At 35.3% G+C, this 144,179-nt stretch overlaps 2 protein-coding genes across 3 annotated transcripts in view; both read right to left on the reverse strand.

Moving 5' to 3' along the window:
• Window positions 1–290: 290 nt before the first annotated feature.
• Window positions 291–93,970, reverse strand: kdn (citrate synthase). Its single transcript, XM_089096040.1, has 9 exons — window positions 93,855–93,970; window positions 89,340–89,489; window positions 85,070–85,267; window positions 80,693–80,881; window positions 75,097–75,296; window positions 65,665–65,797; window positions 31,368–31,571; window positions 15,809–15,913; window positions 291–643 (listed from the first exon to the last, which is right to left on the reverse strand). The coding sequence occupies exons 1-9, from the start codon at window positions 93,906–93,908 to the stop codon at window positions 476–478; spliced, it is 1,401 nt and encodes a 466-aa protein (XP_088952166.1). The 5' UTR covers window positions 93,909–93,970; the 3' UTR covers window positions 291–475.
• A 49,029-nt stretch (window positions 93,971–142,999) lies between these two features.
• Chd64 (transgelin calponin-3) overlaps window positions 143,000–144,179 on the reverse strand; it is a 55,657-nt gene continuing 54,477 nt past the window's right edge. For both annotated transcript variants that reach the window (XM_089096278.1, XM_089096202.1), the window contains exon 4: window positions 143,000–143,468. In XM_089096278.1, the coding sequence (XP_088952404.1) occupies window positions 143,298–143,468 (171 nt within the window). In that variant the 3' untranslated portion in view covers window positions 143,000–143,297. The remainder of the gene's footprint in view (window positions 143,469–144,179) is intronic.

The raw sequence follows: 144,179 nt of genomic DNA on the forward strand, positions 1-144,179 counted from the left end.
TGAGTTTTGTTTCCAGGAAATACTATTCTAAGCAGCTCCAGCCTAAACCCAAAATAATCAGAAAATAAATTTCTGATTGGCTCCAAGCAGTACCTCCTTCAAAATTTGATTGGTTCTCTAGTTCACCTTGAAATAAATCAAGATATCGAGCATTGCTCGAATTATGTCTACTCTCCCCATCTAATCTATCTGACAGTCTTTGACCTAGATCTTTAGTTTAATAATATCAACAATCTCATAAACTATCAACCAGCTCCCTATAAAACCAATCATAAAATATACCGCATAACTATAATTTAAACACTATCTTTTATTAGAGACGACTCAGTTATTATGTTCATATGAACAAGGTCATTACACCAAATTAACAAGCAACTGAACTGGATTCATAGAACGCATATTAAACAATGATAAATACAACTTATTTGTTCTGACTAAACATCCATTTTCAGTCGCGTAAGTACTTCGAATAGCTTTAATGTTTGGCTCCAACCACTTTCATTAGTCCGTCGGTAGACATTGACTTAGGACGCTCAAGGGGGAGACCAAGAGCTCTGTCCCAAATGAGGGAGGCAAGTGTACCCAAAGCTCTTGAAACACCAAACAGAACGGTGTAGTAGTTCATCTCCATCATTCCATAATGCTGAAATAAATTTAGAAAAATTGTTAGTGCTTTTACCTATCTGGAAGCTATCTACTGGTGTCTTCAAGCGAAGGTTCAACAGATGCAAAAACCTAGGGCTTAAACAGAGTTACAGACTAGCGGTATCTAGGGCATGTTGTACATAACGTCTCGAATGTATTAAGAAAATTCGTATGCTCAACAAAATGACTTAAATCCACGGATTTACATTTGGCTTCACCGTTTATTTATTTTCTAACGACACTTTCTGATTACAAAGGTCCTTGCAGCAGCCCTCCGGAGGCTGAAATAAAAAATTACTGCGATTTTAGAAGTTATTTTGTGAAGCACTTTTTAGACCCTCTAAATAGACATGTGATTTGAGGTTTTTACAGTCACGGAAAAATAAGTCATCTTCGGGGCCGTAGCCAAGATTTTTTCAACGGGGGGGGGGGATTTACAAAAAAACTTAAAAAAATGCATCAAAAATTTAATTATAGCCTACGCATTTTTATTACGTTTTTACGAGTCAGACAAGAATTTTTTTTTTTTGGGGGGGGGGTCAAACCCTCTAAAGTCCCGGATACTTCCCTAGTCATCTTCACAAAATAAAAAAGGTCATCTTCATCAAATAAAAAAATGAATACAAAGAGTAAATATCCAAGAAAAAAGTAGTTCTGCCACCTGCCACTCAATGTAAATTGTGGCATTAATTCACAAAAATGTATGGGAGGGCAAGGATTTTCATCGATTTGTTAAACTGAATATATAAAAAGATAGTTGTGCCAAGCTTGTTTTATTAAGAGTTAAATGGGAATACTTATCATTTTCTTATTTTTGTGTATTTTAGCCTCTTTGTTTCTCAGTGCCCAAGCCGGAAGCTAGAAATTTTGACATCGTTTGGTCATTTCTTAGTTAAACCGGTATGGTATATGTCGGTTGAATAATATTATCGAAGAAGTACGTGCTAAAGACAGTATAAAAAATTATCTGAGTGAGTGGGCTTTTCAGAGTATAAAAGCAAAAACCCATTTTTAGGGTGGTTAAGTAGCAAATTTCTCCATTGAAAAGAAGAGATATAGTTTAACATTTCTTATATTGCTAACCCATCCGCCTCAGAGCCGATAAATTTTTTTTTTTTTTTTTTTAGCGTCACCCCTTTCTGAAAGTCACTCTTCGTCATATCAACCTGAACTAAGCGAACTATTTTTACATTTGATGTGCTAATTATTTTAGCTTACCATTTACAGGGCAATTAAGTTGGAGTACTAGGGAAATCCCCTAAAATGAAGGAGGTCCAAGAGCCCAAAACTTTCAAACGCCAAATAGAACATATTACCATTGGTACCATTCAATGGGCTCAAACTGTAGAAACGTTAGGAAACAAAATCATCTTTAGTGGAAAACTTTCTAGTTACGAAAACGGCAGCTCCGGTTTTCTTCTTTCAAAACCTAATCTTTACGTGCTTATTTTAGCAGAGAAATGCTAAGCAATGTGAATCAACATTTTTTCTCCAAGTTTTCAAAATCTATAAATATAATTAGATCATAAATCATATGCTGTAGGGATGTTTACACTTTACACTACAACTAAGAAGTCATTAAAAATACTGCGCAAATTTCAGATTGCTGCGACTGAGCACACCTTTCAAAACTAGCAATACTGACCCTAGGCAAGAAAAATTCAGAAAAGCAAATAATCAATTTTACTCTTGATTTAAACCAAATTTGCTTTATTTGAATAATTGTCAGGCAATTATTAGCCTTGAAAGCCTTTTTAATATTCAAAAATTAAACGTCAAACTGAAATTAGAATCTCTAAAAATATCATTTGAACAGGAACAATATCAAAAAAGCTTTAATAAAAAGTGGAGGATAACTCTCAATCTTATCTAGTAGGGAAGCTCTGCCTTATCGAAGAGATCAATTGGACACAAATCCAACAAGACTTAGAAACCATAATAAAGTGGTCAAAAAAGATGCAAGTTTGGAAAAACTACTAAAAACAATTTTCTAGATAAGGCACGGTAAACGACCCTATCAAGTGCCACTAAAGCATCAAGGTCAAAGAGGGGAGAGGAAACTTTCCAAAGAGCGATAATTGTCCAGATGTTTCTGAAAGCAAGGAACCAGTCTCTAAATTGTCAAATAAAAAGTGTCAATGCAAGATTGTCCCTCCTTTTCAAGTAAGAAGTTGAAAGAAAAACGTTTGGGACTGAAAGTTATCATTAAGAAAGAGAAACAATCGATTTAGTTTAATTATTTCTTAAAACATCAATAGACTACAAGCGTCATGTCTTTTGACCATTTTATTGTGTAGCAAAGGTTGAAGATAATTCGCCAGATATCGACAAGTTGGAGATACCGATGTGCTGAAAGGTTGAAGACACCGATGCGCTAGTGACTGTCACTGACAAAACCGCAGCTCTGCACTAACAGACCTACCGGTAAGCATTTTATTCAGTATTTACCCACCGTTCCGTATCAGCGGTTATTTTATTCCTTTAAATAGTATAATCTAACAAAAGCTGAAAAATTTTTGTCCAACTACTAATAATAATTCTTTGAAATCAAAGACTATAGCCTTTTCAAGAATATTTCAAAACCATGACGACGATACATCTTTAAAACTCTGTCCTTCAGAATATGTGAGGGGAATGGGAAGAAGTCAGGAAGTATATGCGAGCAAGTCAAATGGCTTGACTTCCTATCCTTACATTTTTCGATTGAGATCTGTTTTCCGTCATTACTTTTTTTTTTTTAATTGAATCCCACTGAACACGTTCTTCTGAAAGCAATTTAAACCGAACTTCTAACATGTAGATATGCCTTTTGGCCTCTATTATAACGACCTATGCGCCGTCTTTGCCTGCTCGTAAGCTTTAATCTAATCGAGTGATAACACAAAAGGCTCCAAGAATGCTATGGCTCATTTACCAAAAGTAATTTGGAGGGACTCATTCGATAGAGCTTTGTACCCTCGGATATGTCTATTGGCCTTTGTTTTGACGACATATTAACCATCTTTGCAAAGCTTTTACTAAATGATTACAATACAAGTGACCCCTAGTCCAAGTAATTAAGAGACAAGTGTTTAAATGGCTGCGGCACGGGTAAATGGCGGGAGTAAACGTCAATACGTTTACTCAACGTGATGAAAGATCAAACTTTTTCTGATGTCTACAAAAAAAAGAAGAATAACAATATATCATCAATTTGCTAGAGGCTAAGATGAAAGTATGCACTTAAGCTTTCTACAATCACCGACAAAATGAATAGTAACAGAAGAAAAAGACAACAAAAGGTATAACAATCCATTTATATCTCTATACATCCAATATTTAAATATTCAGTTTTCAAAATAAATGTTAGTTTATTTTTATCCCGCGCTTGTCATTACATTCAATTTTTTTTTATCAATGTTTTATGGTCGAAAACTTGTAATATTTTCAACTTCCAATACGTTTACTCAACGTGATGAAAAATAAAACTTTTTCTGATGTCTAAAAAAAAAGAAGAAAAACACCAATATATCGTCAATTTGCTAGAGGCCAAGATGAAAGTATGCACTCAAGCTTTCTATAATCACCGACAAAATGAATAGTAACAGAAGAAAAGACAACACTTGACACTCCACCAAAAAGACGATAGGGCTTTCTTCAAGAAGTTTCCAAATAAATTCCAGCACATGAAGATCAAAGGAAAGTAATTAGAAAGCCAAGATTTGCTTTCCTCAAAGGAATATTTTTCTACTTGTCTTATGGCACCTTCAAAAACTTTTAGCTTGTGAAAATAGTCCCAGGGAAACAGCGTAGTGTTTAAACTAGGATGAATAATCGATTATTGGACTAAATTTCTTTAATATTTTAAAGGTAAGCACGCGCTTGGTGAATGAAGCTTCCAGGAATTGATATCTGAGTTGCATCTTGATATTTTATTCTCATGACCCTACTACCTTTTTTTAAATATAAAGAAAAGTTTGTCCAGGAAGCGATGATTAACTCTATAGCAAAGGAATAATTGGCGCAAGAATCTCTCTCTAACAATATTAATTAATTACTATGTAAATATTGCTATAAATGAAAGTAAAAAGACAAAGGGAAAATTTCCTGCTGAGCATTTTTCTGTTTGAAAGAAAGAAATGTTTAACACACATTTTTTTTTTGCTGTAAATAACTGTTTTTACAAAATGGTAAAATTCTTTTTTCTGTAAATATGAATTTACCACTGAAAATAATTTAACAGCTTAATCTCCCAAAAATTTGACGCAAACACATAAGAGGGTTTAAAACTAGATTGTTAATTTATGATTATTTGAAAAAATGAGGTAGAAAATAATTTATAAGGATATACTCTCATTTTCTTTTCATTTTTTAGCTTTACCTCCCTGCCAATACAGCATTCAAAAGGCAATATACAGTTTACCAATATAAAAATACATTACTTTTAGAAAAACCAACCACGAATTTTTATTTTAAGAACTTTTTATGGAGACGTTACATCTATTTAAACATTTATATTTAGGAATTATTATAGAGGCTTTAGGCTTAAAGAAACGTTTACAGTTTACGTAAAAAAAAAAAGTTCGTTTACTTTTTAAAGCCATAGCAATGACTTAGTATTCACTTTAGTAAATATAATTTAATCGATAAAGATATTTATGTTGTCTTTGCAAATATTGCAAGGATTATACTGTTCACTTTGGAAACAATGGACCAAACAGAAGAACTTTCAGCAGTTGTATTCAATTTAAACAATTATTTTTTTTAATAAGTAACAGTTTTGTTAAAATAAACATGAAAGCAATAAACACGTTTATGTTTACTTTTTACCCCCCCCCCCGAGACGACGAAAACAGAAAAATGATAGGGAAAATGAGGGAAACGATAAAATTCTGATTTTTTTTTTATTTGTCTACAAATGTTCTGAGTTTTACTTTTATGTTGGGTCTATTGTAGGTACACAATGAAAACCTTTATTGTATGAAAGCACAAAAAGGAATAAAATTCGACAGACGCTTCCAAATTCAAATTTGTATTTTTTCCTTTATTTATCACAGCAAGCATTTGCAAATGGCAAACGAACCCCAAAAAGGACACTTCAACTACTAATACACTTCCTCGGAAAAAAAACTCTCTGACTCCTCCCCCTCCACCAACCCTACCAAACAATTAAGAATTCCAACATTAGTTTATTTCTTTAAAGTATCTGCATACGTGTATGTGTGATTGTAAATCTATTTAATCAACCCTTACCAATCAAATCGATTCTAAATTTCACTGCCTGATATTAACCAGCGTTTTTGTTTCTTTCACTTGACCGATATGGCTTCGGCACGACGGTCATGCAGGAATGATGCTGACGTTTTCTGCTACATTTGCAGAGATTACACGCTGTCAGTGGACAGGAGAAAACATCCTGGGACTTGTAAAAGGCGCCCACAAGGCTTACTTTGAAGTCAATTTGGGTGACTAAGATAAATCCTTGGCACCACACACGGTGTGCAAGACGTGCGTGAAATATCTCCAGCGGTGGACAAAGGGCGCGAAACCTTCATTGAAGGTTGGGATCCGGATGGTTTGGAAGGAGCCCTTAGACTATGCTTCAGATTGTTGCTTATCTACCATCAATACTAATGGCATCAATCAAAAGAATCGACAAAGCCTCCATTACTCCGGCGTTCCACCTGCTCACCGTCCAGTCGCTTATGGCCAAAAATTTACCATCGTTCACAGAGCTTCACGACAGCAACGGCAAGGTCACTAGTGCAGATGAGTGAGGATATGCGGGAGAGGAGTATAAAGCAGAAAATAGTCTGCAGCCCTTTTCACAATGTGAGCTTAATGATTTGGTTCGGGATCTCAGCTTGCCGAAGACTTCCTCTAAGCTGCTGGCCTCCAACTCAAAGAGAAAATCTATTTGGTGAGGACGCACATATCAATTTCTTTCGTAGAAGACAGAGGGACTATAAAGGGTATTTCTACCACGAGTAAAACATTGTGTACTGCCGAGATGTCACCAGTTTTCTTGGTAAACTCGTCGCTCCTCAATACGATCCGAGGGATTGACAATTCTTCATTGACAGCAACAAGCGCTTTTTGAAGTGTGCGCTCCTCCACAACGGGAACCAATTTGACTCAACCCCTCTTGTGCACTTCAAAACTCTCAAAGAAAAATATTAAGCAGTGAAGTACGTGCTGAAAAAAACCCAATATGAGCATCACCAATGGGTTATCTGTGTCTGCTTTAAGACGATGAACTTTCTACTTGGTCAGCAGTCCGGGCTCACGAAGTAACCATGCTTTATATGTATGTGGAACATTCGAGACAGATCCCAGTACTATTTAAAGAAAGGGTGGCTGGTGCCAGAGCAGTTAGTAACTGGGGCAAGAAACATCATAAATAAACCTCTTGTTGACTGGGAGAAGATACTGATCCCACCGCTACACATAAAGCATGGATTAAGGAAGCAGTTCACGCACGCTCTGGACAAGGATGGGAGGTGCTTCACCTACCTGTGCTGAGCCTTTCCTTGACTGACCATTGAGAAGCTAAAGGCCGGCATTTTCGATGGCCCACAGATACGGGAACTCTTGTAGGAAACAAAGTTCAAAACCTCAATGAAAACGCTAGAGTGCGCTTCATGGAAATCGGTTATGCACATGGTGGACAAGTTCTTGGGGAACACAAAGGCAGAAATCCACGCCATACTCGTGAGCAGCATGATAGAGCCATTCCAAAACTCGGGAATTTGATGAGAATAAAGATGCACTTACTGTTCTTCCACATTGAGAAGTTTCCTGAAAACCATGGGGTGATAAGGGACGAACAGGAAGAAAGGCTACACCAGGGCATGTGCCAAATGAAGGAGAGGTACCAGGGAAGATGGGATGCAGTCATGATGGCGGACTACTGCTGGTCGCTGAAGATAGACAACCCAGCAGCTGCTAACACACGGGAATCAAAGAAACACCGATTTATGCTGGGAACTTTAAAGTTTTGTTCACGTTCATTGTTTTATTACAATTATGAATTATGCTTACAGTTTTTATGGAATAAAAAGAAATTAAATTTTAATGTTCTTACGGTTATTTCTTGAGGAAAACGGAAAGGGTTTCTCAGCTGATGATCCAAAGAAATTTGTTGTTGTTTTTTACACAAAATATATTTTTTTTAATTCCTATAACAAAAAATTATGACCTGATTGAGAAAAACCCAGGTCATTTTCAGACTCAGAGCATAAAAATTAGTCTAATTCAGCTGGAAAACCCTGGACGATTTTCAAAAATATTTTTTTGTTACACTGTGTTATTTATTTGAAATTTTGCCCCCTCTAAAACCGCCTCTGTTGTGATGACCGCTACAAGTTCTTTGATGACTTATCATTATTTTATAACACAGCTCAGTTCTGACTTTTTCAATGTTTCCACGAAAGATTGCAAGGCGATAAGTCTTGAGATCGGCCAAGAATAACTTGGATTGAGATTAGCCAAGAATAAGCCAAGATAAATATCGAGAACATGTTAGAACTGCAAACGCTGGTCTACAGGTTTCAAATAAAATGCGGAAGTTTGGTGCAGATACGAAAAACATCAGATGTACAAATTTAACGTATGTCCGATAAATCATGGAGTATGCAAGCACTTTCACCCTCTTGAGGGCAAAAGAAGCTTAAGTAATGCTTATTTACATCTAAATCCTGATAATCCTGTACTTGTCTTATATACACCAGAAACCTGTATTCACAGTGGGTAGGGATTGAGGACATCCGGATTATTAAACCCATAAAAATCACAAGATCGTTTGTTTTGTTTTCTTACATCATCAATTTAACTCAATCATTTTTGCTTTATTTTAAAATCTGCATCCCTTCCCCAAAATTAGTGCTGGATGCGTGCCAGATCTCTGAACATGTGTTCCAATTTCAAGGATGAAGCTATGACAACTTGGTTGTAGCAAAACCAAGTTGTATTCAGAATATGATATGCAGCCGCGCGCAGAAAAAAAATACATGTCGAAAAAAAAGAGGCTTTTTCGATTTAGATTCGACCATCCTAGATGTACAGAGTAAATGCAAAATAGCAATTAATAATTTGTAAAATGAGTGTAGATTACATATGCTACACAGGGTTGCCAATTACTTTCACAGTGGTCCGATAAAGTACAATTTACATATAAAAAGTTCATTAGCTATTTAATTTCCATACCAGAATAAAAGAGACACCACAATGTTCCCTAATATTCATTTTAGAATAAAAGTCCTGCAACTTAATTATCTACGTCAAGGCTAAGACAATTTAGTTAATATTTGTCATATTCTGAAGAAAATGAACACCCAGAAGGAATACAGAGGAAATTAATTTCATCTTCGCTTCTTGAATTACCTCTAAGACTGCTATTTTTAAGAGACACGTTGAATAATTAAAAACCAAGGACTCTTGGCACTGAAAAATAAGCTAAACTAATTAAGATAGAAACGAGAAAATATATGCAAAAGAGATTGGAACCATGATAATGGACCGAGCTACCGTCAAAACAAAAACCAAAGTGAAGATAAAAGAAATATGCGGTTACAATACATGCGACAACAAGCAGTAGAACAAATTAGAAATGAAAATGAAGAACGAAAAAATATGCCACAGCGAGAACAAAGAAATATGCGGTTAGAAGATAAGCGGCGGCGAGAATTATAAGCGACAGGGAGAAAGCAAGTATGATGGCCACAAAAACGATAAAAATATGTCAGGACTTTAAGGAAGATCTCGTATTTTTCCCAGGGTGGTTGTAACGAGCCTGTGATGACGTCACAACATCAAGAAGAGGCTCACATCTGTGGTTAAAAGGCAAGCGACAATGAGAATCCATATATAGAAGCCATCCGCGTGGTGACTGCCAGAGCCCAGCGACGAAGCAGGTATTAATAGCAGTCCCCCTTCTTCTTGGGGAAAAAATAGACGGGCATAGCGTCGTTAAAAAGGATGTCAAACAATTAGGGAATTCCAGAAGCATGATCACAAGTGGAACAGAGTTTGGCTGGAGTATATTCAACCATACACAGAAGCGAATGGATGCAGTTCGCGACCAAGAACGAAATTGTACAACTGCTCAAAAACTCACTCAGAGAAAAGCGGGAATTAAGATTTTAAACCGTCCGTTACGAACGCTCCATAGTACAGTAAGTAAAATTCTTTTAACTTCATTTTTCCTAAACAGTTAATGATGGTAAAAAAAGAAACAAACTTCACTCATAGGATGATTTCACTCTGGACAAGCTGATTTGGCTTTATCTGAATTTACTGTTGGGGTTGTACATAGTCCCCACACGCAATCGAAATTTTTTTTTTTTTTTTTTATTTATTTTATATTTGTACCAAACTCCACTTAGATCCATACTAATTTCTCATACTCTATGGGGAGGTAATAAGAGGACACCCCCCCCCTTCAGCTTACACTTACAGAGTTGCACTTACTGCATTTGTAAACTACTGGTGACGTTTCGTATATTTTGGAGTAGAACCGCGTCTGCAACAGTGCAACGTCAAGTTTTTTTTTTTTTTTTTTTTTTTTTTTTTTTTTTTTTTTTTTTTTTTTTTAGAGAGAAAACTCAGTACAGGTAATATATTTAATGGTGGATTTCGTGATTAGTTTGATCCAATGTTAGTCACTTAACTTAAAGAACGCACATCTCGAAACCCACGTTTTTGGACTCATAAAAATAACTGAACCCTTCATTTAATAAATGTACAATACTTAAAACAGTTTTTTCTTTGAAAGGTCTATAAGAAAGGGATATTTACGAGTTTAATATCCTTTACAGTTTAGAATCCACTTTTCGGCTCGCTTCGACAAATATAAAAAACAACAACTATCCCCTATTAGACAGTTTCCATGAGTAACCCTTCAGAAACTCATAATCCTGATGATGGCAAAAGAATTGTCAGATAGTGTTTTTTATTAATGGAAAACTCTTGCTTTAATAGAACTTACTTTTTATATACAAATGAAATTAATCTTCCGTGTCCATTATTTAATGTCTTGTTAAGTGTCTTTCTGTGTTGAAGGAAATTTATCGAGATAATTCTCTTTTTCGTTTCTTTCATGAAACTAAAAAACATAAAGAATCACTCTATCTCACCAAAAAACACGTTTTTAAAGGATTTGCAGAAAGGGTAAGGGGCGAGAAAATCAATGAAATTATATGCACAAGCACTAACTTTAACCTTCATTTTCTAAGACAAAAAAAAATAAAAAAAATATCATGAAATGAAATGCAATCTGTTTTCTTAAATACCAAAGCTCTAGTCACGGACTGTTCGTGAAAAGAGGGGTTTAAGCTTGGAGGTCAGACTAAAAGATTTTACAAGCGCTCAAACAGAACATTACTGAAATAAAACAAAATGGACTGAATGTGACTAAAGAAATATACTGAAACAAAATGTGAGCCTAAAGAAATATACTAACAAATATTGCGTTAAACATAATTTTTCACACTTAAACCAGCCCTTCCTTATTAGAATCACATAACAATCCATAGAACCATCATAATCATCGTCTGAAATCGTCACAATCACCACAAGCAAACTTTTCAAAACTTAAATGCGGAATGGAGATGGAGATTCAAGCTCTCATCAAACGTGAAAGGTTTGTTAGGAATTGTTTCCTAACTTAATTCCGTCCCCCATTGGTTTCAGTCTATCGGTAAAAAAAAATTGAGTAGGTAAAATAGTGGCGTGAAGCATCACTATTTTACTGACTCAAGTTTTTGTATAGGGGAATTGGAATGATGGAACTATATGACATAAAATCAATTGAAAAGATCTGTCTCAGCTGGTAAAAAACAAAAATTAAGTAATTTTAATAGTAATACCAAACAAATCAGCCAGTAAAAATGACCAGCCAGTCGGTAAAACCCATTACCCCTCCCCACGAATACTTCAGATAGTGAGGCCTCCTCGGATAGTATTCTCACTTCGATAATATAACAATGAAGGATTTATGCTTATAGTTCCTTTCAAAATCAATGGTTATTTCATACTTCGCCGTAGAACCTTCCACACTACAAATAGAATACGTAAATTCTATATAGAGCCACAATCTTCTTGGCATTGTTTACGTGACGAACAAAATCTGCTCCGTATGATTACATAACGCAACGTAGTCTTAATTTATGCTAGTGTGGAAGGTTCTACGGCCAAGTATAAAATAACCAAAGAATTTGAAAGAAACTGTAAGCATAAATTCTTCACTGTTATCTATCGAAGCGGGACCACAAAGCACGTTGAACTCGGCAAGCACCGCAAGAAGAATAGGTACAGATGAAATAACATAAGTAAAGTGGATGTCAGTAATATCAACTGAATAAATGTATACCTCAACATAAGTACATTTTGAAGTATCTGAAATTGATCTAAATTTTGAACATCCCAGGCCTTTCTCGGCAGTTATAGTTTTACATAATAAATTTTTTAATAGAGGCATAAGAGGCTACATTTTAAATGATGTGTCTGATAATCAACCACAAGTAATCAAATAATAGTATTACATTAAAGTATTCACGATCACGATCGCTGACAGTAGATCGACGACTTACGACGTCGATCTACTGTAGACCCCCAAGCACTTTTACTAATGTCAGTTTTAGTTTGTGTTTTCTTTTCCCAGTGGCTTAGTTTTAGAAGGCATAACTGAGGAACCTATGTTGCCTATTCTTTTTTTAATTCCTCGTATTTTTTTTTTAATTCATAACGAAAATGTGGTCCAATACCTATTAGTTCGGAAATTAAAGCCGTATCTTGTATAGAAATAGTGAAAGCGAATTAGTGTGTTCTGACTATCAGAATAATGCATATTTACCTGACTATAGCTGTGTATACCTCGAAAAGGACATTTGTTGTACCAATAGATGTACTAATATACATAGAATGAAAAGAAGAGAGCTCTTTTTAAGGGGAGTCGAAAGGCTCTTCTGGGGTTTCTTCCTTTTTCTCAGTTGAATATTCGTTCTCCTCTGCCAATTTCTGCTTTTATTTGGCAAAGAACCTGTCCAGTATAGGACGTTTCAACCTTTACGGATATATTTCATTAAAATTTATCATAGCCATTAGCATTGAAAATGGTTGCTGTTCTATTTGCTGTCATGGTGTCTGGATGTATGCTCCCCAGAATAGCTCCACTTCCCTATTTCGCAAAACATGGCCTTAATTAAGAAACATTGAGTCCCTCGAGGCAGCACGAGATGAGCGTACACATGAAAATCAAGTGTGAATATCAAAGAGGTAGAGGGGGCATAAACCAGATCTTCGGTTCACCAACAATGCAAAAGCTATGGCCTCGTCATAATCAACAGGTTTTTAGATTTTGCTGCTGCTTTCAACTATGTAACCCGCGAAAAACTTTGAAGAATTAGGTTAGAAAATGATAGGCCAGTTGAATTCGTAGAGTTGCTCAAGGCCATATGCGGTCAAAAACCATCCATTGAAGCCACCTCATCACCAAAACATGGAAGTTTTTAACCACCGCTGTCTACGAAAATCTCGAGGGTGCGAAACTCCAACAGAAACATGCGCCGCTGCTGCTGTAACATTGAGCCCATCGCCACAATTATCAAACAAAGAATATAGCAATTTCGGCAGAAGAAGAGGTATCCGGTGGCTCACTTAGCCGAAGAACTTGCACATGACCGTGCCAGATTGAGGTTAATCATATGGAATCTTCTGAATACCGATATACGTTTGGTCACCTCCTCTGTTTCACCAGGATATTTAATCTAATTAAGATTTAATTAGAATAAATACTAAACTGACAAACACTTCAATCTGATTAATATATACTGGAACAGAGATCCCTAGCCGGGATTGCACAGACAGAAGAAAGAATTCCTGGAGACGATTTTGCTTACCCAGACTTACGTCTTCCCTTGCCTAGAGGCACCTACGGCCGTAACGGTATACCTCCCATTCAGCCGGTCGTAGGCCAGGGACAAAAGCTCAGAATAGTTTAGTGACTTGTTGCCTCTTTCTCCAAGGACCGACCTAGTATTGTGCTAGGTGAATTTGAAAATAATCCTATAAAATTACCTAGAAGTAGGTATGCACACAGTATCTTTTCCTTGTGGAGAGAGAAAAAGAGTTAGAAAAAAAAAAAAAAAAAAAAAAAAAACAGGCAGTCTTCATGAAAAACACAGGAAATTTGTGCGTGGGGAGAGAAGAGCGCAAGTGCCCGAAGGATCCCCTAGTAAAGTCTTTGTAGTACGCTTCCTGTATGAAGTAAAATTTGAGAATAAATCTTCCAGTCTATTCTAGAAGTGACAGGTAATCATGTGATACGATTCAAAGGATTGGACATGTGAATAAGGTATAAAGTGATGAGTTAATCGCTTCAAGACAACGTTTGTTTATGTTGTCTGTGGTTTTTATGTAGTTTAAAGACTTGTTGCTCCTTTCTGCAGGGACTGCCCAAGCGCGTTGGTCTAGGTGATTTTGAAAATAATTCTATAAAAACACCTAATAGCAGGCATGCACGCAGTTTCTATTTTCTCTTGTGAAGAGGGAAGAGTTAGAAAAACACAAAAATAGGCAATCTCCATGAATAACACAGGAAATTACAGAAAATTCGTGTGGGAGGAGACAAACACATGTGCCCGAATGATCTTTTTAGCGCGGTTCCTAGCACTAAGAAATAGAATTTCAACAGTCTAGAATCTTGCAGTTTATTTTAAAAGTGAAATGTGATCCTGTAATACGATTCAAAGGGTTGAACACCTGAATCACGTAGTGTCTTAGACTATTATATGTACGTATTGACCACTTGACCGTTTCAAGACAAAATCTTTTATATCTCATGTCACTAAACCAAATCGATGCAATTAAGCTTCCCCAACTTTAATCAGGACTATGTCTATGACTTTTGTACTTTAAAAACTTTTTGAAGGGTGGAGAGTCCCTTCAAATAATAACTATTCCCAGAAAGCGACGCAATAAAATACTGCAGAAGTCGAGAGGCCATTTATCGACAACCAAACGGGTCATTTGTCTGATTTATTTCCTAGACGAGGTCACGAACTCCACAAAATATTTATTCCACATGAAGAACAATTCCCCTAACGAACCTCAATCAGATGTGCTTTCACAGCAGACGAGAGAGATAATTAAAAATGAGGAAATTTGGCCACATTGGACCTCGAATATATTTAGGTTGAGATCTAAGAAACGGGATGGAAAAGCAACGCAGTTAATCAAAAAGTCATTCACGCTTGTTTTAAATTTGACTCTCTCAAAGCGACTCGATTAATACATAACCAGATAGTTTTAATTATTAGAAATATTTTTCTAATTTTCTCTTCTGTCTAGGTACGTAAAACGTTTTGAAAAATGATACAGTAGTAATGATTTTTATTTATTACCACAGTTTATATAATTAGGCAGTAAGTTTACCGCAGATGATTTCTGGCTCTTCATTCTCGGTGGGAACAAAAAGCTCCTCCCACTTATTTGTGCACTTATTGGTGAGCCGGCCAAGTGGTTTTGTCAGTACTTGTTCCGTAGGTGATTATTCTTTGTCTACCAGTTAAAAGATCTAATGCCGCTTATGTTTATACCGGTTCTGGAGCACTCGCACCTCGGTCCGGGTTTTTATAATGGGTGAGATAGGGAAAGATCATACTGGATAATTATATAAACTGTGTTTATTACAAAATAAACTCGATTAAGGCGTGCATTTTTAGGGGTACGCATAAAAAGAAATTTTAGGGGGCGAAAAATTTAAAATACATAATATAATTGATTTGTAATTTTTAAATTTTATTCTTATTAAAATAAAGGAGAGGACGTAGTTAATAAATGAAAATAATTAATAAATTATTAATTAAGTAATAAAATAAAACTGAAAAAAATGAATTAACAACAATTACATAAATAAATTATAATAATCAAATGAAATAATTAAATAATTTTGTTAATAAATCAAAATACAATTAAAAACTAAATTATCACTTAATTAAGTGAAAATAATTTTGTTAATAAATGACATTTCTTTTTTAATTTGGCCTGAAAATTTTAAAGGACATCGGAGAAGGGATAATCAAGATTTTGCCCCGGGCGCAAGAGGTCAGAACCACCTCTGCCTCCCCCCTCATTAATTTCTGTATACAAGCCTGACAGACCATGTAAAATAAATTAACCAGAATACCTGGAGAAGAACACCAGAGTGAGCGTCAACATTAGGCCATGGGTTCTTCACTTTTCCTGTTTCCAAAAGAATAGGCGGTACGATTTCATAAAGCTCAGCAACAAGCTAAAAAGGATGAAATAAATTATACTAACAAAGTCAAATTACAAAAGAAAAAAACTTTCGTTTGGGCATAGCCAGGCAACGTAATTGACATTTAGACTCTGTCCTGATTCTCTTTACAAATACACTTCGTTATCTACAAAACTTCCTCATAATGTTTAAAGGGGGAAAATCGAGGTGGAGGAATAGAGGGTCCGATGCGAAAAACAGGTAGAGTGAAAATAAAGTAACTCTTTTCTCACTCGAGATCATGGTAACATTTGAAAAATACCTGAAATGGTACAAAATAAATGAACGTACATGATAGGTCACACAAAAGCTAAATGGTTTTTCTCAGAACTGTATTTAAACTGAAAGGATCAATTTATTTTTCTTAAATTACAAATATGTGTCCTGCTTAAAATACTTAGTTTAAGTTTTAGAAAGAGAAAGGATAACCAAGAGAAAAGGAGAAATTACTGCCATATACTTCTGTGTTATTCTAACCAAATCTATTGGTTATTTATTTAACCTGATAGGATCTTGAAGTGGTCGAACCCATCGTAGAGTGGTGCTACCTATCAAAAGTTACGAGCCAGAGAAAATTTGCCTCATTTTTTAAATAGGAGGACCCCCCCCCCCCCAAAAAAAAATCAAGGAATCTTAATTAAAATCACGCCATCGTATTCAGCGTACCAGGGAACCTTACTGTCAAAGTTTCGAGCTTCTATATACAAATATGTTGGAGGGGGGTGTGTGTGCATGGGGTGCATTTATACAGGGGGAATCTTCCTTGGGGAGGGAAATTTCTGGGGGAGAGGGTGAATTTTCCAGGAGAAAGGTTACACTGGGGGGATCTGACAGAATTTTTATACGAAATTCTTTTTGTGTTACATTCTGTTTGCCATATTTTAAATGTGGAGATGTACCGTCGGATATTTTCACTGTGTTTTGATTTCCAGGAAATAATTTCGACGGAAGGGGGCGTTTCTGGAGTAATCAAGAAACTGATTCGATTGATGTTTTATTCAAATGAAAGAGTGCTAAGGAGAATTTTTCAGACTGAATCGTCCGCAAGCGATTGTACGGGGAGGGTGGATCTTCAGCGAGGATATAACTGTTTTTGACGGAGGGGAGGGGAAACTTTACTCTGGATGAAATTTCCACAGAGGGAGATTTCTGCAGGGGCGGGGGGAGGTATATTTCATGGAGGGCGATCTAGATTTACCGGCATTATTTGACAAACGATCAGAAATTAAATAAAGAAAAACGTTTTTTTTTAAACCGAAAGCAAGGAGCAACATTAAAACTTAAAACGAATAGAAATCATTCTATATATGAAGGATTGCTCCCTCCTCAATACCTTGTTCTTTACGTGAAAGTTTGACTGTTTGTTCCAATTTTTTAAGAGCGGCAACTGAAACACGGGGCCGTTTAATTGAAATAAGAAGCTTTTTTAAAAGTTTAACAGCTTTAGCGTAAAGAGCAAGGTATTGAGGAGGGAACAAACTTCACATACGGAGTAAATTTGCCAAAATTAGTAAGCAAATTTCGTTTAATTTTTTATGTATGCTGAGGCCCAATTCGAACCTGCATTAGTTGAAAAACGTTTAGAAATAAATTTTTAAAAAACAAGTTTTTTTTTAACTGAAAGTGAAGAGAAACATTAAAACTTAAAACGAACAGAAATTGTTCCGTATATGAAAAGGGCTACCACCTCCTCATCGCCTCGCTCTTAACGCTAAAGTTTGACTCTTTGTAACAACTCTAATTTTTAAGACAATAAAAATCTTTAGCGTAAAGAGCGAGGCGTTGAGGAGGAGACAGTCCCTTTCACATACGGAATAATTTCTGTTTGTTTTAAGTTTTAATGTCGCTCCTTACTTTCAGTTAAAAAAAACTGTTTTTTATTTAATTGTAAATAGTCTACAGTATAAATATACGGTTAACAGGAATGAAACAACAGGGATGAAATAAATGATACTGACAAAGGCGACTCAGAGAAGACAATATAACATAAGAACTTCTGTCTGGGGCATAGATAGGCATTGGACTTAATTGGGTCTGAGGCTTTTTCTTAACTTTGGCACAAAAAGAAAGGAAACTACAGGAAATCTAACAATGTTTTGATCAGGTCATATGTTTTGAATAGGGAAGTTGTAGAAAAATTGTAACATGAATAAGAATAGCTAGAATAAACGAAATATGTTCTTACACAAAAGAACAATGAAAACGAAAAGCAGCTTGTTTTTAAACAAAAAAGTAGATAAAATATTAGCCGCTGCACCCGAACTCTTTAGCTGCATCATAGACAATGTTCACAATAAAACACTATTGGTGCATCCAAAAGGCATCGATTTTGCTTGAAGAGTTCTTTCTGATGTCGAATTTGCGCTTAACTTGCCACTCAGTGCTCCTTCAAAATATAATAATAGCCACTAGCTTCATTATATAGCTTTCCTCATTTAGCGCTTGACTTGCCACTCAGTGCTCCTTCAAAATATAATAATAGCCACTAGCTTCATTATATAGCTTTCCTCATTTAGCGCTTGACTTGCCACTCAGTGCTCCTTCAAAATATAATAATAGCCACTAGATTCAGTATATAGCTTTCCTCATTTAGCGCTTGACTTGCCACTCAGTGCTCATTCAAAATATAATAATAGCCACTAGCTTCATTATATAGCTTTCCTCATTTAGCGCTTGACTTGCCACTCAGTGCTCCTTCAAAATATAATAATAGCCACTAGCTTCATTATATAGCTTTCCTCATTTAGCGCTTGACTTGCCACTCAGTGCTCCTTCAAAATATAATAATAGCCACTAGCTTCATTATATAGCTTTCCTCATTTAGCGCTTGACTTGCCACTCAGTGCTCCTTCAAAATATAATAATAGCCACTAGTGGCACTGTGGCACTAATTCACGAAAGTCTCTGTGGGCTCAAAAACTGCACTGAAGACGCTTCAGTGCAGACTCTACTTACTGCAGACTCTACTGCAAAAAAAAATTTGGTGCAAAAGTAAACTGGTCTTGAGACCCAAATAATAGCCCACTAAATCTATGTTGCCAAAGGATTCAGATAGTCAAGTAGTCAACTACCTTGGTTCACTTGTCTGTTTAAGTGGAAGTTAAATGAAAAAAACAAAACAAGTTTTTTAGCTGAAAGTAAGGACGACGTTAAAACTTAAAACGAACAGAAATTATTCCGTATATGAAGGGGCCTGTCCCCTCCTCCACGCCTCGCTCTTTACGCTAAAGTTTTTTATTGTAAAAAAAATAGAGTTGTGAGAAAGTCAAACTTTAGAGTAAAGAGCGAGGCGTTGAGGAGGGGACAGCCCCTTTCATATACGAAGTAATTTCTGTTCGTTTTAAGTTTTAATGTTTCTCTTCACTTTCAGTTAAAAAAAACGTTAAGTTTTTTTTTTGTTTAATTTTTGAACGTTTTTGAATTAATGCAGGTTTTGATTTTGGCTCACCGTACATGAATAATTAAAACAAAATTTGCATATTAATTTTGCTTTTTGCTTAATAAAACGTCATACGTTCTTACCATTTCTACGTTTGTTGATAATGTTATTCAAAAAATGTGTTGTAAGTGCCAGTTAAGTATGATGTATTATTAGTTGAAAATAAAAGTCAAGTCAAGTCACAAAGGCCGTTATTCAGAATAAACAGCTCTTATGAAAGTACTAAAAAATCTTTGGCTTAAAGAGCGAGGTATTGACTAGGGGGTTGAACCCAATCATATACGTAATATTTTCTGTTCGTTTTAAGTTTTGATGTTGCTCCTTACTTTCAGTTGAAAAACTTAAATAATGCTGGGAAATCCGGCGCCCCCTTCATAGCAATGTCCCTTCCCCCATGAAAACTTCCGTCATGGAAAGATCCTCCCACATAAACCCCGAACCACCCCTCCCCCCCACTACCATAAAAAATCCCCCCCTGAAAACGTCTGTATATTTCCAAATTACCAATACTATATGTTAACATTGGGTAAAGTTCATAACTTTCAGCCCTCCCCCCGGGGACTTCGGGAGATTAAGTCATCCTAAGAGACATAGCTATCATATTTTCGACCATGCTGAACAAAACGGCTATCTCAAAATTTTGATCGGGAGACTTTGGAAAAAAAAATGAGCGTGGGAGGGGCCTAGATGCCCTCCATTTTTTTCGTCACTTCAAAAATCAGCCAAATTTTTTCAGCCGCGTAACTTTTGATGGGTAGGAATAAACTTGATGAAACTTATATATTTGAAAATCTGATTCTTTTGATGTATCAAAATCCCGTTTTTCTAGAGTTTCGGTTACCATTAAGCCGGGTCGCTCCATACTTACAGTTCGTTACCGCGAACCGCGAACTGTTTGATCTAGATGCAGACTTTAGCAAGAGCGGCAAAGGCGTGCCGACTTTGGCCGTCTCCTGAGAGCCATATTTTCACAAATCCCTGATCAACCACACACGAAAGCACGCATATACTCTGCTTCGGTAGCTAACGTTATGCTGTAATCGTCAGAGACTTGGCCGATGACTCGTCCGCAGATGATGAAGGTAGGCGTCCGCAGATGATGAAGGTAGGTATTGTCCAGACGGAGCACTTCCGCAAAACTGAACGCGTTATATGGTTTGAAAGGGTGCAGAACTTTGAGATGCTCAAGTCGTTGAAATTGCCACCCCTGTGTGAGCAGCTCGTGTCTCGCACGCTACGTTGGTATAGTCATCTAATTGGCCAGCCCCCTCAATCACCCGCCCGACTCATCTTCGACATGGACCCAACTGCAAACGGCTGGGAAAGTGGGAACACCCCGAAGGTAAACCACGCACAAGCTGAGTGGACATAATCCACGGTCGACTTACTACCAGGGCCATCGACCCCAACGAAGCTCAAACCCTCGCTCAGGACAGACCACTCTGGATACGACTATCGACACTGACGTCTGTTTCCCTATATGCTGGCTATGCTCCAGAGCAAGAGCTTCAAGTCAAGTAAATGAAGTAAAATATTTGCAAAGGAAAAATAAATTTATATTTAATAGAATTTCCCATTTTAATGGCTTAGAATAATAAATTGTACTTACTAGCATTAAGTATATCAGATTGACAACTACTATACATAAATTTGTCTCTTTTTTAATTTCACTAGATTTATGCGGAGGAACTATTTCATCTCCAGAAGACAAGGGATTCTATCTTAGATAATTCTCTTGTGTCTCGTACAGTTCTGATTGAGGTAAAAGTCGTTATTTGTTTTTCTATCAGACTCTCTTTCTAGCTCAATCCTTTTACTAAAAGTTAGTTAGGTTTCGATAAAGGAAGATTGACATGAGCTGGGAAGACGCTTACTTGATAACAAAACAACATAATTAAAAACAGATTACTTGATACTTCCAAAAAATTACAATTTTGGAATGGAGAAGTTCTTTCATCAGCAGATAGGGGGTTCTATACCAGATTATTTCTAACTCCCACGAGGCACATTAAAAATAAAATTAAAAATATTACTCTAACAGACTTTTTGCGGCCTTATTTCCAGGAAAAAACCTAATTAACCTGGAAAAGGGTTAATAATACTAACGATTTGAATCCGACTCTTAATTTTGAACCGGGACAAACAAAAAGTTGGAATCTGATTCAAAGCAAATGAGCCTAATATCCAGACACTATTCAGACGGCCCTACAGACAAAAAAAAACAAACAAGATTTATGACTGATCTGTATTCTTGATTTTTTTTTGAAAATTGAAATGATAGAAACTTGGTTTGAAAACCCTATATCGTCACTAGTTTGTTCCCCACTAAGGTCTACTAATACTATATCTTAGCGTTACTTGTCAGATTCATCGCACATATAGGAAAGTTGCTGTCTAATACCAAAACTACTTTATAGTCACGAACCTATTGACAAAAACCAAGATTTATGACTGATCCATATTTTTGAAAATTGAAATGGCAAGAACTTGATTTGTAAAGCCTATATATCACTCCATATTTTTGAAAATTGAAATGGCAAGAACTTGATTTGTAAAGCCTATATATCACTGATTTGTAAAGCCTATATATCACAATTTCAATCACTGATTTGGTCCCCAGTAAGGTCTACTACTACTGTATCTTTTTATCTTTCGACAGAGTCATCATACATATAGGAGACCACTTTTTTAAGCTCGCACCTTCACTATTTTTGAAAAAGTTTGCCTAAATTTACACTTGAAAATTCAGCACAGTCAAACTTTGAAATTACGGGAACCACAAGATACATTATTGGCACCGTAGCCGCGCGAAATCTTAATTTAATTGAAACGTGTGACTATATCATAATTGTTTATATTTGACCCACTATAAACAACAAGACAAAAGTGGAGTAATAAATAACAAGAAGAAAGAGACAAAAATAAAGCAAAAAACAACCAACTGAAACAAAAACATGAAATACAACCATGAAACGGCTGAAACTTTGAAATAGCAGACCCGGACAACTCCCCATGTAACAGGGCTAATTTGCTATTATATCCGGAACATTAAAATTATGCACAATTTTCCTATTATTATATCATGGTGGCTAATTTCTATTCAATATGATGGTATAATTTTCTATTCAATACTGAAAATTATCCCATCTGGAGCTTAAACATAACGTTGGAAACACAGCAGGAACGAAATGTTCATCATGTTCATCATATGCCGGGACAGGAGTTCACCACAAAGAAACTCGCTGATTTCGAAAATAACTTTTACGTTACAATAATCAATGTTAAAAAACAGAAGTGTTTTCAATGTTTCAATAACAATTGAAACATTGTATAAATAGCATAACAATGATTATTTGGCAAATATTGCTCTTAGGGGAGTGCTCTGATTCAACCGATCAAACACGATGGCAAGAGTAATCATTACTCCTGGAAAAAACAATATCTTTGCTCCTGAAAAAAAAAGAAAAAAATATACTAGCTACTCGTCAAATGATATGTTCTTCGTCACTTTAATTTCGATTCCCTTGAAATCAATGTAGATCTAAAACAAAGACAAATTTAAATGTTGAAAATATGCTAACTCATAATAAATAATTACTCTTGCCAACTAAAATGGGAAATTCCCAAAAATTCGCATCCTTTTTCTTTTCAATGACTTTTGCCCCCCCATTTTTTTTTCATTTTCATTATTATGCCGGAAGGGGTAAATATAATTTTCTGATTCAAAATAAATGGTCCAATTGAAAACAAATGGTTGGTTTTCGGTTTCATTGATTATTTTTTTTTATAACTTAATCATCAAAGACTTTTCCCAAGAAATAAGAAACATAGAAGCAACCATAAAAACGCTTTAGAAAGAGCATAACGGTTACTATTTTCCGGCTATCACTCTTTTGGGAGCGCTTTGACTCAACTGGTCATTTCTATTAGCAAAACTAATATACTTTTACTACTAGAAAAAAAGACAAAAAAAAAAATGCTAGCAATTCGTCAGATGATAGGGGTCTCTTAACTTCTAATTTCCTTTGGTTTTATGAAAATCTAAAAAGAAAACTAAAAACAGTCAAATTTACATGAAAAAAAAATGCTATACTTAAATAAGTATTAAAAAGAATTATTCTTGCTCACTAAAATGAGAAATTCTGAACAATTAACATTTTTGCTTTTCAAGGATTTTACTTCTACGAACATATTTATGTTTTTACTATTATGTTGGAAGGGACCAGTGTAATCTTCCAATCCTAAATAATAGAAAAAAAGGAATTCTGTAGGCTTTTCTGTCAAAACTTTTTTTTTCACGCTCTTAACCCCGATTCAAATGTTTTCTAAGCCTATGATCGATACAGGCAAGGTATAGTGATTTCTATATACCTTATGGGTAAAAAAATTGATACACAGCGTCAAGGCCGTATCCAGGGGGGGGGGGGTTTACCCGTTTTTAACCCCCCCCCCCCGAAATTTTTGACCGAGTCGAAAATAATTCGAAAATTAGTAAAACCTAGGTAAAAATCAGTAAAATTAGTCAAAAACTGAGTCAAAAATTAGTAACCCCCCCCCCCAAAAAAAAATCCTGGATCCGCCCTTGCACAGTGTCCCAATCCCTAAAAACATATTGTGTCTGTTCCGTGCAGTAAGGCACAAGCGTGTATAAATTTCGACCAACAGATTGTTACTGACTGACACAGTATAGTCCACCGATGCAGACATTGAATCATGGTTGCATTGATGGTTGATCTAAAGCACTGTATATAAATTATATACAGTATAACCACGACTCAGTAATATTTGGCTACTATAGTTTTAGCGCGTATAAAAACTCCGCCCATATCCTCGTCCATCAACAATTCAGTGTATATTACCCTAGAATATATATTTCGGCAGAAACTTTTTCAAAACGCATTTGAAACCAACTCGAGACTTTGAAACCTAGTTGTAATTTCTAGAAAACATCTAATAATAATATTACACTACTAATTACCGATTTTTATACATGTATTGGAATAAATTAATTTAAAATTAGATTCTGTAAAATTTAGTGTTATAGAGGTGAAGCCAAGTTTTGCGTTCAAGAGAAATCTAACCTTTCTACCCGTGAAAAAATCTAATGTCGCTTATGTTTATACGTTCTCCGGAGCATTTGCATCTTTGTCCGGCTTTGTATAATGGTTGAGATAGGGAATGATTGTACTGTATAAATATATATACAGTGATCTAAAGCCTTAAGGTGTAAGTGTACCATTTGTAGATGTGTATGGACGTATTGACGCGACTAAACATGAATAGTGTCTGGCGTATTTACTTTATGACATGTATTAATTTTTAATACATATATTTGCACCTTAAATTGAAGCAAAGCAGCCTACTCGATGTCAGTTGTTTAGGCGTTTCAGCGTTCTAAAAAAAAAGTTTAAAATTTCAAAGCAAGTTTTTTTATGCTACTATTCCAACCACGTGCTGATCAATCTAACAGACTTTATCAATTTTAAAGTAGAATTGTATCCATGGATAATAAAGGCTCAGGAAACAGCATTAGTATTCATTTATAAGTGAAACATAGGCTTTTAGGTAATAATAATAGTAAAGAGTCGCCTTTGAAAGAATCGAAACTTAAGCTAAAACAAAAAATCGCGAAGAAAGGAAGAAAACGAGGACAATTAACAGCCAGTAAAAAAATTGAAAAATTATGCAAATATTTCGGTCAAGACCTCCGCTTGACCGTCCTCAGTGCAGAATAAAACTGATAAAAATATAAAAACCAAACCTTAAAATAAAAACACCAAACTAAAATTTTAAGGTTTGGTTTTTATATTTTTATCAGTTTTATTCTGCACTGAGGACGGTCAAGCGGAGGTCTTGACCGAAATATTTGCATAATTGTTCAATTTTTTCACTGGCTGTTAATTGTCCTCGTTTTCTTCCTTTCTTCGCGATTTTTTATTTTATCATGATTAGCCAGTGTGGTCTCAGAAATTATTTACGAAACTTGAGCATTTCTTTTAACAAGATATATGCAAAATAACAATTTATTTAAGATCAGGTCTTCTTTGCAAACTTGCATTAGATAATTTTTAATAAAGTTCGGGGTGATCAGCAGCATTATCCTCGTCTGTTTCTCTACTGTGGGTCACTTCATTAAAATTTAGCCAGCGCGTTGCTCTTACATGACCAGAGGGAATTAAAACCCTTTATTCAGAAAGAGGTGTTAATTACACTTCGTAATTAAGCTCATTATTAGAAAATAATCCCTAAGCAATCCCCCGAGAAGACCTCCAGCGTGTTCTTCCTGTCAGAAGATTTAAGGAGATGGGTCGGAGTTTTTTTCTTTCCTAGAAGAGTTTATAATCAAGCAGTGTTACATAACAAGAGGCTTCTAAAGTGAAAACCTGGGATGTCTACTCATTTTCTAGCCTAATGTGAAGATTGAACAAAGCCTGTAAAATAAGCCGACATGAGAAAAAAAAACTTCTTTTCTTAGCTATTTCTAGGCTCAAGCTAAGAAGATTAGGAACCTCTCACAGATTTTCCAGGATTGACAACAATAGTCCCATTAACAAAAGTTAGGAAGACTAGCCAAAGGGAATAGATCCGACCAAAGACACAGCAAACCATTATTTGGAAACTATTTTTCCCTGGTATTTATGCCGGAATAGAAAAGGAATACTTTCCAGAGATTTATTTTTCTGTGATGCAATCTCATTACGTTTAGGGGCCCTGAGAAACACTTTGACTTACCAATTTATTTTTCTCTTTTAATATAATTAGATGAGTTCTTATAAATCCGTTACAGTAACGCATATCTTAGCTAATAGGTTGCCAGGGCACCTCTCTGAGCCTATCACGTTTAAGGGCTCCTGAAAAGCAATTGACTTTACAATTTGCTTTCACTTTTTAATCTTATTTGATGTCACTCACTTACTTACTCTGTAATCTGTTGCAGTACCGCTCACATTAAGCAATAGGATCTCAGGGCATCTCAAGTTTAAGAGCCCCTACATAAACACTTGACTTTCCAATTTAGTTTTGCCCTTTAATCTTATTTGAGATCGGTTATTTCTGAATCTCTTAAATCTGATAGATCAACGCATATCTTAAGTGACAAGTTCTCACAATTTTAAACTCAATACCTCCCTTTTAGACAAAGATTACGTATACCCCCCTCGTAAGCTCCAGCTTTCACAGAGTTAAATCAAAGAACTAAGTTTAGTCCATAGTAGCCAAAAATCTAAAAATGCATATTAAAAAAAAATCCTTCTAAGATCTATCAATGCTTATTAAGGTCTCAAATGCCTCTTGGGAGGATTTCATACCACCCAAAAAAGGGAGCAAATACAATACCTAAATAAAAAACCAGCCTTCTAGATGTCATTTGAAAACAGGTAGCGTCTAGGGTTGTGTTACTTGCTATATTTGTACCCCAAATAAGAGCAATTTGAATTGAGAAGAATATAATATAGAACGGTTTGGCCTAAACGTTTTAAAGATAATCAAACGAGCTAAATGGGAGCGATTTATGCCTGACACCCGATAGCCTTCACCAAGGCCGTACCCAAGATTTTTTTCGGGGGGGGGGGGGGGGTTAAACAAAAAAGCCCAAAAAACGCATAAAAAATTCGTTTATATCCATTTTTGTTACGTTTTTACGAGTCAAAAAAACATTTCGGGAGGAGTTCAAATCCCTCTAGCCCCCCCCCCTCTGGGTACGGCCTTGGCCTTCACTACAAGTTAACTCAATAATCCTTGCCTATAAGAAAGTGTTTATGGCAATAGTGAAGTTGTAATAGAATACTCCCTTTTTTAACTGTCAAAACAGAAAGGAGTGACTTTTATCAAACTTTTAGAGAATGTGTTTGTTAATTCACTTTTTTGTATTTTTTTACAATATCGTGAATAAGTTTTTACTTATCCTCCTCTGTCTTTCATAAGTACTCATTCATAAAAGGGAAGATAAAATGTTTAGAATTCTTAATTTAAACAAAATTGAGAGTAGAAAAAATCTAGATTTATTAATTCCTCCAAGAAATTCTATTCAGGGAATAAAAAAAGGGGGGGAAACAGAAATACTACAACATTTCAGCTTCCATTATTCAAATTCAGTTTTTCGTGTATCCGAGCGACATAAAACCCATTCCCATTCTTTCCAGTTTATTAGTCCATATTGGAGTTCAAATGAGCGGAAAAATCAGGCAAGCGTTAAAAAAAATCAGACAACCATTATTAAAGAATCAGTTAAATATAGGTTTTAACCAGGAAGCTAAATCCTTAATTGGATGAGAATTAACCTTTGTCTTCTTCTTGCATATAAGGAAAGTTATGAATGAAAATAAAAATCTATGTTGGAAGTATTTTGATGGTTTCAATGAAACCTAGTCTAATAAGCTGAATACAAGTGGCGGCTTATTCCAGTGTACTAAAGGTTTATGTTTTATGTGCAAGATATTGGTATGTTATTCTTCTGTACTCCTACGATTTTTAATATTTCAACGTAAGACAAGAATTTTGTTATTATTCGATAGCTAGAATTCAGCTACATCCATCAATCAAATTAAGCTTTGAAATTTAATTTGCGTTTTTTTTTCTTTTAGATTGAAAACGTTAAAAAAAATACAAAAAGCAAAAACAAGAAAACTTTTATCAGATTTAAGAAAATTTAAATCCTTCTAGTAATGTCACAGTTCTGGTTCGATGAAACACATCTTGAGATAGTGGATCCAGTTAAATAATTATCTTTGTCTTTTGGTGCAAGTTAAAACTGCAAGTTCGACGCAAAACCACACATTTCACAGGGAACATACAACTTAAGAGAGTACACATAAAAAAAGATAAGGGATCCGGCACTGGGCTTTGCAGTGCCTACCAGGGATGTTTATCTCCATTTCCTGGCTCTTCAACCACAAAGTTCAATGGGGACGGGCACCCATCTTATGCTTTCACACACCCTTTCTGTTTACCTTCCCAGGATTTCTCTAGGTAATCATTTCGAGCTGGGGCGCTTACTCAGGATAAGCTTACAGTTACACCACTGAACCACAATCCAAACCAAATAACCAACGACACCAGGACTTAAACCTTATCCTGAACCACATAGGATTGCAATTCGAAGGTGTGATCACAAGTAACCTTATCCTGAAGCACATAGGATTGCAATTCAAAGGAGTGATCACAAGTAACCTTATCCTGAACCACATAGGATTGCAATTCGAAGGTGTGATCACAAGTAACCTTATCCTGAAGCACATAGGATTGCAATTCAAAGGCGTGGTCATAAGTAACCTTATCCTGAAGCACATAGGATTGCAATTCAAAGGAGTGATCATAAGTAACCTTATCCTGAAGCACATAGGATTGCAATTCAAAGGTGTGATCACAATTAAGAGAGTACATATAGGAACAAAAAAGCAAGCCTTGTCAAAGAAAAGGCACAGTGTTTTGGCAAAAATTTTATACTTGCCAAACAGAAGGTCAAAAGACGAAAATTCGCTTGGCAAAGCCATCAAGCAGCATATTCAGTGAAGCTGGATGAGCTTGAACTTCTATATTAAGGATATACATAAATCAGCACAAATTATTCAGTTTATTTGATTCAACATATTGACTGAAAAATATGTTCAAATGAATTTTAGTTCAAAAGATGACATAAAATTCACCTCTATTGAGTGATATGGTTGTTTTTAGTTTGAAAGTCTATCAAACTCTTACCAAAACCAGCGAGGATGAAATCCGATTACTCAAATTGGTTAAGGTGAACTTAAAGAGCCATCCTAAAAAATTAAAAATAATTGGGAAGTCAATTTTAAATGAAAAATACCTCCCTACACAGTTATCCATTTTAGTGGTAGTTGGTGCCAAATCTAAAAATGAAACGTGGGAGAAAGGAGGAGGGGGCAAGTTCAGGGGCATTAGCAAAAATTCAGCTAAAAAAATATAACACTAAAAAGCTTAAGAAGTTATAGCTTTCCTTTGATGGTGTAGTTGTCATCGAGAATCAACAGATAATTAATATTTAAATTTTTTATGTAAAAGCTGATTTTTATATAAAATATAAAATTAACTGATTTATTCTATATAATAAATATTTATTTCTTTATATAATACATATTTATTTTATATTTTATATGAACATGAAATGATTATTTTATATAAAATATAAAAATTAACTGATTAGCTTTGCTTATTCATTTTCATGGTTTAAGTAAGCAATCTTACAAAAATGCGGTGAAGCTCAGAATCAGAAACGACATAATGTTGAAACAGCCAAAGAAAAATCTTAGAAAAGCGCAGTTTTTAGGTATGAGTAGGCCTAAGATAGATCCGAGGTCAATTTTTTTTTTGATGTTCTTGAAATTTTTATGATGTATCTTAAAAGTCATCAAGTCCATTTTCAAATATTTATAGAATCTTCCAAAAACAAGCTGGTTTAAAGTTCCCCTCTGAAAAGATTTTAATAATTGCTTTAAGACTTTATTTTATCACCCATGCAGTGTATGAATAATTTGAATTAACTGGATATTAGTTAATGACAAATTTTAAGTTCTTAGGGTCCAAATATAAGATGTGAAGGTCTTGAGAGAGATGTGAAGGACTGAACCGATAGTTTACGATAAATGTGAAGTTCTAATGCGACCTTTTTCGGTAATGTCTATCTTACGTTCTTTTTAAAGGGTTCCAACGAATTCTCTTGAAGCCACTGCTTTGAAACTCGGTGCAGTGACAAAACTTTGCTTTATCAAACCTGTTTATCTGACAAAGAGTGGCCAACCCAAAACATTTCGCGCGCTCTTTTGGAAATGCATCATAGCTCCACGTATTGCATATCAAAATATATTCTCCTCGCCTATTAAATTTAAACCCACTACTGGAATGAAAAATTTTAATATAGTTAGTTATATTACTCTGCTTACCCCCTCTCTCTCCACTATAATACAGCAAAAGAAAAATAATTAACCTGATGATTTCCACTGTATAAAAAATGACAAAAAATACTTATTTTACCAGTACGATATTTCTTTTTCCACTCCTTCACTTAGCTTTTGCAGACTAATCTCGATTTGAATATTTGCATGTCTTAACTGGTGTTGTAGGATAGCATCCATTGTTCGAACACATTTTGTCTTGGCAATTTCCTTTTTCGTTACAAAAAACTATTTGTACGGCAAGTAGAAACTGAACGAATATTTAGTTCAACTTCACTTACCGTACAAGCTTACCAATCTGTGAGCAAACAACTTTTTGTACGGCAAGTAGAAATTGAACCAATATTTGGTTCAACTTCACTTACCGTACAAGCTTACCAATTTGTGAGCAAACAACTTTTGTACGGTAAATAGAAATTGAAACAATATTTGGTTCAACTTCACTTACCGTGCAAGCTTACCAATTTGTGAGCTAACAACTTTTTGTGCCCGAGATCCCAAAAGAGAATATATTTCTCTTTAGCAAAATTAATATTTTGAGAATATACTTCTAATTCTTTTATATATATATATATATATATATATATATATATATATATATATATAATGTGCTTAAACCAGAGTTAATTTTTCTCATAAATCCGAGTCAATTTTTGATTAAACCTATGCAAAAATTATGTATATTCTTAATACATTCGTTTTAACAACTTCTGCCCTTATAGTTTTTAAAAATACAACGAATCTCGTGGGCTGCAAAGAGGTTCAAGACAGCCACATCCGCCCACTGGCCGCCAATTTGCCGTCAATAATTTAAACCCTAGATAAATAATTTTTCCAAAGATACTTGTTGAATAAAAAACTACTTTCATTTCCAACGTAACACGTTTTTATGTGATACACCAAAATAAATTGATTTATTTTTTCCCCATTTCCAACATTTTTTTTTACAGACAAATAACTAGAAAAAAATATACAGCTCAAAATGACTTGAATCACGGCTATTATTTTCAATTTTTGGTATAGAAAAACTAGCATTAAAAAAGCAAACACAACTGTTAGAACAAAATTTTTGATGATGAACAATTTCGCAGTTTCTTACCTTAAACATTTTGTCATCAGGCAAGTGTTTCAAAGCAAATTCTCTCTGGCAGGTATATCTTGGGTCCGTTTTCCTCAATACAGCATGACCATAGCCCGGAACCACTTGACCAGATGCGAGAGTTTTCCTGACAAATTCTTCGACTTTTGTGCGACTAAAGTCTTCATTTAAAGCTATCTTCATCTTATTCAAGAAAACAAGTACCTATAAAAAAGGTAATGAAAACATAAAAAACTGACAAAACTGTTTGGATTTTTTTTTTTTTTTTTTTTTTTTGCTGTGTGTCCTTTAACTGCCAATTCAAGACGATTCGTCCTCACTGAAGAGCTGCATCCTCAAGAAACTTTTTCTCAGAAAACGAAATATTTGATAGATTTTTACCCTACAAAATTTGGATATTTCTCCCCTGGGATAGGTTGAAGGGATTCTAAAACGTTATTTGCCGTTCCGTGTAACTGAAATTTTAACCCCAATCCCAAAAATAAGAAACAAAGAACATAAGTGATTGGTCTAATCCATTTGCGGGTGTCTCATAAGGCTACCAAGATGTTTAAGAAGTTACCAAACCAATTCTTTGCCAAAACACGTTGAAAAACGTGCAAAAGACACTGCGAATAATGTCACATGAATGCAAACATGAGAGAGGGGGGCACCTTAGACCGGTCTGAAGGACCCCCAACATGGAACAACTGATAAATGATGAAATAGAAATCACTAATTTGATTTTTGAAATATTTTCAAATAGAAATCACTGCATTTATCGGAATGTTTTACTTTAATACGAGTAAGAACAAAGTCATCGATTGGATTCTAGTTGTGATTGTTGCAGAGCTTTTTTTGCTTTCTATATATGGCTTTTTTGTAATTACTAATATAATTGACTTAGAAATATATTAATAGATATAAAATTAGTTTATTATTATATTATACAAAATAGATATCTAATACGTTAATTTGATTGCTAAAACATTCACTGGTTTCTATGAGGAATTTTTTTTATATAATCACCGACTGTTTTCATAGGTTTTACATATTTGCTTTCTAGTATATGGCGAGCAATAATTTAACACTTCGACATCAGTCACCGGTGAAAAGCATATGGCGTAAAAGTATATGGCGAGCAATAATTTAACACTTCGACATCAGTCACCGGTGAAAAGCCAATCCTCCAGAGTGCAGCGTTACATATATTCAACTAGATTCCAGGCACAATCTGGCTGAAATCCAACAACTCGTTTTGGTAGACTTGTGTGATAACTAGAATTTACAAAAAAAGAAAAAGAAAATCTTCAATCCGTAAAAAACTTATTTATGAAAGGAAAAACACCGAAAATCCATTTTCGGGTCGCCAGCAATTGGTAGACTACACGGAGGTCAAAAACCTGAAAGCGGTCATTTTTTGGATCACACTGTTTGAGAGTTTCCCTATCCCTCCCGTGCATATTTGGTGTCATAGCTGTTGAATCGGGAGAGATCTACGGTTTTTAATATTTGTTTTAGAACAGGTAATATACAAAATTATAAATATGATCGCTACAAAATATGCCCATATACAAAAGAAGAAAACACGAAAATCGCTAATCTACAAAAAAAATGTCATTAAGAAAGAGAATAAAACCAAAATCTACTTTAGAGTCAATGATCATAGGTAAATAGAATACAATATATTGAAAATATAGATTATGGCAATTTTTATGGTTATAGTAAATGGAAATTTCCCAATCTCTACCCGTACAGATGACGCCATAGACTTTAATTAGCCTAATTATACATCCATATGGTTGGGTAAGCCATATGATTATAGATGTGAGGGTAGCAAAATCTATACAAAAGAAGAAAACATAAAAACGTCAAACGGCAAAACATTTTTACATGAAAGAAAGCAATACCAGAACTCACTATTAGCGTTAATGATCATAGGTAGAGTACATAGGAGTGGGGGGGGGGGGGTCAAAAACACGAGAACATTTTTTTTTATTATAGTTACTGTAAATTCTCCAACCGTTCCCCATGCCGGTATGGCGCTATACCAATCCACTTTGCCAAATTCTATAGTACCAACTTTTGACTAAGTAGACTATAAACATGTACATGTCATTGGAGCAAAACATATACGAAAGAGAATACATACAAACCATGAGTCTACAAAACATTTTTACTTAAAAAAGAAACAATATCCCAACAACATTTTGTGGTCAGTGATTACGAGTAGAGAACACAGGGGTAAGGCCGTATCCAGGGGGGAGGGTTACTGGGTTTGAACTCCTCACTACGAAATTTTTGGATAACTCGTAAAAACCTATGCAAATAACAAATTGTTCATGCCTTTCTTAAATTTTTTTTTGTGAAGCCCCATCCCCCAGAAAATAATTGCCCCGATTAAAAATCCAAATACATAAAAATAGACGCTTCCTTAATTATTTTAATTTCTCCCCGTGCAGCTATGAGGTCACAGTAATTTAACTAGACAAATCCTAAAGCCAGGGTTAGGTAAGCCATAAAGCTGATGGCCATGATGATGGCCACAGGATGGCCGAAAACTATGTACAAAAGAAGAAAACATAAAAATCAGCAATCTGCAACACACTTTCACTTAGGAATAACAGTTTCGAAAGTCCGTTTTTATCGATCCTTCGTCGATCATTTTCGTTTGTATGGGAGCTTCAGCTAAGAAAAAAGGTTCTTATGTTGACTGCACGTCCCCCGTGACCATTATTGACATTTTTCGTTAGCACCATCACTCTGGAAGAACTGCCAGGGGAATTCGTTTAAAGTGTAAGAAATTCAATTACAAGAAATAACAATACGGCTATCTAAGGGCTCGGTGGAAACTGTTCAAACCATCTAACTATTGGAAATTCAATAAACGAATTGTTGCAAAGTGTTCTCTTGCGTCATTCTAGTTCAGCAATGTTAGGGCTATTGCGAAGTGAATTCTTAGTAATATCTCTATTTAGACAAATGGAGGAAGTCTCTTTAAACAAACAGATAGAAAACATGAAAATCATAGAGGCTTTAACACAGCATACATAATTTCCTATGCTAAGTGGTTAAATTACGGTACGTGTAACTTTTCACACTTAAACAGCATCTTTCGCTCTAGAAAAACTTAAAAATCCATAAGCCACCCTAATCATTGTCTGAAATCATCCCAATCGTCATAAGCGAACTATCTAAAAATTAAAAATTGCGGAATAGAGATGGAGACACGAGCTGTGATCAAGCATGAAAGGCTTTCTAAACAAAATATAATTTATTTTAAAAACGTATCAATTGCTCACCCAGAAAATCCATTTTGCTGCTACATTGCCTTTTCCAAGCCGCAACATGATTTTACGTGACGTAAAATTAGAAATAGAATAGACTTAACACTGCCTACGTTAGGGACAAACTTCCCTCTGTCAAGTTATATAACGTAGCACTAAGTCTTAAGTTAGGTTGTGTTGAAAGGTTTTATAGCGTAGTGTGAAAGACCCATTACAGAAAAACTTAAGTAGCGATTCAATTAGAACTGAGGGGAAACTGCTAAAATAATCTACAATAGAGGAGCGCTGAATATGTTGGCAGAGTATTAAAAAATTAGTGACTTGTCGTCAAGACAAATTCTAATCTATAGCATTTCCTTTAAAAAGCAGGCTTCTATCCCTACGAGCAAAACAGATAACAAACTTAAAACGAAATTCACAAGTTTCCATCCCTTATACATAATCCCATTTACTGTTCTACATAAGCAACTCAGGAGCCATAGTTGCAGCATAATTCATGGAGCCTTCACAACTAAGGTTTCGTTTTACTAGCTTCGAAATACCTCATTTGCGTGATTTACGTTTTAGTCGAATTTTTCTAATTATTTTAAGAAGTGTCACCGTGAAGGGAAGAAAGCTAGTGGTACAATGGAGAATTATAATACACAAGGGCTCCAAGCCAGTTTAAATCAAGCTAACCTGTACGCTTGCTACTTAACGTAGAATGGATATAAAAGAAAATCACAATGAATGTCCTAATTCCGACTAGGATGCAATGGGGCAAGGGCTAATAAGATTTTCTAACAGAATGTAAAGCTAATGAAGCAAGAGAGTATATCTGGAAATATCTTTTCCATTGTAAGATGATACAATATCTGGGTGCTATTAACATCCTAAATGACAATAAAATGGCCGAACGTTACGAAATAAAAAGATACAATACAGCTATTGATGGATAATGCAAGAAAAAGCAGACCAAAGAACGAACAAGACTATTCGGACTAGAAAAACAAATTTGGTGGTCGCATAAACTTACGTTATTTGTTGTCTAAAATAATTTTTTATGCCTACAGAATTACTCTAAAAAATGTTCCCGGGCATAAAAATCATGCCTCTGATAGTTTCTGTGCGTCGGATTTCTTTTGCATCAAGTCTAAATTAACTATAATACCCAACGACATCGCTTAGAAATGATATTTAACAAACTATAATGCAAAACATGCTATCTTATAAGAGTAAAAAGTTTCACATTCATGATTTATGTCACGTGGCGGTTCTGGCCTCTCTTGCGCCCGGGTAAAAATCTTGATTAGCCTCCCCCTCTCCCGTCTCCCAATAATTTTTTAGGCCGAATTAAAAAAAAAATTGAATTCAAGGAATGGTGATGAAGATGAGGGGAAATTTTCGATTCAATTTGCTTATACGTATGCCAACTACATCCTCTAATTTATTTGAATAAAAATAAAAATTTTAAACTACAGAATGATAATAACCATTAAATTATTTATTTGAAATTTTATGCCACAAAATTTCTTCAGCCCAAGCGAGCGCCCCCTTTGGACCCCCTCCCCTCTAAAGCCGCCTCTGATTGTGCAGTCGTATTATAGTCAAACTTGTGAATAAAATCAGAATAAGGAACGACTATAGTGCCAATAATCTATCCCGTAAATAAATTATTGCACTGGCCAACTTTCGAGCATAAGCTTTAGCCAATCAGAGTAAAAACTTAAAATTTATGTCCCCTGTGCAAGTGTAATTTTCTGCTCTCTCACGGTTTTGATACATCAATGAAAGGTGAGAATTTAACTGACACTCCATAGCTAAGGTTCAGTTCTATCTATCTATCGAACTAAAATTTTGAAAATTGGTAGAAAATCTTTGAGAGGACAATTTTCGTACTTTTTTTTTAAAGCAAGTTTAGAATCTTCACTAAGAAAATGCCTAAGTGATATAATAATTCTGGATAGGTGAATGGATAAATCTGAGACTAATGAGTCCATTATAGAAGTATCTTATCCTTTTGGTGCAAATTGTCGCAGGCTGCGGGCCTGTCGCAACAACCTTTAAGCATAAGTTCTTCAAATTAGAAAAAACCGAAGCTTAGAATGACAGTTTTCTGATCTGTATTATGAATCTGACTTTATTTGTAGGCAACTAACATAGTTGGCAAGAAATTAGCGCTGATATAGGCTTTTCAAACCACACTTGGTCATTTCAATTTTCCGAAGTTCTATAAATCAAATGTAACACTAAAATCAATGGAAAACCATAAATCTTGACTTTTATCAACAGATATAACTCTGGACAGGCCCTGGCATTATCATTTAAAATAAGAACCATCGTGATCAGGTTATCCATTAAAATGACTACGGTGTTCTGATTTTATGTACCTCGTCTTATGTGTCACGAGACTGCTTTTTACACTAGGCGGTAAACATCTGATTACTGTTTTTGTAGTATTACGTACCAAAGAGATTGTCGTACGACAGGTATAAAAGAGAAGAAAAGCCGTAGCGCACACCCCGCCCAAAAGCCTATACAAATTTGTTATTGGGAATTCTTACCCATCCCCTCCCCCAATCCAAAAATTCTGAAAATGTGTACTGAATCCCACAGCTGTGTGACAAAACATGATAGACTTCCCAAAATATAAAATCGCCGAATTTTAAGGAAACCTGGCTCATGAAACGCCTATAGTGAGATAACCTCGCTTGACTTCATGCATAAAAAAGCAAAAAAAAACTTTACTCTGTTGATTATCGAAAAATACTGCCACTGCAGGTTAGACTACTGTCAAGACGTACTCAGGGGAGGGCTTCAGGCCCTTCCCCAAGTCCTAAATTTTCTGTGTACCTCTTATTCAAATTGTCAAAGAAAAATGTTTTTGATTATTGGGTCCTTTATCCCTCCCCCCCCAAAAAAAAATCTTAGGTTCACGCCTAATAGTTGTATCTTTGGAGATATTCCAGCTATCTGTTGCACACATTATTCCATTGGGTTCAGATCATAATTAGCTGTGGAGTTACCGACATTACCAATTATATAAAGTAAGATTTTTCATAAAAATCTGTTCCCAGAGTCAGCCAACACAGGAAAATATTCTTCACCTTTATACTTTAGTTCCGTTAATTTAGTTGTCTTTGGTTTTCTTCCTGTGTTTCTCTCTAACATTCTTTTGCACCTATTCGATTCGCAGGCAACAATGAAAGAAAATAAAAATCCGAAGGGTAACAACTGGGCATTTTGAGGGACACCTGGAGGCATGAGGCACGGAGGCACAACCGGAGGCACGGAGCTATCGTTTGAGACGGATTCAAAAGATTCACCTAAACACCAAAACTTGATATTTGGGGATCAAGTTTGGCATGTATTTGTTAGCACGTATTACCACAGAGAGAACCGTGAACTGTGAACACCCTAGAACCGATATACTGTGATAAACTTATCATCCGGTAGGTTTTACTTTTCGCTACAATCAGCTTTAAATACAAAACTTGGTATATACATTTTTATAACACAACTACCTCAAGGTCCCAAAAAAGGTAGTTTAGAAGATTTGAATAACTGGAGACAGGTTACCCTCAACTCATGCGTATACAGACTACTGTCAAAAGTACTATCAATGAGAGTCAAGAAAGAAAGCGAAAGCTAACACGAAGGAATTGAAAAGAGAAATACAGCAAATGTGCTCAGCCGTATAAGAAATCTATTGATTCACAATGATAGATGATAGACAAGTGCATAAGGTTTAATAGATAAGTAAATAATTACAATACGGTATTTCATGATAGACAATGATTTACACCTAGATCTCGGAATGCATTCGAGACTCATAAAAATTATATCAAAAACTGAAGCGAATGGGAGACGAGGGGCACACGCACTTGAGCTGGAAGGACCAGCCCCGCCGTGGGTGGCCTTCTCGTCCGTAGGAGACATGGTTTAAGATTCTGTTCAGTTACATCAATTTTTAGCGAAGTTTCATCTGCAAAACACCGAACTAAAAAGACACTGGAACTGAGCTCTACTGAGCATAACAAGTTTTCCGATGGTAATCATTGCTTCTACTGCCCTAGATCTTGGAATACATTCGAAACTCATAAAATTATTTCAAGAACTCAAGCAAATGGGAGACGAGGGGTAAACGCACTTGAGCTGGAAGGACCAGCCCCGCCGTGGGTGTCCTCCTCGTCCGTAGGAGACATGGCCTAAGATTCTGTTCAGTTACATCAATTTTTAGCGAAGTTTTAGCGAAAAAAAAGAAGGAAAAAAGTGCCACCGCAAGAATGGTTTTTTTGTTGACGGAGGACACGTAGTCTACGGGAGAACAAATAGTTTTCTTGTGTTAAAAATTTTTAAAGTTGTAACAGTAAGCCCGAATAAGCCTTTTGGACGACCACCTTTAAAATTTGAATTCGGATGAGGGAAAATTGAAGTAGAGGAATTTTAAGTAATTGAAGTAAAACTGACGCCATAAAAGCGGCTCATATAGGGGGACGGACACTCAGTAACGGGGGGGGGGCGCAATAAAGTTGGCCAGAAAAAATTTAAATGGTATTGTCCACTAACACATTGACTGGTACATAATCATTTTTTTTTTTGAAGTTTAGGAGATATGATAATGTATAAAGATGTAAGATTTATATATTTCTGTATTAAAATATCACCGAGTGGAGAGGAGGAGGGGAGGGAAAAAAAATAACAACTACCTTTGAAAAATTTTAAACAAAATTCTTTCTGTTGACACACAGAACATGGCGATGGTGATGGTTATTGTCTTGAGGTCAGTTTTGGGTTTATGTGCCATTTTTAACATGATGATTGCGATGCTAAAGAGACATCAAAAAAGTGGAACCCTTTCTTCTGGATAAATGATTTCAGCTTTGTGAAGACGTCTGAGTCAAAGCCAAAGACAATGTTGGTGCCGATTTCCATAGAAACGGGTTCTGCTGAATGCATGATATACAGGCTGGAGTCACAGTAACCCTGGTCTACCGATGCGGCAGTTAATGTGAGATCAGCATTCAGCCGAAACCAGTGGCACAGAATTGCTATGTCGTCAGGGAACGCCATCGCCATGTTCTGAGTGTCAACAGAGTGGCATCTTCACCCAGACAAGTAGCCAAACTGTATGACCCACCCAACTAATACTCTCTTTCCCCTGCCAACAGGTCTGTAAACGCACCATTCACCGATACGCAATTCCGATTTCACACCGACCTCAGCATTGGTTTGTGGTGACTCACGTAGTCCTACTCGTCGGCCCTGGACCATCACCCGTTTTAATCGGTCACTACTCCGCTTCTCAGAGCTTTCCCTTAGAAGCCACAACAGATTGGTTTTTTTTATTGGCTTTACGGAGCCGTGAGAAGTCTAGAGAAGACAAAATCTAAAATTTTTCATGTTTATCACAGGCTCACTAACTCGATTTTTCTCAATTGGGTGCATCACACAGTGATCAATCACTGGCAAATCTTCAAAGATGCCGTCACTTTCCGAGCCCGATTCAGTGTCAGTCGCGGAAGCCTTTTCCTGTTTATCGGACAGAGTATTTTCCTCTGAGTCATCGTCTGAGTCACTGTCGTGAAGTACAGAAAGACGAACATTCGGTACTTGGTGACCGAAAGCAGAAAGTACGTCGTCGGGTATCAAGGCTTTCATTATTTGCTGGCTTTCAATACGTGCTCGCCCTAGCTCGAGCTTGATTTCATCGTTCCCGGGCAAAGAAAAATCGGAACTAACAGACACAACACCAATGGATCTAACTCGCTTGGCCTTGGGCAAGGACAACTTTTCATTAGAATATTGAGCTTCAAAATCCGTTATATTTTCATATCGACGAATTCGATGTAGAAGTTGGAGGAACGAAAAGTTTATTACAGTACTGTAAATGCTGGTTTGAGACCGCATCTTCCTAAAAAAGTCTTCACACGGTTGGCTATTCATGTCGGAGAGTTTGAAAAGACATTCTAGCCCAAGCCGTTTGAATCGACGAATGAGAAGCACTAGGGAATGCATATTTATCTCTAGGCAATGGTAAAGGTTTGTGGTAATAAAATTCTCGTTCAAAGCATAATGTCCACTTTTTAGGACCCAGGATCTCCAATGTCGAACGCAGTAAACAATACGACCAAGTAAAGATAACCTCTCAAGAGGAGAAAGTTTGCCGTAGTAAAAAACGCGCCGTACGCTTTCCATAAGCCAAAGATAAAACTGTATTCCTTCGCTTCCAGGAACACGCTGTTTCAGTAAAGACTGAATCCTCTCATGTGAGAGTCTTACACATGCATCGTAATTCATTATGTCGTCACTGTTTAGGTCGCTGGGGTTTAAGAAATGCGAGTCCCTTGGCTGTCCCTGGACAGCTTTCTTAACGTCAGATACGGATATAGTATAAGGTCCAATTTGTAACATAACACTGGGACGAACAAGGCACGCTCTGAACTTGCGCATAATATGGACCATGTCCTGGAAGTCAGGAGAACACTGTGTCAAGCGGATTCTACGCAACTCCAAAATCTGTTCCATCACACTTGCTCATGGATGACCGCGTCTTCATATTTTCTGTAGCTCATCAAAATAATTATTTGCAACTTTCTGCCAAGCTTTCTCGAGCACCAGAATCACCCTGTATTTAGATACCCTTCCTCTAGGCCTAGCCTATATTTACACAGCATGGTATAGCCTATTATTTAAGCAGGTTGGCCCCCCCACCCCCACACAAAAAAAAAATATCACTTGCCCTAACTCTATACCTATGCTTAGCTTACCTAAAATTTGGTTCCTCTTGATCTGGGCCCTCCATATCAGCAAAATTACATCAGAATAATTTCAAACAACGGCGAGAATCAGTGTTGCCAGCTTCTGGTGTGAATTCCCTGTAAAATCTAAAAAAAATCCCTAATTTTTGAACAAGCAACGAGGCCGGGTGTCTCGGAGGCCGGAGGCATGCCGGAGGCATGCCGGAGGCACGAAGGAAGGGACACCTGCGACGGTCAGTTATTAGCCCCTCGTAAAAATCATACATCTCGTTTCATAGGAACGACATCATAACCAGAAGTGTTCAATCAAAAACAATAAGGCAATATACCAATGAAAGCAAAAATTAACCGCTTGACAACAAATCCAAGATTTGAAAAAAAATATGGAAGTATGTAAATGAACCCATTGCAGTATAGAAGAAACATGGAAAAAAGGAGGTATACTGATTCGGATATTGAAAGCTTTGTTTTCACTGTTCAGCAACTGAAGTTTTCAGTTAAATAATTTTATTTTTAGAACATAAACCACACATTTGAATAAAAAAAAACATACTTTCTTCGCATTTCGTTGCAAAACAGTGCAAAAGGTCATATATTTGGCTATTTTCGTGCGCTGTTTTTGGAGAAGGTCCAATTTTGACCCAACACTAGGTTCCCTTAATCAATCTCTTCAATTTGACCTTTCTTTTCTTTTTCTTTGTTTATCTACTCCAGGCTCGCTTAATCAATCGATTAGGCTCCCTTAATCAATCGATTAGGCTCCCTTAATCAATCTCTTCTATTCTTTTTCTTTTCTTTATCTATTCCAGATGTTCATAACATTTGTCAAGACTTCTCTGTTCTAGTTTCAACGCGTAATAAGTCCTGACTTTAGGACGCTAGATAATACAAACTTTATCTAACACACTGGAGCATCCAAAATTGTACCCAACTCTACAGTATCTAAATATATTCCTCCAATTTCATAGCATTTTATTATTTTCAAAATTTCACTATCCGATTAGAACAATATACACTTTCCAGGTAGATCAGACTTCCATATCGAAGTTGATTAGCTAAGCGTTCTAGTTGAAAATTTTATTAACAATTTTTTCATTGTCTGGTGGAGCCAAAAGACCCTTTGTAATTCCCTTTCTGCATTCATTTCACATTCAAAGGCCATCAAAGGAATAAATTCGGTTCAAATACTTTCAAAGCCATTGTGAAATGGACTTCTCCCTTCTACTTATAGCTTCTTTTCCTCAAATATATTTTGTGTTAATTAGGGAAATTTGGAGAATGCTAACGAACAAATTTTCAAATTAAAAGTCACCAAGGGACCTGACTAAAGTTTCGACAACAAGAAAACATTACTTTCTCCTGGTTTGGAATTACTTCCTCGAGTTCAGAAAGATCTATGGGAATTCTAAATGAAACTAAAACTGCAACTAAGGACAATCCAGCGAGGTTGGCCTCTAAAAGGTTCAACTCATTTGGCAATAGAATAAGTTTTCCACTTTAACTGTTTTCAAAATAAAAATAACCTTCGGTATTGTTTCAACCCGATGATTGGCGTATTTTAACCAAACAGCTCGTGGTAACGAATTGTAAGTAAGGAGTGACCCGGCTCAATAGTAACCAAAACTCTAAAAAACGGAATTTTGATACCAATAGAATCGGATTTGTAAACTGATTTCAAATATATAAGTTTCATTAAGTTAGGTTTTACCCAGCAAAGGTTACGACTCTGAGAAAATTTGCCTAATTTTCAAAAAAAGGGGAAACACCCCCTGAAGTCATAGAATCTTAATGAAAATCACACCATCAGATTCAGTATATCAGATAACCTTATTGTAGAGGTTCAAGCTTCTATCTGCAAAAATGTAGAATTTTGTATTTTTGCCAGAAGAGAAATCATGGATGTGTGTTTATTTGTTGTTTTTTCAGGGGTTATCGCATCGACCCAGTGGTCCTAGAATATATTGAGAGGGCTCATTCGAACGGAAATTGAAAATTCTAGTGCCCTTTTTAATTGACCAAAAAGATTGGAGAGTAACTAGGCCCCCTCCCCCATCCCTTTTCCCTAAAATCGTCTGATTAAAATTTTTATACAGGTATTTTGTTCATCATAGTTGAAAAGCTCAATAATTATGACTTTGGATATAACATGACCCGTGACACAGGCCCAGGGGAAAGGTCTTTAAGTTATAAAAGTCGCCCGTTGTTTACGCATAGTATTTGTTATTGGGAAGCATAGATAAATTTTAGGGTGGGAAGAGGAATTTTCTGCTGGGGGTTTTTCACGGGGAACAGTCCATGGGGAGGAAAGTTTCCAGTGGGTGAACTTCTCAGGGGAAATTATACACTGGGGGAATTTGCCAGAATTCCTATACAAAATTCTTTTTATATGTCTGGCTTTCTCTTTTCCGTCTCAATTTTACGCGTGGAGTTGTCAAGGGTAATTGTCCTAGGTAAATTTTCACCGGTATTCAACTGTCTAGAGGATACATCCGTGTAGAGGGTATTTCTCCTCGGAGGTGGGGCCAGATTTCCTGGGATTATTTAAAAAACGATCAGAAATTAAATAAAAAAACAAGTTTTTTAAACTGAAAGTTAGGAGCAACATTAAAACTAAAAATGGACAGAAATTATTACGTATATGAAGGGGGTTGCCTTCTACTCAACACCTCGATCTTTACGCTATAGTTTAAATTCTGTCCTAATCCCTAAGAACGACTCCTGAAACACAAGGGTCGTTTAATTGGAACAATAAGAAACTTTTTTCAAAAGTACTAACAAACTTTAGCGTAAAAAGTGAGGTGTTGAGGAGGTGGCAACCCCCTTCATATACATAATAATTTCTGTTCGTTTTGAGTTTTAATGTTGCTTCTTACATTAAGTTGAAAAAACATGCTTTTTTTTTAATATTTAAAAAAAATTTATTTAAATTAATAAAAAGTAGCATTTTATCATCTTTTTCAGCACTTTTTTCAATCTTTGTTTTGAAGATTCAATAAATTCTCAAATAAAAGAAAAAATTCGTTAAAAACATTGCCAAGAACACTTAAAATTCTTGCCAACAGGAGAAAAGCTTTATAAAAGAATACCTTTTCAATAATTTTCAAACTTAAACATCAATATGCGAGCATATTTTTTTCGTAAGATCCATCATTTCAAGGGTGTATACTAAAATCTCACCCTACACTAAGTTTCACGTTACGCAAAGGATCATCGCAAATAGCCTATAGTGTACACCAAAAATTCATTAGACACTTTGTCAAAAATGCCTAGAAATTTTGCAAAAAAAAAAAAAAAAAAAAAAAAAAAAAAAAAAACAATATAATAACTCCATATTTGACGTTTCACGGAACTTTTGCCGTTTGTCAACTTCGCTGAATTTCTTGACATAAGCTTTCTTTTTCAACCGTATATGAAATACCGTTGCCTCACAACAACGTTCCCTGTAGTACATAGGTATGTACCTTCAATCTATTTTTCCCGGCCACTTCTAATGGAATGGAATTGGAATGATAAAAACATGGAAGGGGTCTCATTCGATTGGAAACTGAAGACCATAGTGCCCTTTCTAAGGACCAAAAGTGATTGAAGGGCAACAAGCCCAGTTGAAAGTTGAAGGAAGTGTTGATGAGGGGGAGGACAAATGGACCCTTAAAAATGACCTGGGGTTGGGGCAGAGATATAGAAAGACATTATATGCATCAAGGTTATCAAAATAGCATACCTGCAATATCTCGGGACTGGCTCAGATAATGCATTTGAAACATTCAGGTAGTGTTGGAGAATGAAAGGGGGACAAAGCGACTTAAATTTATTGGGATGGAGGGGGCAGGGCGACAGAAATTTTGTCTCTGACCACCCAACGCGTTTTCGGTACTCCTATGTTAAACGCACTCTTTTATATACTGGAATGGAAACCAGTCACGAAAGCAGGTTTAATTCAAGACACCGCTATACGGTAATACAATGTATAGCATGGTTTTCATTGCGTATACAATATTTAAACAGTTGTTTTTTGGGGTTTAGGGGGGGGGTACCTAGGCTAGGTTACGTAATAATATATGCTATGCTTTAAACCCCACCCCCACCCCATAATGTGCAAATATATATCCCAAATTTGTTTATAAGCTATTATATATTCATCCTATTTTATTTTATTTCATTAGCATTAACCAAACTAGCACTATATAAAAGAGTGTGTTTAACATAGGAGTACCGCGTTTTCTTACTACTAGACACTATGGGAATCTATTCAAGGTTAAGTAGCGAGGTAATTCAAAAACTACAATATGAACACAGGTTATCAAATTAAGGAGCCCACAATTTCTCAGGAATAATTTTGGGGATCTAGTTTTAAGCCTTGTTTAAGCAGGTTGGGGGGGGGCTAAAGTCTATCTCGAATTTTGAATTGGAGAAGGGGTGGAGGTTAACCGAAAGAAATTATGTATCCAGGTTATCAGAATGGCATATCTGCAACACCTTAGAAACGACTTGGGGGTTGAGCTGAAAAATTTGGAGAGTTGGGGAGAGGAATAAGTCCACTTCAAATTTGTCCAAGGGAGGGATGAGTGAGCCGACAAATTTGTGTCTCTGATCCACCTAAAAGTTTTTGTATAATCGGCCCAAGTGAAACTTTAAATCTATTCAGGGGGGAGTGGTGAAGTGAATAGAAAGATTGTAAAGGCACCCAGTATATCAAAATAGGGGATCTACAATATATCGAGAACGAGTTGAAGCTCCAAGGGAGGGTTTGGGGAAAGAAATAAACGCAATATTGAAATATTACGTTTAGGGAAAGAAATAAGTGTTCCAAAGCATTTTTGTCTCCTAAATATTGGTTTAACAAAAAGAGCTAATTTTTTTTTCTTCTTAAAACCTTGAAACTTATATGATTGTGGGTCAAGAAGATACCCACCCACGGAAGAAACTTAAAAAATATTGTATCACTACAGGATTAAAGACTAAAAGACTCGGGATACCCAAAACAGGGCCTTAAATTTTGTCTTTCCAATCGGCTTAAAAACTACATTTGCAAGTTTTTGGGTCAGGCGGACAACTACGCAGAAAACTAATTTTGGCTGAAGAAAATAAGATCACATTGATTCGCATAATTCCAAAATAGACCAAACATCGTTTTCCTCAGAGGCTTGAAGCTTTTAGGGTAAGTAGGCTGGACCAAGGAGACCTTTCTGAGAACAACAAATTTTGAAATAAAAACGTGGCTTGAGCTATTCTTAGCGAAAGAAAAAAAAGAATCTTTCATATTGATCTGCGTTAACATTTTCTCAATTAAAATTTCAAGGCCAAGGGTTCCTCAATTAAGACAAAAATTAAGGAGCAAATATGATTTTGCTGATTACGAGACGTCAGAATTTTTTTCGACTTTTTTATAAATGATCTTGGCATGCGTTAATTTAAGCAAATAAACAATCAAACCAAATTTAGCGAACTTTTAATAGAATAGTGGATTAATATATATATATATATATATATATATATATATATATATATATATATATATATATATATATATATATATATATATATATATATATATATATACATATATATATATATATATATATATATATATATATATATATATATATATATATATATATATACATATATATATATATATATATATATATATATATATATATAGGTTACATATATACATATATATATATATATATATATATATATATATATATATATATATATATATATATATATATATATATTCAGGATCTAAAGGACGGAGGCCAGGAACGGTTCAGCCATATAAAAGACCAAAATTACGCAGTTTTTCAAATCTTATGAACAAAAATTCACCTCCCCATCCACCCAAAATTTCAAAGCAAAACATTACTTTAAAATCAAACATTTGGACTTAATATTCAAATTTTGATCAAAATTCACATCACAATTAACATCTTGATTTTCAATCAGAAAAACGGAACGAAAACTAAAAATTAAACAGACATTTATAAAAGTAAAGTTTACCGAAAAAGAAGTTTTCAAGGAAAAACAAAGAGCCAAACTAAAACCTAAGACAAACAGAAATGAAGCCATATAATAATTCAAATCAAAAACCAACAAAAACTACTATGAATGAATAAATGAAACCTAAAACAAACAGATAATTAAATGAGCAATCACACGAAACATGAAGATGACAGACAGCATTCAATAAATATTAAGTGTTGAATACAGATTTTGAAGTCCTTTTTTTTTCTTTTTTTCAGCTTAAACAGTTTTACTCGTTGTTTCGTCATCTTTTCATTGTAAAAGCTATCAGGTATGGTAAACAGCTATACTTTGTCATTGAATTTGTGAAGTTCTGCTGATGTACTTCCATTAAATGTGCAAAAAAAAAAAAAAAAAAAAAAAAAAAAAAAAAAAAAAAAAAAAAACCTGCCAACTTGCACACAATAGAAAAATATTTCAAACTACACTATCCAACTTCATTAGCTTAACATTCTTTTAGAAAATCTTATTAGCCCTTGCTCTATTGTATCCAAGGTAGAACTAGAAAACCCTTTGTGATTCCCTTTTTATGTCGAATTTTACCTCCCATAGCAAGCATAGAAGTTAGCTTGATTCAAACTAGTTCAAAGCCTCTTTGAATTATAATTTTCTTTTGTATCATTAGCTTTTTCTGTTACAAAAAGACCCATTATACACTAATTAGGAAAATTCAAGGACAAGTTAAATCACAAAAGGGGGTAATTTGACTTTTTAAGGGTAGAAAAATAAACTTTTTTTTGGGTCTTTTAAGACTAAGAAGACTGAAAAACAACGACCAAAATAAACCTTTTTCGAAGTCTACTCTCGAACTCATAAAACTCCGCACAGATTTTAGACTTGTGCACCTATTATATTATATTTTAAACTGCAAATGGCCCATCTCGGCTTGTGGTAGCCGAGATGGGCCATGATAATATAGTTTGAAATATTTTTCTATTGTGCGCAAGTTGGCAGTTTTTTTTTTTTTTTTTTTGCACATTTAATGAAAGTATATTAGCAGAACTTGACAAACTCAATGACAAAGTATAGCTGTTTACCAGACTTAATAGCTTTTACAATGAAAAGATGGGCGAGATGTAGCCTACGATCACTTCGACTCTTCAAAAGAGGACTAGAGCGTCTAATTACTAATCCAATGAGCCCCCTTCGAAGTTTATATGACCATGCTTTCTATAAAAAACATTATATGTAACCAGGGCATAACTTACAACCATTGCCCTGAGTGCTTTTAAGACTACTATGAGGTAGTAAAAAAGACTAGCTCTTGAGGTTCGGATGCCAACAACGAAAATAGCGTTCATTTCCTGCTAAATTTTGTTGAACTCTTAAAAACATGTTTAGCAGATGAAAAAATAACGGAGAAATAGCGCCCATCCTCATTCCTATTTGCCATTGAGATAGTATCCATCCCAACCGTAAAATGGCACAAGTAGGACACGAGCTTTTATGACTCCAAGTCTAATTGTGATCCAGCAGCCACTTCTGATACTATGAATCGATGGCAACAATCTAGGAATTCCTTTATCCCACAGTGGTAAGGCCGGGTCCAAACACACACACACAAAAAAGAAACAACATGCAAATTTAAGGTTTATTCTTCACCGAATTTTGTCAAACAGTTCGTTGTAACGAACTGTAAGTAAGGAGCGACTCGGCTCAATAGTAACCGAAACTCTGAAAAACGGAATTTTAATATCAGTATATAGCCTACATCAGAACATTCAGAAGAATCAGCTTATTAGGCTGATTCCAAATATATAAGATTCGTCAAGTTTAGTGCTACGCGTCAAAAGTTATGAGCTTGAAAAAATTTGCCTCATTTTGGAAGTAGGGGGAAAACACCCCCTAAAATTCAAGGATCTAAATGGAAATCACACCATCATATTCAGTGCACCAAAGAGCCTTACTATAGAAGTTTCAAGCTCCTATATAAAAAAATGTGGAATTTTGCTAATATTTTTATAATATTTATTTGTTTTTGTTTGTTTTTTCCCCGGGGTTGATCATATTAAAATAATGGTCCTAGAAGATCGGGAGATGGTACATTCGACCTGAAACTAAAAGTTCTAGTGCCCTTTTTAAGTGACCAAACAGATTGGAGGGCAACTAGCCCCCCTCCCACGCCTATTTTTCCCCCAAAGTTATCTGATGAAAACTTCGAGTTAGCCATTTCGTTGAGTATAGTCGAAAAAGCAAGTAACTAAGTCCTTAGGTGTAAAAGACCCCCCCACAGTCCGTGGGGAGAAATTTTATGGGGAGGGGGTATTTTCAGTGAGGATCTGTCTGGAGGGAATTTGACGGGGGGGGGTGCACTCAACGTTGGATGAAATTTCCAAGGAGTATTTTCCGTGAGGGGGGATTATATTTCATAGAGGGTGAGCCAGATTCACCTGCATTATTTGAAAAACGATAAGAAATTAAATAAAAAAAACATTTTTTTTTACTGAAATTAAGGAGCAGCAGCCTTAAAACTCAAAACAAACGGAAATTATTCCATATACGAAGAGTTGTCCCCTCCTCAATACCTTAGCTCTTTATGCTAAAGTTTGACTATTTGTCCCAATTTTTTAAGAACGGCTACTAAAACAAGGGGGCTGTATAATTAGAATAGGAAGCTTTTTTAAAAGTGCTAACAGTTTCAGCGTACAGAGCAAGGTATTGAGGAGGGGGCACCCATTCATATACGGAATAAATCCGCAAAAATTAATATGCAAATTTTATTTTATTTTCAAGTACGGTGAGCCAAATTCGAACCTGCATTAGTTGAAAAATATTCAGAAATTAAATAAAAAATACAAGTTTTTTTAACTGAAAATAAGGAGCGACATTAAAACTTAAAATGAACAGAAACTATTTCGTATATGAAAGGGGCTGTGCCCTCCTCAACGTCTCACTCTTTACGCTAAATCCGGTTTGACTTTTGACTCGATCACCCATTCAGATAATATAGTGATAATATGAATTCGGTGACGCAGCCCCCATACACTGAGTTCGGATCTCTATAAATCTGACATTTACAGAGGCCGGATCGAGGGTGCCCCCCCCCAAAAGCCTAAGTAGAGTCTTTTCTCCCGCCTCCCAGAAAATTTGGCTAGGATACAAAAATCCCTCCAAATACATGTTTGCTTCAGATTCACTAATCTTTTCTGGTAGACGTTCAGATGATGAGGATTTCAGGATCACCTCAGAGAGGTCGGATTGGGTCTGCGCTTCCAGTTTATATAACTAGGACACTAGCTTTTATTTCCCATAACGTTTTGTTGAGATCCAAAACCCATTCGGGTAGATTTGCTGATGCTATGATTCGAGGACCCTCCCCACCGAATATTTATTAAGTTCAGTTCTAGCCAAAGCTTGACTGAAATCAATAATCAAAATTAGATGTGACTAAAATTAAAATTCCATAACAACAGAAGTTTAAAACCGAGTAATTATAAAGGTAACTAATTTTAAAAATAGAAATATCAAATACAAATTCCTTGTTTTTTTAATATTAGGCATAGGAATTAGCCACGTGCAAACAACGTCATAGCTTAAACCTATCCTTTGTGCCCACAATTTTTTTTTTTTTTTTTTTTTACGTATAAGAAACTTTATCGCAAAAAGAATAAGTTCGAGAGTTTAGGATAAAGTATCCAGAGTAAAAGCGAGACGGCAAAGGAAAAAAAAAAACCTCCAAAACAGACAGATCACGATAGATGCACGGACACGCTCGATCTATCGAACATTTGCATAATGGTAAGGACCTTCAGGTCTTTCGTTTAACGTTTACGTTTGGATTCAGGTCCATTCATATTATTCCGCTATGGTGGCGCTATTTGCAACTTTGATCATGGTCTATAGGTTTCACCCGGCACAGTTTATTGGTCAAAAGTACAATATAGGGCGAACCCATGCCAACCAATGAAATTCATTATCGTTTAACATCTAGACTTGACATTTCGCCAAAGTATGACATTTTAGCGGAGATTTGAATACGATATAAGGAGCAGACGACTTTTGGGAAATAAAAGAAAATAAAAGTATGTCTGTGCTAACTGTGGGAAAAACCATTCAACAACATCTGGTAGCTGCTCAGCCCGCCAACAAAACCGTGAAATCATAAAAATTGCAGTTGCCCAAAACATACCAATGAAAAGAGCAGCTAATGCATACCGGAGTTATGCATATGCACTGAATGAGAAGGCTGTGAAAGAGCAACCCCCCCCCCCTTGAACATAAAAAACACCCTTCAACAGCTTGTGTTATTTGTATCCAAAGTGCCAGAAGTGATAGACATCAAGGAATTATAAATGAAAGATAGTATAGTGAAGTTATGTCAACTTATTCACTCACTGTTCAAAGTTGAAATCAATGTAGTAGAAGTTTGGAATCTAGAAAATAAACCAGAATGAAGTTGCTATCTTTTAACATCCAATCTATTATGAAAGGCAAAAAGGATTTATTAGAGTGCTATTTAGAAAAAGAAAAAATTGATGTTGGATGCTTTCAAGAAACATGGCTACAACCCCAGAATTCGTGGAGACTTAGAAATTATGAATAAGTAATAAGAAAAGATAGAGGAGAACAGTCAAGAGGAGGAACATTAATTTGCATTAAAAAGTCATTAATGTTTCAAAAACTAGATATTGAAGACATCACAAGTTTTAAAATTGAGATGGTAGCTTGCCGAGTATTCCTGGGTAAGAGGGATACAATAGTTATTGTTAATATATATAACCCCAATGGAAATGAGCCACAAACAGAGGACATTTTCAATAAACTGAAAAGTGATTAAAGCCTTTTATTATTACTGGTGACGTTAATGCCCATTCAGATGCCTGGTGTTTATGTGGATCTCATAATCGTAGTGGTATAGATATCCTAAGTGCTCTGGATAAGAATGATGACATTGGCCAAGTGACCCCACTTGGACTTCAAACTAGAAGAAACCCAATTACAGGAGTATTCTCTACCATTGACCTGACATTCTCTGCAGTAGCAATAATCAATCAACTAAATATAAGTTTAACTCCTGAACCAACCTTAACCAGTGATCATGAGCCAGTGATAATTGAGTATAAAGAATCTACACTAAGAAGTCAAACAACACCAACACGCCCTACCTTAAAATTGAAGAAAGTTAACTGGGATTACTTCCAGGACTCAAAATCAGAATTTGAACTTGTTCTAACGACACTACCAGAGACTTCGTCTGGCAGTGACAACATATACCCTGTTTTCTTTAAAAGGTTGACTGATAAATGGAAGGATATTCTGCTACAACTCATCAACAAATTGTGGAAGGAGGGCAATTTCCCTACAATTTGGAAGAATGGCACATCTATCATGATCCCAAACCCAAATAAACCATACAAAGTAGAAAATCATCGTTTTATAACTCTACTCCCAGTTGGAGGTAATATATATGAAAAGCTAGTAAAGGAAAGACTGAGATTTGCAATAGATGAAGATAACTTGTTGCAGGATATTCCGACAGGTTTCTGCAGAGAGAGAAATACAGTAGATAACCTGATCATGATGCAGAGGGACATCATTGATGCATTTGATGATGGCAAAGTAATGATTGTAGTGTTCTTGGATGTTAAAGGAGCTTTTGATAATTTGGTTCACAGACAGATACTACAAGGTTTATCTAAAACAAAAATTAATGGAAATTTGATGAAATTCACACTGAGTTACTTGTCGGATAGAAAAATTGCTGTGACTGTAGGACAAGAAAGATCAAAGGAAATTGAGGTGAAAAGAGGTGTTCCACAAGGCAGTGTTCTTGGACCAGACTATTATAATGTTGGAGAATTTGATATCCCTCTAGAAGACAATAACTGCAAAGGAGGAATCTTTGCAGATGATAATAATACTTGGACAATCCAAAACACAGTGGAAGAAGCAGAAAAAGTTGTCCAAGAAACATTAGACCAAATAGAGTTATGGTCCCTAGGAATAGATATTGATTTTGCACCATCTAAAGCTATGTTGTTCACATCTAAGAGGAATATTAGACCTCCCCAGCTTACTCTATTTGGAGAGGAACTGCTTGTAACCAATCGTCATAAAGTCCTTGGAATACAAATTGATGATAAACTTCAATTTAGTCAACATGTCAAATATCTAAAAGAATCCTGTGCAAAGCGACTGAATTTGATGAATATGCTTTCATGTGGGAAGCATGGTGTCAACATAGTTACAGCAAGACAATTTTATATCAAATACATAAGACCTAAAATTGATTATGGGAGTTTGATATACAGCATTGCCCCAGAATCTACTCTCAGAAAACTTGATACAATACAGAATACAGCTCTAAGATTAACATTTGGAGCTCAACAGAGTACCCCAATTCCTTTTCTCCTGGTTGAGTCTGGAGTGGAGAAACTCAACACAATACGGGAAAAAATGCTTATAGTGTACATGAACCATCTATGGAAAGTAGATTTTAATCACCCAGTTAACAAATTGATAATTAAACCTGGTCTGACCCACACTAGAAATCACCATAGAAAAAGGAAACGTCTGAATCATTTTGAAAAATTTGAAGAACTACTAACTCAGGAAGGTATAGAAGTACCTATTACCCAAATGCAACGTTATGAAAAACCACCAAAAATTCACCCCTGGGATTGGGTTCAGATTGAGTGTCAGATTGGTTACATGGAAAAAATGGAAAATAACCCGCTAATAATGAGATATGAATTCCTTTCAGTTTTGAATAGCAAGTATCAAGAATATGTTGAAATATATACATATGGTTCAAAAATAAATGGTTTAGGAGTGGGTTGTTCAGCAGTGGTTCCAGAATTTAATACAGTGATAACAAAGTCACTAAGTAAAGAATCAACTGTTTTTGAGGCAGAAATAAAAGCAATTGAAAGTGCACTAGAGTGGGTATTGAGGAAAACTAGTGAAAGTGATGAAAACCAATCTAAGTTCCTCATATGCAGTGACTCAGAATCTGCCCTCCAGTCCCTAAAGAATTTTCCAAATAAACCAAATGATGAGGTCCATAAGTGTTATAGTTCTATTCTGAAGATTGTTGAGAAAGGAATAGTGATAAAATTTTTGTAGTGTCCAGCCCATGTGGGGGTGGCGGGTAATGAAAAATCAGACAAATATGAAAAACTAAATGCGCAAAATATGACCCTTACATCCCCTACAGAAACATATAAACAGATTGGAGAGATGGTGAGAAAGATTTACGAAAAACATTTTGAGGAAATGAGGGATAAGAGTAGTAATATAGCTCTTACCCAGAAAAAGAAGCCTGGCTTTGATATGAAAAATTATAGTAGATTAAAAAGAAAATATGGTTGCTTAATGTTCCGTTTTCGGTCGACCCATGTAGGTATTAAGCATAGGTTGTTTATCATAGGCAAAACTGATAGTCCTCAGTGTGATAATTGTAGTGAGATAGAAAGTATTTTCCATTATGTTTTTGAATGTGAGGAGTATGAAAATTTGAGAAAAGAAACGATGAATTTGTGCAAAGAGGAAAATTTAGGAGAATTTTCAGTAGCACTTGCATTAGGAATTTTGATTGATGATGATTTTTTGAAGAATAGGATGACAGACCTGTTCATAGGCGCCCATAAGCTGAATTCCAGGGGGGGGCAAACTTCGTCTAATTGCTACTTTTAATGCTATATAATAGAAATCTCAGAACAAAAATATAAAAATAAGGCAGAATCATTCAGCCAGGGGGGGGGGGGCAAGAGCCCCCCCCACCCTGCCCCCCCATATGGGTGCCCATGGACCTGTTTATTAAGTTTATACAGGAAAGTGGTAGAGAAAAAGATTTTATCTGATGTTGATAGTAATGTAATTGCTGTATTGTCAGTGTTGAAAAAGGGATTGATTTTGTATGTGTAATAGGTTTGACTGATGGTTTTAGCAATGATATATGTCCGTGTTTAAAAAAAAAAAAAAAAAAAAAAAAAAAAAAAACCTGCTATAAAGGAAGATTGTCTGTTATTTTTTATATTGAAGCTAAGTTGTATTAATTATTGCTGTATTGAAAGTATTTGAAGCTAATGGTATTGTGCTGAGAAGGAAGAAAATTAGTCATATTGAAAGAAGTCTCAACTGACATTGCTGTCAAGAGGAGACTCAAATCTCTCAGATCAGAGACTTTTGGGAAAGGTAATATTTTGAAGTAAGATTGAAAAAAAGAAAAAGAAATGAGGGATCAGGAGTTTCTGGTGCCTGGTATTTTTTACTTGTTTAGCTGTAAATGTGAAATGCTTGTTTTAAAATCAAATTGCCAGTTTTTCCCCGTCGCGGATGCTTGCACGATAAAGTTGACTCTAGTAGGCTAGCCATCTTCGGGGTGATCGAAAAACTTTCTTTCTAAAGAAATAAAATTATTTGTTAGACCACACTGCATTTTCATTTACAAAAATTAAAAAGAGAAAAACGGGTTTAATTTAAACAAAGCTTGACCCCACTCAAGAATTACGCTGTGTAAAACTCGAGAACAAACCTAGAACCGGTTTTTCATCTGTCTGTATTCAAAGACAATTAGCTTACGCTCAGTGAAAAACAAGTGGCGAGTGACAGAATACATGAGACTAATATGATTTGGCTATACATTTGCACATTAGGGGGGGGGAGGTAAAGTATTTGGACAACGTGAAATTAGAAAACAATTCTTACTTTATAATATGCAGAATAATTGCAGGTAACACATTTTGCATGCAGACCCGCTATATTTTAACCCCACCCCCTAGTGTGAAAACATATAGCCCAAATTTGTTTCTAAAGCATTATATTTTCATCACGTTTTTGTATTTTTTATTGGGATTAGCCTAACTTTACTTCTTGAGTGGGGCTGCTATAACAGAAAAGTACTAACCAGTTTTTTCTCTCTCGAGTTTTTAACCGAAGAAAACATTTTTCTGCAATTCGAAAATCGTTGGCCCCGCTTCATATAAAGGGGGAGCCCACATTTGGGAACTCAAGCCGTACATTCCACGGTTTTTTTCTGTGAGTCCCCTCATGAAGTCACAAAATCACTCATGTGATTGTAGTTCGTAACATATTTGGCCCTGTTAGCGCGAGGCCCAGTGCGGTCGCACCACTTGCCACCCCCAAAGGACGGCACTGGCTATTGGAGGGGTTGGAATCGAAAGTCCGTACTAGATACTTAAGACCAATAATAATCTAGTATGAAAATAAATTTTGAGTTATCAGATTGTCCAGCTGTAACTGCACGAGTTGATATTTAGTGGAAATAATTTTTTTTAAGTAGGCTTCTTTCGCCGCCTTGAAGTCAGTAGATGAGAGATCTAGTTTTGACCATATTTTGAATCTAATTTTGGCAGCAATCCTTGCACGCTGCTATCATTGCTCGCTAGACGGGCTTTATATCCTCTTTACAGATTCCATACGATAGTGGAATTAGTTGTCTCGCGCAACGTGTAAGTTTTTCACGTTTCATAGAATTTTTTTTACCCTTGTCGCGGGACTATGGGCAATTAGATAGATAAGTGTATTAAAGCTAAAAATACGGCCATGAACACACAACGAGCCCAAATATAATAAACTTACATCGGCAATCATAAAAAGCACAAATATAATGAACTTGCATCGGCCATCATCAAAAAACACTTAAATGAAACATACACTTAAAAACAAGTTTTTTTTTCGACTGAAAGCAAGGAACAGCAATAAAACTTAAAACTAACAGACATTAATCCATATATGTGGGGGAGAGTTGCTGCCCCTTCGTCGGCCCTCTCTCTTTACGCTAAAATTTGACTTTTTGTAATAATTCTTTAAGAAATACTGCTCAAACACAAGGGCCGTTGAAATTTAATAATAAGTGCTTAGCGAGAACTTTAAGACAGCCCCCCCCCCAAATTTTGTATTACTATCTGCTGAAAAAATTGCGCCTAAAAAAATTTAATTTTAACTCAGCATTTAACAAGAGAAATGCGATGCAATTCCTCATTCAATACTCTTTGCGAATATATTAATCACTTCCGCTTGATTATAAAAGAACGATGAATAAGAATTATATTTGAAGTGACGTCATCTTGGCTCGTATCACCCGCTTCATTCGTATCGTTGGCGGTATTGGTCACCCGCTTAAGAATTAACTTGGAATTAGACCCCTCATTTTAAAGTTCTTCATTTTATTTTCTTAAACCTGATATAAATTGAAAATAAGCTAAGTTTTACTCGTTTTAATAAAACAAAAATTTCCAGGTACCTTGTTATTCTACAAATAAACTAAGGCGACGTACTATTTAAGACACCTATTATAATATGCTATTTAACGAACGATTGTGCCATCCACTACCATGCTATCTGGCAAGAGCTGCTGCCGTGATGCGTACGGCATGCACGCATGCCGTACGCCGTAATGCTGCCGTAATGCACGCATTTCTTTGGATCAGCGAACCTGTTTGTGCCCTAAGAATTTAACAAAAACCTCATGAAAGATTCGGCAAAGATTTGTAGTTGAATCGATTAAAAAGTTGATAGCCTTACGCAATACTTTTCCAGTTTTTGTCATTGACTGCTAGCATTACAACTTCAGGAACCCTAGAAAACTTATTTTCAACAGACTCAGATTTGCTACATTCCGAGACACATTTTTGGTGGTTATCAAATGCATAAAAAGGTACATTCTTTCTTAGAAATTTTAGTTTTTCTGTATTTCTACCATCGTCGTCGTTGTTTTGTTTTTTTTGTATAGCCCCGCGAAAATCCTTAGTGAGGCTTGAGATACAGCTTTTGGTGAGGATTTTTGAAAAATCGGCCCAATTGTTGACAAAGTTTATAGTAGTCAAATTTTTTGTGACATGGTTGGCGCACTCGTGTTTTATTACACCCTTTTCATGGGCCACACGCTCTATATTACGTTGATATACCCTTGAATTCCCATCCCCAACAATCGGAGATCTATGCATGGACAAACTAAGTAAAAAACCCTCTACGATCATGTCCTGCTCCATTCCCGAAGAAAACCATTCCATTTAAGACAGTATGGGTGGTCTTGTGGTGACGCCAGGTGCTGATGGCGTGGTAAATGTGTTTCTTAATTACGGTGGCTCTGAGATTAGAAATAAGTTACTGAAGATTATGAATTTGATTTTTCAAAGAATTAGAAGTACCTGGCGATTTTAGGAAAGCCCTAATTAAATCACAGTATAAGAAAGGTAATAAGAGTGAGAGTGGTAATTATAGAGGCAGAGATGTTTGCCAGAGAAATTGCCTACGAATTGTTTTGGGTGCCTGGCTGACTGAACATATTTCAGACAGTAGGCTGTACAATAAGTGTGGTTCAATCCTGCTTTCTAGGGCTATAATGTGAGAAAGGTTGAAATGGCTTGGGCACGTTCTGCGGATGAAGGATGACAGATTACCGAAGATGGTACTTTTCGGCCAACCGTCGGAGCCTAACAGAAAGCATGCTTTCCACGGCTGGGTGGGAGGATGTCGTAAAGAAAGACTTAAGAGAAATGAGAACTTCTTGATAGATTAGGATGCAGGAGGAGCGTGCATAGTTGTGTTGGCCCCAGATTGGTTGGTGCTGTGGTGAGCAGTTAATTGCAGTAGTAGTAACGGTACTTGTGTCTTAAAGCCACCACACTCAAGTTCTCTCGAGATTTTGTATCGCGAAAGAGACAATAACCAGTTTTCATGGTCTTTATACCAGATTAAAAAGAAAAAAAAAATTTTTTAACTGAAAGTAAGGAGCGACATTAAAACTTAAAACGAACAGAAATTATTCCGTATATGAAAGCGGCTGTCCCCTCCTCAACGTCTCGCTCTTTACGCTAAAGTTTTCTATTGTTTAAAAAAATAGAGTTGTGAAAAAAGAGTCAAACTTTAGCGTAAAGAGCGGGACGCTCAGGAGAGGACAGCCCCTTTCATATATGGACTTAGTTCTGTGGGTCTTAAGTTTTAATGTCGCTCCTTACTTTCAGTTAAAAAAAATTGTTTTTTTCTATTTGATTTTTGAACATTTTTTAATTAATACAGGTTTTGATTTTGGCTCACCGTAAAAAAATAATTAAAACAAAATTTGCATATTAATTATACTTTTATATGGTTAAATGACTTTCTCGAAAATTGTTTAATTCTATTTACGAACGGTTTTGTTAGTAATAAATATACGTAACATACGAATTAACATACGTAACCAACTTCTGTATTCATATATTTTCAATATGTATATTAGGGGGTTCGCCCCCTAGTCAATACCTCGCTCTTTATGATAAAGTTCTGATTTTGTTCCAATTCTTTAAAAATGACCCCTTAATCACAAAGGCCGTTAATTAGAATTAAAAGCTCTTATGAATGTACTAAAAAATCTTTGACTTAAAGAGCGAGGTATTGACTAGAGGGCGAACCTAATCATATACGTAATACTTTCTGATCGTTTTAAGTTTTGATGTTGCTCCTTACTTTCAGTTGGAAAACTTTTTTTTAATTTAATTTCTGATCGTTTTTTAAATAATGCTGGGAAATCCGGCACCCCCTTCATAGCAATGTCCCTTCCCCTATGAAAACTTCATCAATGGAAAGATGCTCCCACATAACCCCCTACCCACCCCCCACCCCCCCACTACCAGAAAAAATCCCCCCTGAAAACGTCTGTATACTTCCCAATAACCAATACTATATGTAAACATTGGGTAAAGTTCATAACTTTCAGCCCTCCCACCGGGACTTTGGGAGATTAAGTTATCCTAAAAGACATAGTTTTCATATATTTGACCATTCTGAACAAAATGGCTATCTCAAAATTTTGATCGGGTGACTGCGAAAAGAATGAGCGTGGGAGGGGGCCTAGTTACCCTTAATTTTTTTTGTCACTTAAAAAGAGCACTAGAACTTTTAATATCCGTTTGAATGAGCCCTCTCCCGATATTCTAGGACCACTGGGTCGATACAATCACCCCTGAAAAAAAAAACAACAAATAAACACGCATCCGTGATCTTTCTTCTGGCAAAAAATACAAAATTCTACATTTTTGCAGATAAAAACGAAATCTTTGACAATATTAGTTTCAGCTCTGTGGGAAACTACATTGTAGCTATATTTTAATTAAATATTTAGTTGGTATTTTTTTTAAGTTAGGTCGTATTTAATGTAATGCTAGTCTCGGCGACCCTCTTCCATAATTCTTCGTTGTAGTCTCCATAGTTTTGTTACTGAAGTATTATATTTTCATCATATTTTGGTACATTTCATTATGATTAAACCAACTTCGCTTCTTGAGCATGGTGGTTATAAGACACAAGTACCGTAGTAACAGAGCAAACATATTAATTTGATCTGATTTTGATTTATTTTTCTTCGCTTATATTTGAGTCGTGATGGGTGGTGCTGTAATCAATTTTTCCCCCGCATCGCCAGCCAACCCCAGGAATAGCTTGTTAATGGAAGGGAGGGGAGGGATTGCGGTCAATGTTGTTGGTCACATCTCATGGAAACATCCTAATAAAATAACAGTAGTACTACAAAAGTGGTGGCTATAAGACACAAGTACCGTAGTAACAGAGCAAACATATTAGTTTGATCTTATTTGGATTTAGCTTTCTTCGCTTATATTTGAGTCGTGAGGGGTGGTGCTGTAATCAATTTTTCCCCTGCATCGCCAGCCAACCCCAGGAATGGCTTGTTAATAGAGGGGGGAGGGGGATTGCAGTCAATGTTGTTGGTCACATCTCATGGAAACATCTTAATAAAATAACAGTAGTACTACAAAATTTATTTTTCCCAATATCATGGTAGCTTTTTTAACAATCCACCCACCCTTATATGGTTGCCGGTATAATTCTAGGATATACAAAAAGAATAGAACAAAGAAATTATTACTTCATAGTTGTTGTGATTTGTGATCTATCAGAGTATCATGCTTCCTACTATTGTTACCCTCATATATTGGAATATATTCAAATAATATTTGGTGCTTACGTGTTATAACGACCACACCAAAGATGTGAATGAAACATACCAAACATACCAAAATGAAAACAAAAACATACCAAAATGAAATATACCAAAATGTGAATGAAAATATAAGACTTTAGTAACAAAATTATGGAAAATACAACATAGAATTATGGGAAGCAGGCCGGCCAGAACACATTATATCTAATGCCTAAATTAGCCGCCTCTATATATTAAATATTTAATTAGAATATACCCCCAAAGTAGTTTCTCTCGCTCAATCTAAGCTGATTTTCTCCGATTGAAGACAGAGAACCGGTTTCATTACAGATCAAGAACAAAGTGTTGTTGTTATAACACTTAAGTACCTAATATACTAATCTAGTAATTATATTGAAATCTGAGCAGAAATTGTTTCATCAGGTCAAGAATGTGACACAAAATTTATTCATTTCACTTTTGTTGGTTTGACATTACGAACAAACTGTTGATGGGAAATAAGTGGTAAAAAATCAAACAAACAATATCTACAAAGCTAGTTTCTCAACTGGGACTGTAACCAGTCTAGGCATTAGATCCCATTTTAACAGTAGTGATTAGTATACTAGAAAAAGCGTGAATAGCAAATGTATGAGTATATTTATTTTTTTGCAAGCTAACTTTCAAAAGATTGCCCGTGATTCAGTATTATTTCAAAATAAATGAATTAAGAAGATTCTACCGTTTCCATGCTACATTTTCATTACTTTGTGTGGATTGGTAATAAAGATACATAGATAAACTAATGAAACTTATATAAATAAATTATATTCGGATTTTTTAAACAAATTTGAACAAAACAATATTAAAAGAAATAATTTCTTTTTTTCTATAACCAAAATACATCGAATTGGACATCCAAGATTAGATACTTTTTGAATTGTCTTGAGTTTTGCTTTATATTCTTCTTCCGTTTTTATTTCCCGTGATGAAATTGTTTAAATCACAGAGTCCGATAAATTACAGAGAAGAATATTCCAAAGTAGTCTATTAAGAACTTTGCCTTGTCTTTTTGTCAAACCAACCACCCATAACCACCTACTCTAGAGGCATTACATTCACCCTTCATGACGGATCCGCCTTTATTTCTTTGAATGAGAAATAGCGAAGTAGAGTCCATCTAGCGGTAACAATTAATGCTCTTTCAAGCAAGTTTACATTATTTTTTTTTTACAGAAAATTAAAAGCAATTTAAAAAATCTGGCACGGCAAATAAATAGATCTGAAGTTAATAAAAAATTCCATATTAAAAAAAAAAAAAAAACAAGCAAATTAAAAAAAAAGTAACGCGGTAAATTTATGAAGTTAAATCTCAGCTATCAAATAATACCAAAATTTTTACCTTTCGTCGAGACTTGAAGACGGTGCGCGATCTATTTAAAATCGGCCAAAAACATGCTTGGTAAGCATATACCTTAAACTGTAATTAAATCGCAATTGATTTTCTTAAGTAATAAAATAATCGTAATGAAATCGCAATTGTCTGGTTCTTGTAATTAGTTTGCCAATTGTACCTGGTGAAATGTCAATTGTCCATGAAGCGTGTTATGTTCATAGTTTTTTTCTTAGTGTTTCTTTTTGCTCCCTTGATATGTTTATTCCTCTTTTTTATTATACTTGTTTTTAATTACTTTAAGTATGCAATATCCGATTCCCAGTTCAGTCAGAAATAAAATAAATATCTATACTTATAAATTTCCTTCAGCAACAACTTTGATCCATAAGCAACTGATTAATTTCTCAGTTTTTAAATGAATTAATCTTATTTTCAGATGATGAACTGAGATTAAAATGTTCATTAATATAGGAAAAAACAATCAATCAGATTTTTTTTATTATGAGTATTTTAATTTATTATGTTTTATTTTATATTTTAATTAAATATTTTATTTTATTATGAATTAATCATAACCAACATAACCAACAAACAATTTCCAGTAATCATAACCATTAAACCACATTAACCATCAACAAACATAACCAACAAACATCAAACCCAGGACTTTTCAAGTTAGCTTCAGAATCAAGTAGATTTTTGCTTTGTTTCAGGTTTTTCAATATATTATTCTTTAATACAAATCCCGTTACCGTTATCTAATTTTTTTTTTTTTTATTACTCTTTGTTCTAAAGAATAGATTACAAACATGCTCAAATCATTTCTTTTTCACAAATCACCTTTTCAATTTCTTAGGAGTGATTTGTTCTATTAAATAGAACTGTGGCATTAAAGCAAAATATCAGAAAAGGAATAGTACATCACATATCATACATAGTCGTAAGAGTTAAAAAGTTGCACAGCAACATTAACTACTAGCTGACAAGTCAGAAACAGGAAATATACTCTTATTTCCTTGTCATATTCACTTTCATCTTCAAAAGATGGGCATAGGAGGTTCAAACCTCCTCAAACAACCACACAGCTCAAGCAAGTTGAACTTTATAGTCATGACCCTTTTTCTTTAAAAGATATCAGGAAAATTAGAGAAAATTCATGCAAACAAACATTATGTTGGCGAACTAATCTACAACTTTTCAAGATAAAAGTGTTTAAGAACCTCGCTGAAACTAAAATATATTTTTTAATTTTTTAGATATAATTATTTTTTTATATAATATTTCTTAAATTTGGCATTAACAAAAATACCACAGTAGGAATATCAAATCTCATGTCATATGCAGCAATAAAACTCAAAGAGCTGTAGGGCAACACAACTGCTAGCTGATACAAATGCTAGTTGTCGTAACACAACTCACGTTTTTACTACGCACAACATATATTTGAAATTTAGAAACTTGTCATTTCAGAATGTCCAATTAGCCTCTTACTCGATACATCGAAATCAGAATCAGAATCATGTTGTTATTTTCTTGTATACTCATTTTTATCTTCAAAAGATGGGCAAAGGAGGTTCAAACAAGCTCACAGCTTAAGCAAGTTGAATGTCTCCTTTGTACTCATGATTCTTTCCCCATTAAAGAAGATTCTACTATAATTAGAAAAATTTCAAGCCAACAAATGTTATGTGGTTCAACTAATTTAAAACTTTTCAAGATAAAAGTGTTTAAGAACCTGACTGAAACTAGAGCCTAATTATAAAGCTTTATTTTAAGAAAACCGACTGGTTAATTTATTTTTAAGTATGTTACGTAGTATGTTAAATATATTAGATATTAGAAATTTATAAGTAGCAGTTGGCACTCTCATATTGCAAAAAAAAAAAAATGAATTTTCTAATATATTCATCACATCCTATAGTTTACAAATCCCTTTTTTGATCAGAATTTTAACCATTTTCTTGCAAAATGTTCATGAATTAAGTTATCAAGTATTTTGCAGTAGGTTGCATAGGTTGCATCAAGACATTGCTAATTGTAGACAGAGAAAAACCAAGACAGATAGTCCAAGTAATTGAGAGGCAAATGTTTAAATCGCTTCGGCACGGGTAAATGGCGGGAGTAAGCGTGACTTTTTTATTGGAGACATAGTTGTTTGTTAGTTTGTGGAAAGGCATGCCTTCCAAGAGTCTCAGGAATGTTGACCAAGAATTTAAAACTGACATAGGACCATTAGATTGCCTGTAATGAGAGGCAAACAAGGCATGCCCGCCTATGGTCTTAAGAAGGTTGACCAAAAATTTAGAATTGATCTAGGACCATTAATTTGCTTGAAATAACAGGCAAACAATCGTTTAAAGCCACTTTTAGACTTCAATTTAGGGATTTTCAAAGAATCACCTCTAATTACTAAACATTAACACTAAAAGGACAATAGAGAGACGTCTCAAATTCCCCAGATATTGGGTCGAAGAATCTCCCTCGAGATACTAAAAAACACAGTACACCCTTTTGTGCTTTCGACTTATTGGCCTTGGACTTTAAACTTAAAAATACAACAGAAAATAGCCAAATCATGTGGAAAATTATAGTATAAAACTCTAGGAGCATCAATTTCATCTGTGATTTAATTTTTCCCAGACTAGATCAGTGCGATCAATTCGCGAACACTTATGGGCGGAAAGCAAAATGTATTTTTCAATATGTAGGGGGGGAAGGGTGTTTGTCATTTTTGAACCTTTTCAATGAAAATATCCAAAAAGAAATTTTCCAATGAAAAAACCCTAAAAACGTATTTTCAAAATCCATGGAAGAGGAGGGCAAAAAATATGAAATACGGGCCCCCCTGTCTCCAAAGTGAGGCCACTGGACTGATTGAAAAGATATTTTTTTTAATTTAACTGATTTGACACATCAGAGCTAAAAGTTCGGGTCTTTAAACCAAAATGCATATCAAAAGAACTACTAATCCACAAAAGTCACTTACTTCTTGATTAGCTAAGCCATGAAGAGGTCCAGCCAAGCCATTCATGCCAGCAGCAAATGAGAGGTATGGATCCGACAATGCTGAGCCAACCAAGTGTACCGTGTGAGCACTTACATTACCACCTTCATGGTCACTAAAATATTAAAATTGGAATTAGTTAGTTAAGCCTTAATTAGAATGATCGCATTTGCCTATTCAGGTCTAAACCAAAGGAAGAGCAAAGAATTTTGTTGAGGGTTGGGATGGGGGGCAAAGAGAACAGAAAACTCAACTTTATCTTTCAGAAAATTCTCCTTTTTTTGGAAAACAAACCAAAATTACCAATGTTGCTCGGGAATTTTTTTTAGTGGTTAATTAAATGTTTTTTTTTTATAATGTTCCAGTTTCTTAGGGTTTCCTGATCACTCTGCCACCAGTTGCCTCCATTCCTCCCAAAAAAGCCCTTATACTATATTGACCACAGTTTATAGAATTATCCAGTAAGTTTATCGCAGATCATTTCTGGTCTTCATTCTCGGTGCGAACAAAAAGCTCCTCCCACTTATTTCTGCATTAGCGGGTTAGTGTGTTTTCGTCAATCAATGAGAAATGGTTACAAAGTGCATTGTTCGTAATTGCGAAAAAGCAGAAAAAAACTTGGTGAGCCAGCCAAGTGGTTTGCAAGTGTCCCATCTCACAGGTATGACTTAATTTATATACAAATTATGACCTAATCTATTATTTACATACAGTGGACTCAACTGATCGGCCTATGTAGGATTTTATAAAAAAAGGGGGCTGGGGGTTGATAAAATTTGTGAAAATAAGGATTTTTTTCTTCTTCTAACAACTGGTGGAGTAGGCGTGATGGTTTTAGGGGCGGATCCAGGATTTTTTTAGGGGGGGGGGCGCAAAATAGGTTGATCCGCCAAACTTACGTTAGGAGCAAGTTTAATTAATGCAAACTTGCGTTAATTAGTTAAATTACGCTACTTTAGACGACTATATGGGGGCACCCCTCGCCCCCCCCTGTGGATCTGACACGGGATAATTTATAATTTCTTTTTCAAGTTAGGATTGGTATTTTATGCGTTATTTATTGTATATATAAGACTCCTTTAATTTTAAGTAAATTTTTTAATATGGAATGTGCAGACCTTTCCTGAAATTTAAACAATAAAAACCTCTGTTTGAAAATCTTTGCAATTTGTGAATTTAGATATTGATAAGGGTTCATGATTGAGACCAATTTTAGGACTTGGGTTCTAATTATTGGTTGCTGTGGTAAAAGTTGCCATAATAGCCCTATCCAAGAAAATACCAAACGTCTGTTAAGAAGTGTTTTTCGTAAAATTCTTAGGGAACTTTCAGAAAATTTTATTTCTACTGATCTTAAGTTTAATATGGCCTTTACTTTTCTTTAAAAAAAACTTTTTTTTTCGTAAAGTTCTCGTAGTGTATATATATATATATATATATATATATATATATATATATATATATATATATATATATATATATATATATATATATATATATATATATATATATATATATATATATATATATATATATATATATATATATATAAAATTAGTTCAGATGTTTATAGGAATTACAAGTAGGTTTCGAAGTCTCGAGTTGGTTTCAAAGGCATTTTGAGAAAGTTTCTGCCAAAATACGTGTTCCAGGGTAATTGGACCGCTGATGGCAGATCAAATGAGAGGAGCTGTTTGTACAGGCCGATATAATATATATATATATATATATATATATATATATATATATATATATATATATATATATATATATATAAAATTAGTTCAGATGTTTATAGGAATTACAAGTAGGTTTCGAAGTCTCAAGTTGGTTTCAAAGGCATTTTGAGAAAGTTTCTGCCAAAATACGTGTTCCAGGGTAATTGGACCGCTGATGGCAGATCAAATAAGAGGATGATATATACTATGTATATATGTACGCGCACGTATATATATATATATACATATATATATATATATATATATATATATATATATATATATATATATATCGGCGCGTACAAACAGCTCCTCTCATTTGATCTGCCATCAGCGGTCCAATTACCCTGGAACACGTATTTTGGCAGAAACTTTCTCAAAATGCCTTTGAAACCAACTTGAGACTTCGAAACCTATTTTTAATTCCTAAAAACATCTAATAATAACATTGCACTACTAATTACCGATTTTCATGTATGTATTGGAATAAATTAATTTATAATTAGTTTCTTCAAAATTAGTGTTCCAACGTTGAAGCCAAGTTTCACGTCCAAGAGAAATCTGACTTGTCTACCCGTGAAAAGATCTGATACCGCTTATGTTTATATCTGCAAAAACGTTCTCTAGAGCACTTGCACCTTGGTCCGGGTTTTTATAATGGGTGAGATAGGGAATGATCATACTGCTAATTCTATAAACTGTGATATTTACCTTCTCCTGCTACTGCCAAACAAAACAAAAAATGGTTCCATCTAAGATTGAGCTGTAAACCAACAACGTGTAAAACCTACAGGACTATGTAAATAGTAAAGCTTTATGAGTTATTATTAAAAGCAAGAATCTCAAATTTGCAAAGCCACGAAGAGGTAAAATCTGTTCCCGTTAATCCTAATTGAAGAAATTTATAATTATTCTACTTATTCCATTTTATTGTTATTCTTCAATGCATCTATCAAGGTATTCTACTTCAATCCATCTATCAAGGTATTCTATATTAAGGTATCTACATTGTTATACATTTCATGAGCCATCATTAAAAGCAAGAATCTCATATTTGGTACAAAAATAAATATTTTTTTTTTTCAAAATCGGGGGGGGGGGATTGCCCCTTCAACCGAATTGGCACCCCTGCAGGTAACATAACCCTTTTTGAAATTTGGAATGTGAGGATTATTTCATTTGCAATAAAACGGAAGGGAACATTTCTCCCCTTCTAGCACAACATACTATTCATCGTCTTATTTACATATTTCGACACAGTAGTTTGAATATAAGATACATATCTGTCAACAGATGTTAAGAAATTCAAAAAAGTTTCCAAATAATGTATTCACACGACACATGAAAGAAAACCAGATGCTTTCCAGCCGTCTTTCGAACACAATTTGCATATAAATTGATGTTTTCCCTTTGGAACTGCCTCATGACAAAAACAAAGCTGAAATTATACATAACCGAATAAGATAAAAATATTACACTACTTTGGGTGTTCTAATCTATAATTTTTTTTTCTGAAAACTCATCTTTTAACATAAAACATAAATGTCATGCGTAGCAGGAATTTATAAATGAATTTGATTGAAGGGGGAAGGGGATGAGAGAAATTCATCAAAACAACAATTAAATGATAAATTATACAAAAATTACGGAATAAACCGATAAAATTATGAAAATTTGTGAATCCTGAGCAGGCGAGGCCGTACCCAGACAGGGGGGGGGGGGGTTAGGGGGTTTTGAACCCCTCCCGAAATGTTTTTGACTCATAAAAACGCACAAAAATGGATATAAACAAATTTTGTACGTGCTATTTGGTTTTTTTTTCATGTAACCCCCCCCCCCCCCGATTGTACGATGTAATTGTCGTTCGGGAAGGGGGTTAAAAGTTGTTTTTTTTAACCTGCGTTTTAAGTTCAATTTACGAATTGGATAAATATATCTTGCTTTTTTAGGAGAACTAGTCTTTTTCCTTGCATTTTTACAGCTAATATGGAGCAATATTTCGAATGGGGGGGGGGGGGGATTAAAATCGATAACCCCCAAACCTTTGCATACGGTCCTGCAATTTAGACCTTGAATGGCTAGAAATGATAGTACTGTATTGATTTTCGATTCATAAGCTTTCAACAAAAAAAAGAAAGCAATTTAAGCTGATAGTCTTTCTCCCTGATGTATTGTTACACCTCGCTTATTATGCATTCGCGTGATATGTCAGGTCACGACATACTTCAATAAAACAAGGATTATAGCAAGTACTGAAAAAGCAGAATTCATTTTCCATACTCATATAAAACGATCTTCTTAACTTGATTGATTCTCCTTTCCTTTTTCCTTTTTTTGCTTTTCCTTGAGCTCCTTTTTTGTAAGGAACACAGTTTAAGCCCCTTATGACGGTCGATCTAAGATAGAGAAATGATGTCCTATTTTTTAACGTCCTATTCTTTAAGTTTTTGGATTTGTGTGCTTAGAAGTGTTTAAAATTGAAAATTTACAATGCTAATACAATGATCTGGCAGAACCGACTGCCTTTGTCAGTATGAAAGAATTGAGCATACGACTGAATTTATTCTGATACACTGGATAGCGCCTAGAGTAGAGTAGAATATTTTTATTTATAACACGTACATAAATAAATGTCACAAAACAGCGCACATGCCTGGTGGCATACTTTAGCGCTGAAAATATTGCCAACGAAAATACACAGCCATTTTCTAACTAAATTTTACAACAACGAAAAAGAAAATCCTAATGAAAAAAATGCCTAGCATGTCATAAGATATTGCTTCACCAGTCTTAGAAAATGTCGCTTGTTGCTACATTCTCGAACTGATGCAGGAATTGAGTTCCAGATTTTTGGGCCAATGTGACGGATGCTGAATCCCGCTCTCGATGTCGGGCGAATTTCGCACGAAAAGTCTGAACGATGCGTAGTAGGATGCCTATATAGAGTAGTTGGTTAGAAGCAGTTATTTCATGTCCCTTTGATCAAGCGCTGAAGGCAATGCGCTCTCTCTATCCCCCCTGAACCGATGCCCCCGGTTTAAGAGGCAACGAATTATTCGCTCGTTCTCTTTTTAAATCGAAGCTTTGTGTTTGGTGCTAAGCTTTGAATACTATGAAGCGAAAATTAGCCTCGGATTATTGAACAAGGAAATATGCTACAAAAAAGTTTGACTGTTTCAGAACTTATTTTTAAAAACATCACGAGCAAAGTCAAAAATATAAAAATAGTAAGTTATATGGTCAAAAGCAATCATATCTCATAATATTCTCCTCGCCAACCATACGACACGCGCATCATCAAAATAAACGCCATCTTTTCAACTGATTCACTATGGCCATTTTATCCATTGAATCGAGAATGTGTTTTACCCGTCACCATTGCAATTCCTTGACAAGACGTGCATTATCAGGAACAAACCCAACCTTTTCAATTGAATCAACATTGCCGTTACAGTTCGTATCCCACTCTTGAATCGCTTCCAAAGACAATTATGCGTATTATTTTTTCTTTAAAAAAGAAAGAAAAACGAACTAGAGAATCATCTAGACAAGAGACAAGAGGTCTAACATAGTTTAGCCGCCACATGAGAGGAATAATTTGGGCGTAAATCCATTTATTGTATCATCAAGCGTAATCCCCTATCCTGGTTCCTTGACTATACACTAAAATACAAAAACGGACAGTCAATGCAATACTTGATCAAAGGCACAATCAGGCAAAGAAATTCATTGTCGAATTCTCACATTTCTGAGAATTTTACATTATCCTTCTTCTTAAAGAAGGGCGATAGCTTTCTTTTCTTTCTAGAAGGCTTTCTGGAAAAATGATCAATTCTGAATCTATTACATACAACTACTCATACTAACAACTCACAGGAGAACCAAACCCCTCGAGGCCAACACTGCAGCATACGCCAATCCTCCATCCCAATATATTCCAAGCGTTCCTCTTTACCCCTTCCCAAACAGCCGCAATTTCCTTTAAAAACTTCCTTACAACCCCTTTCAGCCCCATTCGGAAGGACCTGCTTTTCGGTTGGCCATGGATGGATGGCCAACAAGGACCATCTTTGCCTGTCTGTTAACTTTCAGCCACAAAACGTATCCTAGCCGTCTCAACCTTTGTTTCATTATAGCCCAAGAAAGTAGGATAGAACCACATTTTTCGTGTCACCTACTGTTTGATATATGGTCAGTCTAGCCGGTACCCAAAACTACCCAGAGACATTTCTTCAGAAAAACATCTAACAAGTCTTCCTCCGTCTTCAAAAGCACCCACGTCTCTAAACCATACATGACCGCTGTCATTACTGTAACATCCAACAAGGCCGTACCCTGGATTTTTTTTTGGAGGGGGTTTTACTCAAATATTTTTTTTTGTGGGGGGTTTTACACAAAAAAAACTCAAAAACGCATACAACCTTTGTTTATATCCATTTTTGTTACGTTTTTACGAGTCAAAAAAACATTTCAGGAGGGTTTCAAACCCCCCCCCTCTGGGTACAGCCTTGGCATCCAATATTCTGATCTTGGTACACAGGCTTATCTTCCTGTTCTTTCAAACTCTATTCAACTCTTTTTTAACTCAAATTAAAGATGTCCTTATTCATATTTGAACATGGAGAATAGATTCTTTCAACAATACATTCAAAAGGAAAAATTCTGCCAGTCTTAAAAGGAAAATTCAAAAGGAAAAATACTGCCAGTATTACCCGTGCCCCAGCCATTTAAACATTTGCCTCTCAATTACTTGGACTATCTGTCTTGGCTTTTCTTTGTCTACAATTACACAGCCCAGTCTTGACGCAACCTATTGCCCAAAATACTTGATAACTTCAATTCAAAATCAACGGACTCGGTCGAGGCCTTCGGCCTGAATTGAAGTTATCAAGTATTTTGGGCAATAGGTTGCATCAAGACTGGCAGTAAAAAAAAACTCTGTTTTTTTTGGCCTAATGGTACTCAAAGCTTAGCACTAAATACAAAGCTTCGATTTAGAAAGAGATTAAATCGTTGCTTCAGAAGGGGAAGGGGGAGGACGGAGAATGTACCCCATCCCCCCGCTCGAGAATTAATTTCTTTGTCAGATTTTGCTTTTCTATTTGTTTGTATTTTATATAATCAAGGAACCAGGTTAACGAATCACGACTGATGAAATAAACGACAAGTAGGAACTGGAATGAAAGAAGGCTTTCCTCTCTTTAAATCTATTAATCAATTCCTCACTATTCTTGGTGACATAGCATGTATCTTCATGTTTTCAGACTATCGATCCTTTTGAATGTATTGTTGAAAGAATCTATTCTCCATGTTCAAATATGAATAAGGACATCTTTAATTCAAATATGATAAGAACATTTGGTTACAAATCCAGCAAAAAATAGATATACAAACAAAGGTTGTCAAAATAATAGAGCACAAAAACCCACTTTAAATGTCTATTTTAACGAAAATGACAAAAGAAGTCACATCAAATATTTAGAGCCATTCTCCATGGAGTATTTCTTATTAATGTCAACAATAAAAACCCCATCTTTTTCATTCGCTAATAATAAATTTTTCTCTTTAATTTCTTTACATAACAATAAACTAATCTTAATGTTATTTTAAAATTTTTACAGCTACTCAATAACTTCATATAGTCCTGAAATAATTGCAAAAATATAATTTCACAGATTTACCTTATGTTTTGCTATTCTTAAGATCTTGGAATTGGAGAAACATTTTCAACTGAAGACAAATACAACACTTTCTGGCAAAAAAGCCTCATCACAGCACAAGCTATCAATTACTTTGGTTGCCATGTCATTTAGAAAATCTGTTCCAAGGCTTCAAAGTTTCCTTTGATTGAAGGATTCTATTCAGATTCAAGGATTATGTTCCAAGGATCAAAATTCAAAACTTCAACGTCCAGTAAACAAATTCTCCAAATACATCTTTATTTGCTGCTCTTAATATCTCATTTTGCTCTCATTTGCTGCTCATCATAATAGCTCATGAATCTACATTCTGTATTAGTCGTGCTCTCTTAAAGCAGTAAAATAAAAAATAAAACTTGTCTTTTTTAATCAAAGTAATTTTGAAGTAATTTCTTATCTTCCGACCCACCTATAAGCTTTTTCTTGCCATCTTTGTCTGTGTAAAATCCCAAAGATCTTAGATCAAAACTTGTCACCACCGAATGACGCCAAACTTGCGTTGTCCTTTCATCTTTTCCTATTCAGGATGTATAGTATAACTGTTTTTAAGATACAAATACTCTTCATACTGAGTATATGTACAACCTGTCAAGGCTCATTGATAAACACCTGAGTCGTCATGAACCACTTTACTCGTAAAGAGGGGTGCTTGATAAAGTTTTCATTAGCTGTAAATAAGACAATATTTTTTTAACTGATGCTAAAATACATAACAGCATGTGATTTTTATTACTCCTAATCAATTTTTCCTTTCCCACAGTTCCCACTATCAGTTTCCGTCACTTATAGTTCTACATTATTTCGAATATGAAGTAAATTGAAATGATTAAATTAAATTGAAGAAATTGAAATAATTCAATTAAGTTGAAGAAATTAAAGTAATTTCTGACCAAAGTAAAACCCTAAGGTGGGGTACCACCTCTATGTTTCTGGTACCTTACTCCCTCCAAATTCTGATGATTTCTGCTAATTTTCAAAATTTACAATCAGATTAGTAAAAACTGATCCTTTATTAATTACTCCTACATTAGTATCGGTATGAGGTATCTGCGCGTGCTTGTATTGCAAATGGATATAATTTGCAACACCAGTGAGATTAAATTTGAAAAGAACTTTGAATCAGGAATACAAATACGTAATGCAAAATTTTACGAAATTTTTTGCCAAATACATAATATTATATTGCAAAAAAGAGCAACAAAAGGGGAGGTGTACGAGGTGGGAAGGGCTTCGAGACTCGAATCCCCCTTCCTAAAATTCAAAATTTGTCTGGGCATCTAACAAAATTTATGAAATAAAATTTTCTTGTTAATCAATCCCCCCCCCCCACCTACCCGAAAAATTCCTGTAGACGTGCCTGGGTGATGTATACAAAGCATAAAATTAATTATCCTATAATTATTAATTATAACAAGTCAAGTGGTTGGCACGCTAGATTTGAAATTATTTGCCCGCGACGACAGGGCTTCGAATCCTGATGTCGGTGGTTATTTGGTTTGGAACGAGGGTTAGTGGCGTGACTCTATATGCTCAGTCAGAGTCAACTAAGCTCTAAATGGGTACCTGGAGAATCCTGGGGAGGATGAAACGGAGATCAGCACCACCGGTCAAGACTGTAAAGTCAAATGCTGCATTCTTTTTCTTTTTTACCATAGTAAACAGAAAGGGAGGAGGGGCTGAACAGCCTCTTCTCAAACATCAAAAGTGATGACACACAACACTGGTCTATAATACATCCAGCAGAGCTCTCGTGGATTTTTAGAGGGGTTTTCATTAGCATCAATGTTCAACCAGTTCCAAAACCCAATAGCAACTGATTCCAACGGGTAGATTTCAGTTTTTATATATATCTCGATACCAGCAAATGTCATAATATATCATGATTTAAAAGACCGTGACCAATGACAATTTTTTCATATAATTTTGATTCAATTTTTTTTCCGTACTACATCCTAAGAATATGGGGCAACAGCCCCAAAAGAAAATTAGAAACCTACCTGTGAATAGTTAAATACAACCGGAGAAGTTCCGTAAACTGTGGATCACTATAGCCAAGCATTGAGGCAAAGTTTGCACTCCAATCCTTTTGAGCGTCTATTGTTCCGATACTAGAGCCATCTCTAAACAGATTCCTATATATGGTGGCAGCAACAGTTGGAAGTTTGGCTATTAAATCCAAAGAATCTTCGTAGACGTACTAGAATTATAATTACAATGAAAAGAAATGAAACAGAAATCAAGCAAATTTTTTTCTGTGCAGAAGATAGGTCTATAGCTTTCGTACAAAACTGTCCTTCTAGACACAAACGGTGTATCTGATCGATTTTTCTTTCTGTTGTTTAGGTTTTTCTATAAGAGCAAGGCCGTACCCAGGATTTTTTTTTCGGAGGGGGTTTTACACAAAAAAAATTTCGTGTTTTTTGTTAACACAAAAAAACTTAAAAAACGCATACAAAATTTTGTTTGTATCCATTTTTGTTACGTTTTTACGAGTCAGACATACATTTCGGGGGGGGGGGGAGGTTCAAACCCCCTAGCCCCCCCCTCTGGGTACAACCTTGCATCAGAGTACCCTATATTTCTTAGTAGAAAGATATATATCATTTATAACCCAATATGCTATAACAATGCGAAGTAAAATCAAATTCACAGCGTTATTGATTGGCAGAATTAAACTTGAAGTTCGCTCGATCCAAACTATGATTTGTTCCGTGTGGTTTCCCTAGAGTAAAATATTTTTACTTTAGTTGGTCTCATTCCCTTTTCTTCGTTCCTTTTGTCGTCTACGTTCTGATGTACTTTAACAATACAGGCCACAAGACTAGGCTTAAACTGACAAAACCCTATGAAAAGTTGTAGTAACTGCGATACATGAGGCCATATTTCTGAACACAAACAAAAATGTCTATTCGGTTACTACAAAAGCCTTAAAGTGAAATAAAAGGCCTAGCTGAGGATCACTTACAAAATCTAATTAGGGGTCAATTATGCTCATACTGTGCAAGCATTTCGCAAAATCGTGCCCCATCTACCGTGTTTGGGTTTTATCCATTTCCGTGACTCAAGTATTGAAATACTGAAATCCCTTTTACTCTTTCGTTAAGGTCAGATTTCAACTCATTGACGGCCTGTCCTAACATTTGGAATAACCTGCCCTCCCTTGATGAATATATGACCAGAACTGGGACTTGACGTTCGTAATTTATCAGTAATTTCCAGGGAGATTTCGAAGAACCCCATTTGCATGATTTCAAACTATAATTTATTCCTTCACCTGTCATCCTGGACAACGGCCAAACCAAGGACGAAGGGCAAATAGGCCAAAACAGTTCACTTTTCACTTGGAAAATCGCGAAAAAGCAACAGCTTTTCCATAGTAAATAGTACAATTTCAATGTTTGTTGAGTATCAAAATAAGCGATATTCAATTTGACACACCTCTCCCTCACTCTTTCTCTCTCCAAAATTTTTGTCCAGCTCGTAAGCTGATCATCAAACTGTATACAAAAATCTAGATTACACATGAAAATCTTGCGTAACTATACTGTCACAGTATATGAGTCATGTTGAGCACCAAGTGTGATTATAATGTGCAAAAAACTAAATATATTAGAATACCAGACATCAGGTAACACTAGTTTTAGGCATCCCCGTGTATATTTTATTTTTGGGCAAAATACACCTTATTGGATATTAATATAGCCTTTAAGTTTACTCAGCTCATAAAGAATTTGTTGTTGGTAAGAGGGGATAGTTTGGATTTAGGTGAGAGAAGGAAATTTTTGGGAAAGTTTAGGCTGGCCCCTACTTTCGCCCTATGTGTGGATGAGAACTTATTTAATTTTGCATCCGAGTGTGAAGAGTTGTCTGAGTTGCGGAATGAATGTTTTGGATGAGTGTTTAGGAGTGAATGCTGGTTAATTGAGCGGATGGCTGAGAGGAACGCATGTGCTGTTAAACAGTTGTGCAAGTTTCTTCGTTTAGGGAATAAACATAGGCTCATGTTGAGGGAATAGCTTGTTATGGTTTTTAGGATTTGAATTTTATTATGATTGTCTTTGTTGGTTAAAATGTTGAACCTTGGTGTGTTTCATTTTTTGTCTTTGTTGTTTTCGTTTTTTTCTTTTTTTTATTTTTATTATTTAAAGTTAGTATTTTGTTCCTGAGCTTTGTTTGTACGTTACTGTGTCGGTATCCGAGGTTCAGAACGTGCTCCGTCGCATTAAAAAGAAAAAGTCACGAGGTGCTGATGGAATTTCTACTCTTCATTTAAAAAACTCATCTTCAATGCTCATTCAGCACCTTGCCCTGCTTTTTCAGATGATTTTTGTGCAAGGTGTGGTTCCCAGTAATTTTTGCATAGGGTCCCTTACCCCTGTGCCAAAAAAGGGAAACCCCTGGATGAATGTACGTCTTTTCGACCCATTACTATATCAACAACTTTTTGCAAAATTTTTTAGCTACTTATAATTAAAGAAATAAATGAGAAATGCTACGCACCACCCTCCCAATTTGGCTTTCAACCTGGTCTTGGTTGTGGCCATGCGCTAAGCGTCGTGGCTTCTGTCCTTATTGACGCTGAAAGCTCAGGCGAGTCGGTCGCGATCGGTATTCATGATGTCAAGCGTGCGTTTGATTCCCTTATCCACGACCAAATTATTCTAGAAATGGGAAAGAGAGGCGTCCAACGAGATGTCATAATGCTATTAAAGGACATGTATGAAAACCTCCAGGCACAAATAAAAGTTGTTTCGCCCGAGAAGAATATAAGGAAATTTACCCAACCGTCCCAGTACGAAAAGGCGCCCGGCAAGGTGCTCCTACTTCTGCCCCGGCTTTTAATAACAGTGTTCTTCCAGCACAGGAAAATTACCAAATAACGTGTGTTCTGGATGGTGTTGACCTTTCTCTTCTTTGTTATGCTGACGATATTTTAAATATGAGCCGGAATATTGGTGGCATCGAATGCAATTTTGCTATTTTTCAAAAGCAATATGCTGCGATAGGCCTAGAATTTAACGCTGCAAAATCAGAGGTATTACTGTTTAATTGGCCCGAAAACCAAGTCCCGCCTACCATAGACCTTGGACAGACAAGTATTAAGCCAGCAGATCACATCATTTATCTTGGACTACCGATTGGTAAAACGCTGAGACACACACGACAGCTATTAATTCAACATCTCGAAAAGCGTACCGGTTTTGCATACAGCAGATTGGTTGCAACGAAGTTCAGCTTCAACCGGTTTATCCTTGCTCGGCTGTATACTGCTCTAGCATTGCCCCATTTTTTATACCTCAGCCCTTTTTGGCGAACATTTCCATGCACCACTAAACAGAAACTTCGAGCAATATTTTTTAAATATGCTAAGTACCTTTTAAGACTCCCCCTGGACACGTAACACATACCTCATTAATAGGTATAAACTGGCAGATCCCACTCTCATAATTGAAAATCAGATTTCCCGTTTTAACAGAAAAATTGGTAACCACCCCTGGCATAGTTTACTCAAGCAGTAGTCAAGTGTAGAATTTTTTCTTATTTCTTGTCAGTTTAGTGTTTTTCTCGTTTGTATCCGTTGATGTATTATTTGTCCCTTTTTTTTTTTTTTTTTTTTTTTTTTTTTCTTTATCTTTATTGTACTCTGTCTTGTGTTTTTGTAACGACGGGTTATAAATAAATAATAATAATAATAATATTGTCAAAGGGTTATTCATAACTTATCCTATTATAAAAATATAGTTTCGTTAGATTGACCTAGACCCCTTTCCTATATCCAACTTCAATCATTTTATTCATACTAGAAGTTTAATGAGCACTGCAAAGCGTTGTTTGGCCAAAGCTTAGTTTGTTGTGGGCAAACAGTACAATGACAGAGAAAACTAATATATTTTTCCAAAATCTGTTACTTTCTGTTACTTATATTATAAATCTGTTACTTATATTATATAACAGATAACCATGACAAGCAAACAGTACCATGACAGAGAAAACTAATATATTTTTCCAAAATCTGTTACTTTCTGTTACTTATATTATATAACAGATAAAATCTGTTACTTATATTATATAAAATCTGTTACTTATATTATATAACAGATAACCATGACAAGCAAACAGTACCATGACAGAGAAAACTAATATATTTTACCAAAATCTGTTACTTTCTGTTACTTATATTATAAATCTGTTACTTATATTATATAACAGATAAAATCTGTTACTTATATTATATAAAATCTGTTACTTATATTATATAACAGATAACCATGACAAGCAAACAGTACCATGACAGAGAAAACTAATATATTTTTCCAAAATCTGTTACTTTCTGTTACTTATATTATAAATCTGTTACTTATATTATATAACAGATAAAATCTGTTACTTATATTATATAAAATCTGTTACTTATATTATATAACAGATAACCATGACAAGCAAACAGTACCATGACAGAGAAAACTAATATATTTTTCCAAAATCTGTTACTTTCTGTTACTTATATTATAAATCTGTTACTTATATTATATAACAGATAAAATCTGTTACTTATATTATATAAAATCTGTTACTTATATTATATAACAGATAACCATGACAAGCAAACAGTACCATGACACAGAAAACTAATATATTTTTCCAAAATCTGTTACTTTCTGTTACTTATATTATAAATCTGTTACTTATATTATATAACAGATAAAATCTGTTACTTATATTATATAAAATCTGTTACTTATATTATATAACAGATAACCATGACAAGCAAACAGTACCATGACAGAGAAAACTAATATATTTTTCCAAAATCTGTTACTTTCTGTTACTTATATTATAAATCTGTTACTTATATTATATAACAGATAAAATCTGTTACTTATATTATATAAAATCTGTTACTTTCACTTTCAAAAATACAGTAATTCTTGGAAACTTGAGCTTTTGACATCGATATTGGGCTTGTTAATCTTGAAAGCTAGGTGTAAAAAACTCTGGTTTCACACACAACAATGAAAAAAAACCCGAAAGGTATTTTCAAATGAAAGGTACATGCCCTTGTATCATTTATAATGTGTAAAATACATGCTTGTAAAAAATTATTTTTTCGTAAAAATAATTATTATTTGAAGTATAAGTATAGAAAAAGCTAAAGCACTTATGTAAGATATCAGTGTAGACTCAGAAATAGCGCAGATGTTTACCTAAATCTTAATCTCAATAATCCAAATTAAAATAAGACAGTCTTTATATTCAAACCAATTGTTTATACCAGTTTTATCACTTTTACCAGCATTTAACCCAAATAGACCCCCCGCTGTAAAAAGTACTTAGTATGGCATTTTGATCGGAAAAAACAAAACAAAAGTGATCCTCCTCCCATTGATTTTGAAAAATATATTTTTTACATCTTCATTTTAAAAACAAAGAAAACCCTTATCCTCCCCCTATATTTGTGTAAATCGACCCCCCTGGTCATCAGGCGACTGACAGACATATTGAAAAAAAACATTCCATTTTTCTTTCCACTGTAATATCACCTATTCAAATAACTCAACCATTTTATAGTTGTGTTTATTTTCAAATACTTACCTCCCAGTATTTGGTTTTATGAACACCATCCGAATATGCTTTGGCGAATTTACTTTCGCTATTTAATGCAGTTATGGCAGCGGAAAACTGGGACATTGGGTGTAGATTTGCAGGGAAATTGTTCAGCATTGTGACAACGTGAGATGGCAAGTCTGCTCGGTTTGCCCATTCTTTTGAAATTGCTGCAACCTGAAATAAAAATTAAAGCTTGTGCTCATAAGAGTGCCACATTAATATATTTTAAACAGGACAAGGGTTAATTGAGATAGGTAAGTGAATTTGTACAATTCTTCGAAAAACGTGTAACAGAAAAGCAGAAATCAACAGTTTGATTTAATCTATAAAAAGAATAAAACTAGCTTAAACTTAAGAACGATTTATTTTCTTTTTGTCTTTCACTTTTGTCACTTTCACTTTCTTCTTTGTCACTAACTTATTTACTTATCTTTGGTTGATATTTGAATACATTTTTTTTTCAACTCCAGCTCTGTTCACATCTACTCAAAACGAAACATTAAGGCCTTGCGAGTTGGCCAATTTATAAATTTGATTTACAAATGCATAAATTTACCTTTTGTAAATGCGAAGAGGACAGCAAAACTTTTTAAGCTAGGAAACTGAAATTCTGTGAATCTTGAAGTAATAAGAAATTGTATAAAATTAGGAAAAGTCGTCGTCGCTAAGGACACATATAGACAGAAATGCATATATAGACAGACATAGGACAGGGAGACTACCCTCTCAAAAAAAATCGAGTAAAAAGTGCACTTTTTTGTGTTCAACCCCTCTCAAAGAAAACTCTTCTCCTTCTGCAAAAGATCAAAATTGTATGAACCTATGGGTACATTTATCTACATACTATATCACAATCCGAGGCTACAGATTTCTAATTTCAGTCCATATATTTTTACTTTTTTTTTATGTAAACAAAACACACAAGAAAGGCAGCGTTTAATCAAAAGTTTTCTCCTTTAAAACTGACTTAAAATGCGAAAATACGAGGAATGACCAAATATACACATAAGAAATCATTGGCAAACATTGAAAATAGCAAAGGAAGCCTCCCCATAAGATTTTTTTAAAGAATAACCTTGGGAAACCAAGTTTTTGAAAAAAACTACCCCCCCTCCCCCAAACAAAACCATCGATCTTGCACCTAAGAAACTGCGATACATGTATCCACGAATATATACTTTTGACAACAGTTAACTCTCAAGTGATTTCGAAGGGTTTTGACCAATTAAAAAAATCAAGTACTTTTTCATATGAAAAAAGGCATATTTTGCAGATTTTACCCTATTTTTCACAAAAAGTTTCAGGGGGGGGGGGGTAAACAAAAAAGCCTTTGTTCCATTCACAGTGAAAGAAATTGGAAACAAAGAACATGGTTCACATGCCGATAGTGAAACGAAAAACTATCACAAGAAAAGAGTTACAATATCCAGATGTTTGCATCAGAACATTTTAAACTACTAAATCAGAGAAGAAATAGTAATTAATGCATCCTTGTACTGTATGCACAACCTTAATGAAATACTACACAATTCGCCCAGTAGGCGACTCAGGATTTCGGCGAGGGGGTCAGAACAATTTTTCCCCGATCTTGAAAAAAAATATATATGAAATACAGCTAAACTGAAAGCGAACCTGAACATTTAATAAATCGAAATATTCTGAACGTGAATTTTGTTATTATAGTGTTTAGTCCAGTAAGGGGATAAACTGTACCACTGCTTTTGTTTGAATGAAAGTATAAGGGATAATTGAAACTGCAGTAACCAGGCAACAAAGCAGTGTCCAGGGGGAGGTGGGTTTTAAGGGGTTTGACCGCCCCGCCCCCCCCCCAAAAAAATAGTTTTTTGTCGCACTCGTAAAAACGTAACAAAAATGCATATAAACAAATTTTTGATACGTTCTTTACCGTTTTTTGTGTAAACCCCTCCCTCCCCCTGAACAAAAATAATTGATATGGCCTTGCCGGGCAATATATTAGCCAAACTATATCCATAAGCCATATGCACAGGGAAATTAACTACAAATATCCAGACATCCACATCAGTATATTTGCAACTATCATGTGAAAAAAAGAGAAAATAGTGCAGCCTTGTATTGTGTGCAGAACCTTAATGAGATACAAACGAACTCTCAAAGCGCGATTAAGCCCAAGTCTAGCCAGATATTCTTATTACATTGCATAATAAAAACGTCTAAATTCTATTTTAAAATCCGAAACAGTACAAGTTAAAACCGATGTTATGCAACATAACAGGTTTTCCCTCTTTATCTCAGTTGCATACTTATTAGTATTTAAAAACACTGTCCATAGTCCTATACCATAAAATTATCGGAAACTTCAGTTGTTTGCTTTTCAAGATTAATTTCCATTCCTTTCAACTTAACTAGGGCGAAAATACGTAAATAATAAGACCGTATCCAGGATTTTGTTCGGAAGGTTATTTTTTCGGAGTGGGGGTTTACAGAAAAACCTCAAAAAACACATCCAATTTGTTTATATGCATTTTTGTTACGTTTTTACGAGCCGGACAAAAATTTCGGGAGGGATTGGGGTCAAACACCCTACGCCCCCCCCCTCCTGGATACAGCCTTGATAAATATATATAAACAGATTTCCCAAAAAATTACGAAGCGTCACAAGAAATGCATATATGTCCTGACCGTATCCTAGATTTTCGTTCGAGGGTTGGGGAGGGGGGGGGGAGTTACAAAAAAAACTGTGAAAAACACATTAAAAATAAGTTTTTACACATTTTTACGAGTCGGACAAAAATGTCAGGGGGGGGGGGGATTCAAACAAGTTCCCCGGATACAGCCTTTAAAAATATATAAATATATTTCCCGAAATATTGCGAAATGTCCCCAAATTTACTCAAAAATAAGACAATGTCTACCCATTCAAATTATGATTTTTTTATAGTTCTAACTTGCTGGATTTAATGAATATAGAAATACACGAACTTTCCTTATCAAAAGTACTGAAAACTACCCTATCCACCTAAAAAAAACAGGGCCTGTTTTCCTCTCGCATCGCTATCAATGTAAAAATTTGACATGTTTTATGTTTGAATTAAAAGAAAAGAAAATTTTTAAGATCAAAAAACTAATTTTCAAACTGCAGTTCTTTACTTTTCAACATTTTTTTCGTTTGTTCAGCTTAAAGCACCAAGGACATCAAAATAAAACATATTTCCCCCTCAACCCATATGAGGTCCATTCATACCCGAAAATCTCGATTATTAAGGCTTTTTTCTTTTGGTTGTTTCCAAATTACTAAGATTTTAAGGCAGTACTACATCTTCGTCAGTGTTTCCACGCCTAACCATAATAACTAAATAGCTAAAATTTGACAATACTTTTTGCCAGTAAAAATTCTTCTCTGACAATCAGTTGATTCCCCAAGACAACGTCTTCAAAGAAAAGAACATACCAGGAACGCACCAAATACCGGACATATACCCGGTATACTAGTAGCCTAATATCTAATGCCTGATAATTTATCCACTAATAGATAAATGTTTGCCACAGAAGACTCTTGAAAAGGGCAGATCAAGTTGAGATTCAAGATCAAATGTCGAGATCCAAGAAACAATAAATGGCTGATTAGCCTCGTAAGAAAAACATCATCCTCCAGCGTCTATGGTAATATTGAGGTTACCTTTTGAGAATGGGCAAAAATTAAAGGGCTATATATAATATAGCCTTAATATAGCCCAAAAAATAAAAATAAAAGGGCAAATAATGGGCTATATTAAAATTTAGAAGGAGTGGAAATATAGCACAATCTTCCATATAAGATGAGCATTAGCTACGAGTTATTATATAAAAGAATTATTTAAGAACTAGCAACAAAACCTGTTAGACGATAGGTATAAAAAAAACCTGTAATCCAATCCCTTAGATTTCTCCACACTACTCCACAAATGCAACTTTTATACAAAAAAATGAGTAGTCTCCATACTCAATATTTTTGGCTTTTATTAACAAATAAAATAGGCAAGAGTGGGGCGCCAATTACGACCCTTTGATAAGGAGTACTTGCAGGCTATGGTGCTGGTTTTATATCTTTGGTCCATTTATGCATAAAAATAGTCTAATATAGATCCTTTACTCCACAAATGCTACTTTTATCAAAAAGTAGTATATTTCAATATTTGTGGCTTTTACTGACATAAAAAACGTCAACAGTGGGACTCTGATCCACGAGCCTGTGACTAGGAATATTAGCGGGACTTGGTCATTTGGTTTTACACCTCAAGTGCATTTGTAAATATAAACGTGTTTCTCTGAAGTTTATAGACATAGCCAATACTAAAAAATTACAATGTCACAATAATTAATTTAAGAATTGTCATAAATTACTTGGGCATCAGTCGGGACATCACCAGTGACTAACAACCAAAAGAGGCCTTCTGGAAGAGGTTCTGCACCAGCTTTGCCTTTAGGGAGCTTCTCTTGACACTCAGGGATTGATAAACCTCTGAATCGAATACCTTCCTCTGGATCTAATACTGATGTTTCTGTTACTAACCCTTTGATACCACGCATGCCACCATAGGCCTAAATGAAATTAAATGTTGAATATTAATATATATATATATATAAATTATTTATAAAATAAACAACATTTTATAAAAAATAGAAATAGATTTACATGAAAACATATGGAATAGATTAGAAATATAAAGAGTAAATATAGATAAACAGATATAATAGAATAGAAAAATAACTGATTTATAAAAAGATACATATAAAAATAGATAAAATAAAATTAGTGAGATATATTTTGGACATAATGGTTGTTTAGGTGATGTCTATCTTTTGATCCTACAATCTATAATTGCAAGGGATATATATACATATATATATATATATATATATATATATATATATATATATATATATATATATATATATATATATATATATATATGAATATATATATATATATATGAATATATATGAATGTTCTGAATGTTTTTTTTAAACCAACAGGAATAAGATTATAACAAAAAATAGCCCCACTCCCCAACCCCCTAAAAATGAATAAAGACAGCTTAACGTATGGCTGAGTGCGAGAAAAACCTAGCGTAATTATCTTTGACTGCCACGTAATATTTATAATATTACATCATATTTATAATATTACATCATATTTATAATATTATAAATACGAACCTAATCATTAATCATAAGAGATTCATTGCATTGTTTTGCATCAAGTGCAAAACAAATACTAAAATATTAACAAAGGATTGTCATTGATTAGGTTTTCAAAATACAGAAAGTATAACCTAATTACTAAAAGGTCAAATTTAAAACGAATTGTTTACAAGATCACTTTTAAACAAACGATCTTAAAATGGATGAGGTTTAAAATTGCTTCAATTACACAAAAGAAGTAATTAGTATACAGTTGCCCATGAATTATGTCTACAGACTTACTGTTTCGGTCAGCAATAACTCGGTGTTTTATTTGTCTAGAACTGGAAGACCTTGATAGGAAATTAAAAAGAAAAATAAATACATATATGAAAGCAAGCTATAGATGAAAACAATTTTTGAGAAATTCATCTATAGTAATTGAAAAGGTGTCAAGCTGTAAGAAATAAATTTTGCAAAAGAGCCTTTTTATCTTTTCTTTTTAGTTTCTGATCATGTTAATAATCTGTTAATCTGTGAGCTAAAACAATTTGTTTGTGCCATCAAGACAAGAAAAAGATAGTTTTGTGTATTTATTATTGTGTCCATAAATTCTTTCATTCTTTGCTGCTTGACAAAATTACCCCCACCTCTCGACCAAATTCCTACAACTGCCCATGCTATTCATACAGTCAGCATTAAGAAAGGGCTTGGGGATGTAGCTATTAGAGGTGGTTCAAGGGCTGTGATGCCCAAAACAAGCACTTGGAATCATAAATGGTGAAGGGAAGGTTCCATATCTTTATCTACTAGGTAAGTTCGAACTCCCCACGTTGGGTCCAAGAAGGATCCTCCTGCACCTCCGTTTCAGTACCATAACCCTGTCTCTTCCCCGATTACGTTCCATCATCCCCGAGCCCTATCTTCCCGCACACAACAGACCATCCCCTATAAAGTCCGAAAATGTCCCCAAATTGACTCCCGCCCCTGCTAAACATGACAGATATCGCAAGAGTTTTGTTGAATTGTATAATAGCCAGGAAAACTAGTCATTAATTCTTTTTTTTTTTTTTTGATGTTTAAACTCTGTTTTGACTCATTTTTGACACATTGCATCCTTAGTTTGTCCCTATTAGAATATAGGGACCTAGGGAAACCTAGGTCCCTATATTACCTTTTTAGGATACCTTTTCAATTAGGATACCCCCTAGATCAATTCTTTTACTTATATAATATTGTTTTAAAGAAACAGTTTTCTACCAAAAACTACATTTCTGTACAACACTGTTGTTTGTAAAAAGAAGTAGGTTATTTTCAGCTATTCAAGGTACAACAAAATAATACTCCATTATATTCAAAAATACTCCATTATATTTAAGTTGTTTGATTCCAAATGAAGAAAATATGAACAAAACCTCTGAATATGAACACAATGAACACAACCTCTCAAAGCTGTTATAAAATCTAATATAAATACTATTGAATATTAAAGTACTTTTTAGAGCTCTGACAAGAGCTTAATAATGTAGAACAAGTTATTTATCTGACGTTGCATTTTTGATGTGACCTCAAGGGATGATATTGATGTAAAAAAAAAAAAAAAAAAAAAAAAAAAAAAAAAAAAAAAAACAGATATACTGTTATAATATTGAACAAATTTTCTGAATTCTGCTTAAAAGCTATCTCTGCTTCATAACTTATGCATTATGTTAATTGTGCATATACTAGTTATGTTACACGTTAAAAAACATTCTTCAGAACAAAAATAACAAGACTGTGATCTAAAATTGAACTTCCATTCAATATATTCTTAATGCAACAGTCATATAATTATGAAAAGATAAAGATTTTACAGGTATTTTATAAAAATTGATTTAGGCTTTTCTGATTTAGCAGATTTTGACTATAATTACTGCTTTTGTTTTATCAAAACTAGACTTATATAAAATCCCTTTGATGAAAAGACAAAATCGAGCCCTATAGCCTACTGATGTGGAAAAGTGACCATGGCTCTCTATAACCCAGTGGTGGTTCTGACCTCTCTTGCACCAGGGGCAAAATCTTGAGCAGTCCCCCCCCCTATCTCCCACAATTTTTTAGGCAAAACTTTAACACAAATTTTATTTATTAACATAGTTATTTTCAATTTATTAATCAATTAATAATTCATTTTTTAGTTAATTGTTTATTATTAAATATTTTTATTTTTTAGTGTATTTTAAATTTTCTAATTAATTAATAATTTATTATTTATTTATTAGCTGCGCCCTCTATTTTATTTTAATAAAATTAAATTTCAAAAATTACAAAATGATTACAACATTTACGTTATCTATTTAAAATTTTGACCCCCTCAAATTTCTGCAACCAGGGTAAGTGTCCCCTCGGCCCCCCCCCCCCTAAAACTGTCTCTGCCATAACCCTATATAAATTTCATTGCAGAGAATCTGGATATTGCTTTCTTGTGCTGTCTGTGGTGATCTCTTTTTTGGTCTCTGTAAAAATGTAATGTCTTTAATAAGTTTGATCCATAAAATGAGATTTTTTTTCTTTTCCTTCTGTTGGAAAAGTGAGTATAATATATTAAAAATAATGAACTTTTAGATGTTTTTCAAGTTCAGGGTGCTAGAATAGATTTGAAAATAAATGTTAAGAAGATTAAGTCACTAAGGCTAGGAATAAGTGAAGATGAAAAGGTGACATTGGGTAACAAAAAGATTGATCAGGTGGACAGCTTTACTTACCTTGATGGTATTATTAGTAAAGACGATGGGAGCAATGAAGATGTTAAAAGTAGAATAGCCGAGGCTCAGAGTCTTTTTTCACAGTTAAAAAAGTTTGGAAGAATAGGGAGACTAGTTAGAAAAATAAGATTAGAATATTAGAATCTACAGTGATGACATTAGTCAAATATTGCTTTGAAGTATGGGCACTCCGAAAAGCAGATGAAGATTTGCTAGATATTTTCCAGAGGAACTGTCTACGAATTGTTCTGGGTACCTGGCTGACTGACCATGTTTCAAACAGTAGGCTGTTCAAAAAATGTGGTTCAATACCGCTTTCTAGGGCTATAATAAAAAAAAGGTTGAGGCAGCTAGGGCAAATTGTGCAGATGAAAGATTGCCAAAGATCGTCCTTTTTGGCCAACTGTCTAGGGCTAAACAGAAATCGTGTTGTCCTTTTCTGGGGTAGGAGGACGTCATAAAGAAATATCTAAAGGAAATGGGAACTCCCTAGGAGGATGTAAAAAGGGGGCTTTAAATAGATTGGGATGGAGGAGTGTGCGTAGCTGTGTTGGCCTCAGGGGGCTTGGTGCTGCAGTGAGTTGTAAGTAGTAGTATCTCTAACAGCTCTCTATATGAATTCAATGTTTTCATACAAATGGTATTGCATAGAATGAGGATATGAATTTTTTCTTTTGCTCTCTATTATAAAAGTGTATACCCATTCTTGGAGTACAAAAATCAAAAAACAAGAAAAAAAATATTACCATATCAACAGTGACATCTCCAATTTTCGTTTGACCAAAGTCTTTACGGAATTGTTTCACCTTTTCTTGTTCTCTTGGAATTTTATCTGCCAAAACATCTTTTAAATTTGTCCCTTCTGATGAAAGAGTCCTAGACAGCAAGTTAACAAACTGAAGAAAAATGAACTATTAGATTTTAAATCTCCTAATCAAGTTAACAATGACAGTGAAACATCAGAATAACACAGCAAAGAAAATACAAAAAAATAAATAGAACTAACCTATTTCACCTTGAATTAAATACCCAAAAGATCAATTTTAAATCCTGATTCATTTTGGTGTAATGTCCTGAAAACTAACCTTGAAACAAGAGGTAATATTATCTCCCCTGCATGCAGTTATAGCTCCCCTTGCCCTCCTCCCTTGGGCACACCTTGAATATCAATTAGCTTATCCTGTTTAGAGTCTAACCCTTCTAATCACCTTTATGTAGCTATTAACCTATGTATTTATGTAGCTATTTACCTATGCGCGTAACTTCTTATGGGTAAAATTAAACTTGATGAAACTTATATATTTAAAATCAGCATAAAAATCTGATTCTTCTGATGTATCTATTTTTTTATCAAAATTCCATTTTTTAGAGTTTCGATTACTATTGAGCCGGGTCGCTCCTTACTTACAGTTTGTATACCACAAACTGTTTGATGATAGATGTGCAGAAGCATCCAGAATTACTCCTAGAAAATAGCAAAGAGGAAAACTTTGTCATCACAGAAAAGTTGTATTTTTCTGCAAATAAATACAATTCTTTAGAAAAAAACAAACAATATGTAAACAATGGGCAAAGTTCATGGATCTGTGGGGACTGTGGGGGATTAAGTCATCCTAAAAGACATATTTATTAGATTTTCGACTATGCTGAACAAAATGGTTATCTCAAAACTTTAATTGGGTGACTTTGGGGAAAAAATTAGCATGGGAGGGGCCAAGTTGCCCTCCAATTTTTTTGGTCACTTAAAAAGGGTACTAGAACTTTTAATTTCCATTCAAATGAGCCCTCTTACGATATTCTAGGACTACTGGATTGATACAATAACCCCTGGGGAAATAATAATAATAAAAAAAATAAACACATCCATGATCTTTCTTCTGACAAAAAAAATACAAAATTCCACATTTTTGCAGATAGGTGCTTGATACTTCTACAGTATGGTTCTCTGATATGCTGAATTTGATGGTGTGATTTTCATTAAAGTTCTATGGCTTTTAGGTAGTGTTTCCCCCTTTTTTTAAAAATAAGTCAAATTTTCTCAGGCGCATAACTTTTGATAGGTAAGACTAAACTTGATGAAACATATATTTGAAACCAGCATAAAAATCTGATTCTTTTGATGTATCTATTGGTATCAAAATTCCGTCTTTTTTAGAGTTTTGGTTACTATTGAGCCGGGTCACTCCTTACTTACAGTTTGTTACCATGAACTGCTTGATTCAATTTTATTTTCTTTCCCTTCATTTTTTTTTCAATTTTGTTGCTTGAAAGCAATGTGTAATTTGGCTCATCTTCATCAAGGAATATTCTACATTTTTTTTATTTATTTGAGTTTGATTTTCAACTTTGCATTTCATTAATTTTGTTTATTTTCAAATCTTTTTCAACTTTAATGCTTGAAAGCACTTTGTAACTTCATCAATCCTATAGGGTAAGTCTTCTGTGCAATTTTCTAAACCTTAGAAACAGGGACAGGAACTAGAAAACACTTTTCTAGGGCATAACTGATGCTCTGAACTAATTTCATAAAATTTTATTCTCCTAATTCAACTACTTTCTACAACAGAAAAAAAAACCTCATCTAGAATTCTACCATACAATTTGAGGCTTTTTATGCCATCCAATTACTAGCTAACATATTTTGTTGAAATGATGGAAACAGAATTGTTTGTTAAAAAAATAATTTGGAAATAGCATTGAATACAGAATATAATGGTATTCATAATTCTTTCCGATGTGATTTCTGCCTTAGGCTATAATATGCCTTTACCTCCTTTTCCTCGATCTGATTTCTCTAGTAAAACATTGTGTCATATAGCCAATGATTGGACAGCTAGTCATCACCTCATCAGTGAATTATTTCACCATTGGGTTTATCTAGGTTTACTTAATAAGCATGTGATTAGGTTGAATATTTTAAGGATATAGGCTACAATGCAGCAATCTTAATCTTTCATTATTAGTCAATAACAAAGCATATTTATGGACATACACTTTAAGCTTGAGCCTAAACTTGGAAAATTCTACCCAATCTTGGACTTGAGATCTTTAAGTCAGAACAAAATGTCTAAATCATAGATAGACTTTATCTTGAATTTATCTAATCTAAAGTAAGTGTTGTGAAGAAGAATGATTGTATTTAAATAGGCTATGATGTAAGGGTAGCTTTTTAGGTTTTGACATAGAAAAGTTTTCCTAGATTGTAGTCAGCCAATTGTAGCTAGCTCAATCTCTACAATCTAATCATATCCAAGAACAGGAACCTGCTGCAAATGTTTATGAACAAAACAATTTAATCAAAAAAATTGTTCAAGATTAGGCATTGTCAAAGTACCAGGTGTATTAACCTAATTTTACTGCAATTAGTATATTTAGAGTCCTATAAGACATCATTTTGAATGGAATTAAACAGGAAGCAACTCTGAAAGCCTAATTGGACTAAATGGTTTTGTTAATATAACAAAGCAAGATTTTACTATTATAGATTGGTGGTTCTACAGAAGGAAACATCTTAATGAAACAAAAGTAGTATGGTACCATTACATTCCTTATTTTATGCCCTTTTCCAAAGCCATACTTGCATTTTTAGTAAAGCATCTTGGCCTCCCCTATCCCTGACAGTCCTAGACAATAAAAATATTCACTGATTATCACCTTGTGTTGCGTCATGTCTTCTTTGTTGAATATTCACCATTCTTAACCAGTGAAAACTTGTTGGATATATTTTTTTAATGTGAATAACAATGAAGGAAACAAGATACCTAATGAGATTAATATAAGCATGGTGCATATTAAAGGGTGTCTCAAAAAGAATGCCAGATTTGAAAAGCCTGCTATTTTATTTGTTGTTGTTGGACATTGTTTTTGCATGTTTTGTTATCACTGATCATTGAGATCATGTTTTGATATTATGCTTTTGTTTTCCAGGTTAATCTTTTTGATGAATAGTAATGAAAAGATACAGTAGCCTACGGAACAGTGAATGTTGATTCTAAAATATAACTATAAAAATAGTGAAAGTTTCATAGATACTGTTCAAGAACTCCTCAAAATTACAGAACATGTTATTGGACCAAACAAATCCACTGTTAAGGTTGATGAAAAAAAACTGGATCACCAGAAGACATCATAACCCCAGGACACCTTCAAAGTGAGGCAATTTGTTTCTGTGCTTGATTTGGTCAATGTGACTTCACAAAAATCATCTTGCCATCATTTTCAGAAAAGAAACATGTGTCTAGCAGTAATACATAGAATTTTAATGAAATTTTTTTATTTACATCCCTATAAAGTTTAGTTACAGAGGAACTTAAACAAGCAGATCATTGAAAACAGCAACATTTTGTGCAATAGATCCAGAAAAAAAAGACATGTGGTTTCACAAAACATGTCACATTTTTTCAGATGAAGCTCAATTTCATTTAAACAGCTTTGTGTATAGAGATAATTGTAGAACATTAGGATCAGAGAATCCAAGAATTCATAAAAAAAGACAGGCACCCTCAGCAAGTTACAGTTTGGTGTGCAATTTGAAATCTAAAAAGAGCTAGGCCTAAAAGCCCCAAAATGGCATCAGTATTGCCGTTGTGGTGTCATTTTCAAGAGATCTTTGGCTCTTCTTTAAAATTCTTGGAAAATCGCCTGCATAGTAATAGGTTATTTAAAATTAGGATAATGGAAAATAACAATTATTATTCCCAAATCAGCAACAAGTGCCAATTTTTTAGAAAAAATGTTGTTAAAACTTTTTGTTTGTCTACTATGGACTTTTTTACCTGAGGAACCCCATTAGGGGCTCAAAATGGAATTTCCCTCAGAGACAATTAGGCCTATTGTAGTATGAAAGAGCATAAGAAAAGGCATCAAGTGATATAGCCTATTCACTAGGCTATCATCCTAGGTAAATAATGTGTACAAATTTACTATCATTAATTTTTCAATATATTTCCTTCTCAAAAGCCTCAATTCTAATCACCAAGAGAATTACTTTTAGCAATGATTTAAGTAGCCTATTTTAAGATTTATTACAGTAGTTTTTAGAATTTTTCATAGTGGTTCCTTTTGAGTGGACTTAACTGAACACTAATCCCATAAATCTCCTCCCCTTAACTGACATCACTGAAAAGGACCAACTGCACTATTACCCAGGTAGCCTCCTTGCTGAACAATTGAGATTTGGCTAGGCCTACCCTATCATTAAGATAAAAATTAGGCTATTGATCATTAGCATTGAAAAAATAACACATTCCTATCATAATCACCTGATGGGATAGCTTAGATGTCAGAATTTTTGAAGTTTGACTTGTCACTGCCATTTTTCTGAAAAGGACTAAAAAATTTTCTGAAGATTTTTTGAGAGGGTCAAGGATCACCTGAAAGTGATGATGCCGATGGACAAGTTATTGATAGATGGCTGATGCCGCTTAGAAAAGCTATAGTTAAAATATGCAAGCCGGAAGAGAATCCTAAGGAACAGTAGACAAAAACAACAGTCCTGGAGACCAAATATACATAATGATAACCTAAGAGGTCAAATTCTTATCCAGAAAATTCTAAACGATAAAATTCTTTTGGATTCTTTTCCAGAACCCTTTGTTAAAAGCAGTATTATTAAAATTTTGCAAAGACTATGAAAGTAAACGATTTCCTACTGAAATTTTCTGCATGATTTCCACTGAACTGGAGGTAAATTTACTTGTATAACATTCAAAATTTTGTTTACCATTTTTCTATTCAAATGATATGTATATCAGGTCTTTTGGTGCAATCTTATTTTATTTTTGGTTGTGATCCCTTTCAAATTTTAAGAGATTTATGCATAAAAAACATCTTTGAATAGCACCTTCTTGTGATCAAAACGTAAGATCAAAATGCCTCAAGGGAACTTTTTGCTGTTAAACATAGAAGAAATTTTGGTCAGCTAAGGCATTTTGTAGACATTTATAGGTAAACCATATCAACCATCGCTGTTGATCAACAATCTCTTGGTAAAGATAATGGGTATAATAGTCATTAATGCTCATTCATAATTCAAATTTACAATATTAAGAACAAAAACTAAACGCTTGTGTCTTCTTAAACATAATACTACTGCTGTTTATAAATTTTGTTTTCACAAAGTGGTCCTTCCCCCTACCGATAGATCACTTCCTTCTGCACCATCTTGCGAACGTTTCTTCACCTGCATCTTACCAATATGTACATTGAGTAGATTCAAAGAATGATACACAACGTGTTCACTGACGGAAAACTAATTGATTTAAGCCCGAAACCTTCAACACATCAAAGTGTACTCACCCCTGAAGGTATAGATTTTTCTTATTAACATAAGGGGGTTTATTTTAAAACCCCCTGGTGCTTAAAAAAAAGGCCCACAAAAAAGAAAGGAGAAATCCTGCTTTGAAATTCAAAGTAGATCCAAGATATAATTTCAAACCTTTGGTTTAAGCTCATATCAACCAAGGAGAGTGACTATATATAATTGCCTTTAAAATAAAAATCTTTAAAATAAAAACCGAAATATCTGGTATTTTTTTTGAATTTTTTATACACTGTCTATTAAAAAGGATTTTATCCCTATTTTAAACTTTTATTTTATCGTCATGGAAAGGCAGTGTGGTCTCCGAAATTATCTACGTCATAATTGCCTTTAATTTTTTGCCTAGCTGAAACTGTAAATCATTATCTGATATTCGACGTTCTTGGGGAGTTGTAGCCCATTTAAGAAACCCTACCTCTACAATTGTCTGTTCAAAGTGCTAACTACTTGTGAAATTGGCTTCTTTTTTTGACTAAAATAGTAATAATAATAATAATCTATTTTTACCCTCTTTCGTAACATTACAAAAATGCACTAATAGAGCATAAACAGAGAAATGAAGAAAGAATAAAAAAGCCAAAAAAAAAGAGAGAGCAAGAAAAAAGGAAAAAACACGAGTAATTAATGATTATACGTTCAAATTTCGAAAATTTATAAAGAAGAAAAAAAATCTTATAGGAACTTAAATCATTAATAAGACACAGGATTTATCAGTCTACCCAGCCGGTTATAATATATGGTTAAGCCGAAAGTCTGATATGTTTCTCACACCGGTTTCCAAAACAAGCTGAAAATACCTCCATCTTCTAATATATATGAAAAACATGGTATTTTTTGCTAAGGTATGAATTTCAGAACATACCAAAAAAAACTTAGGATTACGGTAAAATCGGGCCCTAATTTGTTTTTGTTTTGAGTTACAGAGAAGAGGTAGAGAGGAGTTACGAAAAATACAGTTGAGAATTAGCCTGGCTTTACCCTATTCTCCGCATGAATAGGATTTGTCATTCCATCATGAGGACAGATCCTGACTATTGAATTATGGTACCGATTGCAAAGGCACGAGCAAAAAAAACCGTTAATTCCGCTATTTAATAACGCAATTAATTATTGTGGATGTAAAATGGAGTCAATAGCTTTAGATGTATCAATTACGCATACGAACAGACTCTTTTTCATCATCTTATGTTGTATTATTATAGAAAAAAACACATAATGTGCATTTTGTACTAAAAACGACTAATTACTTTCAACCTCTAAGAAATATAAGTAAACAGAAAAATAGTAGTCGTTGGGCTATTGGTATCCCTTTAGGCGTAGTCTTTTGAGACAGGGATTGCCTTTCTCTTTTTTTTCCTTTGTAGAAGAGCCTTTCCTGGTAGTATGAGTGGTCAACAATTTTTATTCCCATCCAATAAACCCTACCTGCCATGTTTAGACTAGCTTGGGAGAACAACAGACATCCCTCTCAGCTCACTATTCACCGATCATCAGCGGCAAATGCTACTCGATTCTTAGGGACGGTTCTAGAAAGAGAACTTCCTACTCTCACCACGGATTGCTCCTCAAGAGATTTTTCCTTCCACCACAGTCTACACTTCTAATTTTGAGGGGAATCAATTCCTTCGGGGCTGTTTGGGGGTACTATATGTGGTTGGGGGGCAATTCATACGACGCTTCCTTTGTTTTTCCCTCTATATTCTCCAGATACCCATACCCGAGCTGATTCAATCTATCTAAGCTTACAGAGTAATACAACTGACCCCTGTCGCAAACCAAATAATCAGTAACACCAGGACTAAAAAACCTGCCCCAAAGGACACGGGACTGATAGTCCAGTGAGACAATCACTGATGTATTTCCATCAGTTGCAAAAGGACGGTTGAGGAACCTAATGGCTCCCTGTAAATGGGGCTCGTTAGTTTTTTTTATCAGCTGAAACTTTCAAGAGCCATTCCCTGGGCCAAGAGGACTTAATGTTTTGGTAGAAGAAGAGAAGAGGGTAAAAAAGACCATAAAAATGGAAGAAGGAAATCCTGATGCACAAATGAAAATTGAGACTTCAGCACGGCCCTCAAAAATTGGGGCCTGAAAAAAGGGGAACTTTTACCCACTCACTTGAAATTCATATTACAAGCAACAACGGTTCACCCAGAATGGAGCAAAAAAACATCCAATAGCCTTTTTTCTGAAAGGCCTAAAACTTACACTCATAAATTCTTGGGGCAAGGCGTTCTAATGTAAAAATAAACATCGTGGCAACGAGCTCTCTGAAAATGTACAACAACATGTTTCTTTGGTCACCATGAAATATTTAGAACTCTTTATGAATAACCTTTGGATACATTTTGTTAACAAAGAGCTACAGTAAAACGAACTTGAAAAGCTGCTTTTAATAGAATGATAAATTAAAATATTTGTATATATAGACAACTGTCTACAGGAGAGGTATCAGGATGGCTTCAGCCATCCTGACATCAGCCACGCTTTAGCAAGAGAACTATGCAGATTTTCAATCCCTACAATTAGAAACCCCCTATCCTTTTGCACCCAGGGTTTGTTTGAAGCACTCAGGCCAAGGGGAGATCCCAAGGTCATGGGTGCCCAAATGGGGGGGGGGGGCAGGGGGGCTCCCCCTCCCCTGGCTGAATGATGCTGCCTTATTTTTATATTTTTGTTCTGAGATTTCTATTATATAGCATTAAAAGTGTCAATTAGACAAGGTTTGCCGCCCCCCTGGAATTCAGCTTATGGGCGCCCATGCCCAAGGTTAAACGGATTTCAGCTCATACTATGCGATTCGTCATAACCTAAAAGGCTATTCAAACTTTTGCGCAAAATTCGGAGAAGGGATTTCGCATCTGAAAATTTTCCTTCACATGTTCTGTTTGCTAAACTTTCCCCATAAATTTCAAGCCAATATGTGAAAAAAATAAAACAAAAACATCTGACCTTTCTTCTGAAAACCGCGGAAGGGAGGGGGGGGGGCTTTAGAACCACAAGCCCTTTTTATGCGTACATTTATGGAAATTGAAAATGTTTCTATAATTCTAATTTATAAATGTGCATGGTGCCCAGGTTCCTATGAAAATATTAAGTGGGGAATTAGTGGCTTGTTTTGGAAACGATACGGACCTTATTACGTATCAAAAATTATATTGATTGAAAAGTGCTTCAGGATTCAATTTTTATGGGTGGAACATGGCTAACTTTCTGGTAAATAGCCAAAGATGAGAGGGACGCGGTTTTTGGTGAGGCCATGGGTCAACTTTAGGCCCTCCAATAACGAAGATTTTAAGTTTTTGCATGATTATTGTTCAGACAAGCTAGACATGCCTACCCTTATGCTAGAATATTGGTGACAGGGGGCATGGGAGGGCATTGAAATGGTCTCCAGTCCTTCATCTTTCAAATCTTATCTATAGCAAGTCCTTCCAGATTCAGATTAAATAAACTGAATCATGCTTTACTGTCGAACGTGGAGCTGATGTCTGGAGGGACAGGGAAAGCTTGAGGAAATAAGGGTACCTTTCCTTCAAAAAAAATATTTAAAGCCTGCCACTCGTCAAATAAAAAATGGGGATAAGATGGAGGGAATGACTTGAGGGGACCGTGGCTGCACTTTGTGCTGTCTTCATTAATCGTTATTTAAAATTCTCCTGAGAGTGAATTATACAAAGTGAAAAATTAAAAGTTTGTATTCTTGAGGAAGGGTTTGGCATAGAGAGGCTATTGGGTACCTTGGAAAATTCTTACATGCCATTGGTTCAACCTAACATACCTGCCTCCTCTGCAAAAGAAAACCTTTCCTACCGAATCAGGACCAAGCTAATTTTTTTACACCAAATATAGACTTTGCTTGGTTTTGTGTAGTCATGATAGAATTTCTTCTCCAAAATGTGCCATAGTTATGAAGTATTCAACAACTTGAAGTCTTCAAAACAGTACTTTGCATCAACTATTTTTTTACAAAGATAAAGTGATGCCATATTTCAAGTCTATGCTTTTCAATGCTTTTCAATGATTATTAACCAGCATTAAAATTGAAGTTTTACAGTACTTAGTATAAAATTTGATTTTCTAGGAATGGGTCAACTTGCTATTATCCCTATTAAGAGAAGACCAAAAGGCAAGCTCCAATTTCTAAACCCTTCCTTTGCCTAAACCCTAAACATAGAAAGTGAAATAACAAACTTATCTGAAAACACAGAAAGGGAATGACTTGTAAAAGTAAATGACAGTATTTTCAAACTTGTCTGAAAATACTCCTATTTTGGATGCCTAAATTTTACATTTAATAAAACAAATTTAATCTTCCCATATCTTAAGAACATTTTGATTTTAGTATAACTTTACTTGAAAGGTAGTGTCCGCTTGCCTGCGAGGTTGAGCAGAGTTTTCACTTGAAAGCAGAATCATAGCTCAAAGAAACAAAGTTTTGACAGAACAATTTCAGATAGTCCTCTCTCTAATATACGTAAAAATTAAAATTTTTGATGGTAATTTAAAGTTTAGATCAAATTTGACTAATCGTTTAAAATTGTCGATCAGCAGTTAATTTGTACAAAAGTGTTTTAATTTTTTTTTCCAGGGAAAATTGCTAATTTCAGAACATTTTGCGCTGCATCGGGACCCAAATACATACACAGTCTATAAAAAAATGAAGGTATATTGTCGGTATGAAAAATGAAAGTATGTAGGTATATTGTAAGTATACGTAGTGTACCAATGACATTTGCAGATTATTGCATACATATTTTCCTACCAACTATTGATATCAGAGGGGGGGGGGGGTTGTGAACCTCTGAGGGAAAGGGGGATGACGCCTCCACTGTTGAATTCAATCTAAATGCTCTGTAACTCTTCGCGATTAACATGATCACAAGAATTTATAGAGAGAATTCTCTCGCAATCAATATAAAGAGAGGAAATAGTCTCTAGTATTATTTCACTTGGAATAATATTTTAGCCTCCCCCTATCCAAAACAAGCTCATTCGTGATTCGTGCATGCATTTTCGAGACAATCATATTTTGACTAGATGATTTCCAAACTCTAAAATATGATTTTTGGAATCAAACAGTTCGTGGTAACGAACTGTAAGTAAGGAGCGACCCGGCTCAATAGTAACCAAAACTCTAAAAAACGGCATTTTGATACCAATAGATACATCAGAAGAATTAAATTTTTATGCTGATTTGAAATATATAAGTTTCATCAAGTTTAGTTTTAACCATCAAAAGTTACGTGCCTGAGAAAATTTGCCTTATTTTCGAGAAAAGGGGGAAACAACCCCTAAAGGTCATAGAACTCTAATGAAAATCACAACATCAGATTCAGAGTATCAGAGAACCTTACTATAGAAGTTTCAAGGTTCTAACTGCAAAAATGTGGAATTTTGTATTTTTTGCCAGAAGAAAGATCACAGATGCCTGTTTTTTTTTTTTTTTTTTTTTTTTTTTTTTTTTTTTCCCCAGGGGAGGTCGTATCGATCCAGTAGTCCTATAATATCGTGACAGGGCTCAATCGAACGGAAATTAAAATTTCTAGTGCCCTTTTTAAGTGACCAAAAAATTGGAGGGCAACTTGCCCCCCTCACGCTCATTTTTTTCCCGAAGTCACCCAATCAAAATTTTGAGATAACAATTTCTTTTCGCGGCATCAAAAATTATATTGTTGTGTCTGTTAGGGTGGTCTGATCCCCCACAATTTTTAATAAAAAGACTTTAAGTTGTGAACTATGCGCGTTGCTTGCATACAATATATTGATACTGGGGAAGCATAGTGTCGTTTTCAGGAGGAATTTTTTTCTAGTGGGAGGGGGGTCAAAGTAGGGGTTACGATGGAGGATATTTCCATGGAAGATATTTCCTTGGGGGAAGGAATATTTCCATGAAGGGGGTGCTATATTTCCCAGCATTATTTAAAAAACGCTCAGAAATTAAACAAAAAAATAAGTTTTTTTTCAACTGAAAATAAGGATCAACATTAAACTAAAAACGAACAGAAATTATTATGTATATGAGAGGGTTCCTCCCCTAGTTAATACCTTGCTCTTTACACTAAAGTTTTTTAGTACTTTCAAAAGAGCTATCTATTCTAATTAACCGGCCTTTGTGATTCTGGGGTTTGTGATTCGAAAAAAATTCGAACTTTAGCGTAAAGAGCAAGGTATTGACTAGGAGGCGAACTCCCTAATGTACGCAACAAAAACACACCAATATAGGAATTTGTTACGTAAGTTAATTCGTAAGTTACGTCAGAAAAAAATTTTCGAGAAAGCCAATTAGCCAAAAAAAGGGAAATTAATATGCGAATTTCGTCTTAATTATTCATGTACAGTGAGCCAAAATCAAAGCTGTATTAATTCAAAAACACTCAGAAATTAACTAAAACAAAACAAGTTTTTTTAACTGAAAGTAAGGAGCAACATTAAAACTTAAAACGAACAGAAATTATTCCGTATATGAAAGGGATTTTCCCCTCCTCAACGCCTCGCTCTTTACGCTATAGTTTGACTCTGTTTCACAATTTTATTTTTTAAAACAATAAAAAACTTTAGCGTAAAGAGCGAGGCGTTGAGGAGGGGGCAGCCCCTTTCATATACGGAATAATTTCTGTTCGTTTTCAGTTTTAATGTTGCTCCTTACTTTCAGTTAAGAAAACTTGTTTTTTTTTAGTTAATTTCAGGAAGGAACAGGTCACCAATGGAGTCACTATATTCGGACTGCAAAAGTCCACAAGAGAAATACAAGGCTGGTTAAATTGAAAGCTGCCTATTTGCTTTGTTATTTGAGGATTTAGGTTCTAGGCTGTACTTTTAATCACAATCTCATGGTAAAGAATAATATATCTCATAAACTAGCTTGAAAGTAAAAAAAATTCAAATCATTTTTTTAAATTAATGCAAACTAGAAAACTTATTGAAACAATCACAAAAATTCATCGCTTAAAAAGCATTCTACAATAGTCCTTTAATTTATTTTCAGAAAAAATATTCCAATATCCTCATTGCTCCTTTTTTTAAACAAAAAAATTCTTAAAACTTTATATGTTATAGTCACTGTTGCCGATCACTTCATAAAATCTTCCAAAATCCTACCAGATACACACTTCATTTGTATTTTGGTTCATAACAAAGAGATTCGACTCCATATATTGCTTATCAATATTGTGACTAAAACTACTGTTAGCCCCATGTTTTAGCCCCATTTTAGCCCTATACCAGAGAGTGGTAAAGAGAAAGTTTTTAAGGAAGCCTTTCCAACACACTCTTTGAGATTAGAAAGGACAAGACGTATAAGTGGTATTGACCATTTTTTTCCAACATACCCTTTGAGATTAGAAACAACCACAAGCATAAGTGGTATTGAGCAAGTGTTAGGAAATGCTTTCCGATATATTCTTTGAGATTAAAAATTACTACAGGTATAAGTGGTATTGAGCTAGTTTATATGGGAGCTTTTCCAGTATAATCCATGAGATTAGAAATGGCCACAAGTATAACTTGTATGACCAACTTCTTATTTTTATGAAAGTCTTTCCAAAATATTACGTAAGATTAGACATGCCTACAAATATAAGGGGCATAGAACAAGTTTTTAAGGAAGCCTTTCTTACATAATCTTTGAGATTAGAAATGACCACAGGTAAAAGTGGTATTGAGCAAGTTTTTATTAAAGTATTTCAAACATGTTCTTTGAAATGGTTGAAAGTAAAACTGGTATTAACCAAGTTTTTTTTTGTTTTTTTTTTTTTTTTTTTTTTTTTTTTTTACAAAAGTCTATTCAAAATTTATTTGAGGTTAAAAGGGACCATTTTGAAACCCTGCTTACAATGTCCAAGCCTTGTGAAACTAAGCGTTAACTTTAAACAGAGGCCAACAAAACTAACAACTAAACATTAACAGAATCCGCATGAATTTTAAACCTCCAGTTTCTTCTAGTTTCTCTGGTTGTCTTTCCTGCGTAATCTTTGAGACTAGAAATGACCACATGTAAAAGTGGTATTGAGGAAGTATTTGTTAAAGTCTTTCAAATATATTATTTGAGATTAAAAATGAATACAAGCATAAGTCGTGTTAAGTAAGTTTATATAGAAGTCTTTCCAATATAATCCTTGAGATTAGAAATGGCTACAAGTATAATCAGTATTGACCAAGGTTAATTTTTACAAAAGTCTTTTCAAAGGTTATTTGAGATTAAAAGGGGCCATTTTGAAACACTGCTTACAATGTTTAAGCCTTAAGAAAGTAAAAGTCATCTTTAATCAGAGAACAACAAAACTGCCAAATAAACAATAACAGAATCAGTGTGAATTTTCAACCTCCAGTTTGTTAAACCATAGAAATTTTGTTGCCTACTAGTGCCATCTATTTTCTAGTTTTAGATCCTATTTTCTTCTGAACTAAGGGCGTCAATTGTGGAAGGGGGTAGGGGTGATATTTCCCCAAATTTTTTTACTCCTCCGTAGATTTTGGAAACTACTGTATTTTGGGGGTATTTTCATTGAAATTCGTATTTTATGTTTTTCTTTATTGAAAGAAAAACATACTAGCACAATGTTCAAAGTGCTTAGCAGATTTTAAATCAACAGCGGCAGAAGATTTTTTCTCAATTTTTTTTAGTAAACTCAATATCAGACGGCGTCACCATAAAAGCAGAACGAATAGAATTAGCAAGCAAACGGTCAACCTCTTTTTCATATTTACTTTCTGCAACAAGGTCAAGCGAAAAAACTTACTTTTATAATAATCAATCCAGCTTTTTTCTGGAATACTACCGACACAAGTCCGGTCACTGCGTTTAAAACTTTTCCACAAAAGTGAAGGATCACTAGCTATCTTATCAACATTTTTTTGAATCAACATTATTTTATGGTCTTTAAGGGCTCTTGTGAACTTTCTTTTTGTCTTCAGACGCAATTCGTTTATTCTACCGGAGCGCGGTTTATCGGATTCGTTCCAGATTCGGAGCCACAATTTAGCTGAATTACAAGCTGCAACAAGACTTTGATTTTTAGACCAGTTGGTGATTTTCGTCTCTTTGCGAACTTGTCTAGATGGGACTCCACACTTTTCTGCGCATTAAAGCGTGTGGTTGATTTCTGCAAGATAACTCGTAAGCTGTATTTCGATCTCGCAATCACTAATATAAGACCTGCATTCTGAACTAAGTAGGTGAAAAGGAACTTTAATTTTGTTTATAAACACGTCAAACTCGGACATGAATAACTGACGATCAACGTGACTCCATTCTTGAACATAAAACCACTTTTCCTCTTGCAGTGTTTTGCTTTCAACTTCGCACTTAGTTATCGCACAAAAAAGTTAGGGTTCAGAGTAGTAGCCTTCACGAAGTACAGCGGCTTGCTTAATGGGAAAGGAAGAAACAACATGATAAAGGTTCGAAGTTGAAGAGCTGGGGCCAACATAGGCATAGGATTAGTTTTTGTCAACTAATGAATACGAAGGAGGAATGGAGCTCCAAAGGGCCTGACTTCTGGGGAGCGTTTATCAGTCAAATCAAAGTTAAAGTCCCCTATTAATATTGAGCGCGTGACTGCGGATTTTGTGTTTTTCTCGATCAGCTCACACGGTTTCTTGCAAGCCCCTATAAACTTTGCGTCGGATTTCTCGTTACGATAGTTTGTTGGTAGGTAAACATTCAGTATGGACGTGTTCAGATATGACACTGCTAGAATATGCTCCCCTGCTTCAATCAATTTACAGGGAAAGCGAGTCAAAATCGCGAGGCCACCGGAGGGGAGTCGTCCACATGCTGCTGTTATTTTTGCCGGAGAGAAAAACACTGTGCAATCCGACGAGATTCTGATCAATTCCCTTTTGTCTGCTGACAAAAAATGTTCTTGGAGGCAAATAATATCATATACCTTGAGCAACTGGATAAAAATAGGGGTTATATCAGAAGCTTTTCCGTTTATATTCCATGATAGAATTGAAGTTGAACACAGCATTATTTCGAAATCTGTTTTAACAGAGATTGAGCTATGGGACACTTGTACTGAACAGGGATCATTTTTAGAACTAGAGTGTCCCTTTTCGCCGCAAACTGAACAAATACATGAGTTCTTGCACGCTCCAGTTTCCTTTATTCGGTTTCCGCTCGACAATTTTATCACAAGTATTCCCACATACCTTTTCAAGAAATTCCTTTCTGAGACCAGGCTTATCTAGGTAATGAGGAGAATTTTTCACTATAACTGCATAGCTTTTCAGGATCATCCATAATAGGGACCAGGGAGAACATATCTGAATTCTCACGATTCATAAAGGCATCTGACTTGTTGTAGATCTGGGTCATTTGTCTAGTAAGAACAGCGGGCACAAACAGCGGTAAATATGACCTATAAACGGTAAATATGGAGAACATATCTGAATTCTCACGATTCATAAAGGCATCTGACTTGTTGTAGATCTGGGTCATTTGTCTAGTAAGAACAGCGGGCACAAACAGCGGTAAATATGACCTATAAACGGTAAATATGGAGAACATATCTGAATTCTCACGATTCATAAAGGCATCTGACTTGTTGTAGATCTGGGTCATTTGTCTAGTAAGAACAGCGGGCACAAACAGCGGTAAATATGACCTATAAACGGTAAATATGGAGAACATATCTGAATTCTCACGATTCATAAAGGCATCTGACTTGTTGTAGATCTGGGTCATTTGTCTAGTAAGAACAGCGGGCACAAACAGCGGTAAATATGACCTATAAACGGTAAATATGGAGAACATATCTGAATTCTCACGATTCATAAAGGCATCTGACTTGTTGTAGATCTGGGTCATTTGTCTAGTAAGAACAGCGGGCACAAACAGCGGTAAATATGACCTATAAACGGTAAATATGGAGAACATATCTGAATTCTCACGATTCATAAAGGCATCTGACTTGTTGTAGATCTGGGTCATTTGTCTAGTAAGAACAGCGGGCACAAACAGCGGTAAATATGACCAGTCAGTTTTTAAAATCTCTTGCCCTCCCCCCCCCAACATTTTGGCTAGTAACGACACTGTTCACGACTACTATTTCAATTAATTCATTCCATCAAATAAACGATATTTCTCTACATTGAAGCACGATGTAAGATGGGACCAATTATTTATGAATTAAACAGTTCGTGGTAACGAACTGTAAGTAAGGAGGGTTCAGAATATTTAGATAGAAATGGCCCTAGCAATCAATATCATTTTCTTTTATAATTTGTCTTTACAGAAAAACCGTGAGCTTCTTTATTAGACACAATGACAACTAGAAACACTTTTACTTCAACAATGGAAATATTTCCGAATTACAAAATATTTCGGGACTACAACTTGGTTCGTTTGTCAACGGCAATTAGAAAAAAGAAAAAGGGAATAAAAACTAAAAAATTTCAATAAGATATTTACAAATACGAGGTAAGACGTAACCTATTTAGATCAAGAATAATAGGGGCTTCATAGGTTTTAGATAAAAATGACCTTAGCGATCAATGCTTTTTTTCAAAAGTCTATTAAAAAAAACCAAAACTTCCTTATTGGAGAAAATGACAATTAGAAAATTTTTACTTAAAAAAAAAAAAAAAAATACAAAATCGGGTTCAAACTACAAAATGCTTTGGACCACATCTTGGACCCTTTCTCAACGACAGTCAGGAAAAAAGAAAAAGAATATCCAAATGTATAATAAAAAAGCTTACATTAAATAAAGTAACAGTTTCGAATTCAGATATCAAAACTTGGTTACAGTGCATACACAATGTTGGAAAACTATGATGGATTATTAATTTTGACCAAACAGCTTTTTATGCAGTGCCTACAAGGAAACAAAGTCTCAAAAAATAAAAAATAAAATGAAAAATGTAAAGATTGCCTTTTATCGAAACCGGAAAGGACATTTTTGCTCAAACAAGTATTACTCTGATTTTTCTATTTCTTTAATAGCAGCCATTCTTTTGCGTTTTGATTAACTTGTTTTTGGAGGGAATGATTTCTTAGTTATAGGCACATCAATTCATAATACAAAACAAAAGACAATTCTCCTTATGAAGATATTCTAAACTGAGCTTATACTGAGCTTATAAACTGAGCTTATGAGCTTTGTTTAAAAAATTTAAATATTCTCTTCGTCTCTTCAAATAGAGAACTGTGGTGATGATCAATATACAGCCAAGGCTTACGATTTTCTACACTCAAATGCTTTGTTTGAGGCAATAACGTTAATTGATAAACGCAATTGAATAACGGCAATAACGTTAATTGAATAACGTTAACAGTTAGCCTCGTCTCTTCAAATAGAGAACTGTGGTGATGATCAATATACAGCCAAGGCTTACGATTTTCTACACTCAAATGCTTTGTTTGAGGCAATAACGTTAATTGATAAACGCAATTGAATAACGGCAATAACGTTAATTGAATAACGTTAACAGTTAGCCTAGTCTCTTCAAATAGAGAACTGTGGTGATGATCAATATACTAGCCAATGCTTACGATTTTCTACACTCAAATGCTTTGTTTGAGGCAATAACGTTAATTGATGAAACATGGGGTTTTTAACACAAAATTTTAGGGGAAAATATATATTTTTTAAAAGATTAATGCTCTAAGGATTTAGGGTTTATTATAACCTGATAAAATGGTTTTTTACCCCTCAAATTTAGGATCAAAAATATCTATATCACTTTGAAGCAGTAATTTGACCTTGATATTTGGGTTACATGTGTACTGAAATCAAATATTATCTGGGACTAAATCACTTGATTTATTGCCGAACAAGGAGAGAACTGAGAGCTATATAAACCTTGAGCCATGTAATTATACTAAGCTTGAGCCGTGATTCCCAAAGACTGTATTCTATCACATTCCCATGCCCTTCTAGGCCATTTTGCAGCCTTCTATTAACTCCAAAATATCTTGAATCTCAATTAGACATCTACTACTTCTTCTACTTACAACTGACAGCACTATAGCAGAAAAACATTGGAGGCCAACACAGCTTCAGACACTTTTCCTTCATCCCAATTTCAACTCAATTCAATTTATTTATAACCTGTCAAAACAAAAACGGGCGTAGATCCCCTAAATGACAGACTACATAAGGGGAAAAAAAAGAGAAGAGAAGAAAACTTATACACTGAACAAAAATAAGTAGTTTTTACAATCATAATAATCATAGACATAATCACAAATCATATATCATAATCCAAAGATAATCAAGACGTAAATCAAAAGACATACAAAGATCATAACCCAATCATAAAAATTATAAAAATAAAGAGGACCAATCATGATTTAGTTTACTGGCGGAAGATTTAAAATCTTTCACTCTTTTATCAATAATTGGGGAAGGAAAAATGAGCTTAGATTTTTGGGACAAAAAAGAGTTACTAGTCCAAGGAGGCATATGTAAAAGGAATTTAGCATACTTAAAATATAATTTGGTGAACAAGATTTTTTTTTGAAGCAGGTAAAAAGTGCCAAATAGGAGACAGAGCAAGAAGATGAGGCACAGTTAGACTATTATAAAGTTTAGAAAGATAGAAACGACTAAGGTGTGTAACTATTATAGAAAATGACGCATAAACTATCCTTGTCTTTCTTCAAGATTTTGGATGGCAAGCTTAATAGTTTCCTTAATTCAATTTCCAATGAGCATTCCCATGTAAATAAGGCTTTTAGAGAGGGGGGTACAAGTTTCAGTAAGTTAGAGGGGCTTATCAGAGTATCCTTTGCGATTGAAACTGAGAGCTACACTAAAACTTAAACCAATCTGCTGATATTCTAGTTTTGACTTCGAGAAAGTACTCTCACAACCAAAGAAAGTGCGACTCAGATTTAGGATATCATCAGCATACGTAAGTAAAGAGACGTCTAAACCCCCGCAGAAACAGGTGGACTCAATAGAACTTAGGGCTGGAATGATTGAATTATTAAAAAGCGCGGTGGAAGTGAGACTTCCTTGTCTAACGCCCTTTAGCACATTAAAAAGCTCTGAACCACATTTCATTTTGGCACGAACATGTTTATACATGTATCGAAGTCACTTTGTAACTGAGAAGTCAACCCCCTCTCTTTAGAGTGTCTACCAAAATCTGGGCAAAAATAAACGAATCCAATGTAAAACTTTTCCACATAAGTGAAGGATCACTAGCTATCTTATCAACATTTTTTTGAATCAACATTATTTTGTGGTCTTGAAGGGCTCTTGTGAACATTCTTTTTGTCTTCAGACGCAATCCGTTTTTTCTACCGGAGCGCGGTTTATCGGATTCATTCCAGATTCGGAGCCACAATTTAGCTGAATTACAAGCTGCAATAAGACTTTGATTTTTAGACCAGTCAGTTACTTATGTCTCTTTTCAAACTTGTCTAGATGGGACAGCACACTTTTCTGCGCATTAAAGCCATTTGGTTGATTTCTGCAAGATAACTCATTGGCTGTATTTCGATCTCGTACTCACTAACATAAGACCTGCATTCTGAACTAAGTAGGTGAAAAGGAACTTTAATTTTGTTGAGTAACGTGTCACACTCGGATATGAATAACTGACGATCAACGTGACTCCATTCTTGAACATAAAACCACTGTTCCTCTTGCGGGGTTTTGCTTTCGACATTGCACTCAATTGTCACACAAATAGGTAAGTCGTCAGAGTAGTAGCCTTCACGAAGTACAGCGGCTTGTTTAATGGGAAAGGAAGAAACAACATGATCGAGGTTCGAAGTTGAAGAGTGGAGGCCAACATAGGTATAGGATTCATTTTTATCAACTAATGAATACGAGGGAGGAATGGAGCTCCAAAGGATCTGACTTCTGGGGAGCGTTTAATCAGTCAAATCACAGTTAAAGTCACCTATTAATATCTAGCGCGTGACTGCAGATTTTGCGTTTTTCTTGATCTGCTTACACAGTTTCTTGCAAGCCTCCATAAACTTCGCGTCGAATTTATCGTTACGATAGTTTGTTGGTAGGTAAACATTCATTATGTAGGTGTTCAGACATGACACTGTTAGAATATGATCCCCTGCTTCGATCAATTTACAGGGTAAGGGAGTCAAAATCGCGAGGCCACCGGAGGGGCGTCCACATCCTGCCGTTATTTTTGCCGGAGAGAAAAACACTATGCAATCCGAAGAGATTTTGATCAATTTCCTTTTGTCTGCTGACAAAAAATATTCTCTGAGGCATATAATATCATATTCCTTGAGCAGCTGGGTCAAAATAGGAAGTTTATGAGAAATTTTTCCGTTTATATTTCCTGATAGAATCGAAGCTGAACACATCCTTATTTCGAAATCTGTTTTAGCAGAGATTGAGCTACGGGATACTTGTAGCTATAGCAGGGATGATCAGTAGACTTACATAGTGCAAATTTTTTGGTCTAGAACAGGGATCATTTTTAGAGCTAGAGTGTCTTTTTTTGCCGCAAACTGAACAAATACAAGAGTTCTTGCACGCGCCAGAAATATGCCCATAGGCTTGACATTTGTAGCACCTTGGGGGAAAAAGTAAAAATCCTGAGACCCGAATTTTCTCGAAACCAATCACTTGCGGATTTGCTATCGCATTCATTAGATCAGTTTTTGACTCAAACTAGAACTTGAACGAACGGCAGTGACCACTTTGCTTGGCAATAATGCATTTATAAATTAGGGTTCGTATATCATCTTCCTGAAAATCAACCGGGATACCTCTAATGATCCCGAAATAGGCACTACTTTTAATCTTGGCCTCAACGTTCGGGCTACCGCTCGCGAGAGCGGTAGCGGTTCTGCATCTGCTTCTGAGGCAGTAACGACACGCTAGTTTACTTTATTCGGTTTTAGCTCAAAAATTTTTATCACAAGTATTCCCAAATACCTTTTCAAGAAATTCCTCTCTGAGACCAGGCTTATCTGGGTCACGAGGAGGATTTTTCACTATAACTGCATACGATGGATTTTTAGGATTATCTATAGTAGGGGTCAGGGAGGATATATCTGAATCCTCACGATTCATAAAGGCATCTAACTTATTGTAGATCTGGGTCATTTGTCTAGTAAGAACGGTGGACACTTCATGATGAACATAGGGGACCTCAACGGGTTCTACAATGACAAAATTCGTACGATAAATATTTTTTTATCGGACTCAAAGACTCGAATCATTTCAGTCACATTATCATGCGGGTTTACTTTAATAGACACTCTTGTGCTGATTTTAGCTGCTTCCCATATGATCGTTTTTGCATCACTAATATCTTTTTTTTTTGAAAAATTCGATTGTCTTTTTAGCAATTTCAATACTCCGATTTCCTGCCTTTATTGCTCTTTTCATAAAGTTCAAGATCGCATTCCAAACTAGCTTTTCAGACATTTCAAAACCTGCCCCGAGGGCAAATGATATTATTTTAATTCTATTATTCTCCAATATAGGTCACTGATCATAAAATTATTAACTTGAAAATCCAAAGTACCACTGTTCCCAAGGGAATTCTCACTGAGCAAAATAATCCGTTTATACAAATTATAATCCTTTGGTCAAAATCCAAAAAGAGGTCTCACACCATGACACCAATAAGTTTGCATTTCCCTTAAATCTTTCCTTGCGACATCCTTCCACCCCATTCGGGGACGACCTGCTCTTTGTTGGTCCCTAGACGGTTGACCGACAAGGATTATAATTGGCAATCTGTCATCCTTCATACACAGAACGTGTCCAAGTCATCTTAAGCTTTCTGTCATTATAGCACCAGAAATCGAGATAATCCACATTTTTCATACAGCTTATTGCTTGAGACAAGGTCAGTCAGTCGGGTACCCAAATTAATCCATGCGTTATTTTTATAGAAACATCAAGGAAAACTTCCTATGTCTTCCACAGCGCCAACGCTCCAAATTCTCTTCTGAAATTTTTCCAGATTTGAAAAAAACCTCTTTAGCCTTGGGTAAATGGAAATTTGTGGCCTAAGTTAATGCACAAAAATTAATAGTTTTTTTTATACATTGTTTCCTAGCTTATGTAAGTTCAATTTTATAACAAATATTTCTTTGAAATTTCTTCCCATTCTTTAAAGATTGAATCTTCTATTTCTAGAGTATAAGTTAGTTCTGATATGGTTAGCCATGCATTAATTTTTTAATCAGTAAATCAAATGCTCAACTTTTCCTTATACAAAAAAAAAACAGATCCTTCCAAAACTGATCCTGCAAAATGAATCCCCATATAAGCTGAACCACAAAAATCTTCATCAACACGAAACACAACTTGGCAAAGCTCAACTAAGCAAAACTTGCTTGACCAAAAGCTCACCCATTGCAGATTCTATCTAGTAAACTCATAAAGAACAAAATTTGGTTTCATCAAAACTATACCCCAAAATTCAACCAAGAAAAATCTTACTTCGCGCAAGATTCAACCTATTAGTACTCAGCCAAGAAAAATGTGACCTACTATAAAAAAACGAAATAATTCTCGATTCATCATAAAAGTTATTCAATCGATTAAAAATGCAGACATGTTACTATAAATTAAAACTAATGCAAGCTCAGTAGAAGAAAATTTCAAGTGAAGCAGGAGCGACGCCCGGCTGGGTTGATCTCAAGCAATGATCAAGAGTTCAAAATAAATATTTGTCATAGGTAGCGCAGTAGTGTAGTCTAACTAATGAGCAAAGTGTCTTCCGTGTATACTTATGATGTGTTTCTATCAGACCGCTTCTTATGGAGGGGTGGTCGTAAACACTTTGAAGGGGATCATTTGATCAAAAATTGAAAGTTTTAGCATCTTTTTTACCAGTCCAAAGTGATTGGAGGGCAACAAACCCCCTCCCAGGCCAGGTTTCATCCGATTCCCATCTTCTCTTGAAAGAAACCTACTCAAAATTTTGAAAAGTCCAGCAAGTATGCCTTTGGAGATGACTTGAAGCCACATCCCCTGGGACAAGAGATATATATTATGCAAGCTGCCAATTATTTAAATATGGACTTTAAAATCGAAAAGGAAGGGGGAGGGGACATCTTTGATCTTGAAAGTTTAATTTGCTCAAAACTTTCACATGTCGTTTTCTGGGACAGAAAACTCATAGATGTTGGAAGTGTGCGTAAGGGAGGGGTAATAAGTGGCTCCAAAATGCTCCAATCACTTTGGTCCTGATTTGTCATACTTTGAGCAAGATGTACGGATAGTTCAATATAGCATGGTTCCCAGAGTTTCACAAGAGTACACCATTGAAACAACATGCGTACCCAGTAAATCAAAAGACGCTAGGTGCACTTTTCGAATGGAATGACAGGCATTGCAATAGTGCTGCCTAAGTAAAGATTGACGTGGGCACAATTCTTTACTTTTTTTTACCAAAGCACTTCATATGGAAGGAGTTGTCGCAGGAACGTCAGGAAGGTCCGGTTTGATTGGAAATTAAAAGTTTTAGTGCCCTTTTCAAGGGTCGAAAATGATGGTAGGGCAACCAGCCCGTATGTTCTCCCACGCACCTTCTCCCCCCAAGATAATTGTTCAAAATTATGAGATGACCATCTTGTTTAGTATAGTGGAAAGGTCCGATAACTATGTCTCAGAACGACGACAGTCCCTCTACAGCCCCTAGGGCAAGGGTTGTAAATGAAGCAATCATTTTTCCCAGGGATGATCGTATCAACCTATTGGGCACAGAACGTCGGGAGGGAGCTTATTCTAACGAAAATGAAAGGTTCTAATGCCCCTCGGAAGTGACTAAAAACATTGGGGGGCAACTAGGGCCCATCTCACACCACTTTTCCCCAAAATTGTCTGACAGCTTTTGAGATAGCTATTTTGTTCAACATAGTTGAAAGGCCAAATAACTGTGTCTTTGGAGATAACATGACCTCACACAGCCCCTAGGGTAAGGTCTTTGAGTTATAAAATTAGCCCATTGTTTGCGTATAGTGTTTGTTATTGGGAAGTAAGTACACATTTTTTGGGGTGGGGAGGGAAGGACGAATTTACTGCTGAGAAGATTTTGCACAGGGAGAATTTTCCATGGAGAGGGAAGTTTCCAGGGGGTGAACTTTTCAGGATGGAATTGTGCGCGTGGAAATGTTAAGGATAAGTAGTATTGTATTAATACGTTTCATGACACACATAAGGCCCACTCTTTTCTTCCTTAGCGGTTTAAGATCATGAAGAAGGTTTAACGGCGATTCCAATAGTATTGCCATCTACATAACTAAATTCATAGATGGCGTCATTGTTAACTGTAGATATAGATGGTTACATGTTTTTTTTTCAACGACACGTTTTAAGTAGTTCTAGTAGTAGTTCTTTTTTGATTTTATGAAATTTGTGTTTGATGTAGGAATCAAACGTGAGACCAATGATTTCCTTTGGTAGAAGAACGACACGTAATTCGACTGAGCCAACACGTTATTGAAAATATTATGATATTAAAAATATATTCTAAGGCATTTAATGTATTGTTTCCGGGACGTTGGCCAACTGATGTTAAGCGTCACAACATCGTAACAAGTTATTTGTGCAATCGATTTCTTAATTAAATTTTTGGTAAGTGTTATCTGTGATATGTTTCCGGGCACCATTTTGGCACCATCCTGAGAATATGCATACCACGATGATTTAAAATGCATACTGGGTGGATGTAAACTTAGGGTGTAAAGCCAGAGGTAGATGTAAAGGCACTTTAGGTCATTAAAATAGTCCAGGTCAACAAAATATTTATCTGCGATACCATGGGGCCACTTGGGAGGGTGGGGGGTGTCAAGTTCAAATTATAGGGAGTCTTGGAGAGGCTAAATAGACCTCACATTTTGATTTAGTGGTAAGGGGTAGAGAGAGGGAAGAGGGTGGCATAGGTTCACTAAGTTGACCCAGTTTATTAAAATACCGTATAACCATAATCTCGGAAATGACTTTGGTGATTGAGCTTAAATTTTCAGGCAAAGCTGGGATAATAAAAGAGGCTTTAAATTTAGTATTTTCAGGGGAGGGAGAGAGGATCCCAGAATATTCTCGACAATATGGATATGACCAAAAATAGGGACTGAAAAAGAACCAACTTTTTTTTCTGTAAAGTCGGGTCCAAGTTGATGGTATTTTTTTGATGGTTAGTGAAACATGTTTTGATCTCCAAAAAAAAAAATATTCACCTGACTGAACCATTTCTTAACAACCTGCCAAATTTACGCAGAAATCATTTCAAATTGTCTATGACGATCTCAGTTTTTAGCATGCATCGTCAAACATTTCATTAATACATGCCAACTGCAAGACAAATCCTTGATTTAACAACTTAATGTCCTATAGTGCCTTTCGAAAAAATATTCATATAACAGAACCATTTGCTAATAACCAGTCGAATTTATGCAGAAATCATTTCAAATTGCTTATGTCAACCTCATTACCCGCATATCATGTTCGATTCTAATATGAACCTGCTAAAAACCCTTTTATTTTCAAAATCAATCAAGGAATCTCAATGTACATGCCCTGATTTAAGCTTTTTTCAAATATGTAACATCCAACATCTACCTAAAACATGTCAATTGCACGACAAGTCCTTGATTTAAGTATATTATTTTCTTATCAATTCACCAACCTATTGTCATGTGACCCCTTAAAAATATATAACGGACAATATGGTAAAAAGTATTTATTGTAAGTATAAAGATCAAAACATTCTAATAATTGCCATCAATAAAGAGATTTCACATAAATTGATAAATGGGGGTTCTTCCAGAAAGATGATGATGAATTCTTGTATGCCATATTTCTTTTATATATATCTTCTCTGTTATTTCTGAAGGAGAGTGAAGATTTCTGGTAGGGGGTCCCTGCTTTTCTTGATCTTTTATTTTTCTCTTCGAGATCTCTTTCTTGTATACCGTATGCCGTCCCTCCTTTTCCAATTGCATCGTTGTGATTTTGAGCCTTCATGGTGCAGTAAGAGCGTGCTTTCTTCCACTAGTTTCTTACTTGACCAATCTAGAACTGGATATCTCTTGCTTTTACTTGATTTCATTTCATTCAATATTTTTCTTCTTATCTCTTCCAGATTCCTCTCATCTATTCGAGTGTCCACATGATCTAAATTGGTTGCACTAGACTCAAAAGAATCGGTGAAATCATGATAACAGCCATTACAGATGATACAATAACAGTAAAACGATGTTTCAATTCTAATACATTCATCCATCATAGCTTGGTTTGAAACTAGAAGTGTGATTGCTTCTGGTGGCATTCCTAAGAAAAATAAAAGACACGTCAAGCTTAAAGATGTTTATTGCTTAAAGTTCACTATTACACGTCCATAAACGTTTGACTTAGGATATTTTTGTAGCGTTGTGTCATGGTTTATCTTGTCTTTGTTACCTCTGTTGATGTTTCGAAGTACATTTTGGAATTTTTGTCGTTTGAAACGTATGCCTTAGGATATTTTGTAGTGTTGTGTCGTGGTTTATTATGTCTTTGTCACCTCCGTTGATGTTTCAAAGTGAATTTTGGAAGTTGTTATGTTTGAAACGTATGGCTTAAGACATTTTTGTTGTGTGGTGTCGCTGTTTTGTCTTCACTGTGTTACCTCTGTTGATGTTACAAAATGCATTTAGAAGTTGTTTTCGTTTGAAACGTATCACTCAGGATATTTTTGTAGTGTTGTATCGTTGTTTATCTTGTTTATTTTAACCTGTGTTGATGTTTCAAAGTGCATTTTGGAAGTTTTTTCGTTTGAAACGTTTGACTTAGGATATTTTTTTTTTAATGTTGTGTCGTGGTTTATCTTATATGTGTCATATCTGTTTATATTTCAATGTGCATTTTGTAAATTTTTCGTTTGAAACGTATGACTTAGGACATTTTTGTAGTGTGGTGTTGTGGTTTTATCTTCACTGTGTTACCTCTGTAGACGTTTCAAAGTGCATTTAGAAGTGTTTTTCATTTGAAATGTATCACTTAGGATATTTTTGTAGTGTTGTTTCTTTGTTTATCTTGTCTATGTTACCTGTGTTGATGTTTCAAAGTGCATTTTTGTAGTTTTCTCGTTTGAAATGTATGACTTGGGGTAAATTTGTAGTGTTGTCTCGTGATTTATCGTGTCTGTATTACTTCTGTTCATATTTCAAAGTGCATTTTAGACGTTTTTTTGTTTGAAACATATGACTTAGGATATTTTTGTAGTGTTGTATCGTGGTTTGTCATGTCTCTGTTACCCAAACACATATGTGCACACAATTATTTACATTCAATTTATTTTCTTTTATTGCTTTGAATTTAGCAACTGATCACACGCTATATTGTCACGCTTTTTCAGCCCTTAAAAGGGCTCTTGCGTAATTTATTGTCCAATTGTCAAGTTTAGATTCACTTAAACCATTGCTGCTTTTCCATTCTTTTCAATAGAAGGAGCGAAAATTCAGGTCTTCGGGTATGTGATGCATTTTCTTATCAGGTATTTTCTCAAGCACACACGGAGGGAGATATCGAACTTAATCTTCAGGGTCATGAACTGAATGTAGGTATTTCTCACAATTGAAGTCGTCCAAATTGAGTAATGGAATGTCTTTATCACATTCTTCTACTATGTCCTTGTCCGTTGGGATATCTCTTAATATAAACGGCCAGCACACCGAAAAACTGCATATCTCTTGAATTCCCTCTTGCCCATTTTTTTTTTATTTCTAGCCGTTTTCATTGCATGGTCTTATGATTTTATCATACAAGTCGGTTCGGCCTACAAACCTTAATGTTGCACACCACTGTTTTTTTATTGTACTTGAACATACTGTATTTAAGATTCCATTTATAGCTTTAAAGTTCATGATATTGTTCATCTAACCATAGGAATGCCGATTGAAAAATGATATCAGACGAGGAATGTTTCAATCTAATATACACTGAGTCAATTACGCCGAACACTGTAATAACTGAAAAAAAATCAATGTCAGTGCACTGACCTTATTTTCAATGCTGAAGTATATGAATCGTATGATCTATCGATTCACGTGTCATTGATCTTCAAAATTGTTTTTATTGGATTTATAAAGCACCATCTAAACCAAAACAAATCCGATTTTTAAAAAAAATCACAATTGACATTTTAAAACATCCAAAAAGCCCTATCATTCCTACTACGATATTCAAGAACAACAAATGAGAGTAATGCATGTTTTATTTTATTTGTCAAATAAAAACATAATATTACTCAATAAAAAAAAATCATAGTTTAAACCTTAGATTATATTCATTTTCTTTTTGTGTCTGTTTTTACATTGAAAATTTAAACTTGATTTTAGTATGGCAAACTTCCATAATTTACCATAATATATTAGTTGATGTATGTTCTTGCTTGATTTGTTAATTTGTTGTTTTTTTTTGAAGTGTCTAGTACGTTTCCGTTCTGTAATGAAAGTGTCATTTGACGGGTGAATTTTGGAACACTTTATAAGTATCGCTTTTTCCTCCTCGCTTAAGTAAAATGCTGTCCAAACATCAAACTCCTATAAGCAAAATAGAGATTTTTATATGATTTTAATTTAGTCACAATTGATGTATTTATGGCATCTTCATTTTGTACTTTTAAGATATCACAGGTGATTTTTTTTTTGCTATAAGTATGTCTATGACATGAGAGAAAAAGTTGAAAAAATTTCAGGAGGTAAGTGAATTGTTTGCTAGATGTATGCAGTGTCTTTTTTCTGTATGTATTTAATGTGATTTTAAGACATGGAAAAAAAGTTGAAAAATTTCAGTTCAATAACAAAAAGCTAAGTAAAGAAACGTCAGTACAAATATTATTTTTCTAATTGCAAACTGACGACTGACATATTTATACAATCCTCATTTTGTACTTAGAAAATTTTACAAGGGATTTTTTTTCTAGAAATATATTTAATGTGATTTTAAAAAGCTGAAAAAAAAACAATGTAAAAAGTACCCTACTAAAAATTTACCCCCCAATCCTCCCCCCAACCCAAACCCCTCTGAGGTGTGTGGAGCCTTGTAAGGTTCATTATTAAACTTCGCTATTTGTCGTTCATAACCAGAAAAAATATTTTGAAATGGGCGTATAGTCCCTGTCACACTCATAATATGTATTCTACTATTATTCATGTGAAGGCTTGGGATCAATAATAACCCATGGACCGAATACAAAAGCTTAAAAATAACTACTAGGTCCTACTAGGGAGGATGGGGTGCATATGCAGGGAGTAAGGTTTATGATGAAGTGGAAAGATGCTAAATCTTGTTTAGATTGGGAAGGTATTAACAAGAGATTGCAAGTGGCTCATTTAATGGCGATAGTAGTGACTCAGGGGAATTTACTTATAGCTACATGAACAAATAGACAGGGTCCCATGTAGGAATGTGGTATTTTTATTAAGAGATGGTAATCCGTGGGTCAATAGAAATAGAGATATATCGTATCCTAGCTTAGGTAAATTTGGTGCAGGAGAAGAAAGCAGTAATGATTACAGACTGCTGCAATTTTGTAGGTATAACAATATAGTTATAACCAATACAGTACTTGGTCATAAAACGGCCCACAAATTAACATGGTACTTACATAATGGTAAGGTGGCTAACTTGACTGACTATGTTATTTCAAACCGAAGACTGACAGGGCGATGCAAGATACTAGGATATATAGGAGTATCGTTATTGATATTAAACGTAAAGATTGCCATCTACTACTGTCTAGGGTTAATTTAAAGCTGAAATTTAAGAAGGGTAACTACCTTCCAGGAACCTATGACATCGGTAGACTCTAGGATGAGAATCTGAGAGAAAGTTTACAGAAACAATCAAATTCTAAAATGGAGAGTTTAAAATTTGACAATGTAGAACATATATAGAATAATTTTAGGAAAATAGTTTGTGAAGTTACTAATGGCGTCTTAGGGAAGAAAGTTGGAAACACAGCTAGGAATATTAATAAACTTGCTTTGTGCTTAACATAGACAAAGGAGGGATTTGTAGAAGAATTATTTGAGTGATAAATGATATGAAAATAAGAGGGATGTAAAGAAACTGTGGAAAGTACTAAAATATGAGTTAAGGAGGTGTAAAGTGGAGGCCATGGATAGAATTACTGAGGATCTGGTAAATGCAGCCAGACGGCATAACAGCAAGGGTGGCTCGTAGGGGAGGTTCAATTCAATTCAATTTATTGAAATAAAAAAAGATGAAACATAACACCAATAATAATATGTATCCGTGAAGATAAATTTTTTAGTAAAAAAAAAAAAAAAAATTTAAAATTAAAAAGAGAGAAAAAAAAAGAAAATACATAAAAAAAAGAGAAAACCCGGGTAAATTAAAGCCAATTGACTAAAAATTTTGAGATTTATAATATCAAAGTTTAGTAACATTGTTATACAGCGTGCGAAAACTTGTGGATAGCTCGATACTGGAGGGTATCATATTCCGTTGAAGTATAGATTTATAAATGGGGGATCGCTGGGGGGAGCTAAAGACACACTTGGGGACATTAAAGGAACGGTTGAATGAACGGAGACATAGGCCTTCAGAATTATTGCAATTAAAATAAGATAATAATTGGGGAGGAAGGTTTTTATGGTAAGCGGAGTATGCAAGGGATAAATTTAATTTTCTAATGATTTATTCAAAAGGAATAATACCAAAATCGGAGAACAAGTCCTGGGTGGGATATAGTCGGGGCAGCCGAAAAACTGCTTTGATGGCATTGTTTTGGGCAGATTTTAATTTATTTGTAACTGAAGGATAAGTGTTGCCCCAAACAGATCCACAGTATGAGATATGTGGGTAAATAAAAGAATAATAAAGGGTGACAAGGATATCAGGGGGAAGAAAATTATTCACACGATTAATCATACTTACCTGTCACAAGATTATGGCTCTGATGCAGGATACATGAGTTGCAAATGATAGGGAGGAATCTATGTGGACACCAAGGAACTTGGCAACTTCGACCTGCGGGAGGAGATCTGTGGAATATTTTAGGCCAAGTGCTTGCTGAGCTTAATTTTTTTTATAAGGGGTTCGAAATAATACAACCTGACTTTTCTTGCTGTTAATGGTCATGCAGTTAAAGAGACACCACTCCTGTACTCTATTCAGAAGGATTTGAGTAGAGGTGACGACGGATGGTAAATTAGGGACGGTGATGAAAAAGTTGCTATCGTCTGCAAAAAGTGCTGGGTGCACTGATGGACCCAGGTCTGTAGCCAAATCATTAATATAAAGGAGAAACAGTATTGGACCAAAAACAGAGACCCGCAGGACGCCCCTTTGGAAAGTTAGAAGATGCGAAGTCATGCCGTCCAGACTCACACTCTGTACTCTACCAGAGAGATAAGAGCCGAACCATGAGAAAGGAATTCCACGAATCCCTATGCTCTTGAGTTTACTCAATAAAACACTGTGATCAACCATGTCAAAGGCCTTGGAAAAATCCAGAAATACGTCCAATTCATTATTTTTAAGGTCAGTTTGGGAACGGATTAATTGTGTGCTGTCGATTAGATCATGAGCATTTTAAAGTTTGGAACAGAATCCATAGTGTTTAAAAGAAATCAACAACTCTGACGGATTGCTCACCCATGAAAAGGGAGAAAGACGTCGGAAGATAATTCTCTCGAGCACTTTGGATATAACTGGGAGAAGTGAGATTGGACGATAATTACTTATCTCAGAAGGATCGCCTTTTTTATGAATCGGGATAACAATTGCTGATTTAAATATTTCTGGGAAGACTCCATTGATCATAGATAGGTTTGCTATATGCACAATGGGTTCACAGACATAGGAAGATGCAGTTCTAAGAAGTTTATTACTTATCCCATGGAAGTCAGGTGTACTACTATGAGAAAGAGATTCGATAGTTGGAAGCACCTCAGTACTATCAGTTGAAGAAAAAAACATGGATCTGGGAATCTTGTTAGGGTGTACTGACTGGGAGGGGGACCAAGAGATAGCATGTGGAATCTTGGTGAAATAATACTAAAAAGCACCCGGTACTGAAATTGGGTCAATTAATGTGCCACTGACGTCCTTAAGGTTAATAGGTATAGATCTTGAATTCTTTTTTTTTTTAAGAATTTCATTTATTGTTGACCACATTTTTTGCAAGTTCCCTTTGCAGTGAGTGATTTTTGAATAATAATAATTTTATTTTGCTTCACGGATGAGTTTGGTATATAAATTTTTGTATTTTTTATAATTAGTTAGATCAATAACACTATTGGTTTTGCAAGCTAACTTATATAGGTCACTTTTACAGTATGAAGAGATTATCAGGCTATTGGACATCCAGGGGTGTACATAGGTAGTTTTTCGGTTTGATTTACAGACTGGAAAGGTTGAACTGATAAGATCACTCAGTCCCTGTGTAAAACCATTTGTGGCTGAATTAACATCCTGACAATCCAAAACCTTTGACCAGTCAAAGGATTTCAAACGATTCGTGAACCGGTTCATATTCACAATATTATATATTCTATTAGACGTAGGGGTATTAGTTCTAGGGTGTTCAGTAGTTGGTTGGAAGAGTAGGGAGAGATAGATTGGAAAGTGGTCTGACAGGTCAGAGAATATTATTTTGGAGGACAGGTGGTTACCCAGGGAAGTGGATACAAAAATGTCATCAATTACAGTAGCGGTTGACCTCATAGGATCAACTCTAGTAGGAAAAAGGATTGTTGGAAGAAGACTACTTAAGGTAAATGTTTCAAAGAAGGTATCACAATCATTATTACTGCTAACATTTAGTAAATTACAATTGAAGTCCCCAAAAACTATTTCCTTCTTTTGTGGTAAATTAATAAAACTAGAAAAGTCATCAAAAAGATTACAAAAGAAGTGTGTCGGAAATGAGGGTGGTTTATAAAACAATGAAAAAATAAAAGAATTGTCGTCAACACTTATATCAACAATTATTGAATAAATGCATCTATTATTTATAGGTTGCGAGAATAAGGATTCACATTGTAATAGCCTGGTGAATTTTAGACTTGACCGGATGTAAAGAGAAATGCCGCCAGAGCACTTGGTTAGTTTTCTTTCAATATGAATAGCTTGAAAGCCAGGGAGGGAGAATTCATTAGTATCATCAATTTCTGAAAGCCAAGTTTCCGTTTTTCCATTTACGTCGAAAGGGCAGTAACCGTTAATTAAAATTAAATCTTTAAAATTAGTCCACTTATCTCTTATGCTTCTGATGTTAAAGCAGATTATATTAAGTTTTGTCTCTTCCATTAGCTTAGGTTTTACATTTTTTACAAAATCAAAAGTGTCAAGATATTCACAGTTAATATGGCTTAAGGGGCTATCAGGGCTAGCTAAGGGGTTGTTGCGCAAATTATTTTGGTCATCGTAATAGTTAATTTCGTGAGAAACGTAAAATCTTGCATAGTATACATTCAAATATCCATTGTGGTCGAAGTTTCATCATTTGCTTGATTTGAATATTGAAATTCTTCTTCAGCCGACGAATCATCATTGGTGGCAATTTTGGACTGGGATGGAAAGTTTGCCGTTTTTTTCTTAGATTCCGTGCCTTTTACTAGGCCAATGTCACTGATTTGATTTGCAGTTAAGTCAACAGGCTTAACTAGTTTCGATGTGGAATCTATGTCCTTGTTGATGCAAGATAGTTGAGCTATAGCTGTTTGCAAGATGTCATCACCTAGGAGTTTGGTGATAGCTTTCTTCTTGAGAATATTTTTGGTTCATTACTAACCTCAATAAAGTAACTGACTGTGAGATAAGTTGCAAGTCTTTGCCATTCTTGGCAACTTTCGGATGAATCTTTTGGGAGGCAGGATGTTGAAGTAAACTTTGATAAGGGATGGGGGGGGACTGACTAATACCTTGAGTATGAACATTGTTTGCCTCTTTAGGAAATGATACTGTATTTGCATCTTCTACAACAACTGTTGCTTGGCTTCTACTGGGCCGATGGGGTGTGGGTTGCCAATGGATTCTTGCAGCTACAACTGAGTAGGGTAGGTTCATTTTATCCGATCTTTTAAGGATTACAACTCGCTTTTGGTGAGCCGGGCAAGATTGTTTTTAGAGGGCTGTGTGTCCCTTACGGTTACAATTTCTGCAGAAAGGGTCTGACTCAGGGCATTAACTAATTGCAGGCCCTGTTTTCCCAAACTTAAGGCAGGACGGATGGGACAGTTTACAGTGTTTTTTGCTATGGCCGTGGGCCAGACAAGTAGAGCATTGTAGGGGCTTAGGCTTATAAATTTTATAAAAATGGGACATACCGTACAAGAATATTTCTCTGTTTAGATCAACTTTGCAGAAAATGAGGATTGAACGGCTTGGGTGAAGGACTCCTTCTTTGTTTAAACTTAGCCTTATTGCAGTTGAAGGATTTATGAGAAGGCCTGAAGAATCTATTAGTTCAGTTTTTATTTCCTCCACTTTTACACTGGTATCAACACCATAAAGCACATACTTGTGTAACTTTTCCACTTTTTTTTTTGTGGCTAAAATTTTCGAGCCATCAACAATTATTTCTTTGTATTTTGACAGGACATGGTCTGCCACCTGAGAAGACGTAAAGTAAATATCAATAGACTCGTCCTGCTTGAAAACAAGTTCAAAATTTACCTTGGCGATCAGAAAAACAGCTTTTCTAATTTGCATTATTCGATCTTTTGAAAAGTGCTGGCCATTGATGTTATTGATTGAGGCAGTATAATGATTAGGATGATCTGTACTATTCGTTTCTTGGACACTTGAAGGGAGAGGTTGCACTATCACTGGCGAACGAGTTTCATCCGTTTTCATCTTTTTGCCAGGCGTCTCACCTCTTGCATTAGAGTTAGTTGTGGCTAATGCCTGCATTCCTGACAGGTGGCTAACTGTTTTCGACCGCGTAGTTGGGGGGGGGGGGTCTAGAAAGAGTTTTAGAAGTAGGTTGGAAGGGCGACTGGCCAAGGGTTTCAGTGGGAGTATCCTTCTCAGGTGGAAGTAGCCGTGGGGGCTGCTTTTTTCCCGACATTTATTATGACAAGACACAACATATTCACGAATCAGTATTAATGTAAATATTCAGTAATGAAACTAGATCATTCACTATGATAAATAATAACTACCGTTGTGTGAAGTGAACAATCCCTCACAATTAAATCAACAAGTTAATTGCGCAATCTAACACAGTACAGTACAAAAGATAATCCGATTAGGTTCATAAGTTAGTTCCTTTTAGTTCAGATACTAAACTCATAGATACTCATAGGTGAGGGAGATGTTTCACCCTCCCTGGTTTTTGCGAAGTTGCATACCTCGTTTATTTTTATCCCATTAAGATCCCGGGTGCTCAATTCTGAGACAGTGTAAGTTGTATTTCCCTCTCTTGGAAAGGCTTACATTTTCAAACTTTAGGTAAAGAAATAGCTTATTTTCACAAAACTGAGATCCAGTTGTATACCAAATTTACTTGTAAATAGAATAGAGTCGTTTTTACTTTATCGCTTACTTTTAATGTTCTAATATCGTTTTTCGATAGAGTCGTTTAAGTTAAACCAGGTTACAAGGGACAATACTAGTTGCAACTCATTGCTTAAAAACCTGCGTATGCTCATTTATAAATCGCTTTGTCTGGTCGTTCAGATCTACCCCCTACTTTTTGTGAAGTCCTTTAAGTTGTCTGTTTTGGCCTTATCCTGACCCCAGGTGCTCAACTCAGTCAAAGACAGTTTACGTTAAATTTTCCTTCTCCTTAAAAGACTTTGGGATTTTCAAACTTCTCAGCAGAAAAGTTGATTTGGTACTGTTCTATTAACCGGACTCTTTTATATAGTCCTAGTTTGGTTAATGCTAATGAAATAAAATAAAATAGGATGAATATATAATAGTTTAGAAACAAATTATGGCTATATATTGCACATTAGGGGGGTGGGGGGGGGGCAAAGCATAGCATATATTAAATATGTGACCTAACTTAGGTACTTTTTCCTCCCCTAAGCCCCAAAAACAACAATTTAAATACAGTTCTTGCCTTTGCTTATATCCCAGAAGGCATTCTAAACCTGTTTTCTTTCATTGTCGTAGATAAAAGAGTCCGCTTAATAGAACAGTACTGTTGATTTTAGCCATGCTTAGCTTCAGTCGTAGATATCCTAAAACTGAATTTGCATTTTAATAGAATGGAATTGTTATATTTTGTCGTTTACTACTTCTTTTTGATAGCCTCAAATTTAAACAGAGTCGTTTAAATTAAACCAGGTTTAAAGGGACAGGCCGGGTAGCCTAGAAACTGCCCTTAAAAATTTGCTTATGCTCGCATATGATTTATTTCTTTCCGATGGTCCAGAAGCTTAGGAAAATTCACTTGAGAAGATAATATGAACAAACCAAAAGCAAGAGACGAGGTTATGTGGATGTATTTTTAATCAAAATTTTACTACGAGTGGAAAAGAAGGCAAGAAATTTCTAAGCACAATGGAAAAAGTAATTAGAACTTAAAGAAAAGGAGCCCCATAATACCCTTTCAAAGCAAGTGTGGATACAGGATAGTGAAACAAACTCGATTACAATACGAGTTTGAGAGGGATGCAACGCTTGAGAAAGACAAGCAAGACTTGGCTGCAAACCCAGAACTTTTTCCCTAGGCATGAGTGCTTTTGAAAACTCTGGCACAGCTTATTCAAGTCGGGAGGTGGGTTTTAGCCTAGGACAAAATTTATGAGCAAGGATAAAACTTCTAATGAACCGAAAATAAATAAGAAATTTATTCCAAATGTGCGTGTCCAGCTCTTTACGGTAAATTTGATGTTACGCCATCGATCAACACAAATTGTGAGAAGAAGTCAAATATATGGGCAAAATGTTTCCAATCAAAGACCAAACGAGGTATTTTTTTTACAAGTTTTACCAAGCTGGAATACATATATCATTAGTTGTTGGTTCCAGTGACATTGATAAGATTGTCCAGGAAAATTTTACGTTGAATGGAAGAGATAACTTGGTGGAAACACAATCTAGATCGTCTTCTGCATTTGAGCCATGTAAGTAGAATGGCCCCTATTGATCCCACGAGACACCCCTGCTGCCACCTACAACTTTTTACATAATTTATGCATGTTTTCATGGTTTTTCTCACTTGAAAAAACAGGAATTTTCTCACTTTTATGGACGTTTCTTGGACGGTTATGTTTGTTGGTCAATTTATTTTATGTTTTTCATGGATGTCAACAGCAATTTATGTCTGTTTTATGGTTTTTGTCAGTGAGAATGAAAATACATGAATTTTCTCACTTTGATGGATGTTTTTGGACGGTTATGTGTGTTGGTCAATTTATTTGATGTTTTTCATGTATGTCAAAATCAATTTTTGTCTGTTTTTTGTTTTTTTTCAGTGAGAATTAAAAAAACAGCGACGAGTACAGCAATTTATGGATGTTTTATGGTTTTTGTCAGTGAGAATAGAAAAACAGGATTTTTCTCACTTTGATTGGGTGTTTCAAAAACAAGATCACGTCTTTGCTCTTCAGCCAATCAGCGAGTCGGATACATCCCCCTTCTCAGCCAATCAGAGGCTAACTTACATATTAGCGGTGGAGGGTATATGAGGAAAGGATTTTTCTATAGTTTTTATTAGTCTGTGAATAGAATTCAAAGGAGTGAGAAGAACAGTTTGACTTTACTCATTTGGATATATATTTATGATGGCGAGTGGACTGTTTACCCTATTAGAAGTTGATAGTGGAGTTGATGGTAATAATACAAGAGCACCAAACATTGCGGTGGAAATCACGAGAGGATCACGGATTTGTCTGGAATGGGATGAAGTATATACAAGATATGTGATATCCTTGAGCAAATTTAAAATGGAGGATCAATTATGTTTCGCTGCAAAAGTTGATATAGCACATGTGAATAGACTTCAATGTGCTTTAAGTGCATTAGTGAAACATATCGAAGACATTAAACTCTATCGCTAATTGTACATGCTTAGTATTATTGTTGTTGTTGTAATTATTCAATAAAATTGTTTCGAAATCGAAAATGTTCCCTTTCTTTTCGGGGCAGGTTAGGTTAGGACTAACGAATCAGGCTCAGTCTAGAGTCAGCAGTCAGAGTGAAAGGATTGAAAAATGAACGAATTTGAGAAAGAGAGAATTAGATCAAATCTAGTGTTTATGAAAAAACATTTGATTTTGGATGATGATTTTCTCGAGTTATCTCTTCAATGCAGCATATTTTCTCAGAAAAGATTTGACAATAGAATGAGGAGTGATTCTCCCCCCATTGGACTATTTTATGAAAATCTTAAGATGGGACTCAGGTGCTTATGCTCATTTTATTGATATATTAATTGGAACAAGGCGGAATAACATGCTGGATAAACCTTTGAAAACATTGCCAATGGATTCAATGTAAATGGCTCCTCCTTCGAAAGAGGTAACGTCACAGAGTTACTCCTCTCCCCATTACTCTCGCTGAATTTATCGAGCGAGGACGATCAGTTTCGTTGTAGCTGTGAGAGAGTTGACACCGGAAACCGAAAAAAATGTTCTATACATGTCCATTGTGCATGTACACTCTTGGCAGTTGGACTCAATGTGAGAATTGTACAATTATTGATGACTATAGTGAAAAGTGTACATTATGTAATCCTTGTAAATTACATAGAGGCTATGCAGTACAAATTAAAGGATGTAATTCATGTCTTGAGGAGGTGTGTGACTCTCACCCTAGATGGCACCTGTGCTCCAATTGTCACTATGATAAATGTGATCAGTGGGAGAATACTTACCCCGCTATGATTGGAAAGAATCCCAAACGTTATATATATATATATATATATATATATATATATATATATATATATATATATATATATATATATATATATATATATATATATATATATATATATATATATATATATATATATATATATATATATATATATATATATGCATTTTATTAATAAACAAATTCACAAACATTTTTTAAGCACTTTACTCCTAGGGCACTAAAATCAATACTGTATAGGTATGAGAGGATATTTTCAGCTAGAAAGTCGTTCAGACGTGGATTGTCACCATAAATATTAAGAAACTGCATGTAAGTATAACTATAACATCGGAAAACAAAATATAGTAGTGCATGGAGGCCAAAGCTTTTAGTCATCTGATCCTACACTCTCTTTTGATTTTGAATAATAGTTCTCCCATTGCTCTCAATATAGTTGCTGATGTGGGGTGTGTAAAATGTATAGGGTAGACCAAGAGGATCAAAAATATCACTTTGCAATCTTTATACTCGATAGAAAACATAAAATATGTTTTTTTACCCTCAAAACCTAACCCCTCCCCCATTGTTTTACAACCAAAATTCTCGCAAATAGAAATAATTCTCTTTTCGATAAATTTTAGCTTTTCTCTATTATGATTTAAAGTGTCCACTGACTTCTGCCAATTCTTAATGCAATATGCCGCTCTGGTTTGACATAATGAGTTTTGTCCCCCTTTTCCTGTGTGTTTACGAACGCGGCGCCAAGTCAAAGGAACTTTTTCTCCGTTAAATTAAAACACATTTTTCTGACAATTGCAATAATTAAGCATAGTCCTATGCAACACTCTATTTTGGAGAAGTGAAACAGAATATTTTCAAAGAGATTGGAGACCAATCTGGTGGCATGAAGCTTATATTATGCGACTAGTATATTTCTCGCGAAAATTTTACTTTTTGCTTTACTGAAATGAGATAAATACTTTTCTAGACAAAATTATGTCTGACAATAAATTGTGTAGAAGAGGGTACTAATTTTCCTTGTGTAAAAAAGGGAGAAATTATTTATCATACTAACTTTTTTCTCTTCTTTTTTAAAGGACAATTATGAAGAATGTGCGGCGCCTCCCACTAAGAAAGCACGGGGTCAAAGTAAGACCCATACGAAGGCAACAGTCGTTCAATATGGCCGTTGGCCGAAACCCCTCAGCTCCACGCTGCCTGCCCAAGTGCAGCCATCTGTGCAGGCAACAATGCAGCCTGGCAGAAAACTAAAGAGTGAGTGGGCAGCTGCTTTCAATGGACCTTTAACACCTGTCACGTCGACACAAGGTCCGCCGATGGTACAGCTTGCTTTGCCTGCGCTCTCGGGCAGTCATATATAGCCGAACTTTGCAAATTTGAGCATTTTTTCTTACCGATCTTGTAGAAATATCTAAAAACAAAACTATTTTTCAACCTAATATAAACATGTCTCAGAGATATTAAAATATTAACCCCTCGCCCCCAACCATTGTTTCAAATTTCTCTGCTCCCCCCCGCCCTCAGAGATATCTAAATACAATGTAATTTTTTTGCTTGCTAGTCAAAAGAAACCGCTCTATTTCTAATCCTTGCTATTTTCTCTGTCCCCACTGTTGCTATCTCTTCGCTATCTCATAATAATATTTTTAACTAATTTCTAGTCAATTACTGTTAGTGAGTCTTTTTATCTCAAATTGCTATTTTCGCTAGAATATTAAAGTTTTAAGGGGACATAGAAGTAAACTTTTCATTTCATCACAGTAAAGTTGTCTCCGGCACCACATTAAAAAAAGCAAAACAGTAGCTAGAGAATGAAACGAGTTACGCACTGCACCGAAATCACAGGCTTCGTTGCAAACAATACCGACAAACTAAAGCCTTTTTCCTCCTGCATATCATGCAAACGGATCTTTTAACTTTAGACACAGTTCAACGGCGTCACAATACACAGACTACATTTGGCCTGATGTCTATTGTTAACCCAAGTTATTGCACATATGCAATCGTCCTGTAGTCGCTGGGGAGTTATAACTTTGTTCAGATCATTGAATCTATTCTCGAACTAGCTATATCTATAACCGATCCATCAGACCGCACTGACGAATTTGTTAATCCCCTCGTGCAAAAGGTTCTATCGAAATATAATACATCACTTTATCACAGTCACAGCCCGATAAAGGCTGCATTAGCTGAACGATTAATAAGAACAATTCGTCTATTAATTTCAAGATATTGTACCCAGAAAAATACACCGACTTTTATTCATCATTTAGATAAAATCATGCGCATATACAACCATCGACCCCGTCGATCTCTGTCCAACACAAGCCCTCGAAACGTTCACTACAATGAAAATACATTTGATGCTTTTCTAAAGTCATATTCCAATGGTGAAAAAGAAAAAAAATGTGAAGAAGAAATTCAATGTTGGTGATACTGTTCGAATTAATAGAGCCACCAATATTTTTGAAAAGGAGAATTATTTATGGAGCATAGAACTTTTTATAGCGTCGAAAATCTTGGACACCGAACCCAATACATATCGAATGTGAGACACAAAGGATGATGAGATTCTCGGCGGTTCTTATGAATATGAACTGCAAAAAGTTAGAAACACTAGTGAAATTTATCAAAATGAAAAGATATTAAAGAGTCGTACTCGTAGGGGCAAGAGACAGTTGCTTGTTCGCTGGCTAGGATACAACTCAGATTTTGATTCTTGGGTCAGTGCTGAAAATATTAAGAATGCCCAATGATTTCTATGTGACTTTCATGTCCAATGTTTCCGATCCTCTCTACAATGACTTGAATAGAACAAGTGATATTTGGACAAAACTCTCCCCCACCATCAAATTTGACGGAAAGTATGAAGTAGCTCTTGTAGACTGTATTCTTAAAAATACTTACGACATCCTGAGAAAGGATCGTAAATATGAAATCAAAATTAAACCCTATGATCGGCCGCCACCAACCTCAAGTGATCAAGAACAAATTCAAAAAATCAATTGGATGGATTATCCATATATTGAATTACCCTACGAGGAACTCACCTGTATGAATAATTTATGTCGTTCTATTAATAAAAGTATTTCCGCTCGTAAAAAGGGAGCTTTTCATTTCAACTATTCGAAGGAGGAGGGTAAGATATACATTAGTTCACCTATTGCCAGTGAAAAGGTTATTCTCAATGATAACCTAAAGGATGTTCTTGGCTTTAAGCTCAATATAATCAATGGTAAAAGTGCCGGAAACACTAATTTCATTTTGGCTGACTACCCGCCTGCAATTTCCACAGACACTTGTATATTTCTCTACGCTTCATTTGTGGAAACATCTTGGGTTGGTAATTCAAATGTTCCCCTCCTACGAGTTCTTGAACAAAAAACCAATCAAGAACATATTCACCACTACAATATAGAGCATCTTCAATATATTCCCGTAAACACTTCCTATTTGGAACTCTGTCAGTTAACACTAAGAACTGAATTGGGTGATCCCATAGCAATTTCACAAGGTTTGGCTGTGATTACATGCCATTTTCGTCCCATCGTTCAACAACAAGATGTCAAATAAAAAAGTGGCATTCACTTGTCCTGATATTGACTGCTATGTTAATACTCTTGGCCCAAGACAACAGGGCAATGGAATGGACTATTACAAGGGTCGCTCGTCAATGTCTGGCTACGGTCTTGGCAGTTGGTTTGTTAAGCTGTTTCGCTCTTCACAACCACTGGCTAGAAAATATCTTGTACCGGCTGCGACAGATTTTGCATCCTCTACACTATACGATTGGGCCTCTGGTAAGGATTTTAAAAAAAGTACTACGGAAAATCTTAGGTCCAGTGCGCGAAACCTTGGCGAGAGATTAAAACAAAACGGTAAAGGTTTAAAAAGGTCGAGAAACAATGCATCACTCATCAGTCTCGGAAACGAAAGACATCATCCCTCTTGTCAAAGAAAGGAAGGAAAAAGCCGACGAGTACTGTAAACAGAAGAAGAAGCCCCAGGAAGAGAATTGTTAGATCGAAACTGGATTTCTTCTTTTAAGATGTCCTACCTACCGCATAAGGATTCCCAACCCTCAATCACCGCCTCATTGAGTCTATTCAATGCAGAAAATGTTGATTTGAGTGTCAAGCATGGATATTATGAACAATTTTATCCGCAACAACCCCTCTCCGATAATATTCACTTTCAAATTTATTCCAATGAAGACTACTTTATGGACATGTCTTCAACATTTATAGATTTGCAAATGAAAGTCCGGAAATCTGATAATTCATTGTCAATTCGGGCTGATGGGATGGCCTATGAAAATTGTATATTAAATAATTTATTTCGTCAAATTAGCGTCTACATTAATGGTACGCTGGTGAGCACAAGTAAAAATCTCTCAAATTATACAAGCTATATGCAATTCACGCTGATGACACCCAGGTCATACAAGGAATTGAGAGGCACTTCCAATGGATATGAATACATTACTAATACTGATAGTACAGATGCACTTAAAAATGCTACAACTAGTGAATTACATCTAGTTGGAAAAATATATCATGAAATATTTAATATACCCCAATGGCTGCCGCCCAATGTTAAAGTGGATATAAAATTGACGCTTCCACCCTCCAATTTCATATTGAGAAAGGAACTTGCTGCCAATCGTTATGTAAATCTCTCCCTCACCTCGGCAATACTTCATGTACGCAAACAACAGGTCATGAGTTCTGTTGCTTTGGCAGTGGAAAAACTGAGAGCCAATGGAAATAATATTAAACTACTTGTTCCTCATACAATCAACAATCAACGTCATATTGCCATGGGCTCACGCACCTTCACCGATTCATCCTTTATCAATGGCGAAATTCCATCAAAACTCGCTTTGGCATTTGTAAAAAGCGCTAGTGCAATAGGATCGTGGACTGAATGCCCACATAAATTCGAGATGTTTAGACTTTCATCTCTTGTGTGCAAAGTAAACGGTATCCCACTCCACAATCTATGTTTTGATGAATTCTATAGAACATTGTATGAGTTGACCATGCAAACCCTAGATCATGACTCTCATCTATTTGAAAATGGTATAACCGAAGATATGTTTGCTAAAACACATGGTATCCTTGTTCTGGATTTGTCTGGAACACAGGATATGAGTATAGTACATACGGGGAGTGTGCGTTTAGAGTGTACATTTGCCAACCCATTGGCTGAGAGTATTGCACTAATCTCTCTAAATCAATATGAAACCTATTGGGAAATCACTCCCGAAGGCAGTGTTCTACTAGACTTGGCGCCATTAACACCAGTCAAATAATCAATGTATTTAATATGGACCCCAACATGTCCCAGTACAAATCCTATTGTCTACCCTTGGACTTTCTTGGAAAAATTCAAAGTATCAACAATACCTTGATTATTGTTAATAGCAGTCCGTCGACTGTGCTGACGGGTCAGTGGCTGTGCATCTTTCAAACAATGAAGACGATTGAATTTTTTGATCCTCTTGGTCTACCCTATACATTTTACACACCCCACATTAGCAACTATATTGAGAGCAGTGGGAAAACTATTATTCAAAATCGGAAGAGGGTACAGGATCTAACGACTAAAAGCTGTGGCTTCCATTCACTACTATATTTTGTTTTCCGAGACTATAGTTATAATTCCAATTAGTTTTTCTCCATTGGGGGTTGCACTTCACGTCTAAGTAAAGTTCTAGGTGGAAGTATCTTCTAATGCTTATACTGCCATGATAACAGGGTCCTACAACTACAGTGCTTAAAAAATTTATGCAACTTTGTTTATTAGCAAAACCCATATATATATATATGCATATATGTCTTTAAATCTTCACTTTAGATTTCTTCTTCTTCTTCGATGTATAGGCAACTGTCGTGAACCACTAATGCCGGTAAATCATTTGGATTCACTGTATATTGATCTTGATTGACTGCAAAGTCAGGGTCACATTGTCTACAATACAATGTAACTTCGCTCTTGTCATATCTCTTTTCAAAGTCAATGATACTATTTGTATTCATATTATAAAATTCACGACTTTCAATCTGTATATTTGAAGCAATATCACATACAGTGTTTTCAAATGGTGAATCACATTCGGTAACTGCCAAATAAAAATCACTTGGTTTATAGTCATAATAGGCAGTGTCGTCACAACGTTGACGTAGAAACCAAATTGTCTTGTTACCCCAACAGTTGAATCGTAGACCAGATTCCTCTTCCCAGAATAATTTAAATCCACGACGATACCAATCTCGTAGAAATAAACTAAAATCACGTTTAGGATTCTTTCCAATCATAGCGGGGTAAGTATTCTCCCACTGATCACATTTATCATAGTGACAATTGGAGCACAGGTGCCCTCTAGGGTGAGAGTCACACACCTCCTCAAGACATGAATTACATCCTTTAATTTGTACTGCATAGCCTCTATGTAATTTACAAGGATTACATAATTTACACTTTTCACTATAGCCATCAATAATTGTGCAATTCTCACATTGAGTCCAACTGCCAAGAGTGTACATGCACAATGGACATTTATAGAACATTTTTTTTTTGGGTTTCTGATGTCAACTCTCTCAAAGCTAAAACGAAACTGATCGTCCTCGCTCGATAAATTCAGTGAGGGGAATGGGGAGAGGAGTACCTCTGTGACGTTAACTCTTTCCACGATATGATTCTGCTTTGTTCCAATTAATATATCAATAAATTGACTATAAGCACTTGAGTCACATTTTAAAAGTTTCATACAATAGTCCAATGGGGGAGAATCACTCCTCATTATATTGTCAAGTGTTTCCTGACGAGAGAATATTCTGCGTTGAAGAGATAACTCGAGAAAATCATCATCCAAAATCAACTCTTTTTCCATAAACACAAGATTTGATCTAATTCTCCCTTTCTCAAATTCATTCATTTTCAATCCTTGCGCTTTTACAGCTGACTCTAGACTGGCCCTAACCTAACCTAACCTAACCAGAAAAGAAATGGAACATTTTCGATTTCGAAACAATTTTATTGAATAATTACAACAATAATACTAAGCATGTACAATTAGCGATACAGTTTATTGTCTTTGATATGTTTCACCAATGCACTTAAAGCACATTGAAGTCTATTCACATGTGCTATATCAACTTTTGCAGCGAAACATAATTGATCTTCCATTTTAAATTTGCTCAAGGATATCACATATCTTGCATATACTACATTCCATTCCAGACAAAGCCGTGATCCTTTTGTGATTTCCAATGCAATGTTCGGTGCTCTTGTATTATTACCATCAACTACACTATCAACTTCTAATAGGGTAAACATTCTACTCGCCAACATCAACACAAATATATATCCAAATGAGTAAAGTCAAAACTGTTCTTCTTCTCACTCCTTTGAATTCTATTCACAGACTAATAAAACTTTGGCAAAACCATTTCCTTATATTCTCTGCAATCCTCCATCGCTAATATGTAACCAGCCCTCAGATTGGCTGAGAAAGGGGATGTATCTGACTCGCTGATTGGCTGAGAAGGAAACACGTAATCTAACTGTTTCCTAATTCCTGGAAATATCTTAACATTCGCCCCGAGCATGCACTTGGTCAAAACAACAACATCAATAAATCGACCTTTGGAAATGTAGGTCATTGACCCACTTCGATTAACCATGTGTTACCCCTAGGGACTCTATGCCCATATTTGGTGTGATGACAGAGTTAGACTAAATTGTAGATGGCAGCAGGGTGTTCTCGTACGAGCTCATGATGCCTTTCTACTCATGTAAAGAGTTAACAGTCGATTTCACTGAGCTTCTTAATATTTCAACAATCAGTAGAGTTGTCGTCGACAGTTGCAGTGATGATTTTGAAAGTATAATTTACAAGGGTCCATGAACAAGGAAGCCAATCTCTAGCGAAAACCAAAGGAAGTACCTTATTACAGTGGTCTTAATCAACCAAACCTGAGCATATTCTCAGTCGATATATAAAAAGTAAAAAAATGGCATTTTTATCTGGAATGGCATGAGGATTACCAGTTCTTAGAATACAATATTGAGAACGATGCTACCTTCTGCTTCCTGTGTATCATTTTCTCCAGTGGTCCCAGGAACGACCAATTCCAGAAAGCTTGGGTGGAAGCCGGTTATCTGAAATGGAAAAAAGTGAAGAACAAAGTAAAGGCAAAGAAAGGAAACTCGCAAGTCCTTTATCTTCCGAGTCACAGAAAGCAGCTTTGTTATATTTTTGTCACTTCGTCAATAACAACAGTCATCTGGCTTTCTTTCTTAATAAAAGTACTCGAACCAAGATTTTGGAGCAAGCAAAAGGGGAAGAGACAAAGAGGTTTTTTTTGGACGTTGCAAGGACCCTAGCGAGACAAGACATTGACTTTAGGATAACTGAAGAACAAAACGGCAAATTTGTTCAAATTGCTCAACTCCTAGCGATATATGCGGCAGCTGTTGATGCCCAATATCGAACATACAAATTTACCTATTTACCCACAATTTTTTAGAAAGAGTTCATTGACTTCCTTTCAGCAGAAGTCAGGGAGAAGATCCTCGATAAATTTTTGGATTAAAAATCTAATTTTGTGATGCGATACCCGATGACTCACATTCTGATAAGCTTGCAGGCGTAATCAGCAATACTAGCTTGGAAGGGACAGCTAAAAAGAGACTATAAATGTTAGTGTTAGTGAACGAAAAATGTGGTTCAATACCTCTCTCTAGGGCTACAATGAAAGAAAGGTTGAGGTGGCTAGGGCACGTTGTGTGGATGAATGATGACAGATTGTCGAAGATTGTTCATTTAGGCCAACCGTCTAGAGCTAAACGGAAAGCAGGCCGCCCTCGTCTGGGGTGGGAGGATGCCAAAAAGAGAGATTTAAAGGAAATGGGAACTTTGTGGGAGGGTGTAAAGAGGGAAGCTTTGAATAGATTGGGAAGGAGGAGGAGCGTGTGTGGCTGTGATGGCCTCACGTGGTTTGGTGCAGTGGTGAGTTGTTAGTAACAGTAGTAGTAGCATAAATGGAACATTGTCAAGGAGATGAATTTAACTGGACAAACTAGCTTTCTAGTCTTATGACTGTGCAAGTGCTATGTCTGGTTATTTTAATGGAGCCCAGCAGGAAATATTTTAACTTTTTGATCGCCGTATGCCCTATACTTCCTGACAGGACTACAGACTAAATATTGTTATACAACATATTGGTAATTCATCTTTTTAGATACTTGAGCTTTTCAACATCCTTGATGAAATATACGTGTTCTTCCCTTTATCGGATTCGGAAAAACTGCAAGGGCTGAACCCATACAAGCATTAATTAATTAGTTTAAAGCAATAGTTTAAGCCCTTTACAAAACAAAACAGATAAAGAACACCGATGCGAAGTCGAAGGTACAAGCTAGCGCCCTTCTGAAAAGGACTCTAAACTTTGAATTCATCGTTTGCCTTATCTTTATGAAAAAAAAAATCATTTACAAGATCAGGATAGCAACAGAAAAACTTGAAGAAGAGGGTATCAACATGATCGACGCAATTGAGATGCTTGAAGAAACTTTTCGAAAGAATATTAGAGGATAAAATGAACAATTTCACTGACAGTGCAAAACTGTTTGCCAGAATGAGAGAAGTCGATCCAGATGCAGAATCCGTCACATATCATCGTTGGTGACTCGCCTCTCAAAATCATTTCATTTTGACAGCTGAGCTCAGATTCAAGCCGAAATCTCAATGTGTCAGTTCTATAGACAACATTTTAGAATGCTTCTTGAAAGGTTGACTACAATGATATGAGATAATCTCAGAGCCTGTCTTGTCAATTTCCAGCCATTTTAATCCTAACTTTAGCCCCCTTTAAAGAAAAAGATTTCAGTTGCAGATATTAAGCTAGCAACAACGTTTTTTCCCAAACCAAGAAAGACCTCCAGGTTCTACTGCTTGTCAAGTAAAGCTCGAAAATCTGTTTCCATTTTGCCATGGCTCTATTTGCTTCAGTGAAGTCCTAGGTGAAAGAAATTGCAGGTTTTTTTTAGTACTTTTAAAGAAGCTATCTGTTCTTATTAAACGGCCTTTGTGATTCAGGGGCCATTCTTAAAGAATTGGAACCAAATTCAAACTTTAGCGTAAAGAGCGATGTATTGACTAGGAGGAGAACCCCCTCATATGCGTAATAATTTCTGTTTGTTTTAATTTTTAATGTTGCTGCTTACTTTCAGCTGAAAAAACTTATTTTTTTTATTTACTAATTACATAGATCAATAGATATAACAAAAAGAAGATTTTCACTAAACTTATAACTTGGTTAACTGGAACCAGGCACACAGATAGACGAGGGGGGTTTTGGTCCCATACCTACAATTACAAGACATTTTATATCTTCTTCGTTATTTCCTTTCGTTTAGTGCCTCTCGAAATGTTATCTTCCTCCCTGAAACCCTTACCCAAAGTTTCTTGTACCTTCTTCTGAATGCCTCTCCGAATAAGTTCATGTGTAGGTGTCTAATTAGCATTCTTTGAAACCAAATTGACACGAAGAATCATTTCAAGAAATTGTCGCTTTAGGTAATAAATCTTGCTGATAATGGGAGCTTTAATACTATTAACCTTGTGGGAGTAAATTTTATTTTCCATTAGCTAAATAAACAAACTGAAAACATAAGTTAAACAATCGTTTCCCTCTGTGGTTTTCCTTGAATAGGAAAATATATTTCCATGTTAGGAGTTTTGGGTGTATTTGTTTCTTTTTTATATTCTTGAAAACCGCACCAACAGTCTAAACACAATAACTGTACCGACGAGCTTTGGCATGACAGCTCGAATTAACTAAACAGGACACCTTTTCTTGTAGACATAAATTAGTTAGGACTTGAAAGAAATTTTGAAATATAGGGGTTATCCACTCTCCAAGACCTGGCCCATAAGTAACTATTCATGCAATAACTTTATTACAGATTCTACTACGACGCTTGGCATGACAATTATAGATGTTTATGGTACCCTTTTTTATTACCAACGCCTCCTAGCCAATAAAAAAAAGGAATATCAAATATTATAAGAAGAGAAAGAAACTCACTGTCAGCTAAATTTGCATATCTATTCCTGCAAAGTCATCAAAATCTCACTTGGCACGCCACCTGCAGGGTTTCTAGGGCTCGGTTATCCTCCGTCTACCCCATGCCGTGCCAAGTTAATGCCTTTCTGATCCAGGACTTCCCGAACTACACTTCCCTCAGGTTCCCCCTTGTAACCTGTGAGTGGTCGACCGTCGTCAGGCCCTTCACCAATCCCAGGACCACGCTGAATTACGCTTCCCCCAGGTTTCTCATTATAACCTGCGAGCTGGTTCCTCGGTCGACCAGTGTCCACCCCTTCACCAGTGACAGCACCAAACTGAATTACACTCCCCCCAGGTTTCTCATAACCTGCGATCTGGTTCCTCGGTCGACTATCTTTCACCCCTTCACCAGTCTCAGCACCACGTATTCCTAACGTGAAAGCCCTTCAAAGAATTATCATGCCAATTCTGTGGCTAAAAAATCAACAATTCTAAAATTCGGGGTTTCCTCCCTGAAATATAGCTACCTCTGGTATTCCTAGCCGTAGATTATATGTTTCAACCCTGCATATTTTGACCATACTTAAACTTAACCCCTTTTATCAATAGCTAATTTAACGAATAAATTAATTTTTAAAATCCAGATAAACCATGCTATACGAAAGAGAAAAATCTACGTAATGTACTGACTAATTTGTTTGTTTGAATATCATACTGACCATAGCAAGCTTATTTGCTAATGGGCTGATTCTTTGGGAAGAAACAGAAAATCCAAGAAACTCTAAATTTTCTACACGAACATAGCCTCTTTATACCCAATTTCACAATACACTCTAATTTTCCAAAAACTCTCCGAATATCAAAGATTCCCAAACATTATTTTCATTCCCTGATAATAACATACCTAGCATTTTATTTTATTGCATTCTCTGGTAGCACAAACATTTTTATCACTTTCCTGAACACTTAACTAATTCTTCACTTTCACTCTTTATCCTATAAGTCTAACATACTGCTTTATCTTTGTGTCCCCTAAAAATTTATGTATATCTAATGCTTTGACCTTATTTTACGTCATACCAAATATAACACAATTCCTCATCGTGTTCTATTTATCTTATCTCATAATTTGCGACATACCTGCGACATTCTCATTTGTCTTCTAAACCACATTTTCAATGAACTTATACGTTTTGTAACCTTAAACACTTTTTTGGAATTATTTTACTTTAAAAGCGATGCCATATGAATTGAACTGAATCCAACAAGATGGAATCTAGCAAAAGTAATAACTACGAGGAGTGGTATAAGCAGGAGGTTTGTGATATATTTTTACTGTATGGTTAGTGGCTGGTGGAGCTATTTCTAATACTGTTTCAGTTTATCAAATGACATTTACAGTCCCCTATAGTTAGTAAATTGTACAGTTTTAAAAGCACCTTGCCCTACTATTGAGCTGTTGGATTCAGTCCATGGAATATTTTGAACAAGGTCCATTCAAGTATCCAAATACTAGCCTCGTCAAAAGGGCCTGTACCTTTAGGCTTTTAAGCGGGAGAGGTTTTTAAGCCCACGAAAATAGACCAAACCCAGAAGAAGTATCCCCTTAATCAAAGACATTGCAAACTCTGTGTCGTTAACTAGGCTAAAATTTCCTCGAGGGGTACCACTCCTCGAGGTTACTCTGAAGCGCTGTTAGCAGTCAATTACTTATGACAGAGAAGAGACCCCAAACCCTCTTACAGCACCGGAATAGCTCCAACCACTCTGGAGCTATTTCCTCAATTAAGTACTAGAAGGCAAAATATTCAAGTATCCAAATACTAGCCTCGTCAGAAGGGCCTGTACCTTTAGGCTTTATCGCAAGGAGGTCACAGGGAAAGGTTTCCGTGGAAGGTTATGAGCCATACGAATTACAGCGGAGGACGGAAGTCGGTGGAGGCATTTACTTGGGAAATATCCCCAAAGTGATTTCATGATGGGGCCAATAATTAGCTCAAACGAATAATATGTCTTGATTTCAATTTTTCTACAAGAGGTGCTTAATTCATGTAACGTTAATCCGACTTTAATCTTTCAACGCTTTTGACAATCAATTGGAACACGCCAAAAATATCCTAGTTATGGTCTGACAAATCCTCCCTCCCCAAATAAATTCGATATGTTTTATTGAACGAAGATCACTGTATAGTATCTAAATATTTACAGCTTGTTTAATCAGCATTAACAAGAACAAATAGGGTTCGGCAAAACCATATGACATTAAATTATGAACTTTGCTTTGTTCATGTTATCATATAATAACATGTAAATATTGCACAACTATTGACACTTCTTTTCCGTTTGTACTTCAAACACGTTTGTATCTAGTGGACGACAAATGCATATGACTTCAAATAGGAAGAAGTTGTAGAAAATCAAAGTACTGTGTCTAGTTTGACTTGAACATCTAGACCAGTGGTTCCCAACCGATTTTGGGTCATGTCCCACCTAGGTTTTTCAAAATCCTGATGTCCCCCTCGTAACGTATACATTTTTTTGCCCAAAATTTCACGCGTATCCACCTGAAGGAAGTTTAAAAGGTAATTAACTTGGTACATTTATTCGAGTTGTCCTTCTAGGTGTATTTTATGCGAATGAATTTTTTTTTCTGTAAGCAACAGCCTCATTTACAATGCATGACGTCAGTGCAACGCTATCATGTAACTGCTTTCCTCTTTAAATGTATGTGACGTGACGTCATTTACATGAAAAAAGTTTTTTTTTTAATTGAGGCTCTAAAGTATTGTCAGTCGAAGGGTGTACGTCCTGACCATGTCCAACCAGATTATTCCAATGCCCCACCGGTGGGGCGTGTGCCCCACGTTGGGAATCACGGATCTAGACACATATCCGTCAAAACGTCAATGTCGTGGCAGTTTCCGTTCTCAAGTAACATGCAGCGCTTGCCTACAACGAGCCGCAGCTAAGCATCCAGTTCCAGTTCGAGGATCAAGAAATCTGTGTCTAGGATTTAAAGTTCTACCAGTCAGGAAGCCTTTCTTGCAATATAATTATCATCTGCACTTAAGAGTGGCTTTCACATGTATGTGTGGGAGTATTTCCCTCCTTAAGCAAGCATGGCTAGAAATACATGTCTAGGCTTGGAAGTTCAGCTTGACAGACTGGAAGTGTCTTTTTTCATACATTTTAGAAAGTAGAATGGTTAGTTGAAGATAAATATACGTTTAAGTTTCAGTTATGCCTATAAATATAAATCAGGTTGGTAATACACCTAAGTATTGTATATTTTTAAAACTAGACACAAAAGAAATAGAAAAACAATTAATAACTATCTGAACAACGAATTTCAAATTTTAGTACAAACTGGGCAGTGCATAGGAATTTTTTCCAAAAATTAAATGTCCTCAGCAAAAAAAAACAAAGAATATACAATTAAGTACATTAGGACGAACTGCTCACATTTTTAGGGTAACCATAAAAAAATGCCCCCCTTCCAATTTTGCTCCCCCAAATAAGAAAAGTTTTGGAATGATCAAAATATTCAGTTGTAGTCCCCATACGTGTTTACATGTGTCTTGAATTGCCAAAATTAACTCCACTCTGGTTTGCTCCTTTATTACTTCCGTATTGAAGCGAAATAACTGACTGACCAGCTTTCAACTGTTCATCCGTAAACTCTCGTACATTTTTATCTGCCTCCTTTGGCCCAATGCCAGGTTTGCCATATTTTGCCATCTGTAAATAAAAGAATTATATTAGCGTGTTTTATTCTGAAATGTATGTTATGACTAGATACATAGTTTAATGAGTATACACATTTGGCAATTCGTCTGTTTTCCTAATAAATAAATAAATTAATTTTTTGACTGAAAGTAAGGAGTATTATTAAGACTTTAAACGAATAGAAATCATTCCGGATATGATGGGAGCTGCCCTTTCTTCAACCTTTGGTCTTTGCGCTAAAGTCTTAAAGATCCTCTAAAATACTTTTCAATCAAATTCACCTGGTCTTTTATTTGACCAGTTGTTTTTTCAAAGAATTGCTACAAAAGACCAAACTTCAGCGTAAAGAGCGAGGGTTGAGGAAGCAGCATCCCCCTCATATACGGACTAGTTTCGGTATACTTAAAGTTTTGACGTTGCTCCTTATTTTCAATTGAAAAACGTGTTTTTTTCTAATTTAATTTCCGACCACTTTTCAAATTATGTCAGGAAATATCCTAAAGCGCATGATTTATCCTGGAAAATTCACCTCCCTCCAGAGACTCTCCTCCCCACGGACAATTCCACACCCCCCCCCCTGCAGAAAACCATCCAGAAAATTTCAATATAAACATATTGACATTTTCTGGAAATTTCCAAACAAAAAATACTATATGTGAACAATGGAAAAATGCAGCCATTTTTCTAGGGCTATGGGGTATCAATTCACTCTCGAAGACATAG

This window comes from Artemia sp. Qi Xiang Cuo, chromosome 1, assembly GCF_049724085.1.
Source record: "Artemia sp. Qi Xiang Cuo chromosome 1, ASM4972408v1, whole genome shotgun sequence".
NCBI lineage: Eukaryota > Metazoa > Arthropoda > Branchiopoda > Anostraca > Artemiidae > Artemia > Artemia sp. Qi Xiang Cuo.

Coding starts and splice junctions, on each gene's coding strand:
- kdn (XM_089096040.1), bottom strand. CDS start 93,908: ATGGCAGTGACAAGTCAAACTTCAAAAATTCTGACATCTAAGCTATCC. Junction 75,297..80,692: donor ATAAAACCAAATACTGGGAG/GTAAGTATTTGA, acceptor TTATAATTCTAG/TACGTCTACGAAGATTCTTT. Junction 644..15,808: donor ACTCTGGTGTTCTTCTCCAG/GTATTCTGGTTA, acceptor AATTTATTTCAG/CATTATGGAATGATGGAGAT.